Genomic DNA, 144,179 nt, shown 5'->3' on the forward strand with positions numbered 1-144,179 from the left:
GAATGAAAAGTCATACGGAATCAGTGTTCTTTTTACTTAGTGCCTTGTACGGTGTGCTTTCTTGCACTCCTATTATGTATGGGATTTTTGTTTAAAATTTCATCCCAATTGTTCTTCAGGCCTGGCAACTTCAAGGAAACCTGAACAAAGTGAATAGGACAAAATACTTTAGATTTTTCAAGAATTCCAAAAGTCCTTTTACTTCAAATTCCTAGTTCATTCACAGTCTTATTAAGCTGACTGTCAGTAGGTTTGTTTTCTCTTCCAGCCCAAAGGAATAAACCCTAATTCTTTTAATTTTCTTTGATGTTCTTTGAATGCTAGCATTCCAAAATATTAGTCTTGTTGCACCTTGCACCTGTTCTCAATGATACAATAAACTGGTTTTGTGAAAATATTTATGTAGGAAATCCATAGGGTTTACACTGATAACTTTGAAACCACACATATTCCTGCAGGCTTATGTTAGCAACAGAAATCACTGACAAAGTTGTGCAGAACTAAAAATGAAAACCTTGGTTGATGCAGATTTTAAAGAGTATTCTGGTTCTTGAATATGCAAAAGTTAATTCAAAGATTCATGCCCACTGACAGCTCAGCATAAACTTTGTCTGTGTGCTCCCTGATTATTTGTATTAAATTTTACAACTAAATGTATTTGAAATCATGCTGACAACATCCTGTCTCTAATTTACCATACCTGGGATTTTTGGGGAGCATTGGTTTTGGTTTTGGTGGGCATTTTGTGGTTTTTGAGTTGTGTTCGGTTCGGTTGTGGGTTTGGGATAGTTTTTCTGGGTTTATTTTGTTGGTTTTTATGTTTTTTAATGTCTAAAATCTATCTGAACACAGACACAGCAGCTTTATATTTACAATGTGTTGAAGTGTAACTCTATAATCAGATCTTTCTGAATTTCAATCTTTTACACCCTTAGAGCTCTGGGTGTGGATGTAGCTACTCATGTAGATCTCGAGAGTGTTGGAATTTGGGAACTAGTAGAAACATTTAACTTGTTCCAATTTTCTTCCCATTTCTTCTTTTTTCCCTCCATCTCTCACAGGGGAAATAAAAAGTGTAGAAAACTAAAACTAAAACCTTGCACCTGTTTTTGACAGAGTTTTGCACAGTTTAAACTTTAAAATAAGAAATCATCAGGATCCAGACCAGAAACCTACATCAAACAGGAATATAATGATATGTAATATAATGTATAATGAAATAATACATCCCAAACAGGATGAAATATGATAAAATCATTAATAATGTTATGAGAATGTAATCTGCTTTGTTGTATGACACTCCCTACCAATCTTCAGTGAGTTCCTTAGGAATAAAGATGTCCTACCTCTCACAAGATTCAGGATTAGCAAAGCTATACTTATATAAAGGGACAACATACTTATACTTAATAAAGGAACAATACACAGTGCTTGTTGCTAAGGGAGCAAGAGAAAACCTAATGTGTCATGCTGTATTGTCACAACTGAAATCTTCATAAATGATTGCATTTGATCATTAAGAGAAATTATCTCTGGGACAAGATCAGAGAATTACAAAGTATTTAACTTGTGCTTTGAACAGAAGCAGAAATCAGTCAGTTGATGTTTGCTCATGCAGGAAGCTCAGCGCTGGCAGTTTTGTTCTGTATGACAAATATATCTGCAGGCATATGACCTTGAGTGCCATAGTTCAGCTCAGGAGCTTTTGAGCAAATTAAACTGCAATTAGAGGAGAACAAAATGAGGAAGTGTCGATCACTGCTCTCGGTCCATTTTTAGTGATTGATCTAAATAACCACTACCACTGTATCACTTCCACTGATTCAGTAACATTTCTGTAGCTGCAATACACATGTATGCACACACACAAGAGGGTGGCTCAGCTACTTGTCACATTGTTTAAGCCAGTGATTTTCAAGGGATTTGATCAAATATAATGAAGAAAGAAATCTCATTAGTTACATCAGACAAACAGATGTACTCAAAGGGATGGCTAAAATGGAAATGGTTTTGTCAGAGATTTTAGGGAGGAAAAAAGCCTCACAATTAGATTTATTTATTTTTTTTAAATGTCCATGAAAACTCTTGATGGGTATGTCCAATACAGTAATGGGCTTCTAAAATTCTGTTTTGGTTAGACTCAGACAATAAACTTATGAAGATCTTTCCTCTTAAATATCTTTAGAGAGCCAAAATCTGTACTCTACAAATAAGAGATTCTAGTTATTCTTCTGCACCCTTGTATGCCTGAGGCTATTCTACTTCCCTCATCAAGCAATTTAATTAGGCCATTGACCATTTCAATATAGCCTTCATCCAAGAAAATCTTCTCTGGCTGCTAGCATGCTAGCATGTTTCCAAAGCAACACAGAAGTATCTTGGATAAGAAAGGCCTCCACATGTTTGAGATATTTACTTGAAAAAGTGGAAACTGTTCAGTAAATCTGACCTATTGAGAATGAGATATTAATTTATTTCAATTCAGAAATCAATTCAACTTTCAGTCAAATCAATTTTAAATCAACTTGATTTTTTTTCAGTTTTGAGTTTCACTTAGACCTTGGCAGTCCCTCTCTAAATGAAACCAATTTTTACCATGAGCTGGTAACTGGTGAAATGAATCAAGAATAAAAATTAAAAAAAAATAAAGCCAGATCAGTTCCTACATCTGGTTCAGTGTCACACAAAGGCAGAAGTGAGTTGCTAGGCTGAAGGAAAAACAAGACTTCTCATAGACAGTGATGTCTCATTCTGTCAGATGTTTCAATAAAGATTTGAATTAATTCTTGTTGCTTCCCTCTGGCAAATTTTTCCTCTTTGACTTTTTTGTTGCACTCCCAACAACCACTTCAAAATGCAGATTCCTCAAAACCAGCCACTAACTACATTAGGCACTATTTGTCTCAACATTCTCAGTGTCAAATGTATGCCTTCCCTGTCTAATCATTACCAAAGACCAGAATATTTTCTCATGGGTTAAAAAGTTGAAAACTATAGCACTGCTAACAATATCTGATCAAGAAGTGAGAGCAAGTAATAAGTAAAGTATGAGAGAAAAGATGTGCTGGGAAGAAAGAAACTCGGGGGGTTTCAGGATAGTTGAAAATGTCAGAAGAAGAAATCAGACCCAGAATTGGCTTAAACCTCACCCTTAAATTAAATCACCTAAAGCTGGCATTTTCATATTAAAAGGTGTAGGATAATTAAAATTAAATTTGGGAGAAATTAAATTTTGACCCACTAGTCACAGATTATCTGAATGAAATGTCAGGGCATGTTGCCTCAGTCGTTGCATGTCACTACTAGACAAACCTAAAATATCACACATCATTAATTTAGTGTGGCTATTGGTTGATAAAAACCATGCAGGATATCCTAGATTACTATCTTTATCAAGAGAAACAATTCCAGATTCTCTTAATATCCTTTCTACACTTATGTAGTCTATGTAAACATATTTTTGATTTTTTTATAGTTCGTTAAGTTCTCCAATCATGACTATTTTATTTCAAATTATGGAATATATATACTTAATTTAAGTTGGTTTTTTGTTTTAATTTCACTGCATGTTCATCAATTCAATATAATCACAGCTAGAATAACTGCACTAAAGGCATTTGCAGAAGCAGTTTTAAAATAAAAACCCTTCTTGCCCTTCTCAGTGAGTGACTACTGCTTTGTAGGGCAGCAGTCAAAGATGGGTTGCCAATGAAAACTTCCCACATGTGAAGGAAACTTCAAGTACCATTATGCAGATCATCATTTAGGAGCCACTCATATCTGAACAGATGGTGAAATCTATTCAAATGAGTATGTAAACATATTTTCAAAGATCACAGCACCCTAAATAAGAGTGCTAGAATTTATTTATCTTGAACAGTTTTTGTTCTTAAAATAAGACAGAGGTAAGATTACTGACACAAAGATTTGTCAGGGATAAATGCCATTTCAGATGTCAAAATCCAAAATTTAGATATTTAAAATTTTCTCATGGCTACAGATGTTCCAGAATTACTAAAGCACCAACTTTTAATGCCAAAAGGATCTTTACAAGCCAGTATTTCTGAAATGTGTCATATTTCTGCCTGACAAAATTTAACCATGTCTTGATGCTAGTACATTTTATCTCATTAAGTGCTTTGCAGGTTCAAACTAATGAGCATAGAGAAAGCTGAAAACCTTATAACTTTGATGAAATCTACTATATATATAATGAGACATTGCATTTAGGATATTAATTTATACAGAATGAATGGCAGATCTTCTTCCTGTTTTCAGTGAGTTTGAATGGCCATTAAGTATTTAAAGGAACGGAATCATTGCTCATATTTAACTGACTATATAATGAAAAAATTTTAATCTTGTTATTTTCACTGAGATCTATTGTTACCATGGAGAACAAAGTAAGGGCACTTCTTGCAGATAACTATCCTGTTACGTGCCTTTGTTGAATTATGACTTTTTGTTTTAACTGGTATACCAAGATACTTGAATCAGAAATTATGCCATTTATGGTGCAAATACATTATTTAAAGCCTCAAAGACACTAAAGATTCTGTCTAACAAATAAGGAGTCCATTCTGCTTCCCTATCTTCACTGATTTATACCCTGGAACTACCAGAGTGCTCCTGAGAAGAAAGCAAGGACTAGCTTTTATACGTATTTTGCAAAAGCATTTTGAATCATGCACAATCCTTATGTGTGACACTAACACTTGGAACAGACAATTTAGTCATTGTGAAAATCTTTTGAAGTGTAAATGACTAACATCTCTTTTTATCTTCTCCATGATTTCAGTTTTATCTGAAACATGTGGTTAACAGGAAAAAAGAGCATCCTTAAAGCCATCTTGTCATATTCTTTTCAGCTCTCACTGAACCAAGAGTTCCCATTTCAGTTCAGAATATCTTTTTCTATTTCATGTGGTTCTTTTCCTTGCTACTCTACAGTTGCAAGTACAGCAATTTAGAAGAAGTTGGCCAAGTGTTTGCATTTGGAGAGACAATATTAGACAAAGAAAGTCACTTGCATTTAAGTCAGTTAAGTACTTTTTCCTCTTGGCAGTGGTCTGTGTCCACCTGTGTTTAAAAGCAGTTTCCCTGTGCAAAAGGAAATCAGACTTTCTGATGTGAAAAGCAAACTTTATTTTTGTGTGTATTTATGAACACATATTTTTATTTATATAAATCGATAGTAAAGACAAATCTTACAGTGAAGGAATAATTGAAAATTTGTCATCAACTATGAAAGACTTTTATTTATATGGTAAGTTAGAAAATTTTCTGTTAAAATATATTGTATAATAGTTAACTGGAAAGAAAGGTGTACAAAAAAATATGTTTTTCTTATTACTCCAGTGTAATCAAAATGCATCTTAATCAAAAGATTCATTTTTATAATTTCATTTGTCATAATATATGTCTATTGCAGTCCTTTCAGTAGACAGTTACCAGTGTTCTGCTAACATAATGGTGATTGTCTGGGTTTAAGAAATCTCGTGTTCAAATTACTAAGAAATATTACTAAGACTGAATAATTTTAGTATTCTAGAAAAGTGGTAACAGCAACCTGAGGGAATAAATAAAGAAGGTCCCATTAGTTTTTAATATTAGTAATATTGAAAAATATAATGACAGTATTTTGAAGCATACTTTTCTACTCACTTTTACCTAAAGTTTCCAGCTTTCTTTTGCATGCGATTGAAAAAGAAAGGCAAATCTCTCATAACTCATACATTTGCTGTAGCTTTAACAAAGTTTTATTGCAGCTCATCCAGTAACAGAAAAATATGAAAGAAAACACATGTATTAAAAAGAAGAGCACTTTGCTGCCTGATATTATGGACAATTAACGCTCTGTAGCATGTGATTATTCTACCAAAAATGTTTCATTGTCACATGCAACCATCTGATAAAACAATTATCAAAGTATTGTTGTGAGAAAAAAAAAATAAATTCTTTTTGCAAATAAAAGCCAGAGATATTTAAATTTCAGTTTGATTTGCCTGTAATAATCAAGGTAAAGGCCACTGTAAGTTTACACTCCTTGTCAAGGGCTGAAGAGAATTAAGAACAACAACAACTGAAAGGCTGTTTTCCACAATATCTGTTTTTTAGATTTAGGTTTTATTGGTTTGATAAATCCCTTTCCTGAAATCAGATTGTGAAAAGATGTGGTGAGGTCTTTGCAACCAAAGGCTACCACTTCACACTGAAATAAGACTAATAATCTAAATTGGAGAAGATGCAGATTCCTTGAGACAGTCTCCTCACTTATTGTCAGAAAGAACTGAACCATGACATCAGTCATGGAAAGAGAAATATTTTTAGATGGCAAAACCACCATACAGTAGCTCATGAACAGCAGATGTTAAAGGACTTATTTTGTGTTTCAGCTCACCTTGCACAATATGATGAAATAATTTTTGCAATTACTGCAGTGCATCTGGAAATAGGATACAGAATTCTTACAGACTGAAAATCTTCTAAAACAAAATGCATTGAAATTGCAGTGAAACTAAGCAATAAATCCAATATATATTTGGGTAATTGAACTTTGAATGTTCATGGCAGATGATTTGTCTGAATATTAGAAACCTGTGCCACATAGCACTGAGACAATTTTTCTCATTTCCCTTTGCAATCAAGAAATTCCTGCCTGCCTACAATTTAAGGAATTGACTTGTCTGTCTTGTCTATTTAAGTATGCTCTCTGGAAAATCTTAACAATAGGTTTATTCTTTCTATATATTTAATGGCTTCTGAGTAATTTTTCAGGCGTTTGCATGCAGTTGTTGGGAAGATACTAGTTCTGCTTTTCTAAAACCATAATTCGGACATCCCTAACTGGGAGACAGTAAGGTCACAAATGTACTTGGAATTTTGAAGAAAATGGTCGCTGTGCCTAAAACATGCAAGATGTAGAAATTAGGATAATGAGGTGAAGAAAGTCTTTATTTTAGTGTATTTTTGTATATTTTTGTTCATGTGAGAACCTCTTTCATTCACATCTCTGAACCTGTGATGTCGAGACCTGTTGATAAGTTTAGAAATCCACTTTGTCACTAAAAAATTACTGGAAATTGTCTTGGACATAATCCCTATTCATTCTTCCAGTCTGTCATGGAAGAGAGATAGTAAGACAGCTCAATAATTTCTTTTAGGGCCTTAACATGAATATTTGCACAACCTTGTATCTATCTGAAGCTAGAAAAACTGCTATAAAATGTTGGACAACTTCTAGAGAAGTATTTCTTTAGCAGGATAATCATCTGCCTTGAATTAATACTGATTTTACCTTGAGAATTCAATTATCGAGATGGTAAATACAGAATGGTCTCCTTAGTTATAACTCAGCTTAAATGTATCGAGATTCTTCCAAAGGGTCTGCGATTCTTCCCAGGTCTGAGAAAACAGAGGAGCAGTTTAGGAAGATCAGAGAGACGATAATTCCTAATGTATCCACCTGTTATCTCTCAAAGTGTTTCAAAATAGAACCTCATGCATGGGTAATAATTCTTATACGAGTGCAAATGGTGCACAGAGCAATGCAAGGTGGGTGTGCTGGTATTGCCTGGGAGCTTGAGCTCCTGCAGGAAATTTTGGAGTTCAGATTTGCTGCGCTATAATTTGCACATATAAGACATTTTTCTGGTCATAAGCACATATGATCATAAATGTTTCAGAAAATGTTTTGAGAATATGAGTAAAGTAGGTTATGTAGCTGTTTCTTGGATCATAAAAAGTTTAATTTATGTACTTATGCAATTCAGTGTACTGGTTGTCTAAAATGAAATGAATGGAAATGTAACACCCTGCTGACAGTAAATATGATCAGACTTTTTTCTCTATGGACTATTAAACCATATGACAAAGAACACTTTCTTTAATGCATTTGAAAGAAAAAAGGTCTGGCTGTAACTTTTAGAGGTCTTCTGAAAGTGTTTTGATAAAAATAGATCAGAGTGGAGACTGAGACAAAAATGTGCTCAGAAAGAAGTAACTGTGACCTCATCTTATGTCAGAACATTTTTGTTGTATTGCATTGTTTCCCTGTGTTGGTGAAAACATTATCACAGGCTGATTGCTCAAGGTCATGACCTGAAGTTATAAGGTATTTTGAGTGAGATTTTTTCAGTGCAGACAAAAAACAGTTTTGAATCTTACCATCCAAGTGAATATCCTAAACTTTACTCTTAAAAGCACACACGTAAAGTGAACAAAGGTTTCTATTTTATTTCCATCAAAAAATAAAATAAATTGTAATAAGAATCAGATTATTGTCTTCTGCTGTTCTATTTACAGATCTTGTAGCTTAAGGCAAGGATCTATATCAGCTTTACAGAGGATTACAGCAGTCACTTGGTAGTTCATAAGACACCAGAAATTCAAGTGGTTGCTTATTTTCAACTTTCAACAAGAAAAGGGCCAAGGCCCTGCTATTAATATCACTTTATAATTCATGTCACTATTACTAGGCTGCCTTTATCAACATTCTGAGTGCCATTTACCCATGAACTGGTACTTGAACAGCTTGTGTAGTGAATCTCTCAAAAATAAATCACTATCAAAGCTTTCATGTCCCCAGACAGGTGACCATACCCTTGGGAATATCTGTTTTCCTTCATGATATTTTTCCATATTTTCAGAATTGTCTTATTATTCTCTGCCATCAGCACTTGACACCATTTGAAAACCCCCAAAATGAGTGTATGCAGGTGTAAATGCTAAATGAAATCTTGTTTGACTTTTCATTACCTTCTGAAGGAGCTATATTCCCTTTTTGCTATGACTATCCTCTGGAAATAGTAGAGTATCTGTTCAAGGGTATTTTGCAGAGAGAAAGGCATTTTTTGCACAGAGTACTTTTACATTATGGAATACCCTGCTGATTTTGAAATGTAATGTTAATTTATCTGACAATGTAAGACACTCTTGTGACCACATGAACCCTAGTCAAAACCCTAAATATATCTGATCATCTAATTTTTTCAAGGTACTAAAGATTGCAGACATGAATTGTCACACATTGCCACAAGGACAGTCAAAGGTAGGTGCCAAAGCAGAGAAGACTAATTAGTCACCTTTCAGCACTTCAGGGCCAGAAGAACAGGTTTTTGTAGCTTGCATAAAGTGACCATCTACACTTTCTTATGTCACACTGTCCCTCTCTGTTCTCCCCACCCATTAACCTTTTTAAGGGAACCCATGGGGAAAAGACTGAGATACTGAGAACTTATTTTTGCAAAGTGCTTTGTTCATCATCACACCTTTGTGTAATACATTATTTTCTTCATGGGGTCAATTGACCTTGGCTGTATTTTGGTAAGTGTGTAGCCTGCTATTTAAGTCTGTTTATCCTCACATGTGTAGACATGTATTTTGCATCTTTTTAATGCATGTCAGGATTCTGAAATTTTAAAGCTTAAAACCATCTTGTACTTTTATATGTTTAGTGTACATGTGTTGTAAATGACTGTCCGTCCTTGTTATAACTTTCTTCTTATGTTGTCTTTGAAATAGCTTAATGCTACATGAATGCAGAAGATAAATTCTTCATACTTTCTAACACAGCAAGTTGGTTGTTCATTAATAGCTGTTCGGAATTTCACTGAGTGTAAGCCAGTCAAAATTATTTTCTATAAAGTATCCTATCACATTTTTAATCATTCATTATTTATTTAGCCATTACTATTACTCAAGTAAAAAATTCACAATTTAATAAATTTTGAAAAATCTCACTATACTCTTGTAGCTGTTAACACGCAATTGCAGTGCAGAGGCATAAATTCTTTTCTAAATAAGTTTATTTTATTTTTGAAAGTAACACAATTCTTCAAGCCTGGCCATTCAAATCAGATCGTTCACATCCATATTATACTTTGAAAAGGGCATATTATATGGATATGATAGATTTTCAAGAGAGTTTTTCTTTTGTTTTGTAGGAGAATGAAAGCAAAGTTGTGACAGATGCTTCAGAAAGACTTCTGCTTATTCTAAAACATGGCCAAATCTTATTAATGCAGTTCTTAAAAATGTTGAGTTCATCAAGAAGCAAACACTCTCTTTCATCTATGACATCTATTGGGCATATAATAGAATAAACTTATGAGCTGATGTCCTCATCATGCTTTTATTTTGATTTTCATTATAATCTCTCTTCATTTAGTCAGTCATAAAAAATCAGAACACTTGCTCCCATCTGAACTGCAGTTTCCAAACCTAAAGCTGCTTAAAAGATGAATCCATGAAGATGAATAGAGTTAGTCTGTAATTAAACATGGGGGAAAATATTAAAATCAGTGATGGGTCCATGTTAAATTAGGAAAATAAAGGAAATTCTGAGTGTGCTTAAGGATGAAAGAGGACTTGGAAATGTAGAATTTAAACAGTTTTTTTTTTTTTCCTTACATATAGTTTAGAGTATTGGATTGTATGTTGTAGCTATAGCAAGATTTTGGGAATAGCATTCATTCAATGCATTCAAAATACATTTAAATGCAGAGCACATTGAGGACTAAGGAACAGCAAAACTTATGAATGATTTGCATTTCTTTCCTTTCACACATTGAGTCATACCAAGCAAGAGAGTTTCATTCTTTCTCCTTTAAATGTGCTATTAAATGCGACATTATGAAAAAAAGACAAAAAAAAAAAAAGCAAGCTCTAGTTTACTTAGAATTATGAAATGCAGAAAAAATTTTACTCAAGGCACAACTTTTATTATATCCAATCTGCTAACTTTTCTGTAAAGTTCTGTTAAGTGAATGTTGATCTGTTGGGTTCTATGGGTTCTGTTTGGTTGGCTAAGGTCTCTTTGTTCTTCACAACAGTATGTAGCACACCTGAGTTGTTGAACTAAGAGTTTGATCTCTATATTGATGAAATTTAAACTGAGATTTTGTCCCTGGGAATGTAAATGAATCAGAACAAATAACAGAGTGTATATTTCAAGGACTAAAGCTGCGTATCCCACTGCAGGCTTTTACTCAAACTGTAGAACAAGCACAGGCTGTGGGATGTTACTGGTGTATTGACAGTTAGTCTGGACGTCAGGATTTCCAGACTCTGAAGATACTCAGTGGCAAAACAGGGACTCCAGAAATCCCAGGAAGGGTGTTTGGCCAAGAAAAAGCCTTCCTGCTAACTCTGGAGGAAGAAGAACCTGAAAACTCCAGACTCTTGAGCTCACTCCAGGAAGACAAGGAGCCCTCGGGACTCAAGAAGGCGAAGAGCCCTTGAGACTCCGAAGAGTCTCAGGGAGCCTTGAATATTGTAAGGGCTCTTTGGTCACCAAGGTAGGAAATTGCTTGTCAAGACTCCCTTGGAGCTCAAGAATCTGAGGATATTCAAGCCCTTTTGAGCTCGTTGAGGGAACAGAGAAGAAAAAAGAATCATTTGGGTCTTTTGTATGAGCTTGTTTAACTTAACAGACAGACAAACAGCTTTGAAAGAGCCAGGATCACCCAAGGGAAGTGCAGTACTTGGCCAGTGATATATAATATGAACAGGTCCAGGTAAAAATTTCCTTCTCTTTAGGTTTTTTTATAGAGATTCCAAATAATATTTTGGTGTTCTTTATTTTTTTTAAACAGCACATGAAAAGCATGTTAATAAGAAAATTTTAAACTATTATGCATTGCATCAAACCAACATCTCATTCAATGTCTTGTCCCTCACAATCATCAAGAGCACATTATTAAAAAAAATAAATAGGAATTGTACTCTAGATTTCCCAATTCACCCACTTCATTTCACTAATAATTCTGTGGGCCTTCCATCTTCTGTCAGTACCCTTTCTCCAAATCTATAGAAGGTATTCCATTTCTCTCAACACAATTCCTGTATTTTGATCCATATTTTTTTTAAAGTTAATTTTTTTAAATGGGATGAACAGGAATGCAGGCAGCATGGAAGAATATGAATTCTAACCAAGTTCTTATTTGTTGCTTTTATATATTCCTGAATGGTTAACATTTATTTTACCTTTTTGACTGCTGAAAATTCTATATGATATTTTAAAGAGCTACCTGCAGATATATTAGCTCTTTCACATCATAATAAAGCAGAACCTTTTATTATGAGTATGTCACTGGTTGACTTTTAAAAAATTAATTACCTGGTATTATTTCATTTGAGTTAATTTGCCACTTTATCTTACATTATTTTGATGCTTCATTTAAATATGATAAGGTCCTTTTGTTATACTTCACATTCAGCTTTGACCCTTCTTCCTGATTTTGTATTCTTAGAGAGCTGTATCACATCATTGCTCCAATAATTTTCAGATTTATTTGTAAACATATTTGACAACAGAGAATAACCAAAAAGGTCTCTCTGACAAGTCCCTGTAGTTGCGAAAACTGACCATTAATTCCCATGTTTTCCTTATTACCATGGCTGAATCTTGCCTTGTATTTCTGACAGTTTATTTAGGAACTTTAGTTCAGAATGTACTGAAAAGCCAAGAATACTTTATTAACCAAATTGCCTTTTATTTTCTCATTTATTGCTGTCTTGGAGAACTCTTGTGGATGTGTCAGACATGGTTTTTCTCCACAAAAGCTGTGTTGATTCTTTGTAGCACCAGTATTTATCCTCTTGTTTCTACCATTTGTCCACTGTGGATAATGGTGCTGATCTATAGTTGTCCAGATCATTATCCAGCTTTCTTTCACAAGCTGGAATTGCTACAGTCACAATTTATTCTCCTAACACCAACTCCAGTTTAAGCAGTACTTTGAACTCACCCATAAAGAATAGTTCCAGAGAGAAAAAATATTCATCTCCTTTGTAAGCAAAACCAATAAATGGGATTCGTCTTCTTTTTCTGATAAAACTTTAGTGTTCTCACGTATTCTATTTATTGTCTGTATCTGCCTTATATATCTGATTTGTCAGGTTTTCATTAAACTATGAAGCAATGAAAACTGAAGGAACATATTCCCTTTTCCTCTACATCATGTATTTCAGATTTTGAAAGCAGTATGAAATCCAATATTAATCCTATTAAAATTTTCATCTTGTAACTCAGAATGTGAATGTGACTCGTGGTGGCTTATTTTGGGAAATGCAGCATTTCATTAAATGAAATGAGTGAGATTATGATTTCATTCAGACCTACTGTGGAAATTAAACCTCTTCAGTAGGACTTTTAAAATTGAAATAATTTATTTTGCAAGGGTAGAGACAAGGTAGGGATGAATTTAGGTTAATGTTTTAAAATACATTTCCAAGAGCATTTAAGAGCAGAATACAGATATAGTGTGGGGAAAACCACAAAAAAAAAAAAAAAAAAGCAAACAAAAAAACCCACCAGCACTCTATGACTTAGATGATTCTTAAATTAACTTCTAAATCATCTCAGAAATTGTATCACCTGTAATATCCCATCTGCAAACAGCATAAGTGGTGTAACTTAGCTAAAACTAAAATACTTTTCATAGACCACTGATAAATCACTTAGAGCATCCCACACAGAAGCTTGCAGAGGCAGCAGTTTGACAAACTGTTCCTCTGCAGGTGATTTAGAGGGAAGAACTCTGAGTTTAAACCTGCAGTTGATGTTTGTGGATATCTCTGTTTTTGTACTCTGTTTTTCGTGATCTCAGAGCCAAATACTAGACTGATCATAATGTTAAAGTGCAAAATCCAGTTCCCTTAATGGAGAAGTAAGCTTCAACTGATCAGCATCACTACACCCTGAGTAATGTGAACCTGGAGTCTCTTATTGCTTAAACATGCCCAGCTGACCTGTGTCATTTTGACAGTATATGGTGGATTTGCATCCAGAAAGATTCAGTCAAATATTAGCAAAAACAGGGTTACTGAAACATGGAAAGAAACCTCCCATTGAGACTTTGTTATCTCCTTCAGTAGAGATTTTAAGGGCAGGCTACATAAACATGTATCAGGAATGACAAATATATAGCTCATCGAGCCTTGTGCCAGAGAACTCAGTGACCTCTTAAAGGCTCTTTCATTTTTATTTCCCTATGATTCCATGAAGATTAGAAAATAAATACAATAAAAGCTTTGAGATGCAGTAAAGGAGCAATATAATGTTTTGAATAGATGACACCAATGCTGTCTTCCTGGGACTTTTGCCAGGTAAGTGATTTTGAACAACAGCTTTTCTGAACACTTATACTACTGAATCCCTCAATTTATTTTCATTGAAGTCTTCATTCTTAAATCCATATAAAGAAATTAGGCACCTGAACAGAGGAGAAACACATTCTGATCTTTAGGAATTGAGCAATATGCTACAAATATTAATAAATGTAAATACCTCCATAAAGAACATTTCTGTAATAAAATCTTTTCCTATTTGACCACTCTCAATTTGGACTGGTGGGCAGGTCATCTGATTAGTAGTACGTGCTTGCAAATCCCAGGGGGTTTTATGAGTCTTTCAAGCCTTTTAGTACTGCCAGCAGAAAAAATGGTCATTTTCTGTGGGTAAATCCTCATTTTGTATAAATGTTAAAGATAAAATCAAGTGACAGTGTTAATTGATGCAGGGTAATTTAGATATGACAATATATATGAAATTGAAAATTACCTTGAAAAATACTTGAAAACATAAATATAACATAGACTTAAAAGTTAGGTATGCTATGTGTGAGATTATTTTATATCCTGATAATATCTCTCATTTGTATAACAATAATTTAGATCTTAATTGATTTATCAAAATCTATTTTCTTCTAAAAATATTTTTTCACACAAGAGCAAAGCAATAGCACCATCTAGAAGAATCCTACTTTCAGTTATTTGTTAGTCCTTTCATATCTAACTTTTTTCCTCTTTCTTTTTTATTGGCTAGAAGAGAGCCCTTTTTTTGTTTTCAATTTGGTCAAATTTGTATAGAGTTTTACTACTGTAATTATTTGCATTAAATATTAAAAATTTAAATAAATTCATATTCTTCTATGTAAAGAAAGGTCTCTAAAACATTTCAGATAAAGAATAAATTAGAAGAATTTTATTTCATTATATTAGACTGAGAAATGATTCAACCATTCTTGACATTTTTACAAAGTATAAAGACAGAATCAGAAACTTGACAGAAAAAAAGCTTACACAGGTGGATAAAGCTTATAAAAGTATAAGAAACTGAGAATAGACCTTAAAACCAAAAATTCTAAAACATTTGAGATAAGTCTTAATACTTGATACTCCTTCCAGGATTTTTTCTCATATTGGTAATACTGGACCAATATTAATGTGCCATGGGGCCATAGTGCAAATGAAAAAAGATTGTCTCATATAACACCATGATAATTCAGATTAAATTTTCTGCCAGAAGAAAAAAACAACACCACCACCACCAAAAAACAACAACAACAAACAAACAAACAAATGAACAAAAAAATTAAACTGACATGAAATTTTGTCTGGCGGCAGCAAAGAACAGTTGCTCAAGTGTCCAGAATACTAAAAGAATTCTGATGTCCAGCACTGGATTTTCCAGGAAATTTAAATATATAATACAAAACCCCATGGTTAGATTCTTGATAGTTATTTAGAATGCAGCACCTCTAATTTAAATCTGTAGTCTAAATCAGGAGAAGAAAAACCAAAAACCCTTGAATCAGAATTTCACAGGTTTCAGATCCAGCTTTTCTGTCCAAATCTTTAAAAGTTTAAGAGAAGGTAAGGTCAAAGTGCTGAACCTTGTAGCTGGGAAGAAAGGGGAATATTTTTCTGTCATTTCCTTCACAGTGATGACAAAATTTTGCATCAGTTACTTAAATTTTGCAAGATGTTCTTGCAGGTTAGACATATAATCTGTGATAAAATTTTTGTGATAATCTGTGATAAAGGTTTTGTTTTGGGTAGGTTTTTTTCTGTCTTGTTTCGTGGAGATTTATTTTTGTTTGTTTTGCTTTTTTGTTTTGTTTTGTTTTTAATTAGATGATTAAACCTGTTGTCTGTGTCTTCCTTACCAAAATTTGAATTGACCTTTTAGTTTCCCTGGGTTCCTGGCCATAAAGTAGCAACTGAATAAGGCATTATAGAAAAAGTCAAGTATTGTGGAGAGGGAAGGACAAACATAGTCTTTGTCAGCCATCTTGCACAAGCTGGAATTTTCTCCACATGTCATTGTGGGAACATGTATTGCATCACTGCAGTTCAGCTCTGAGGTGAGATAAGCATCACAGACAGGAGCAGTGAGGCAGAACTGCACTGTGCCAACGTCTGTACATGGACACCTGAGCCAGCCCCAGGCCGTGCTGGCACCACCATGTGGTACACACAGCGCTCACGTGGAGCTCTGCCAGAAAATCAACCCTGGGTGCCTTGCAGCTCCAGCTTCTTCAGGCCATGGTGATGATGATCCTGATGCAGATTTCTGTCAGGCAGTGAAGGAATCAGTGCTAGTTTAGAACCAGACCCACCAAAGATGTGAGACTGTAAAGTTGTACTAAATACCAAACTCCCTAAAAGTCTTGTTTCACAGAATCATGGAATTATGAGGGTTGGAAGGGACCTCTGAAGGTCATCTAACCCCACTGCTAAAGCAGGTTCACCTGCAGCACATTGCACAGGATCGCGTCCAGGAGGGATTTGAATATCTCCAGAGGAGGAGACCTCACCACCCCTGTGCAGCCTGTTCTAGTGCTCTGAGCACTGCTTCTTCACATGTGAAGTGCCTTCCTTGTGTATAATTTAAGGTCTGCACAAGATGGAAATTGTAAATCTGCAAAGTATGGAAAGCACTTCATAGCTTCAAAAGAGAACCTCATATCTTCTGCGTTTTGGACCTCACATCTGCTGTGGGCTTATAGGTGGCAATAGTCACAGCTGCACTGCTGAGGTCTGGCATCCTACACTGTGCAATTATGGTGCAACTGTTGATATTCCTACTCAGAACAGACTGGAAGAGAATCAATAAAAGAAATGGCACAACATAACAAATAAATATGGCATATAATCTACTTTTTTTTGAGTCAGCTTATAAGGAGCAGGAGCAGGAGATGTGCCTTTCATGTATTTCAACTTGCATTTAAAATGTATTAAATGTAAGTGATTTAGACTTTTTTATTTCGTGTTCTAAGTACAAAGAATCAGGACATTAGTATTTAGTGTTCTTTTAATTAAAATAGCAGTTTACTCTAAGCCCTGGAATTAATTACTTTTTGAACTGCTTCTCTGCTCTGCTAATAATGTTTGACAGTTTTAAAATAGAATAGCTAAACTTGAGGCTATTCAGTTTAGTAGGCTGATGCAGAATGCAGTGAGAAAGATGAACTTTAATTTAAAAAACTGTCATGTGCAAGATCATACTAATCATTTAATGATGGAGACCTCTGTCAAAATTTGCATATGCACACTGTGAATAAAAGGCCATTCAGAAGATGGAAACTGAAAGTAATTTTAGCATTATTGACTTAATGATACTAAATTTTGTCCTAGCTATGACTTTAAAAAGAGCTATGATGTTAAAATACTGGGTTCAGCACATTTTTGTTAATTATGAAAAAGTGTTACAGGACTTAAATGACAGGACATGCATTTTAAACTAGAAACAGAAAAGTTTTCATGTGTAACAACTTGTTCATGTAAATAATAGTCAAAGAAGGACTCCATATTTTGAGTTGCCTTCTTGGAAAAAATGCAACTTTAATGCATACTAACATATTGCCCCAAAGCATAATGCAATAATTTTGTCTTATTTAGAATATTTTGATGCCAGTTCTCTAAAAAAACCCCATGTACAGAGATTCCTAGGTCTGCTAGTATTTGTAATCAATCAATTTTACCTGAGAAAATTCTTCTGTGTTATCCATTAATATCCAAGTATCTCCATTAAAACTGTGCTTACTTGCCTTATATGTGTACTCTTTGCATCTTCTGCCAACCTTCCCCTTTGTCCCCCATCTCAAGATTAAGAAAAGGAAAATACAATAAATGTCTAGATTATGTGTTAGTCCAGTCTTTTAAAATAAGACTTCACTTGGACTGACAAATGTGTATCCAGCAACTTCAGTGAAATTTTGTTGATTTACAACTGCCGATCAAGCCAGGCTTTTCCTTCTAATTCAGTGCTCCCAAATAACTCTTCCCACTCTGCCTTCATCTCAGTCTCGTTTGGAGTCCATCATTTATTTACTTGTAGCTTTGCTGCTTGCACAATGTGTATAACTCATGTGCTGGATATAGCAAAGATGCTGACTTGGAAGTTAGAAACTTGCATGCAGCTTTCAGACTCCTTTCCCACAAGAGACTATAAATAAATGCTTTTTTTGAACCAGGTCTACAGTAATTAGTAATTTCATAGTATCTTGCAATAGCTAATTTAAGTCCAAAATCTATGATTTGCCACCACCTCTGCTACTCTCTTGCAAGAATGAAATGTTTGGCAAGACAGCAAGATTCATCCACTTCTTTCCATGGCAAAATATTATAAGTATTCCACTTAAATAATAAATATGACTCACCCTGCCTCCCTACTGTAAAAAAGACTATTTGTCTTAAATGGTAAATTGAGCCCTATTAACAATTCCCTCGAAAAATACATTTAATTACAGCATTCCACTGGAACATTAATGAAATTAGAATTAGTTGAACTTTCCAATTAACCCTTCTAAGATTCCTCACTACTGTGTAGGAGGAATGGTGCTGCTTTGTCTTATCAAGGAGGTAATTTCTTTTATCAGTACTAAAGAGAACATTTCTGAAAAAATCCAAACATCTATATAACTGAATTATACTTTCTCTTAAGTACTCTTCTTCATTCTTACAATGAAGAACAGATTCATACAGTCCATATACATGTCACATTATTTCTAAATACAGTTTTCAAGTGGGATCCCCACTGAGTATTTGTGTTTATTTACCCTAAATAGAGATATAGGAAAAAAGAGTGCAGTAAAAGCTGGAATAGAATGGCTCAGAGGTAAGTGTAGATGAATCAGCTAATTAAAACTAGTAATTTTTGGGTAATTTTTTTATTATGTAGTAATCATAGTAGTTTTGTAAGGAACTAATTATCTATTTTTAAACTAATTTTAACTTTAGACATTTCAGGTTTTAATTTTAAATTATGCATAATTCCCATGATTTATCATCTATTGCTGTCTTCAATTCTTAACCTGTGATAGATGATTCAGAATACAGTCTTGGGAAGATTTGCCATGAGTTTCATGTGCTATTACAGTTGTTTCTTTGAAAACTGATTATTTATCATTTTTTCTTGTTCTTTTTCTTATTTTCAGGGGGTTTTATTTGATGTTAGTTATTTTAGAGTAGTAATCACAAAATTCTTACTAGATGACTTGCAGAAGTGAAAATTTTTTGAGTCTTCCTGTTCAACAGCTTTCTTCCAGGTTTTGCCAATAACAGGTATGGAATTTCTTGAGCTCTTTCAGATAGGAATATGTCTGTGTTTAATTCATAAACAAAATCAGCAACATGTGAATGAAAAAAACCAAAACAACTAACCAAACAAACCAAAACAACCCCACCTTCTGAATTGCCCTTGTTCTTGAAATGGTAGAATTAAAGGTTCTTGAAAGCTTTAATTTAAGTGACAAATTTATCTCTGTCCTAAATGTGGAATCTGAGCTAGCAGATTCCATTGTTTCAGAGGGGATAGCTGGCATTCAATGCCCTTTGCTTCAGAGGGGATAGCTGGCAGAACTTTAGTGTTTTTCAAACTCTTTTGGTAGCAAACCCTTGTTAGTAAGAGATTTTAAGTATGTGGCCCAATATATGTTTATTTATTTATTTAAAAAATACATACACTCACTACTGCACTAATTCATTGTATTTATAAACGACATACAAAAAAGAGAAATCAAGAAGGATGAGCTAAGGATGAGCTAACAAACTTTTTTAAAAAATAGTTTTGTTTTGTTTTGTTTTATTTCATTTATTAATGGTGTAAAAAAAAAGTTCTTTCTGCACCTAACAGGTTGTATTATACACTCTACTAGTCCACAATTTCTCTCCATTTTGGAGACTGTTCTAAATAAAGAAAGAAAACTGAGTACAGTAAGCAACCTTGCCAATTCCTGTATGACCCCAAATAATTACTTTTTAATTCGCTCCATTTCAGAGTGACACTAATCAAACAGGAAAAAAAGAATAAAAGAGAAGAAGAAATCAAAGTGTCCTGTAGAAGAGAAGTCTTTTATCCATTGAAATTGTGTGGTGTCATGTAATCCAAGTTGCACTTACTAAATACAAGACTAATTATGAAAAATTGTAGTTGAAAAGGGTCAGATTTTTCTTCATTCCTTGTTTCAGTTGCTTTCTTCTCATATTTAAGGGTTATCCCCCAGACTGGTTTGAAAGAACAGAAATGCACTTTAATTTTCAAGAAAACTGTGTCAGAAGAGATGTTCTAAATATGTTGTATTCAGGAACACATTTGTTGAAAGAGTGCAGACCCAAAGTCCTTCTGCACTCACAAGAGACAGTCTGTGAATGACCAGGAAATGGATAAGAGGAAAGATGTTATTTTAAGGGACTAAAATGTTCCATTATCCTGATATCACACAGGAAGGTATATGTTATGCCTCTCTGTAAGTGTTTCATCACAAAAGAATGGAATATATTTCAGTTTTTCATGTTTCAGCTACTGGCACTGTTGAAAGCAATACTGAATAAGTCCATATTAATGTGCAATTCAGGGCAAAAGGAGCCTGTCTGGAAGGTGAAATTGTTGGTACTGAGCTCTCCATGCCTGCTCTGTCCCTGTATTTATTTAGCACTAGTTTTACTCTGCTCCTGTGGGGCTGCATGCCCTTTAGAAGTTGGAAAACAGACTGCTCTAGGAACACATCTCTCAGCTCAGTTTCATCTGTAAGGAAAACAGCTCACACACTCAGAGTCTGCTCCAATTTGCAATCCAAAATGCAGTAAGTGAGGGCAATTGGGAGATTCATTTTAGAACCACACTTTTTATCTGAACTAAACCATGAATGTAGATGTGCTGATCAGCTTGATGATTCATTTCAGTGTTTCCAAATGTCACACTGTGTATGTGTTATACTGAGCCTGTAGTTTGGATTTTCTACATTCTAGCAAAAAAAAAAAATCATTCACAAAGTAATTGTGGCAAACAGTGCCTCTGTGATTACACATGACAGCATAGAATCCAAAATGTTTTTAAAGAAGGCATAAAGAAGAGAAATACTACTCTTGTATGTCTTCCTTCCCACACTCAGAAGCATAGACTGCTTTCCATAAATAAGGAAGCCGGTGCCTTCTCCATTTCATAACTGTGCTGTTTCTTCCAGTTCAAGGAATGTTTGGTTGAAAATGTGGGAGAAACTGGTGGCAATTTTGAATCCTTTCAGTGTTTTATCTATACAAAGAGGAATTAAATCACTGAGTTTTTATAGGCTATAGTTAGAACAGTTGTCAATGGCAGAGTTGGGATAAGACAAGACTATTCAAAGCAGCCAAGAAAGGATGGACAAATGCTGGACAGGTTTTGTTTTCACAAGAAAGAATTTAATTGAGAAAGGTATGGAGTAATTTACCTAAGGTTCCTCCATGCTGGAGAATTTTTAATTGTGAGTAACTTACCATTTTAACAGAGACTGAATAATCTCCTCTGGTTCAAGGAGAAAATAATCGAGATATATTATCTTCTTACACACTAAACTGAAAGCAAGCCAAGTCTGTGCTGAATATTAAGGAGTTTCTTTTTCTCACTGAAACAGTTCCCCCACTTTATGATCCATTGTCACCCACTTTTTACAGACTCAAAGCATCACAGAGTCTTTGAAGTGGGAAGATACTTTTGGAGATTGTCTTTTCCAAACCCCTCCCTGGACAGGGCCCCTTACAGCCAGTTGTCCAGGACTTTTGCTTTTGACATACAAATATATAGGCTAAGCACAGAAGAGGGATACAGCAAAGCAGAATTTTTATTTTCTTTTCCTGACATTGAAACACCAGCATAATACATTTCAGAGGCAAAAGCTTTTTCTTCTATCTATTGAAGAAAACTGTCCAGTGCTTCCCATAGATCTCAACAGGAGATTGTACACTACTGTTTTGAACAAAACTGTTAGATATTTTCATGCTTATTTATCTTTTTTTCATCTTGTAATCTCAATTTGGAACTGTTTCACAGTGCTTAAACTGGTCTATAAATGAGTGATGTCCTTTCTGCCAAACCAACCATGCTCAAGCTGATCAGTGTCTTAGGCTTGCCCAAAGATGTTAGACAAGAGGAAGGAAGTGCTTCATGTCTTGCTGAATAAAATATTCTGGGTTCAAACATATTGCTCTAAAAATCAATAGAAAAATTCAGCTGTGAATGTGAAAGAGAGAGGCCGACAAAATGCTCCATATAAAGAGATTGTAATGTAATGGATAGTTTAAAACTACAAAGAATAGCATTGTATATACTGAATCAAGGAACATAGTTGTGCTGGGTTTTCTTGCTCATTTTTAAAAACAAGATTCAGCTGACAACCAATATAGAACTAATAAAAGTACATTTCTAATCTAAAAGTGTAGTTGTCATTCCATATAATAAAATAAGCCAATGTTGTTACTCTAAGAAAAATGTAAAATCTAAAAAACCCTTAAACTCATTTAAAAATCAGTAGGAATTTTACCAAGTAAATCCAAAGACTTCCTAACACTACTAAGATGTCATTTGACACAATTGTTTATGGTTGTTAGGCTTTCCTATTTTTTCAAAACATTTCACGTTTTATTAAATGTCAGTCCTTTTCTTCCTTTTTAAATTTGCTGCCTAGTAGAAGTTTAAGGTTCTGGCAATTGTCTGGTTAGGGGTGTAGAAATACACACTAAGTTTATAAAAATTTAGCTATAGAATTCCAGGGTAATGGAAGATGTGCCCACCTAAGAGCATGAGCTACTAGTTTACTAGAAGGAGCATTTACCAAAACTCACATAAAGAGATTTTGCGACAAAATGAGACATACAGCCAAAAAAGATGGTGGTGAACATTTCAGTAGTTGCATGAAGTTCAAAATTTCAAACTCTCTACAGAAGTGATATCTACTGAGGCAGAGAGCAATTTTGAACAGTCTCTAAATTGCAAGCCCTGGGTACTTGCTTATAAACACTTGCATAAGCTTTTAGCATTCAATGGTGTAGATCCTGAGATATCTCCTTAAGGTCTCATTGCTAATGAGAACACTCAGTGGCCATTGTGGTCATGCCTCATTTATTTTGCGGATGTCTCCCTCCATAATGATGGTTACTGATTACATTTTGGCATAAACACACTTGGTATGTATTACTTTCTGTTTCTCCATACTATTGCAATGGTGTCCTTAGAATTATGAGTGACCATAAAAGATCTAGGAATTTTAAAACTGGAAACATCCTATTTCAGAAAAGGAAAAATGTGAAGCTCACTGTTGTATTATGTGACACAGCACATTTCCCAGAACAGCAAAATCAGCTGTTTTGTGCCTACTTGTTCTATTACCTTTTTTTTAAGTAACTATAACTTGAAACTTAGCCATATGGATGTCTGCATCATCCTGCAGAAGAAACATCTGACTGTCTATAAACATTTGTATGACTATTTTCAACACAACCCTTTTTCTGTTACTCTAAGATAGACTGCACATCCGTATAGAAGTTTATCCTATGGATAAATCAGCTGTCTTTCAATTACTCTACAAATAAAGTTCTGTAACTCATTGTGGATGAGAATAAGGAAGGTCAGAGAAAGTGCTGAGAGGGTTAGAAAGCAAAGTAGGACAGTTTATTGAGATTAACAGCTGCAAACTTGATGTTGCTAATGGCAAGACGGATTACACAAAACACGTGAATGCCTTCACAAAGTCTTACATCTTCCATATTCCTTATTATAAGGAGCTTACTCACAGCCCTGTAGCAAAACCCTGTGCCCTGCTCACCCTGCAGGATTTTTAAGAGCTCAGTCAGGTTGAGTGGGTGAATCCTGCTAGCCAAGATCACCTCTGCCTTACCCTAATGTGCACGCTGTTATTGCTGACTGCCTGCAATCCTAAGCATTGATAAGAGATACAGTCTTCATTCCAGAGTATGGGGCAGACCATCCACATGCTGAAAAAAAACCCACTAGGGTTTTTTATTAAAACATGGCTTTTTACTGAGAAAAACAAACAAATAAATAAATAAATTATAAATAAATATCCAGGCTTCCTCATCATGCAGCTTCCAGAATAGCTGCTGTGCTGCTCAGTGCTGTCCCAAAGGCAGCAAGTGTACCCACCTCATTAAAAGGTGCCCTGAAGACAATGTGCCTCCCGCCTAGGCTAACGCAGCCCCCAGCCCGCCAGCAGAGCTCGGGATGCGGGACAGACCCGTCCGGGATGCGGGACAGACCCGTCCGGGATGCGGGACAGACTCGCCCGGGATGCGGGACAGACACGCCCGGGATGCGGGACAGACCCGTCCGGGATGCGGGACAGACTCGCCCGGGATGCGGGACAGACCCGCCCGGGATGCGGGACAGACACGCCCGGGATGCGGGACAGACCCGTCCGGGATGCGGGACAGACACGCCCGGGATGCGGGACAGACCCGTCCGGGATGCGGGACAGACACGCCCGGGATGCGGGACAGACCCGTCCGGGATGCGGGACAGACCCGTCCGGCCCCGCGGGCACGCAGCCAGCGCTGCCCTCCGACCTGCGCTCGCCCCCCCGCGCTCTCCGCACCCGCGCCAAGCAGGATGCCGGGCTGAATTTCATTTTTAGTTGACTTCCAGCCTCCTTCCCAGCATCCCCCTCCTCTCCCCTGCCCCGGCCGCGCTTCCAGACACACTTTTCTTGTTGCAAACGGCGTGAGCAGCAGGTGCGGGCAGGGAGGAGCGGCGCCGACCCCGCCTCCGAGATGCTGCTGCGGCGCGGGGAGCCCGGGCAGGGGCTGCGGGAATCCCGGGTATCCCGGCTCTGCTCCCATCCCGCGGGGGTCGGAGGCTTTCCCGCAGCCCGGCCGCCGCAACAGCGGTGCAGAGGAGCCGGGGGATCCCATCCTGTTCCCCCTGCACTCCTGTGACACAAATCTTCCTTTCTCCGCGTCCCTCCCCGCCGCCCCAGCCGGGCGCTTCGCTCCCTGTCCTTTCCTGGCGCCCTCCCCTCTCCCGGGCCGGGAGCGCCGGGGCCGCGGCGCTGCGGGAGTCGGAGGTGTCGCGGCTCTGCAGGGCTGGGGACACAGCCCTTTCTGCCCATCCCTTCTTCCTCCCCTCTTGTTAGCCATTGAGACCATTTCAGGCCCTCTCAATACTCTTATTATCAATATGTTTTCTCTACTAGATTCATCCCCCGTCCTTCCCGCCCTGACCACTAGCCCTCCGCAATCTCGTCCAAGGGATGGGTGTTTGGGATGGGTTATAGCTCGGGTGGAAGATAAGTCCTAGACGCGGGGGGAGGGCGGGAGAGAAAGGGAGAGATTTTGCAGTCGTCTCTGGGCTGATTGGGAGAGGTAATCATTGTATCTGCGGCCGGAGGATTAGCAGATAAACTTTTATTGCTCCCTTTAGTGCGTGTGTGTGCGTGTCTTTGTGCGTGCGTGGGTGTGGGTGTGTAGAGGAAGAAGTCGTCTCTCAAGGGGGAAAATCTTTTCAATTTCTCTTTGGCAGGTGCAGGTCAAGGAAGAACTCATGAACATTCTGTCTGATCCATGAACTGATTAGGAGAGGGGAAGCCATCCCTCTCCTCTTACCCTTCCTTTCCCAGTTTTGAAATCATTCCTTCCCCACCGCTGCTGCCCTCCCGTCCTTCCCCTCCTCTTTCCCTTCCCCTTCCCCTCCACTGAATGAATGGAAGAGTCTCCACGGTTTTCTTCTGCTTCTCGCCCTGGACTGGAGAAGTGAGGGGGCATCTCTCTGTCCTCATCCATCTCTTTCTCGCTCCGTCCATTCTCAAGGGGATTTCAGACCGTGCAATGTGTTTTCAGCCTCCTGCCGCTGCTACCACTTGATACTGTGTTATGCGCAGGAAGAGGGTTTTGCAAAAATGGATTTTTTCTATTTTAAAGGAATTCTTCTCTAATAAGGTTCTCATTGCACACAAATATGACTAAATCCCCTATTTGGTAAATCTTTCTCTACCCCACCCCTCCTCTTTGGGTTCCCTCCCGCCCGCCCCCACCCCTTCAGAGGAGCAAGCACAGGGAGCTGATGACGGACCCATTAATCCCTTCTTCAATGCATCAAAAGAAGCCGAAGGGCTGGAAGTCGCTGGGCTCGGAGTCCTGCAGGAAATGCTTCGATCTGCTTTTGGTTCTGTATGAAACTGGTGACTAGGGGCTCGGCTCGCTCCGCCGCCGCCCGCCGGCACCTGGATGCGCGGGCCGCCGCCGCCGCCGCCGCCTTACCCGCCGCCGCCGCCGCCGCGATGCACCGCTCGTGGCGGTGCTGGTGATCGCTCGGCTGTGATGGGATTGAGCCGGCGGTGATCATTTGAAGGCGGCGAGGGAGAGCGCGGGAGAGGAAAGGCTGCTCGGCTCTGCTGTGTGTGTGGGGGCTTTTTTTTTTTTTTTTCCTTTTTTTTTCTTCTTCTTCTTCTTTTCCTACTTCCATCCTCTCCCCGCCACTGGAAGTCCTCCCGTATCTAAATGGAATTAGTGGAGACCGAAGCCCCTTGTGTAAGGAACAGACATGACCCATGGGCGCAGCTTCTTTCACAGTGAGTATCAGTCTCCCCCTTCCCACCCCCGACCGAGCTCCGCCGCCGCGCACGGGCTCCTGCCCTCCGCTGCCTCCGCACCGGCGTGGCTAACGGGACGCCCAGGCTCCCTGGGCCAGGGGGCAACTCCCCCACACCCACACCGCATCCTCTCCCGCACAGCGCTGCGGAGCTCCGGAGGGGAGCCGGTGTCTGCCAGCGCCGTGGGGCGGGCGGCGGGGCACGCTCCGGGGCTGGAGCTTTCACCTGGGCACCACGGCAGCTCCGGCGGCTTTGGCGACGCCGGGAGAGAGCGGCGGGAGCGAGCTGCCCCCGCTGGGGCCCGAAGCGGTGCCGAGGGTGAGGGGGCGCGGGGCAGCGCCGGAGCCGCGGCGGGGGCGGGGGTGGCCGCACCGGGCACGGATCCCGGAGAGCCGCGGGGCGGGGGCGGCGCTTTCGGCTGAAATCCACCAGGATTAGCAAGGAGGCACCGAAATATATCACCCGCTCTTCCAAGACCTTAGGGGCCTCAAGGTGCGAGGTGGGACTCCCTCTCCCGCCTGCGTTTTGCGTAGGGTCCGCTGTTCTGGAGGGGCTTGAGTGGCCCCCGTTCCTCCCAGCACTTCTCTGCGCGCCCACACCTGTACAATAGCGCTATGACCAGGTATTGCTTCTCCAACAACTCTTCGCCAGGCTAAGCCACGTCTGTGCCAAATCACAGCCTCCTAAAAGCCTGGCCAAGAGATAAATCACTTAATGTACAGCTTGTAATGAAAAAAGAATGCACAGATCCAAAAAAGATGGAAAGATGCGTAATCAGAGTGGCACTAGAAAGCGCGATTATAATTACACCCGTGATTAGGAGGGAAAGGGGGAGGAGGCAGACAGTGAGAATGCAACAAGAAATTTTGTGGAAACTTCTTTAAAATAATTCCCAAACCGAGATAATGACAATAATGTTGCTATGCTGCCAACACCTCCCAAGTAACAGTTTTCAGCAAGTGAAGGTTGGTCCCTTTGGGCTCTTGTTTTATTCCCCCCCCCCTCTGAAAAGCACTGTTATTTTTCTGTGGCTTGAGAAAGAAAAAGGCATGAGAAATTCAAACCTCAAATTGGGTATCAGGGGTGCATTTGTGCAGTGGGATCATAGAATAAAATGGTCTGCCTTGTCTACTTGAATAATATGTATTTGTGTTGGCTTTTCCCAAGAAGACCACAATTTTAATTACTTTCTGGCAACTTGCGTATTTTGGTGCTGTTGTTAATAACACTAAAGCAAGAGCCTTTTTTCTTTTTTTTTTTTTTTTTTTTTTTAACATGGGAGAAGTGTTTCACTTCATCTATCCAAATGTTAGGTATTATGTGTCTAGAATAAAACCAAAACTCTCAAACACTTAGTTTTTAAGTCTCTGTTTGTCTATTAGACTTTATTATCAAGACTATTTTGACTGCTTATTACTAACGAATACTGATATAATGACATTTAAGTAAAGCTCTATGCTTTATGAAAACAGCTCTGTGGTTTGGAAACCTCTTTTCTAGCAGTTACAGCTGGAACTGAAAAGACCTGTGGGGCTTTTGTCATCTTGGTAATAACATATCTGTGGCTTGGACCAACTCTCTTTACTTCTCTGAACTTCCCTTTTTTTCTGTATAGAAAATGAGGGCACGCCTAATAGTTAAAGATGCTTGAAATGAACGTGTAAGAATCAGATATGCATTGGTTTTGTTATTAATTGCCTAAAAGAAACACTTCTCACATGGAGTTTGTTCAGTTATCGTGTGTTCTATTCTAGCTTCCACAAATTTATGGGCAGACAGAACACCAGCAGCTGATTCCACATTTGAGCACCAATCCATTTTACACTATTGAGAAATTAGGTGTAGGCTGCTGAAGATTACAGGTATAGCTGCATTATGATCACTGAATGAAATGTAGCTAAAGGAAATGAGCAACTCAGTAAAGGGGTGACTTCTGCCTTGCCTTTGGATTTTGACAGAGTTGGCAGGCAGAGTCCCAGCAGCCTGTATTTCCAGAATTCATCCCTGAGGAAAGGCATGAATGGCTAGGTAGCATTCAGATCCAAGCAGAAGGTGTAGTGTTCTCACTGAATGCCCATGACACACAAGAGTTTTAACTATCAGTGCTGCCAACATCCATCTCTAGAGGCTGTGAGCCTGAACAAGAAATAGTGAATTTGCTGCCAAGCCTTCATTTTCCCAGAATTTCAATCTTACCCTGCTTAATAGGGCAGCCATCATCCATGCCTCAAACCCTCTGTCACATGGGAAAGATCAAAGACATAGAAATAAGGATCTCAATGCCATCAGAATGCTGGAAATATGGAGAATGGCTTCCTTTGGAGTGAAAATTACACATAAATTGTGATAAAAAAGGTGAAAATGTTGAAAGCACTATCTTGTAAAGGATCATAGCTACTAGCCAATGGTGGCTTTTAGTGTCTCTTAGGGAAAATAAGAAGAAAGTATGTAATTTTATTAATTGATCAGTTCCTCGTCATAGTCATCAACAGAATGGTAGCTGACTGATCCAAAATGCTCTGAATAAGCATGCAGCTTCATTTCCACCTTAAGGTCAGTGCAGCCTGGGCACTGTGATTGGGCCTGATGCCAGACTAGCCGGGGCAAAGCCCTAAGCACTCCAAGAACTGATGGATCTGTTCTCTTCTGCACTTGCTATTCCACTTTCTCTGAGAGCCAAAGAAGATATGAATGATGGCAAGAAAAGCAGTGTGTGATTTCTTCATCAGGTAGCTAGCTAGTGACTTTGATCTGCCAAATTAGTCTCATTATGACTCTACTAAGTGTTTGCCTCTTAGCCTTTTCTAGTCAAGCTATTACATTTGGAAATTCCCAGAAACCCAGTCATTATCTCCAGGTCAAAGTCCATTTCAGAAAGGTTGTGTCTGTTTCCAAGAGGCACAGTTGTCCTATCACAGTTGGAGACAGCAGATACCTGTTTGCAAAGTGGGCTGCAGATTCACTGCAGCAAAAAAGCAACACCCTCTCGACAAGTCAAAATAGATTAATGAGATTGTTAAGCACACACAATAATTTACTTCACTAGAGATTTGCAAATGCTTTGATGGATGTGAAGAACCCAACCTCTCTCTTCTTTCCTACTCCCAGTACTCATTTTCAAATTTTATTATGCCATAGTGAGAGACATTAGTACATACAGTGGCACTGAAATTTTGTCTCCTCTGTTAAAAGCAGTCACTTTTCTACTACTGACATGAACTATTATTATATAAATAGGTTTTGGTAAAAATGTTTTTTCTCAAAAAAAGGATGAGAACATCAGTGCCTGTGGGTTTTCTTTTAAATTCAAAAGATTTCCTCTTTATTTGTCTACATTTGCAAAGATAAGTACTTAAAAGAACAGGCCATGAAGAAACTTGCTTATACAATATGTGCAATTAAAAGATGCAAGTAAAATGAAATTTTTCTTTACAGCAATGCTATTTCATTTGTATACTTGTGAGATATATGGGTACAAGTCATTTGACTGCAGAAACTATGACTCTGTGATATTTAATGAATATTTCTCTTTCAGTTGTAGCAAGTCTAATCATCCTACATTTGTCTGGGGCAACCAAAAAAGGAACAGGTATGTAAATATCAAACATTTTTGTTAGAAAATTTATTAGAGACCAAAATATGGATTTGAGTTTTTAGTTTAGTTTTTGAAATTTTTAGCAGCTCATTGACTTCCAGTGTCTACCCTTTGTCCATTTGTTTGGAGTATTCACATGACTGTATACACACAAAAAATCCAGGAGTGCTCATCAGGCTCAGCCTGACTCTAACTAAAGACTATAAAATACTCCTACTTTCAAATTGGGAAGTCCAGTTTGGGCACTCAGCTACCTACACTTAAAACCTTTTTTTCTTGCTGAAGTATAATTAATTAAAAACCTGAAATTTGGTATCATTAGTGCACTTGTGCAGGGGGAGTAGTGAAAGAGATTCTTTAGAGGCTTGGATGCTCAATGTGAGGAGAGCCTAGCAGGGAATGCTGCTAAGCACAGTGTGTGTCTGAACCTGTGTCTGAGTGCACAGTCCCTGCAGGCTGGAATTTATTGCAGGAAATTAGGCTCCATGTCAGACTCTGCCTGGATATGGACCAGGGTGAAAAAGAAATGTAAAGAAAATACATAGTATATAAGGAAAAACATAGTATAAGTCAGATCTCAGATGGTTGTTATCATCCTTGGAAAGTGCTTGTTTTCATCCATTGATCCTAAGAGGGAGCCTCAAACACCTTTACTCTACACACTGGGGACTTAAGTTATATGGGACAGCTCTCTGATTGTTGAAAACCTCATTCAGAGCAACATCTGTCTAGAACCTACTGTCCTTGCCTTTAATAGCAGCCCAGATATATTTCCTTCTGAAGAATCCATCTCATTTTAGCCTACTTGTCAAAGCAAGATGCTTAGGAAGGGATCCCTGATCTTCTTCAGCTTGAGCTGGCCCAAACCAGAAAGAAATGCAAGAGATTCAGGGCTAGGAAGAAAGCAGACAAGACTCTTGCTCTCTGAGGATTCACTGAGACGGAGGAGAGTTCTGGACTGTGAATTCTGGCCTCAGAGCTATTTATTAATTTTACAGCAAACAGTGAGATAAAAATAATCTACGAACCAGATTCCAGGAATCCCCCTGTCTACCTCTGTCCACTGAATATAGACTAAATATGCTGCAGATTTAAAACAACTTCTATATATGATCACAATTCTCTGGGTTATTTCCTCAATTTTGTGGCTGATGTATTCCTGTATTATGGCATGAAGATTGCTGATAGAGCACATGCTTGAGCTTTTTGAGAGGTATGAGTGGGAAATTCATGCCTTCCAATTCTCAAGCACGTGCTTTCCTTAGACGGTTATTATTTTAAAAGCAGTGCAAATTTATTTTCCCCTGGACACTCAAACCTCTCCTCTGCTTTGAAAACCATATTTTGAGTAAGAATTATATGTTTGTACCCCTAAAAAACAGCCTTCTTTTCCCCTAGATCAATTATCATACTCAGTCTCAAGAGATAAAAGGTTGAGGTGACTGACAGAAAAGGGGCTGTTGTATTTATCCTGTTAGAGAGTTCTAAGTGTCATGTGTAAATGATAATTTTTGGGCTAATTATATAATGCTTAATGTCATCATTTCACAGAAAAGCAAAGTGTTTCCGAAGGACAGAGACCAGTGCAGTGTGGAACTTGGACAAAATATGCAGAAGGAGGCATCTTCACTTCTCCAAATTACCCCAACAAATATCCTCCAGACAGAGAGTGTGTCTACATTATAGAAGGTGACCAAAAGAAAAATATTTATATTTTACCATCAACTGTATTAAAAAGAATATGTTTTATTATATGTGAAGAGTAGGTAAAGTCATGATAACAAATATTTTCCAGACAGAAAAAGATTTAGAGAAACCTCTTGATTTCTGTTTTGATATAGCTAATAAATTAGTTAAGGTGTTATGGATGTAAGACTCAGTACTTCAGGAATTTATTCCAGGATGTTTAGAAAATGAATAGAACCTTAAATGCAATGTGACAGAAGAAAAGATATTTTAAAATGAGTAGTAAAAGTGGACATGGGAAACAAAAATGCTTTTGACTTTCATGCAGATATTTTAAACTTATTGTAACTGAACCAGGGATGACAAGCTTAGTACAGTAAAAGAAGTCATAAGGAAAATATCCATGTAGTGAGTGTTAAAATTATTTTCCATCCACTTGTTCATAAGAAATGAAAATGAAATAAACCCAACCTACAAAATAAAACTAGAGGAGACAAAGCATCTCTAAAACTTAGTTTTTAAAGAGTATACAATTGCAAGCATGGAAGTGATGTAGGAAAGGCTAAAGGTGCATTACAAACAAACTATGGTGTTTCTTTTCATCAGTCTTAGTCTCCAACAATGCATGTTGGAGAGATTTTTGTGATAATGAATCTGTGGAAAGTAATAGAGGTTAGATCCTCTCAGAGCTCAGAAAAGGTGAATCATGTACTGTATAGCAAATCCCTGGAATCAAAAAACTTCTTTCGTGAGTTGTGAATACATGTAGAATAAAACAGTGATAGTCTTCTATCCATGCTTCATTTAGAGAATTATTAATGAATTAATGATGGAGTGAGGAACTACAGAAATCATTATTTTACAAAAGATGCAGGTAGCACCAAGATATATTTCCAAAGATATATAGCTGATTTAAATTGAATGAACTCTTCTGGACCCACACACACTCTGTACTTTTAGAAAGTCAAAAGTCACAACAAAATGACTGAATTTCACTTTGGTGCTAGATAATTTGACTAAAGTCAGAAGAGGTGATTATAAATAATGTAGCCAAATACACTCTTAAAGTAAAATTTAAGCTAGTCTGTATATGTCTGGAATTTAAACAGATATATGGTAAATATTTAAATTCCAGAATAGTTTAGTAATTGGTTTAAAATAATAATTTTTTTGAAGAAGATAAATGCATAGGTTCGAAAAGTACAACTTAGCATTATTTTTTTTCCAATTACACTTATGTTGCTAGATCTGGGTCTTTTTGCATCTATTGACCAAATTATCTAACACTCCTGTGAGACTAGGAAGAACCAAGGCTGTTATATCTTCAAAGATATGAAACACAGGATGTTTTGTCATTAAAGTGAAATGGTGTTGGAAATAACCCACAATTTTGTAAAATTTAGTCCCACTAAATTTAGTCCCACTATTAGTCCCATCTCATGACGTTCTTCCTCACAGTAAGAAAGTGCTTGAAAGCCTAATATAGTAAAGACTTTTATCTTTATAATAGTAATTAGTTACTTACAAAAATATAATATGCTGAAAAATTGCAAAAATACACTGTTGAAATAATGTGATCTAAAATATCTAAAAATGCCAAAGAACAATTTAAGAAGGAAAGATTTAATCAACAAACTTCTATGACAAAGATGAAATTCCACATGGACAAGTTTAGAGCAATGTATAAGGAAAAGAGTAAACTCAACAGACATCTTGTTATAATTTATCAGAAAGTTCAATCTTGTAAAATCCATTTGAACACAATTTTTCTATGGCATGGGTATTTTCTTCTTCCCATCCAGCCTAATAACAGCTTAGATTGCAGCTGGTCATTTAAAAACCCACAATGAACCATAGGCATTGCACAACATTTTCAGCTCTGATCTCCCCATGTCTATTTCTGTCTTCTATAAAAATCAGAAATAGCCATGTCTGTCTGGAAAATGTCAACAAAATAAGCAGAGATATAGGAAGATGTCCGAACAATAATACTTTAAAATGTGTCAAATTTCAAAAAAAAAAGCAAAAGAACTACTGAAGGTCAACAAAAAATTTTTTGTAATTAGAATAAATCATTTGTCCATATTTATTCCTTTTGCAACATGCAGAATCACAGAAAATGATAAAGAAGTCTAGCAAGTATCAAATTTTCCCCACATCTTTTATATTCTGTGAAACTCATTGTCATAAGACACTGATATTAAAGGATTTATAAAATACTTATAGCAATGTATTTGAAATCAGATAACAATCTACAGAAATTGTGGATAACCCTGACTAATGGAGGAAATAAATATTTTAGAGTAAGACAGAAACATCTCTTTATGCATTTCATTTCTATATTTAGAATTAAAACTTCCATATGCTTGAACAGCTTCTGAATCTTGTTGAATGCCAAGTACCAAACTAGAGGGACTGTTGATATTGTCTATAATATCATCACCCTCATCACTATCTCCCTGCTGTATGCCTCAGGGAGTTCAGCCAGGACTGTACACAACATACTGAAAGCTGTATGATGTGAGCATGAATGCATAAATTAATCACTACATTCTTTCCTAGCTGCTTGCATTCATTCCTTCATTTATTCGCTATCAAACATAGTCTTGGGGCGAATTCAAACACAGTTCCTAGTGACTTTAATGGTCTTTATTGAGCACTCCAGCTTTGTAGTGTGTTGCAAACAGTTGAATTTCATCTCAATTTTTTTCCTCCCCATTGTAGCTCAATGTGGAGGAAAAACCTCCTTTTGTCATGTCAGAATTATTTTGGTGGCATAAAGGAGCTGGCAAAAGTTGCCATGATCATAGACTGTGAATTTCTGAAAGAAAAGGAGATTCCTGACTGCAGAGGCTTTTATCCTAGCAAAGACATAAGCAAGTCTAACAGTTGGAAGTTTCTTAGGTTATTCCGCTTTTTTTCCTTTTTTTTTTTTTTTATTCTGATTTAGTAGTAGTGATAATGAACTCTTAGAACGACTAAGAGTTGTTCTAAGAGTTCATTATCACTGGAATTTTAAAGTCCAGGTTGAATGCCTTTTTAAAGGAAATCCTTTAAGTCATCTAGAAATTATGGCCTCTGTACAAAAATTGTCATGCTACAGAGAAGTGTCATAAGTGAGGCTTGGAGGAGGGCTGATACAACTCCCCAAGGAGCTTCTGATGAATCCCATCTGCTTTTCAAAATGCAGTGAGAATTTTTTCTTTTTGTTTGGTGTTTTCTTTTTTTTTTTTTCTTTTTTTTTTTTTTTTTTTGTTTCTATCTTAGTTGGTGTATAGAAAACATAGAAAATGAGCTGAGAAAAATTGGCCAAATTTCACCCTTATTTTGCATATTCATGATTCTAACCTGACAAAATTCACAGCTGCCCAGAACAATCACAGCAGTGACAGCAATAACCTTTGCCAGACTGCAGAACATTTGGCATGTGTGCCATAAAAGAACATTTGCACAGGAGATTTTGTAGGAGAAAAGGCTTTTATTTGTATTAAAATATTTGGGGAGTGGGATACTAATACTATACACACGATAACTTGAGAATGGGTTTAACAATCCTATAAGAGGAAAACCTGTAAAATTGTAACCACTCTTCTTTTAATAATTGCTTGTTTATAAATACAGGTATGAACTAGAATTGATATATGGAGATATAAAATATATCTTCCACTTTACAAGTTTGTGAACATACAGAGTTATCAATCTTGAAAATCTCATGTTCTCACAAAAGACCATTAAACTCTTTCATGATATTTCACAAGTGTTAGAAAATTGTAATGTTATCACCAAGTGAAAAACCTCTGCTCAAAGTCTTTTTGTATTTCATAGTTATTTTTGTGTTGAGAAAAATTTCACCAAAACAATGAAAGAACCCTATTTTCAAATGAAGAAAAATATGGTTTCCTTATCAATAATAGCAGGATAACCAGAAGGAATGAGGATTATTGAAACTATTAATAGGGTAACAGCTCATAGAGATGGCAGTAGGTGTTGAGCTATTTCTCATTTCCATGCAGTGTGGCAAATTGAAACAGATTTTTGCACTTAACTTCAGCTGTCACTACACAGACTTAGAGGTTGATCAGAATTAAAACCTTAATTGTGCAGTTTTGCTGCAACTGTTCTACTGCACGCTGGAACCCAATGACTCCTTTATTTTTTTCCATTGGATTTAAAATCTTAAGACAGCACTTGTATAAGATAATTAGATGAAAAATATGACAAGACATGCAAGCATTAAGTAGGCCTTTCCATGGTTCTAAACATTTTTTGAAAAAAGGTAATTGGAAATTAAATATGGAAGTTGTGGCATTTGAAATCAAGTCATTTTATGAGACATTATTCAATATATTTCATTTGGAGAGGGCAACAACTTTGCCTGACATCATAGCCACAGAAGAAGGTCTGAAGATGTGAATGGACTTTACCTGTTAATTAGGATACCAGAAATAACCACTCCATCCCTCCTTTTTGATTAGATGGCCAGATGCGAATACAGTCTGGAAGATTTGCAAATTCTGGATTTTTTTTGTTTTGTTTTATTTTTCTATAGGAACACATACACTATTATTAGTGACTATTCTGCACTTGTCCCCAGTTTGTTTCTGTGACCTCATTTACACACACTTTGTTGCAAAAGGTGTGGCACAAGATGTGTGTTTAAACAATAGCTGCTTCTTCTACCTTGTGTCGGGTAAAGAAACCCCTCATTAAAGCCAGAGCATAAATGTGAAATTATATCATTTTTACTTAAAGGAACTTAAAGTTGAGAATTTGAATTATGTGTTTTCATCACTTATGGTCATATCGAGGAAGTTTTGATTAAATTTGTGTCTTACGTAGATTATTGTAAACAAAACATTTAACCATTAACTAAATATGAAGCACAAGAAGAAAAACAGAAGTGCTTTTAAAAGATCCTGATGAAAAGGTCATGGATGCTTGTGCTGCACCCTGGAGTTGCTGAACTGTTCCTAGTGTCATGGCCAAAATGATGCCAGAACATGACTTTACATTTAAGGATGTGAACGGGCAGTGGTCCAGGCCTCAAACTCAATCCCCAGCCTTGTTTTATCCCCAGTGGAGAAGTGCTGCTAATGAATATTCAATGCTCCATTCTTAAAGTGAAGTAGCCTCTACTCACAGGGCCTTCAGGGAAAAGTGGAAACTTGAGCTCTCCTTGAACTGATGTGATTCTCTCTGATCCTATAGCAAGATCTGAGCTTCACTAGGAAAAGCCTCATCTTGACTTTGTCAAAAAACAAATAAAAGCAGAATAGTGTGAGCTATAGCAATATTCTGGTCATAAAACTGGTTGGCAGTGTGAGATTCAGAGAGAGACACAGAGATTAGGGTTGTGGAAATTTTATCAGGTCATTCATTCGCATAGCCAATAGCTCTCATGTGTAACTCAGTAGGCCTGATTTTTATTTATACACAATCTTTCCCTTTACTTCAGAGCCTCCTAGACTGAACCTATAGTTGGGTCTAGGGTTCCTTTTTAACACCAAAAATGATGTCAAATGACTGAACTCTAAGGGGGCCTCGTGGCCTTTTTTGACATTACATGAGTCTTGGATACAGAGAAGACTTGTTAAGGATTTAACTATGGGCCAGCCCTTGTAACCTTCTTCTTGGTATCAAACAAGGCAGCAGAGAAGAAAGATTTTAAAGGATAAATGTGTTATGATAATGGCATGAGCCATTTTTGAAGCAATCACTTTGTGGCTATGGGAAGCACAGCAGCTATGCTGCTGTATGTCAGTGTAGCTGGCAGTCAGTAGTAGGAGAATCGATCTTCATATCTAGTTTGTGACATTAAAACATAATAATAAAGCTCTAGACAGGTTAATAGCATAACATTGGAGTCATGAATGTGTAAGATTTTCAAGCCATGATGAGCATTCTTAAGATTACCTAAAATGTTGTCAGGATAGAGTTTCTGATACCTGACTCTGAAGTCCCTTAGGTGGATGATGAAGAGCTCTCAACAAATCTCCTTAAATGGAATAGAGAATGCAGAATACAATCCCAAATTGAAAGTCACTGATTGCTCTCTTCTGTAGTAGTATTGCTTAGTTGAGTTTGAATCAATAATTTTTATAAAAGTGTAAAGTCAAGGATCGAAACTTCTGAATAAAATAAATCTATAATGTCTTCCACGTATTTAATCTTTTACTATAATCTAAAAAGATTTACTTTGATTTTCAAACCTCACCAAGGATAACATCATTATGATCTCCTTTACAGGCTTTATAATCTGACCTTACTTTTGTAAATTTTTTTGTATTTTCAAAGTAGCTTCATTTCCATAGACTGTGAATTTCATGCAATTATATGTAAAACATAGACCTCTGTTTTTGCTATTGAATTTGAAAGGGCATGAAGATCAAAAATTTCCCATAAATCGGTTTAAATAATGACAAGTCACTACTATTTTCCTGAATGTGAATGTCTTCAGATTGACAACAGTAGAAAAAGTTTCTTTCTTATGTTAAATTAAATGTTTCAGTAAATATCAATCATCCAATTATATTACCATTGTAAGTAAAGCTGTTAAAATAATTTTCCTTTTCAAATAAGATGTTTTAATAACTTACTTCTTAAATGCTTCTTATAAAATGAGGCTGTATTTATCTACATGAAATAGTAGTAAGAGGGATCTGACTATGTGCTTTTATGTAAAGATTTCAAAATTTATCTGATATCTTCTTAGTTAATTTTAAATAATCTCTCTTCTTATGTGAGTAACAAGTTCATATCAAAAGCTTAAAATTTGAAAACATTTCAGAATCCAAACAAGATCTTTGTTCTTGTAACACTGACAGTTTTGTTATTATTCTTGAGGAAATAAATGTAGAGATACTGACTCCTGGAGTGGCATCAGTTTCTGTGCTAAGCAGTTTCCATGCTAATAATTCAGCATGCAGTTTGATCTTGCATATTTTCATGTGAAAAGAATGGTAACTCTGGCAAAGCTCATGGCAATACAAACCTCTTTTGATATGTGTAAAGTGTAGGACATGATCCCATGAGAGGCACAGCAGGCACTGACACAACAAATCCTTGTGTTAGCAGAAGGCTTTGTCAGCAAAAGGCTCCAATGCGCCATGCTCTAGACATTGAAGGCACACAGTGTTTGCTATGGCCAGGATTGAGTGTAGAAAACAGTGCACCTATAAAAGGTTGCCTCTGATAAAATGTATCAATCAAACCATGGTCTTCCCCCTCCTTGTAAGAATATACTATATTTCTACCTGTTTTTTTTTTTTTTTTTTTTTTTTGCTTTATACAGGAGATCCCAGGAAATATTTGTTCTAGAAATAATTCTGAACGTCTCAAGACTTAAGACCTATCATTAAAGATGGATTTTTAAAAAATGTCTAATTAAATTGCCACTATGAACTTCCTTCAAGTTTTTCAGTATATCATTTGCTCTTCTAATATAATCCTTATCCAGGATCCTTATCCTTCTTTCTTAAGTGAAAATTCACTGCGTTTGTTCCTATGTTTCCAGTGAGAAGTAATTCTGAGTGTAAGCAATTACACTCCAGTTTGTCATTGACTGCAATACATGCAGGCAGATAATCTGTCCTTACGGTAGCACAGTTCTGATCAGCCTTTCCTTCATCATCTTTCTCAGTACTAGGTACAAAAAAAAGTATTCTGATTAACACCCCTCCCCAAAATATAAGAGAAAAAATAAATTCTTCTAAATATGTATGTTTCTTAGAAACATTTTATATTTTATATTTGAAGAAATTGTTCCTGGTTATATTTTTCTGTTCATCATTGGTATTCCTCTCTTACTTTTACTAAGTACTGCTGTCAAAACTACTTTTTTAAAAGGAGAACAGCAGACAAATAATCTGACAGTGTGAAATCTATAAAAAATATAGATGTACTAATTTTTAATAAAAAATATAGATGTTCCAATTTTTGTACAAGTTTTTAAACAAAACTTTAGAATCCATACGAAATGATAAATTTGATTTTCATCAGTTTTGCTTTAATTTTGAAAGGGTCTTGGGTTATAAAATAATAAGACAATTTTCTTTTTTTTCTCTAGCTGCTCCTAGACAATGCATTGAACTACACTTTGATGAAAAATATTCTATAGAGCCTTCTTGGGAATGTAAATTTGACCACATAGAAGTAAGAGATGGACCTTTTGGCTTTTCCCCAATCCTTGGACGTTTCTGTGGACAGCAAAATCCACCTATGATAAAATCCAGTGGCAGATTCCTGTGGATTAAATTTTTTGCTGATGCTGAACTGGAATCTATTGGGTTTTCTGCTCGGTATAATTTTACACCTGGTAAGTCCAAACCATCACATTTTTAATAGAAAAAGCTTATAACTGTAACTTTTCTAATGATGTATAATCTTGCTGTTGAATATTATCTTTAGGTGGGGCTTAGTTTATTGTCAAGGCAGGTATTAATAGATAGGAAATTGATAAAAGTCATATGTATATTTTGCATAACAAGTAAGGCTTATTCAACAGAAAGATTTTCAGATTCTACAGTTTTTAAGAGTATTATTTTCAAGTGAATGCTATTACAGAAGGTCATTCAAAATGTTTCATGAGAAGTTTAGTGTTTTATGCTTGGCTGTTACACTGTACAGCTTTTCTTTCAAAAAGATCATTGATAAAGTATTCTAATAAAAAATGTAATTATCTCAGAAAATTCCATCATTGCTTTTCCACTTCACCAATCATTTCTCCAGCTGAGAAGTGAAATAGTTCTCCTTCCTCAATAAAACAAACTATTACAAGTATTACCAGAGGATGTGTGAGGTTCAAATAGTAACATGTATTAAATATTTTTCTTAAAAGGCTGTAAATCTTAATTGCAATTGTTCAAATATTCCTTGTCACTGTTTAATTCATTACAGTAAAACAAAAATCATAGTCATACTTTCCATTAAATCCCCTGTTCCCCCACTTGTTAACAGAAGATTGGGGATTTAAAATTTCTTCTTTGGCTGCAGCTCCACTGTACTGCACTGCAACTGCACTGCTGGATGTGACGTAGTTCTGTGGCTTCTTATGTATTGAGTGATGAGTCATGCTTTAGTATAGCTGACTCTAAAGCACTGTAATTATTATGCAATTTTGTCAATTATGTCACTGTTTTTTCAGCTAAATTGTTGTATTAGGTTGTACAATGTTCTCTAGAATGCTGCCTAAAATTAGCAGACCCAAAATTCTTCCTTAATTATTCCGGTAGCATCATAGAAGATGGCAGGTCTACAGGCTCTGTGTTGTTCTTCTTTCTGGTTTTCTTTCATTAATTCAAGGAAAATCCTTATAAAACTAACCAGCACAGTAAAATTTTCTTTCAAGTCCATGATACTGTTTTTCACTGGCTAAAAATATATAGAAGTTTCAAACAGGAACAGTATGGAGAATTTCTGTAGCAAATAATCTGATAGCCAGGTATATGTATCTGCTGTACATTCAAAGAAAATAGACAAAATTTTGTTATAACCATGCATATCCACTCTGAAAAGAGAGTTAAATTTTTATCTCTCATTTAACATGGGCCTATGGGCTTTTGCCATTTCCTCCCCATGTGCCATAAGTCCTTTTCTTTGGATTTCTTTACTTGTTTTTTCAAAGGTTTGTACATTCTGGTTGAAAAGATATTAATAGCAAAATCCGCAAGTTATTCTGTCTAAAAACTCTGATGTAAAATACAATTTCATGGACCATGTTTTATCCTCATTCCTTTTCTACTGATGTAAGGAGAATTTCTACACAAAGATCAATGCTGGCAAACTAGTACAGCAGCATAAATTATTCTAGACTTCAGATGGAATAGTTATATCTTTTTTCTTCCTTGATTCTTTCCTTTACCCCCCTCCATACATTTCAATAGAAGCTCTGCAAGTAGTCAAGAGTTTCTAGGAATATTGGCCAAAATGAGAATATGATTAATCTGACAAGTGCAAAACAGCACTGCTGCCTCCTTGATCACCAATAAGAAAGAGGAAGAACTTCACATTCCACATTATTACTTGGACAGTCTTTTATTATGCAGGCATGGATAAGGCGTGACATTTTGAGATCTATTGTCCATAGGTGTGCACTGGGAGGGGCTCCTGCCAACTCATAAAACAGAATTATGGCTTTTGAGATTGTATAAGAGAGTAACAGAGAGAGGATTCCACTCCAGAGTATAACAGAGTAGCATAGACAGGACTCCAATACAGAAATTATCACCTGAACCACCTGGAATCAGCTTAGGTAGTGACAGCTTAAAACATTTATTTATGACAAGCGGAGGGATCAGAAGAAAATTTTTGGCTAACCTCTCTTTAAAGAACTTGAAGAAAATGATCCGTAGCAAAGACTCATTTGGAAGCTGTTGCTGTCTCAAGCAGCTGAACGCTCAGGGGAGATGTGGTTTTTGTTGCCACTCATCTCACTTGTCGAGAGCAGGACATTCTTCCTAACTGCAAACCTGCAGAGGAGGCTTTTTCCATCCAGAGACAACGCAGTTATTTCTTGAGTATCAGCAATCTTTGAGAGCCCCCACCGTGTCTCTCATCTGCCTCTTTTGCATTTGAGATCTTAATGGAGAATAAAGAGACATGATGTTAAACGTGTGGGTGTGTGCCAAGATTTAAAAAATAAAAAGCAAATTTGGCTAAATTGAAGCTGCAACTGCTTATTGTTATTTGAATGGTACCTGGAGAAACAGGAAAAGAAATTATTTACTATGTCTCCAGGGTGTATAAAAACAGATAACTGGATGAAGTTGAAAAAAAGATCAGTTAGGATATAATGAAAAAGTCTGAAATGAATATCTATTAGTTTGTGCAAATGGAAAGAGTCCTGCACCTAAGGCATTTAAAATCTAGTTTGGACTAAGCCCTATAAAAAGAAATTATATCTAAAAATCCTAAGGGATAGACTAATAATTTGCAATTATGACAACTTTTCAGTTCAATAATTTCTTTGACTCCTTGGTACTGCAATGATTGGAAATTCATCCCCCAAGACAAAAGTCTGGTGGGAACTGTGGTTTCAGAAATAAACGTAACTCTTTTGCCATACATTCTTTTCCTTTTAAATAAACCTTTTTTCAGAGGTCTTTCTAGTACTCTAAAAAGAGAGATCTTGCAGAAGAAAAACTTTAGCAACAAAGCCAGAGCTACACACATAGCCAACACAAACACACCCAGAAACTGGTAAAACTACTAAAGGTTTTGCACAAAGTTCCTTATTAAGAGAATAATTTAGGCTTTTGTTTTTGTCATTCATAAATTATAATGTTAAGTGACACTATAATGAGGTGGATGAATGAAGTTATACGTATGGTATAATAGACTATTTTCAATGTCAAAACTCTGTGCTAAGGGAAAAAGTAATAATCTTTTGCATAATTACAGCTAATATCAGTAATGAGATGCATTTTAATGTAAATTTTTAGCCATTTTGCATACATGGGAGTTTATAAACAAATGAAAACTTATTTAATTTTGGTATACTATTATAATTTATTTTTTATGTTAAAATTCTGATTAATCATGTTCATTTCAAAATGGATCTATCTGAACCTATTGAACCTTCGTAAATGTATACAAACTTTTTTGTTGGGTTACTTTTTTTTAAGGAAATCTAGTGTATGAGAGAAACACATATCAGGCTGCAATATTTTCAGGTCCTGCTGGTTCATTTTGAATACCATATTGATTGGCTAGGGCAAAAAACATGACACAAGGATATTTCATCCTTGCTCTTGTTTTGTCATTCTTTGGGCCGCTGAAAGGCCTACACCTGAAATTTCATTTCACAGCTCTGGGTTCTTTGAATCAATCTATTGCACTCTTTTTTTCTAAAAAGTTTCATCTCAAAACTGTCTTCCAAAGTGGTGTTGAATCACTGTTTTGTGTAGAAAAATTTGAGTACTACTTCAAACTATTGACAGTTATTCTTTAAAAAGAATCTTTTTATTCTTCTTTTTTTTTTTTTTTAGTACAGACAAGAATTCAGGCAGAGAGAGGCTGTGTTTATCTGGGCTTTCTTGCTCAGCTAGAATAATCAGATTTCTGTTTATCCTGGTCCCTGATTTTGCAGGACAGTGGCTTAAGATAGCACATCATTACTTTCAGTTCCTTCACTTAGTAGAAGCCATCTGTGTTTTTATTTAGCCTCATTAATATAAACGTCAGTCAGTAATGTTTTCTATTCAACCGCCTGATGATGGAAAATGAAAAAAGATTTATACTCTTGTGTCCCAAAAAGTGGAATATGAAACACTTTCTAACTGGAGTAAAAGTAATTTTACATTCCCATAGCAGTGAATGTCAGAGTAATAGAGTAATTATGTCAGCTATCTTGAGGGAAAAAAATAAAAAACAACCCAAATTCCTCCTAGTTGGGGAATTTGTATATTTTAGAACTCATTAAAAATTTAATGAGAATTTATTAAATTCAATCACAATTCTAAAAAAATCTTAGCTAAAATATTATCAAATTATTTTGCCATCTAACATCCATCTTCTGCCTTGAATTGCAAGGGATATTTCCCAGACATCTGGAATAGCTGAATATCCATGTGAGCTAGGTCATTTATGCTTTTTTGTTTACACTTCTGAACCTGGTCTGATTACTTCTAATTTTGTACCAGCAATGGCGATCACTTTTTAGCAACTTGAAATCCAGTTAAACTTTTTGAGAACGAACAAACAATGCCAGAGCCATGTAACTTTAAACCAGACAATGTTCTTCTTTTGGATTCAGAGTTGGTTTGGAAGATGAGAAATGACTCATTACAACTTCATTTAAATTTTTGAGACAGAACCACATGATGTCAAAAAAGCCTGGAAAGTATGAATCTGTTTTATTTATTGAGATATAACTTCCCAGCACTTCAAATTGCAATATGCAGCTTCCTGGTGTTATGAACTTTTATTGTGTTTCTACAAGTGCACTTTGTAAGAGTCAGGCACTTCATTGCTGTTTACAAGGCATTAGGGCATCTGGTCTTGGGAAAGGGAAGAAATTTCTCTCAAGTAGGATGATGCATTACATTGAAAATCATGATCACAGGTTTCTATTAAATTTTGAGTGGAAAATAATTCCTTTTGTGGAGCAAATGAGTATCCAAAATGTCTCATGGTGTTCTTAGATCCCGTAATATTTCTTGCCATCACATACTTATATGTTTCTTTCAACACTACCCAAAAGACAAATACAGAACTTCCTAGTTTAGAAATCTCTGCATGCTGGGAGTTTCATATTACCAACAGAAGGAAGTTGAACACTTAAATCCCTACACTGTTGAACTTTGATGTTAAAACAAAAGCAAGAGAAATATAAGAAACAGTTTCAAGCATTTCTAGCACTGGAGTAAAGAAAAATGCCAACTTAACTAGGGACACTTACTGCTTCCCCTGCCATCAGTGCACTCTGTTCTCTACAAAAATGCCTTCCCTGTATTCATTCCATAGTAAACTGGACATGGACTTCTAGAGAAGGTTTACTAGGATATTCTACAGCAGTACAGGTACAAATAAATCTATTCCACCTCCACAGGAAACACCTTTCTTCATTTGTAGGTGACCTCCCCAATAATGGTGATTATGATGTTGCAATGATAAATATTCTTTTCAGAGGAGCCTCGTTTCTCTGACAAGACATCAGTGTGTTTGGAGTACCTGTGAGGGATCTTTAGGAAGCTCAGATGTACATTAAAAATTAGTCATAGAAAACTAACAGTTTTAGAGTAAGCTGCACTTTTATAATACCGTTGTCATTCAATAAATAGTTTATATTATTACTTGTTACAAAACAATGAAATCTAAATCTTAGAAGCAGCAGAGGATTTTCCTTAAATGTGGTCTTTTTCTTATCCTCTTTTCCCTAAGGATAAACTTGTGACTTTATGTAAATACTATGCTGAGTTAGATTAACCTTAGGTCTGATATAAAGTGACCAACCTTTGCTTTAAACACTTATAAAAAGAGGAAATAACCAGTGGGCCCTGGAAATTTGTTTTCCCTATTAATTCTTGATTTCTCTGTAACGTTTGTGAAGCACTTGGAAATGGCAGATCAGAGAGGATAATATGGAATTTGTGTTGAACAGAGAGCCTGGGTAGTCGCCTTCCACAAGTGTTTAAAACCAACTTATTTACAATGAAAATTTTCACTACCCACACTCAGCACCTCCAAAGCCTGTTGTTGTGTTACGTGGTAGTTCTCTTTCAAACATTATAGCGCTCACTTCTTCAGGGGAAAAATTGGAAACTTCTTGTCTCATATGTAATGAATAAGGAGTTTTTGATTACTCTTCAAGGTTTTCCAGGTCATCTGATTTTCTCATCTGGCAGATTTTCTAATAGCTCATGTTGGGATGCACTCTAGGGTGGTTGTAATTGTGGTCTCCTCCTGGCAACTCTGTTGTCTGTAATAGTTTCTCTTAGGGACCTTGGAAATGTGGATATCTGGACACATTCTGCTGACATTGAAGCAAGTTTTTTCTTCACTAATGCTTTTCCTAATTTGTTCAAATTTCATCTTTATGCATTATATCTACAGGTTTATGAGATATTACTGCTATAGCAAATAAATCTTAGCAATTGCCCCAGTGTTTTTGTCTGATCAGTCTGAATGCGCCCCATCAGAATAGTTTTGGGGCAGAAAAACTATTTTTTAGTATGGCCATTCAGTTGTGACAGGTTTGATTCTTTAGCTGTCAGTATTTATTAGGTGAAACCCATGTTTATATAATTTCTTTTCAGTCATTTTTTGCATAGGTTCAAGCAACTGTAATTGTAGATCGTTCTGTCTATTGTCTAATTTATTTAATGGAGCATTTTTAAATTCTAGCAGCAATAAGTAGTGATCTTTATTGAGATATTTACCTTTTCTTAACAGATTTTTTTACTGTTTGTATAGTGTTTCTAGCTAATTCTCCTTAAAGAAATATGCACAAACTACTGTTAGAAGTCACTCAGATCCCTGTAGCTAATAAACAGGCTTCTTGCCCCATATTTAGTAGCTTTGCAAACTTAAGTCTTTGCAAAACTGAGTCGTGTTTCTGTTTCTAGAACTGAATGTTTTGGCGGTATGCAATGTTTAGTAAACGACGAAATGTGCCAGATAAGCAAATTCTCTGTCACCATTTGTTAAGTGCACTCATCTATTGTCTAGTATTGGTTCATTTTCCAAGGGTAGTACTCATATTTTTGTAAAGAGGACAATCCAGAGAATCTCTTTTGCCTACTAGTACTGAGGTGAATGCCATTGAATATTATTTGCATATTTGTAGTTCTAGTAGGTGTTTGTTGTCATCTTAATATATCTTTTTCCATATTGATGGCTGAGACCTTGATTTGTTTACTTTCTTGTTGAGTAATGCAGGCTGTGTAATATATTTATTTCAGATATCACATTTGAGCTTCTTTGATGGTCAGATCTAAAAATAAGATCATGCTTCATTTAACTTTGACACAAATTTTGTTTCTAAGATTTTGCAAATAAAGTTACCTTGCCCGTTAGAGCATCTATGCCTCTGATCCATCTTCTCTTTTTCCCCCATTGTGTGCTAAGATATTGAAGAGCCTCTAATTTTTAGTATCATACTGCTGTCATGGGGTAGGGAAATACTATCATGTAAAGTCTTTTGCATGTGTGAAACAGATCATACAATGATTCTGTGAGAAGTAGGTGTCATCTCTTTGATTAAATCTGGTCAATATATCTATTGCTAGACACAAAACTCCTGGAAAATCCAGACTGTGAATCAAGCTTATGAACATCCTGACTTAGTTTGATTTGTTTTTTCCTCCTTTTTTGTTTACTTTTCCTCTCTTTCTGTACAATTATAGTCTATCTGAATCTTCTGACAAACTTCCTTTCACCATACATACTTTTATCCTATACATACACTGAGGAGATACAAACAAACCTCCTATCAATAACATCTGTACAACAAGGTGTGCTGTCCTAAAAATGATCATGACAAGTTGAGGTAGTGAGGAGCTGATTTTTTTAAAGTCTTATTTTAAAAGGATTCAATTTTCCCTATAGTTGGGTTCATGCAAGAGTCACCTGCTCATTGTGGATGTTGTTTAATATACGTGAATACTGAATAGATTAAGAAAGGTTTTTTTTCCTTATACTATTAATTCACATTGGATAGAGATATACTTAGTCTTTTGTTTGAGAAAGTCAGCAAATAATTCTTTTGTTCAATTGATGTTTAATGTGTATATATTTTCAATTTGCACTTTTTTGTTTTGGTTTTTGTTTTGGTTTTGGTTGTTGCTGTTGTTGTTGTTGTTGTTGTGACAAATCCAAATGCTAGGTGTCCTGATTTTTTTCTCTGCAAAACCTGTGCATGTCATAAAGGTCCTCAGGCCAAATAAAAATAACAGCTACCATAATTTAACACTGTAATCCATCAAAAATCTCTGAAATTACTTTCTGATATGCCCAAGGATAATTCCAAAGAACAGTTGCTTAAGCTTACTATACTCAAATGCTGCACTGACAAGCCACTAAATCTAGTCTCAATTTAGCAAAGAATTTCAGGGAGCCTACATATAAGTATGTGCCTAAATCCAGGCAATCTCTAGGCTTGGGTTCTTACTTAAAAGTAAGCATGTTTAAAGACTGTCCTCTACCTTTCTGTCTAGGGAACTAAGTAAAAATTAATATCTGGTAGTTTTGGAGAGCAAAACTACCAGTTTTTTAACTCTTATAATGAATTAAAACTAGTTATCTACCTTCACACAAATTATGTGGTAGATCTATATCAATTCAGCATTTCCCTATTTGATCAGTATCAAACTAAAATAAATAGGTTCAACTTACTCATTCAGTTGTTTGATTTTTTTTTTGTTTTTATTTTTAAATATTCTGTTACAGTAAGCTGAGCTTTTGTTGGAATTGGAAAACCATGATTAATGATTTTTCTGTCTTCCTGTACTATTCTTCCTCTAGATACCCTTGTCTCTAAAAAAGCTACCCTGGAATTGTCTGAAATGAAATTATTTTCTTCAGTCATCTTCTGCTTAGAACATAATCCACATAAGCTTTTTTGGTTAAACTCAGTTGGTCAGTCAGATTTATAAGTTGTAAAATGAAGTTATACAAGTTCTGCAATCATTTGCAGTGAGTACTCGTTCCATTCCTTGGATTTAAAATTTGAAACATAAAATAAATTTCCAGTGCATTTTTTACCACATTCCCACTACAACTTTTGTTCATGCACCCACTGTCAGAGGGTCTTTTTAAAATAAAAATGGAGCAGTACTTCTGGATAGTTTTATGAAAGAGAAAATTATATTATTATATAATAATAATGCTATTATTCTTTCTCTGAAAAACCTTCTTGATTATTTCAGAGGCATTTTGAAATAATTTGCTTACATGATCACAGCATAGTCTGCAATTCACTTGGGAGATGAATGCCCGGCATTGTGGTTTCCTCAAAGAGGTTTGTAGAGGAGGTTTTAACTTCAGTGACAAAAAAAAAAAAATTGTTTTGGAATACGCATTGTACAATGAATTTTCAATTAATTTTTGTCTTTTAATATATAGGGTGATGAGATTTGCCAAACGATTGATGATGCCATTGAAAGGAATAAATTAATTGTAAAATTGTGAAAATAAGTAAGCAAATACTTTTGATCAACACTTCCAAAGTATTGCTACAGAGGTCACTACAAATTAAGAGATGCAAAAAGTTTATTTGAATACTTGGATGTCAAAAGTCTATGTAATATCCAGCAATTTCTGTTAAGAAAGTTTGCTTGAGTCATGAATAAGATGATAAAAAGGGAATTGCAAAATATTTTTTGAGAATTCATAAATAAATAAGCTCATTTTTGTGACACATCCATTGTTAAAATTTTGTGCTAGCATGATAGAAGCAGGCAGTGTGAAATGTGTTATTCCAGTCACACATCAGTCCCCTGGATGACACTGAGAAGCCAGAAGATGTTGTGTAACAGGACTTACATACATCATTTGCCAGATGTTATCTGATAGTTGAAGCTCAAGAGACAATGTTATCAAATCTGCTGGTTGCAGTATGTGGGTTAACAAAAGATTGCATTATACTCCTCTTGTTTCCTTTTGGGTTTTTTTTCCCTTTCTTTCCTTTTCCTGTAGCTCATTTCTCAAGTCTATGTGAAACTAATATTAAAAGAGAATGCAGAAAAATACTTCCTAAAAATATTTTATTCCTAAATGTTGATTTCATTATGAGGTTTAGACAATATGTTCTTAACTGCTACTAACTATGAATTCCATACTGAAATTCTACAAAATGATTTTATATATTTTTTTTTTTAACAATACTGGCCTACAGTTTTAAAAATCAGATGTAGTAGTTTGGATCTCTGTAATTTTATGTGCATCCTCTACACAAATCATTTTTAGCAATAAAACAGTTATTTGCATTCTAGAATATTGCATATTAGTGATATTTCAATACAAATATAGATCAACGATTTACCAAGTACTTTTAAATGAAAGGTTTAATTTATATTTTACTTTTTTTTTATCTCTAGAACTTTAAATGACTCTTTTAAATCAAGCTAGGAAAAATCCTGTTGTTTGGCAGTCAAAAACTTGATCTGGTCAAATGAAATTTAATTATTGTCTACTTGTTGGGTAAGCGGCTGACCCCTGCTTAACAATCCTGAGAGCTGTGACTGGCCATCATGCTTTGACCTGTTCTGCTGCAAGTCAGAACTCCCCTGAGACCTCATTCCTTCTAAACATTACCACATCAGTGGTAGAACTAGACAATCTCTAATCAGCACCACTTTGCTGTTCTTTTCCCTGTCTCTTCAGCCACTTACGTAGCAGTATTGGGTATTGTGTAAAGCAGACATAAGGACTTATGAGCGCTGCCTTTCGAAATTGTGATTCAAGGAATCACAAAGCCTTTTTCATTAATGTGATGCAGAAGATCGCTATTTATTCTATGTATTAGGCTGAACAAGTCAGTGAGTGTAGGACTCAATCAGCTAAATTCAGCTCAGATTGTGGGCCTAAATTGGCTTCTTTTAGAATCAATATTAAAATTATGAATCAATCCAGTGAAAAGAAAATTACTTTTTCAGACCAGTAGATATTGATCAGAGAAGGAAAAAATGTAAATCAGTTAAATTCCATGTAAACAATAATTTTTAAACCTTAAATCTAAATTTATGATAATAGAATTTAAAATTTACTAATCTATACTTAATATAGTCACTGTATAGGGATAGCAGAATCTGGAGTTTCTGGGGTAAGGAAAAGTCAGAGGCAAAAGAGTTTTATAGACATGCATGTAACTCTGCTCAAATTCTAGGTTCCAAATCTCTACTTACCCACAGACTCGCTTGTTTTTGATGTTCTTGACAAACCACTTTGAGGTCATTTTGTGAACACAGACCATGTGGCATAAATGCTACTTAGAGAGGACTGAGGATCCACTAGAAGAATGTTATTAAAAGACAAAGTAAAAAAGATTGAAGACAATATCCCCTGGTTTAGAATTTATTTTCCTGTTTAATTTTTCCTACAGGCATGCAGTCAAAGATATGTTAGTGTTGTTTATGCCAAACAGACTTTAGTTATTAATTTCAATGAAAAAGTTTGGGACTAGAGTTGGTCTGAATTGTGTTTGGTTTACATGGTAAAGCATACAGTAGGATTTTTCTCATCAAAATAATAGAAGTCACAGATTACCTCTGTCTTGTTCCTAACAGTTTATGTCAACTCTAGATCAGTATAAGGAATTAAGTGTGGTTTGAACTTTCTCTGGCACTTTTAATTGCATGAAATTGCAGAAAAACTATCAATTTGAATAAAATTGAATGTCACTCTCATGAAATTATAACCAACAGGAACCAAATTAACTGTAAGACAAAAAAACCTGGCTGTAAAGTCTAGATTAACCAAAAAATATCTAAACTTTTTCCTCCCATAATCTCGGGGAAGCTGAATTGCACAATAATGGAAAAAAGGGAATGATTATTACTTAAATCCAATGTATTATTTATATCCTTTTAATATCTGAATGCTACCTTGTATAATAAAATGTAAAATTCATGTTTGTGGGTAACGTAAGTGGGTAATTATGTAGGGAATTCACAGTTAACACATAGCTATGTTCTTTCTGAAACATTTCCTCAGAGAGAGCTGATGCCCTATGCAGTTAAAAAGATGAAGCAAAAGTGTTAGAATGTCTCCAAAGATCCTCCCCAATATATTCTGCAGCTAAAGTTCTTAAAAACACATCTTCTCATTCTGTACATTTGGGGAAACTGCTGAGGTCAACAGCTCAGTGTTCCCTAAAAGGGCAGTTTCTAGCCAGAAAATCACCTAAGAGTAACAGACGAAGAAGGAAAGGTCTGGTGTCACTGAAATTTATACTGCTATGAATCCTAAAATGACAGGACAGAAAACTTACTCTTTGCACAGTTGTTTTTGGGACTCGGTGTGAATATGCCTTTCTCAGCAACTCACTGAGCTGTGTGGCTTTTACAATTCCCCTTCTTGTTCACTCAAAGTGTCTGTGGTGGGCATATATAATTACAATTGGAGGTGACAATTGGGTTTAAAAAATGAATTTCACTTTTCCTTTGATATATGCTACTTTTTCATTCTAATTTTTTCCTTTAGAAAGAGAACATTCAGGTTCCAGTGGGGATGAAAACCTAGATTTTTTCCCTTTGATCCTAAAGATTTCTACCCTGGATACAGAATACATTTTAAAAGCATCCTGTGACATTGACTTTTTGAATCATACAATGACTTTGTTACAGGAGAGTAGTAGAACATAATTCATTCAACAACGTGCAAAAATCTAGCAGTTGCACAGTAAACTAATGAATGGGGTTTTTTCCGTCTATGGCTATTTCACTTTTTTCTACTTTAAGAATCCTATTTTCTGTATCATTTTGCCTGTTTCATCTCCTTCTGATATATGGTGAGACAATTAAGCAAGCAGTTGTTTTTACAAACCCAATTCAGCTCTCTTTGGGGCTCTCTGACACATTTCTTTGCTTTAGCAAAAGATCACCTTTCGTGCTTTGCTTGTCTGTAAGAGAAAAAGAAATGGAGGCAGTGGAAGAATTAGCTTGTTAAAGTGGAAAGTGAGTTATTACACATGGAAACTATAGGAGATATTTGAGTTTCTCATGTGAGAGGCAGTTATCTTCAAAAAGATGCCATCACTGGCATGGCCAGCTACAGCAGGAGAATATTAGTAGGTGTAAATACTGTGTTGTATTTCTTTTTTAATTGGAAATGTGCCACAATGTGCAGTGAACAACAGGTTATAGAGTGCTACTTGAAGCAGTACGAGTAGTATATTCTGTTAACTGTAAGAGGTCTAAAAGATATAACTATTCAAAAGAACACTACAGTGAATGCATTCATTCTGTTAAATGTACTGAGATAAAACTAGGAGAAAACATTTCTCCTATGAAAACAACAAAGGCTATTTTAAATCACAAAGTTATTCTCATAAGATCCTTTTGTCCTGAGAAATCCACCCAGCAGACTGGTACAGCATAAATATCCTGAAAAGGATGTGCAAATTCTGCACTCAGTGGTAGCAAGAAATAACCATGTGTAAATAGGTTCAGTCTGTAGAAGTAATGCCTGGTACTCAGTTGTGGCTAAACATTTGGGCTCATTTTTTCCTCTAGTCATCTGACATGAACTTAAAGTGTTATTTCCTTGGACTGGGCCGGGAGTCATCTATTAAAAAAATGATGAGACAAATCCTGAGCCTTTGGTATTATCCTGCTGAAATTGCATGACTAGGAATACTCAGAATTTAACATTATTCAGGAAAACCACTATAGCGTTGCACATCTCTCTTCCTAGTCCAGTTAAGAGGCCATTAGTCAATTAAAGGAAGCCTCCAGGATATTATCTTGGGGAGACACAGACAAGGTGCTGCCCTTGACTGATAGTCAGTCCTGGCGGTCAAGTCAGCTGCACTGTCACAGCAAGGCTGCATTACTCAGATAAAGTGCACTCCTGATCTCGTTCAGTCTTGTTTCAATATTTTTGGGCAACCAGCAGGTGAAGGTATATGCAGCCCTTGAAATATTCATCATGGCAACATTTTTTCCCTGCATTTCCACACAGAGTGTGCTGCATAAAGGGAATATAATGCCTAAAAGGAGTGCTCAGCTGCTTGTGTAAATATTGAACATAATAAAAATGATCTCACACATAGCAAGGCTCCAGGAATTCCTCTTTCCACTCATCAGCCTGAGTATGACGTTGCCAATTCTTGCTCTCCTTTTTCACTAGGACAGTTCCAAAAAAGCGCTTCTCACTTCTGGGATTTAGGAGCACATATCAAAGGGTTGAAACACCCTTTGAGGATGAGACCTGGAATGTCATGGACCTTTTGCTTTCCGACATGGCTCCCATCCATAACAAAATTTACATGGGAGAAAGACCCTACTTTTTAAAGGGTTTGCGGAATAGGCAACAGAGACAAGCTGACTAAAATCTCAAAACCTGCCATTGTGTGCATTAAAACAGGAATAACTGCAACTTCTGTTATGATGTGCTCTGTTCCAGTGGAATTTATTCAGGTGCTTCTTGTCTGCTCAGTTTGGCTAATCTTAGCAATAAGTTACTCAAAGACATGGATTTTGTTTTCCCTTTTTTTTTTTTTTTTTTGGTTGGTTTCTTTTTCTTTTTTGTTTTTCTTTTTTTTCTGATTTTTTTTAATTTCTAAATAGATTGCAGCAAAACAAAGAAACACCTAATTTTGGCATGAAAATGTCCAACTACTCCTAATGCTTGCAGTATATCTCATTTTACTGAGGTCACCATAGCAATACAGTTAGTTTACAAATCACTATATATATATTAATTACACTAAACAAATACATTGTAGGTATGAGCTGAGAGTAGTAAAGTGACAAACGAAAAAAATAAAGTATTGTATAAATCAAACTTTTGGATAATAATTTGTGTTATGTTAACAATTTTTGCCTTCATATAACTTTTTGCTGATTTAATGACAGGTAGATGATCAAGGTGAAGTAGCGGGAGTTATATTCATTGCTACATTTGCACTTATCAGCTTTCTGTTCTTTCATGACTATGTTAATAAGGGGAAAAATTTGAGAAGCATTATTTTAAGTTCCAAATATGTATTTTTCAAAAGAGCTGCAATTGATCACAATATTGTCCTCAAAAAGAAAACATAGAAAATAGAAAGCAAATACAGCACATAATATTGCCAGCTATAATTACTACAGAACTTTTCACAGTGTCTAGCTAACTAGAGGCTTTCTTTGAACACCTTTTGGTATCATTAGTACAAATCTAGAAATATATATGGAAGTTTCAAGAAGACTACAAATATGAAAGGAGCCATCAGAATAAATTTCATTTTAGGCTAATAAGAAATAGTGTGTGAGGGTTTGCATAGCAATTTAACTTCTTTTCTTTTTCTTGCCACTTTTTCTTTACTCTCCCCAGCAGAATAGCTCTTTCCTTTGAACACCACACAAAAAATTTTGCGTACAGAAATGATTTTCTATTTTACAATTATATTTGTAATTCTTTGAGAAGATTTTTATGCTTTTAAAATCTTTTGTCCATCTTCTTCCATTAATTTTACTCTATCATCAAATACTATGAGGCAATGACATAAAATACCTTAGAATAATCATACTTTACTGTGCTGAGCTGTGCAAGCTCTGCTTTTATAGAGAACTATGCCTCAAGCCCCAAGAGTACAAGGCTGGTTTAGGCTCCCAGAAATCATTGTAAAGGAACTTGACTTAGTAAACTTACAGATAAATAACTAGCGGCTTCCTGTACAGTGCAATTCTCTTTACTTTTCTCTGAGTATTTACATGCCAAATCAGGTCTCTAATAAGTTATCTGAAAAAAAAGCATGTGCAAGTGTTAAAATTACTTAAATATTGATGGATAGGAGTTGAATGCCTATTTCTAGTCAGAGACAGAGAAGTGAAAAGATACATCTACAGCTGTCTGATCATTGAATAAAAGTGGACACTTTCCCTACTTCTGATTAGGAAATATGGCTTCAAACTACTGTGATTACTTTCTGTATATATCCATTTAAAAGGAGGTTTTTGTATTCACAAATGGTAAAAACCTCCTTAGGTTTCAAACACCAACACTTTATAGTGTATGGTTTATTCAAATCATTCAAATAATTCCTCCACATCTCATTTATGGAAGAAAAAAGAAAAATACTTCAAAAGTTATTCAGCACCAGAATTTTGTATTACACACTTCATTCCTCTTGACTTTTAGCTATACAGCTATTGCTCATGTTCTTTACTGTATGTATTTCACTTCAGATATTAAAAAATAAAATTATGTAATTAAGTGTACTGTAGCCCAGATATGATCAGGAACACATAAACTCAATCTTCTATATTTTAAAAGAGATATTAAAATTTTGACTTGTATATCTTTTGACTTCCAGAGTGAGATATCTATTTTTTTTATCAGTGAAAGCAGCAGGTTTGAAGTTTGCTGGGTAAGAAGTGCCCAGATGAATTTTACATGAAAAGCTAAGGAAAGATAAAATGAGAGAGATGTACTTGGAAATTTTGCCTTTTTAACAGTAAAAATACTTTTATTTTTCTGTATTACAACATTGCTTTTAAAAGCATTGTGCCATCTCTCTTTGAAGACAAGTTGAATGATCTTTATGTAAGTGTGGGATTTTTAATTTGACATATGATCTTTTAAAATTGATTTGCAATAATACTTACCAGCAGAACATCATGTTGCTAGTAATTAGTTTGAACTTTATGCATTTCTCCTATGTCTTACAGAATTTATTCAAGTAATATAATTTTAAACAATTTCACTTTCTGTGTAAGTGACATGGAATGAGGTATGCATGGGTAGGTAAATGTATTTCTGTGCGGATATGCCTCAGCTGGGCAATCCCATAAGATGCTGCAGTGTACTTGTAAACAAGGTCATTTACATACTTTTTGAAGACTTAATCCAGCTGATGTGCAATTCCTTTCTACTTTACAATTTTCTTCATTTCATAAGATTTTTGAGCAACCAGGTACCCTAACTCCTTACAATTGGCCTCCTGTTTTTCTGTTTAAAGTCTATGTCTGCCAGATGCTTAGAAGAGCCAGACTTCCTGCATAGAAACCATGAAATGACAAATAAAGATATGTAGAATGGTTTACATGGAAAGTATAGATTCCAAAGCTAGCATCCGAAGTCTTGTTAGCCTCCCAGGCAGACCTAGTGGAGCTTTTTGAAACCAGGCCTGTATGTGTTCCTGCAATTCAGAGCAAATTCCGCAAAACCAAGTCTGCATTGTGATGGAGATTTGACTAACTTCTGCTGCTACCTCAGAGAACAGGTCTAGACTTTTGATTGGCTATTTCACTATTATCCAAATCTATTGTTTAGTTATTACAAAATCAGAGGATCAGAAAATGGTTGCTCTCAGAAGGTATCTCTGGAGGTTGACTTGTCCAACCCCCTTTTCGAGCAGGGTCACCTCAAGATGTTTGCCTAGGATTGTGTCTAGACAGCAATGAATATCCTTGAATATCCTTGAATATCTCCAAGCATAGAGACTCTACAACCTCTTGGCTACGTTGGTAGTCCTGAGTCACCTCATACTGGAGAAGTGTTTCCTGATACTCAGATGGAACCTCCTGTGATTCAATGTGTGCTCATTGCATCTTGTTCTGTCCCTGCAAACCACTGAAAAGAGCTGGACTTCACTGCTCTTTGCGCCCCTCCGTTAGGTTTTTGTACACATTGGTGGGGTCACCTCTGATCCTTTACTCCTCCAGACTGAACTATCCCAACTCTATCAGCCTCTCCTTATATATCCCTTAAAAAAACTCATGACCCTCTGTTGGATTGTCTCTAGAAGCTCCATATTGCTTCTTATTTTTCCTCTGTTTTTTTGGGTTTTTTTTTTTTTTTTTTTTTTCCCTACTTATAGGTGACACATCTTATTTTTCACAGAAAAGTTTTCCAGTCTTGGGTGTTTTCCTCACAGGAACATGATTTTGATCTATTGGAAAATCTGGCCAGTCAGCGTTTATATAACATTAATGTTTTGACCCAGCAAGACTGAGAATAACAATTTGATTGAATTACATACAGACGAGCTTCTAATATCTAATCCATTTAATGGGACACTATTTAAGAAGCAAATATTTGCTAGTTAAATATGCTCAAATATGGGTGAATTTTAAGCATGTGTGATAATACCTTATTTACAGATTTTGTTTTTATTATAGTAGTATTGGTATAATAGCAATATTTAATGAAGGGTTATCACCTCAGATTTCATAGATTTTATTTCCCTTTCAGTCTTGAAACTCTTGAAAGTTAAGAACTTGCAAAAATTTATTTTTTAAAACTGAGCAGGTCTATCATATTTCTAGAATGTTTACAGATTGTGCATTTCTGTTTGTGTTGTTCCAATGTTACTGAATTGTTAAAGGATAACATCCTTTCAGAGCTGTTTTGTGGGTCAAATTATATGGTCTAGATTGTACTTCAGCCTGGATTCTTGCTACTAACATTGTTTTATATGAAAACTCTCATATGGGGAAAATTCTGGCAAGACAGTTTTTGCTTTCTTTCCTCATATGTACTTTACTAATGTGGTGGAGTGTTCTCAGTAAATCAGAGTAATCCTTGCAAACTCAGTAAAAGGAAGAAATGCAATAGTTACATGAGATATCAGGATGGTAATTCAAACCATAAGTAAAAGTAGATTTCCTTTCAGTATCTCACTTTCAGAGCTAGATATCAGCATCCTCAGTACATGAGCTGAATTATTTGATTACCTTTAGTGTTGCTGATAATCATATCTATCTACTGATCTCTAAAAATATGCAACAATTAATAATAATTGCCTACTCAGCTAGATTTGGAGTCCTGTAAGCTCACTAGTATTTACTCATGATTTATGTTGTGCAACTCTAAAAGAAATTTGGGAAGAACAGCAGCCTAGTTATAGAGGGGCAATATAAAAAGTGATCTTACAACTCCAGATTTTGAAGTCAACACATTTTGACTGTTCAGGTTAAAATGGCTGATCTTGCTTATACAGTACTGAACTACTTTGTTTTATTATCTGGTTATGATTCTTACTGTTCCTAATTGACTAAGGCTAGAGGGAAAGAGAAGTTTTTGTGTCTTGATTGTGAGTTTAATTTTTTTCATTTGACACATCTCCTTCTTCCAAAGCTTCTCTTCATTTTTTGTATTTATAATTCTTTCTACACTGACCCAGTTCTGAAACAACATCAGTTTCATGTGTAAATGAGAAAAACAGTGCACAGCATTAATTTTAGGTAGAAAAGCAGTGCAAGTGATAAAAATTTCTGAGATAAGACCAGTCTATTTTAAGACACCACTTTTTGAGTTGCTTTAGCCTCCCATATTTCTGGTTTTGGGCAGTATCTTCAAACTGAGACAAATTTTGTGAAATGATGATTTCTATATGGATGGTTGTCTATTGAAGCACATTCATCTAAGACCAGCTCATTTCATCTCTGTATTACACCCGACTCTAAAGGCATGATACAAGCCCTCTCAGATAGTAAATATAATCATGTTTATCTGATGGAAAATAGCACACATATTAGACTTATTAACTTGTCCCTACAATGACTTCTAACGGTAATTCTTATGGTATTTTTTTCCAAAAAGACCAAAAGAATGCTTCTGACAAAAAAAAAAGTTTCTCCTTTGGTCAGTAGGGATGGCAAAGTATTCATAAACACAGAATTAAGTTTGGATTTCTCCAATTAAGTTGAGTGTTATTTTTCAAAATGCAAAATAGGCAAAAAGATTCTGAATGGATCTGTAAATATATCTTCTTTCACTACGCTGATGTATTAAAATGTCATGTGGTTAGCTATGTGATGTTCTCACTTGCTAATGTATGCAGAAATATTTTTGTACCCTTCTGAAAGAGAGAGACAGAAAAAAGCAGGATTTCATAACAGAAAAAAATGACTTGGTATGATGGTATCAATAATTTCTGCACTAATAATTATTGTGTTGCCATAGTTTTGAAACAGTTCCCATTTCCAAGAAGTATATGTATAATTATATAACTAAAGCGCATTATAAAATTTGAACATATTAGCATAACATCCTAGATATTGAACAAAACTAATTTTGTCTTTCTCTATTTTTAAGATCCAGATTTTAAGGACCTTGGTGTTCTGAAGCCCTTGCCAGGTTGGTATGTTGTTTTTGGGGTTTTTTCTAACTTGGAGGACTTTATACTCTGCTGTAGAAAACATTTTTGTTTGCTGTTCAAGTTTCATTTTTTCTGGTGTTTTGTTATTCAGTTTGTGAGTTTGAGATGGGAGGACCTGAAGGAATTGTGGAATCTGTACAAATTGTTAAAGAAGGAAAAGCTTCTGAAACTGAGGCAGTAGACTGTAAATGGTACATCCGAGCACCACCCCGATCCAAGGTCAGTCCTTCATCCACTTGCTGATTTACCATTTAATTTAAGAAATTGCCTTTTCTAATATATTGTGCATTTCTTAGTACAGTCAGATCTTGTTCAATAACTTTACAGCTTGAACTGTAAACTATTTTTTTCCTTCTCCTGTGGAAGGGTAATTTGTCATCTCAGCCAAAATAACCACCTTTCTTCATAAATGATGATTTAGGCAATACTAATGTGGTTTTTGTGCCATAAGTAATTTTCTTAAATTCACCTTTAATTTTGCTCATATTTTTAAAGAATCAATATGTGTTTTAAAATGGGATGTAATCTTATAATTTTAATTTTCATTATATTTCAAACACCTAACATAGAGACAACTAAGGGGGCACTGCTGGCTCCCTGAGGTCATCATTGTTTCTCATCTGGGAACTGTGAAAATGGACCTAAAGTAAATTACTGTTCCTCGGTATGAAGCCTTTATTTCCTTTGGTTTAGAGACACAGACAAAAAGAGTATTCTCATTTCTTTTCCTTCACAGTCAGCAAGCCAGAGCTTTGTAAGAAACATGAGAGGGCTGCAATGAATTCAAAAATACTTTCCTTGGATTCCCCTTGATTTTCTCTCTTATCCATAACTTATCAGTTATGATATGCATTAATTATTGCTGGCTACACTACCACTTCTCCCCTCTTTGCAACAGGAACAACTTTATGCCTCCCACCTACTTGCATTCACTGCGTAAAAGACACCCCACAGTATACTTTTTCTAGATATATTTTATTGGACAGGAAAGGTTTTAGAAAGTAGGATTTATATATTCACTACTCTCTGCTGCCTTTAAACTGATAAGGGCTTTTTTTGTATAACCTCATTGTGGAGACTGTACTGAATATGTAATTGTTTCATCATCAGAATGACACATGGATGAATGTTGAAGGGTTCTCTTCAGGAAAGATTTTCAGAAGAGAAAAAATCATTAGTATCAGCACTTTTGTATTGGGAAAGTGTAGGAAAAGAATTGGCTTGTAAAGACTACAGATAAATGATTTCCAGAATATACTTTCATCTTATAACACTTTTTTTTTACTTTTGGATAAAATTAATATTGATAGAGGTTTTCAATTAAGTAGATGAGCTTCCCATTTTGCTGCATTAAGTAGTGATATGGAATTATTGGACTGATGAATTCCATGTGTTATAGGCAGTTTATATTCATTCAGCGTAAATCCCAGTATCGATACAAACTTCAGGAAGAACAGGTGAAGGGCAGCTCTGCCGATAAGGTTTTGGGGATTCTGGTGGATAAGAGGCTGAACATGCCCCAGAAATGTGCACATCCAGCCCAGAAAGCCAATTGTGTCCTGGGCTGCATCAAAAGCAATGTTACCAACAGGGTGAGGGAGGAGATTCTGCTGCTCCGCTCTGGTGAGACCCCGCCTGCAGTGCTGCATCAGCTCTGGGGTCCTCAGCACAAAAATTGACCTCTTGGCCAATGTCTCCAGAGGAGAACCACAAAAATAGTCAGAGGAATGGAGAATCTCTCCAGTGAGGAAAAGCTAAGAGATGAAAGTTTGTTCTGTCCAGAGAAGAGAAGACTGGGAAGACCTTATAGCAGCCTTCCAGTAGTAAGGGGGAGCCTTTAAGGAAAAAGGGGACAAGTATTTTAACAGCAGTGGTAAGACAAGGTGCTTTAACCTAGAAAAGGGGACATTTGGATTAGATATGAGGATGATATTTTTACACTGAAGGTTCTGAAATGCTGGATCATATTGCTCTGAGAGTTGGTTGATGACCATCCATGGAAACATTCAAGGCCAGGTTGGATGGGGTTCTGAGCAACTGGATTTAGTTGAAAACATCCTTGCTTATGACAGGGAAGTTGGACCATTTGACCTTTATACATCCCTTCAAATTTAAACTATTCTATGATGCATTTAGGTATTAGTAGAAGGAAAGCAGACAAACAGAGAATTATTGTTAGAATCAGCACAGTTAATTAAGCCAATAGCATTTCCATTTCCCTATGGTTATGGTTGATCCTATAATGTAATTGTGATATTCTTACTTGGTCTTACTCTGAAGTTCTATATGATTCATAGCCCTGCTAAAATCACAATTTTACTTACCTGTAGTATTTATCCATATTTCAATTCTAAAATAAAACTCCAAACAAGGTATTTATGTAACTGAAAATACATTGTGTATCAGAAGAATACGAAACTACTACTCTTAGTAGAAGGCTAAAAATAAAGTTCATTAATTCTTCATAAACTTCCATATCTACATTTAGTTTTGTTGCATTCCAAAGAGCATATCCTAGCTGAAGGGCACCTGGAATGGAGAGCAACAAGGAAGTTTTAGAAAAATGAAGTAATACTGAATGTTATTTAATGTCATCTAGAAATTATGTGAATGAGAGTAATATAATGCAATAACAGGCTCTTACAAGGAAAAGGAAATGCTGTGATGCCCATGTCTGTAAGATAACTCAGGGCCCCACACTCTGGAAGAAAGTTTCAGGTTAAATACGAAAGAAGAAAATTCAAACATCAGGGAGGGCTGATTGGTTCACTGGCATTGTTAGTGGTCTGAAAGTGCAGGTTGGATAACAACCTGTGACAAATGAGAGAAACATTAATAATCCTCCCTTTAGGCAGAGGGCTGGACTGGGTCATCTCTTGATGGATCCTGCTGTTCCCATCTTACAGAATTACCTGCTTGGAGAGATTGAGCAATATAAAAGTATATAAATCAGTATTTTCTAACGTGGAGTTGAAATGTTTCACAGCAAGCTAGGGAAAAAAAAAAAGATTTTTCAAGGCTAGATCCATCTTTGGGGGGTAAGTCCAGTGGTTTTTCAAACAGATGTATTTATGTACACACAGAAAAGTATATACATGTATGCATGCACACCCAGTTATGGTTTCATCACAATGGGACAAGTTGAAAAATATACAGATATTAAGGGAGGAGGGACAGGTGGATGAATTTTTAAGAACTTTATATGAAGTCAGGTTTATGATAAGATTATTTATGGGTCTGATTCAATTGAATTGGAATCTGCTGTCCATTTTTTACAGTCAGCTTCCTTTGTCCCTACCTAACCTTGAATCAATGACATATTCAGTACAGTGACTTAATGACATCATTTTAATTTATGTCAGTTTGCACCTATGAAAACAAGCTCTCCTGCTAAGAACAGTGAGAACTACGCAGACGTCTTTAAACCCACACGTTCCTGTACCCTGGGCTGCACAGTTTGTTACTGGGAATTATGCCTAAAAGGCAAGAGTTTCTCGGAGAGAATTTGTGTTGGATTTTTTCATCTTCAGTTTCTTAATTAAACTGTGCCAGAATGTGAGTTGCTTGCAATTTCATTTGGCGTAAGCTCATCCAGTCTAAACTGTCTGCAGAAGCAAGATGCAAGTGCTTCCCTTGGTTTCCAATTCCAGATTCCAGCCAAGTCTGAGCTCAATATATGAACAATGAGATCAGCCAGGAAGTTTGTACTTGAGGTCTCTAAGCTTGAGCTTCAAACTGGCAGTCTGGGTCAAATGCTTCTATCCTCAGTGCTCTGGAATGGGACAGAGAGCAAAAAATTTGTTGCACACACTTAAAATAGAGACACCATTAATTACCTTATATCACACACACACAGAAAAATAAATCTGAAATGCATGAAGAAACCAAACCTTCTCTTAAGTGCAGAAGGCAGTCTGAACACAACTTATATGCAGAGCTAGAGTCTTATATAGTGAAAGTGACTAGTTGTAAATTCTGTGTTTCTTGTAATCATTCAAAGTCAGTTCCTGCTGAGTAAGATAGCTGTGAGTTTTGAGTGGAATAACACTACGGTTCTGCACTTCATGTTGAATGTGACGGCAATTAATATTCAGAGCAAGAATGGAAAATTAAAAAGAGAGCTGCTGACTGAAAGTGCTAACCCATCCAGAACAACAAAGTTCTGGAGGGATTTCCTGATCTGAAAATTTGTTAGTGTAGAACAAAGCCCAAAGAAGGAAGTCTATAAGGTTATTGCGCAGTGATTTGAAAAATTTTTGGGACATCATTCTCTGCAAAACGTGGATACACAAAGATTTTGTATTTAGGACTAGAAAAAAAGAAATTCTTGCTTTCTGTTAAGGGTGAAGTATTGGAGGATAGTGTTTTTCAACACTGTGTTTTTCAACAAGTGTTTTTCTATGTTGGATGGGTCAGCATAGTTTGACAAAGCCCCCAGGAAGACAGAACCATGTTTGTGCTTTCTTTGGTGGGCAACTTTCCCAGCAAGGTACCTTTGTGTCATGCCTGTTTTTTGAGAGGCTCTGTAGAAAAAATAACACAGCAGAACTTGATAGTAAGAGTAATAAAATATTTACAAATATGATATTCTTATGTTGGGAAAAAAACCAAACCAGTAAGCAGTGCTATAAGAAACACCATTTATTATCAGATGCTCTGGGCACCTCAGGAAACAGCACCAAAACAGGAATTAATTTGAATCTAGTCCAGTGGAAATAATCTGCTCTGGAGGAATAAGTTAGAAGTACATTTAGACTGAATAAATAGTGGGAGTAGCCTCTTTATTTGCACCATGAGAAATAAAATGAAGTTATAAGGTAGTTAGACAAAATGGTGTCTGATTCTCTTGCCCAACCTAAACTGTGCTATACTGGACAAAGGTTATAGCACACAAGATTTAACACAAGAGACTAAGGAAACCCAAAGCATCAATTAATGAGTGTCTAGATTTGGCACATCATGGCAGCATTCTTAACCCTGAGCTGCCAGGCAGTGGTGGCATCTGTTTCAAGCAAATTCAATTGCTTGAGCCACGGGGCTGCAGTGGGAAGGGGATGCACAGCACATGGGAGGGGGCCAGGATGAGAGAGGCCACAGTGCCAGGACATGACAAATGAGACTGGGACAGGCCTGGCCATGGCGGCTGGGCTTGCCCAGGCAGTGGGGCCTGCCCAAACACAAGGGGGCCAATACAGCTTGGCAGGGCTGGGGTGGTGAGGAATGAGGCTGGGAGCAGGGCAGTGGGACCCAGTGTGATCAAGACACTTGTATATTTACTAAGGGTTTGCACTGCTACCTGGCATGCTCCTGACCCAATCGAGGGATGACTCTTTGCATCCAGGTGCCTGCCTTCATAGGGAGTGCAGTCTGGAGAGAGACTGGGCTGTTATATATGCATTTCCTAGGCAGTCAGGAGGAAACATCAGGTGAAGGAAATTGCAGAGCTGTGAGTGAGTCTGTTTGAACTGATCTGACTAAACCAAAACATTTGCTGCTCTCCCATGTGAAGTGGAAATTTGTACTCTTAGATGAGAGACCTGTAAGACAAGCAGTTTAAGCTGTTGGCACTGGAAGACTAAGATGCACTAATTTTTGGAGGCTTCTTAATCAGTTGTAGAAGAGAAGCTTTAAGTAGTGCACTAAAACTTAATAAGAGCCATCTGAGTGGTGATTCTTGAAATGTTAGAGAAAAATAAAATTTAAAGGCTGAATAACCTAACAGCCAGAGATACTTTTGCAAACTTTAGATGATCTACTTCTTTGAAGAAACTCTGAAGCTTACTAACCCACAGATAATGCAAAAACCATTATTATTTTAATTTTTTAAAGTACAGCATTATACTTTTAAATTATATATAAAAGTATTATAATATATATTTATATATAATAATAAAAATTATTATTATAATTTTTAAAAGTATGTGTATATGGTGAGTACAAGGTGAAAAAATTATGTTTAAACAAGTAGAAAATATTGTTTACCTACATTAAACTAATAAAATCCCTTATGTGAAATAGTTTTCTGAGATGAAGGTGCAAGACAAGTACATGTTTGGAATCATGTATATAGAATCTCTGCTATGAAAGCATGTCAATGCACATGCCAGAGTAACACTGTCAAAACCCCCACTTTTAAATCACCATTGATCTATTCCATTCAGGTATAGAAATATAATGAAACTCAGCATCCTCAAACCAAACAGCTATTAAGAAATGTAATTTTGAAAAGGTATTAAAGAAAGTAATAAAATGTCTGTCAAAGAGAACAGCAGAATCAGGATTTGATTTCCTGTTTTCAGTGTTAAAAAGCAGAATAGTTCCAAGGAGTTGTAAATATTGCTCACTTGTGAGCATTTTTGGACTGTAAAAGAAAAAAATGAGGATGACTTGACAGAGTAAGTGTCAACTATTGGACAGTCACAGAAGTTTGAAGAAACAAATAGGACAAAGCAAAGAAATCCAGGGTTTTACCTGTCTAGAAAAACTGGTGTTCTGATATGTGAGCCTTGGCTGTGAATCCCAGTATCTTAGAAGGACCATATAAAATTGTCATCTTTGACAGACAGTATTCTCCAAGCTCCAGAACAGAAGAAAATATGAGGTATGGAGCTCTCTGTTTGTACAACATGGTCCCAGACTAGTAACAGAAAGACCAAAAATGTAGAATAATCCCCCAAAATAACGAACAAAAATGCAATAGATCGTTTGTTATCAACACTTTTGCACTGAAGTAAGGCTGATTGAAAAAAAAAAAATAGCATCCAAGCCATAGGACAGACCATTTCAGGTGACAAATTCAAGCCTCATTCGTAACATGCTTTTTAGGCTGGTGTACTTGGTGTCTGGTTGCCTTGAAGGAGTTCAATTAATGTTGCACAATCTGCTTTAAAAAAACTGTGTTTCCCAGGCCTAAATACTGGAGGAATCATCTTGAAAGTACTTTGTTAATCACACAGAGCTGAAAAAGATGCAGAATAAAGTAGGTGTCGTGACTTACCACTGAGCAACGGGACAATTTAACCCAGTCCCGTGCTTACAAGTGAATTGACTGAACCAAGAAGGAGAGTGTGTGAAATCTGGACATTACACTAGGATGAAGAGGAAGTTCTTTTCTTATGTTTAAATTACTTTTGGCAGCTGAATGATGGCTTTTTGTTTGGTTTGGTTTAAGGCGACTGAGTGTCTCGGCAGATATATTGAGTCTGATATGCTGGGATATGGTTTGAAGCTTTTCCTGACTGGCCTGATCAATCATGTTGTCATCCCTAACCTTCAGTGATTGATTAAAAAGCTGAACTCATCAGAAGTGATTCACTATGAGGAGATTATAATCTGACTATTTTACTGAGGTGATATATTATTCATAGTTTACAATAATCTTGCAGGTTTTTTTCTGAGTATGTTCAGTCAGAGATTTTTGTTGTTTTCAAATTTAAATGAAAATAAATAGTAAAACTTTCCCACTGTTTCCTTTTTTGGTTATTATTTATGGTGACCAAACAAAACTTACAGGCGACAAGAGAATTATTTAAAATATTATGTGACTGAGTATAATATGACACAGTTGCAGTGAGGCTTTATCAGTTTTGTTGCTAATGACATTGGCATTTGCAGTGACATCTCAAAACTCAGTTAATCTAATACTTGAGCAGCCCCCTCTCCTAAGTAATGTGGAGCTGATGACTTGACAAAAATGTCTTATTAAAACTTTGCAGCAAAAATGTGAAAGAAGAAGATATGGCAGTTATGCTTCTTTCAAATAAAATGTTCTCTTCAGCAAGAATGCCTCGACTATGCTAATATAACGTGTCAGTATCTATGGAAATGCTCATTCCAAAAGCTTCTATTGGCATCAATGAAAAAATGCTTAATGAAGGCAGATGGTGGTGTTTGAGTCTGTGACTTTTGGTTTAGTTCATTTTCTTTCAGGGGAACAAAGTTTCTTATCCACTGATGGTAGAAGTAATGGCTAAGAACTCTGTAAATGAAATAACCAGTAATATTGATAATTTTTCTCTCACTTTCTGATCCATTTGTTTTAGTGAAATCCACATATCAGCAAAAACAATGAGAATATTTCTCTGATTTCAAAAAAGCTATGTACAGGGAACATTTTGCATTAAATAAGAGTTTGTCATATAATCAGTTTTATTCTTTCCCTGGGGAACTCAATTTCTTATTAGTCATTTTCTTCTGCCAGTGTGGGTCTTACAGCCAGTGACAGGAACAATGGCAAATATATAGCAATGAAACCATACAAGTTGGCAGAGGCGTGCAGATGCAATTAAATTATTCCAGCTCTTTAAAATAAAATCTGATCCAATATCAGGTTGTCAGTTTGTGTAATCAGTTTCCAGCTTTTAAAAATACACTGCAGTCTTAAGCTAAAGGTCTGATTCAAAAAAATAGATTGAAATATACCCCCTGATTTCAGGGTGAGCTGTACAAAGTCCTCAATATTTTATATAAAGTACTAGGAGGGGTCATCTCCAAAGACAATGAAAATGAAGCTCCAACTCACCTCAGAATATCAGTAGCTTATTTTCTCTAATTAATGAAACTTCATGGCACTGGAGAAAGTGGCATCTTTCTTCTACAGGCTAGACATATATTTCTAAGTCAAATATTTCTTTCTAGTGGTTCCATTTCCTATCAGGTCTATATACGTTACGGTGTTGGCTGAATTTCCCACACAGAGGGATGAACAGGTATGACTGACAGCAGAATTCAGGCTTGGGAAAAATGGAAGGTTTTGGCTTCTTCCCCTGGAAGACTCAAAACAAAATGCTCTCTTGATTTCTTTTCAGTATTTATGACTGCTACTCTAAGAAATGCTTTACTATTTTATAAGGCTGGTATGCCTCCAGAAACTAAAGAATGTCAAATGATAAGCCCATAGAAATAAGATTTTATCTGTGCTGCTATATGAACAGTGTTTTTGAACAGATCAGGAATAATTGATGAATGCTGGAAATTGCTGGGAGAGCTGATATTTTGTAACCGCAGTGAGGATTAGCACACATTTCTTGTAAGAATGAAAACTCATAAAAATTACATCTCCATGCTGAAATGGGATACCCTTTAAAAGAAATACATGTGCTTATATATATGCACATGCAATTGTACATATAAATGCATATATAAAAGGCAACAGGATAGAAATAGAGAACATGTGAACAAGTGTGCAAGGCCTTTCACCCAGTAGGTATAGTTTTATCATTTTTCTGCTGTCAGATTAATGTAATATTTTTTGCTGGAGTAAATATGAGCTTCCCTGAAGAGGGGAATAGACAAAAATGTGATGTGTTACATTGCAGTATAACTTTGTGGTCTATCATATACATATATATATATATATATATATGGCATATAAATATAAATGGTGTACATATGATAGGCATATGCAGACAGTAAAGTAATGATTCATGACAAAGCATGTTGCAAGCCCTCTGTTCTTTGAGAATAATCTATCTGACTCATTTCTCTTCCTGGGAAACAGTCATATGTATGCAATACTGCCTATAATCATTGCAGGAAAATTTCATTGCATTACCTGTGACAAGGCTGGCAGGCACTGGTACACCTGTCTGAAGCAGAGTGCTTCACTTAAGTGAGAAAAGAAAAGCAAGGGGCACACTTATTTCCCTGAGTGATGCAGAGATGTACTCTGGGCTGTCTCAGCAGCTGCCCACGAGAGGCTGGCGCCAGGGTTGCGCAGTACCTGTTGCACCCCTCCTTGAGAAGGAGGATCTGGTGTCTGGGACACAGAAGCAGCTCTCTGGTGTTCCCAAATTTGGTCAGTTGCTGGGTGTTGGTATCATGACCCTGTCTATTCCCATACCTCCCTCTCCCTTGTGAGATTCCCCCATGTGGGATCTTTCTCTCTCAGCACAGTAGTGTGTATCATTTCACTGTTTTACTGAACAAACAGTAATTGAAGTGAAAAACACTGTAAAGACTATACCTTGATATAAGATATTTCCATCTCCCTACGTCTTTGTGCATCTCTGTTAGTTGCTCCATTTTGTAGAGACTAGCACAAGCAGATTCCTTAATTTATGGTATGCAAACTCCAGGATACATGGGGAAAGTAAAGTAGACTTATCTGCACTTTAATTGAAATATATTCCTCTGAACTTTTCTGGAAGATGGAAATGATGGAATATGAGTAAGAATCACTGTAAGAGTAACAGATTAAGGAAAAAAAAAGTGCTGTTGGTATACCTAATTTCATTGGCTAGTTAAAATTTGTCACAGCTATTTTTTTCAGAGGGACATTTATGCAAAGCATAACAAGGAATGAAAATATACAATAATAAAATACCTGAAAAGGCCCATTAAAAAATCTGGGCTATTATTAAACTGTAGCAGACTGCTTGAGAGCATATAATTCTTAAGCCATAAGAGTTTTAATATATTAATGAGGTGAAATTATGAGGCTTGTTGCTACTAGGATATGCACTGCTTGTGAACTTTCTGCAAAAGCAGAGGAGCTTATAAAACATTTGTTTTTTGCATATGAAAAATAACTAAAGTCAATAAAATTGTTTGGAAATAAGTATATTCGATGTCTAATACAGTGAAGCTTCTTTTTTTAGTAATTTTTTCAAGTGAAGATGCATACAGCTCTATGCTGTGTATGCTTATTGACTTTTTATACAATTTCTGGCCTAATTCACCTTTCTGTATCATTCTCTTGAAATCTGAGGAGTACCCTTGGCAGCTTGATTATGTATCATGTATCTATTGAAAATAGTACTTCTCTGTGAATTGAATATTTGATGTTGCTTTTATAATCAATTGCTTTTAAAATTGGTGGTTTACCCTAAAGTCCTTATACACTTGAATATGAAATAATAGTCTTTTATGCTCACCCCTGTTTCTTTTTAGGTAGTTTTAAAGAATTCTTTGCAAAGGGCAGTGTATCTTTTACATTGTGAGACAATTAACTTGTATGCAAGAGACATAAGTTTCTAGGAGTTTACACAAAATATGCTTGATTTCAATCCACTTAAATTATAAAATGTATACCATAATGCTTTGTTTAAAAGAGCTGAGATGGTGGCCAGATCCTTGAGGAAACCTAAAAAGATTAACGATGGAGTTTTGCCTGGCTCTTAGATTCTCACTTCCTGAATCAGTGTAGCAGAAACTTATAAGATGACACATTGACTCTGGGGAGGGAGCAGCAATGATTTGCCTTATTATTTCACATGTCAGTCATGTAATAGAGCAATACTGTGCCAAGCAGTAAAAGAAGAAATTTCTAGCTTATCTATCCTTCAGCTTGAAGAATCATTGCACACAGTTCTGAAAAAAAAAGTATGTATTTGCAAATTAGGACCTTACTGTAGGTAAGAACAAAGAAATATCTAGATCTTCTCAGACATTCTACTTGGAAGCAAGACAAAATACCAGGAAGTAGAAACAGTGTTCAGTTTGCATATTAATGGCCTTCTGAAGAAGTGCCCTGCGGATCACCAGCTCCAGAAAAATTATTTTGAGTGAATTGCTATGTACTCTTTCTCCTTCAAATGTAGAGCAAAGTTGCTTAATGTTTTTTCAGTCATTCTCAAATGTCTGTACATGTTCCCTTTGTTGTTTGATTGATTTATAGATCTATTTGCGATTTTTGGACTACGAGATGCAGAATTCCAACGAATGCAAAAGGAATTTTGTAGCAGTGTATGACGGAAGCAGCTCGGTGGAGGATTTGAAGGCAAAGTTTTGCAGCACAGTTGCTAATGATGTGATGCTGAGGACAGGCCTGGGTGTAATCCGCATGTGGGCAGATGAAGGCAGTCGAAACAGCCGATTCCAGATGCTCTTCACATCTTTCCAAGAACGTAAGACCCTAATCAATGCATCTTCCTTTCAGTTTGTTCAATGATACAAGTCCCAAAATCTGTTAATATTTTCTTCATGCAGAGCAGACACTGAAGTATGTTGCCAAACAAGCTATATAAATATTTAACCAGTTCTTATTCCAAGCATTTGTAGTGAGTAATATTTTTTAATGCAGCAGACAGACCACAAGATTCAAAACCAAGAAAGCAGGTACAAGTGGTCATGACCTGTCCAGTCATATAACTGTGACTTTTGTCTGATCCTCAAGCTACATGAAAGTTTTTCCTTACACAAGATGGAAAATAATATAACTCTGAAAGTTTTTATCAAGTCAGATCATTTTCTCTGAATTTGGTTTTTTAGATCTCATTATGATATGCATTTGAAGAATACCTTATGATTATTTTAGCACAAGTAGTGGGTGTGTGCGTATAGCAGTGAACATATGTGTCAGATATTGTTAAGCAAAGAGTTTAGGGTTTTTTTTTGTGGCAACAAAAGCTTTCTAAAATCCTTTCATATTTTGGTTAATATTCTCTTCATGTGCCTTACTTGTGTTAATATTTTATATGACATCTGGACTCAGATAATAAGCAATATAACCTGTAAAAGAAACAAAATGTAGTTCTAGCCAGTTTAAGAAAAGAAACAATCAAATCACAAAAATCCCTCAACAAAACCCAATAGCTCCAATCACTGAAAACTATTGACCCAGATAATCCTGTGAAAGCCCTGTGAGAGATATCTATTTGTTTCCTTTGATAGGAATAATACATATTTGGCCTCTTTAGAAAGGTGCATTTATTTTCACGTGCTGGTTCGTGTTAATTTTTATGTGTTTTTGGTTTGTGTATCGTGTGTCTGACAGAAAGAAAGATTTCTTTGTGACTGTCAGTGGTTGGAATGAAGGCTCAACCCACCAAACACATTCTTCATCTGTATTCTATGTGTGTGTACCCTGCAATGAGGCAACGAGTCTCTGTTGAGAACAGCCTCCGTAATTCCTTAATTATGGCTCTGATTAAAAAATTTCTGACATTTTACATGCCTGAAACTGCATGCACCACTGTACTCTCACACTCAAAGCCTTAGGGTGGATTATATTGTTCTTGCCTGCAAACCAGGCTGGGGTCTAAAAGACATTGAGAACCCTTGGTTGAGATATATTGCCCTTTTCTCATTTCTGCAACTGGAGATGTCTTGAATATTCAAGATCTGATTCATTTTTTTCACAAGGCATCTTGATCTGTTACCTTAGAAACAACTGCATAGACACTGGAGGTTCACGGCATATAAAAAGCTGGAGAATGAAGCACTATGATGACTAACTTGAACTGAAGGTTTGAATAAGTGTATGTTTGCAAAGCTCTCATATTTTAAAGGATAATAAGGAAAAATGTGGCATTTTTTTCTCTTACAATATTCCTAATATATTTACCTGACATACTACATCTTATAAGCTACTCCTTTCTTGTAAGCAGGTGATAGTTTATAGTGAAAAATATTCTGACTGAAAAATTCGAAATACTAACATAATGTGCTTTCTGTAAATTTGCTCTGAAGAGTCATTGCTCACTAAAAGCAGAAAATTTATTAAAGGCTAAATAATATTTTGAAATATGTCTACATAGCCTGCTCATAAATAGTAGAAGATACTGCATCTGTGATTTTAATGCTGGGAATTACCTTTAAAGATTTAAAGGTGATGCAGATGGTATTTTCTGTGTCTTGTCAGTTGTCCCTAAGTGCTGCCCTATGCCACACACTGGTGCTGGCTGTCAGGAGCTGGCTAGAACAGATGTCAGTGAGACACACTGAGACACAGCTCATGGCATGTAAACTGCAGCGCCTTTCAGCAGCGTGTGGGAATAATTAGATCATCTGCATGGAAGAGAAGGAATGCCAGACCTCATTCAGGGAGATGTGCATCAGGGAACAGACACCTGTGCGTCTCTTCAGGGACAAAGAAAGAGGAAAAAAATCTATTTTGTTTATATAGAGCTGAGAAAAGAATAAAATAGAAGATTACATTTATGTTGCAGTAACGCGCATGGTAAAGAGTGACAAAGTATTTTCTGTTCCTGTGGGAATGACCTGGAGGTGTTGTGATCTGTTTCTCCTATAGTTCTCATTGTGGAGTTAGGCTGTTGAGACTCTGAGTTTTCCCTTACACAAGGCTCTGTGTACTGGAAGTGGTATCTTGTGGAAACAAGCTACTAAGCCTGAGCATTGTTTTCTTTCAGTGTAAGTCTATTCAGTGTTTATTCCAGTTACAGACCCATTTCCTGGGGACTTGACATTTGTGCAGAACAGAGAGATCTTAAAGAGATTTCTTCTATGATTTTTTTTTATATGTTTCAATCAGGGTGTTCCAAATCCATTTAAAATATGTATGCATTTTTTGTTGGCATCTAAAAAGTGCTCTTATAAGTTCCCAAACTTCTCACGGTGATGCTTTCAGAGCAGCAGTGTTGTAAATATGTCTGAAGGAAAGGCATACAATGCATGAGGTTGTTAAATTTCCTGCACCAGAAAATCAGGAATGATTCTCATCATTGTCAAAATAGTAGTTGAGCTCTAAGTAACTCTTAATAACTGATTAATTCTTAATAGATGATAATTTATAGTGATGCTCTGATATTTCATGGTCAGCATTATTAACTATTCCAACTGTCATTTTGGGGTTTGACTCCTTGTGTCCTTACTTTTTTATTTTTTAAGGTATCTTCTAACCATGATCATATTTTTGTGCATGGGATTCAGTATTACACTAGTTTTTAAATATCCAGCAAATTAATATAAGAATCAGTAAAAGGTAAACAAAAATCTGGTATAATCAGTAGGTGTCTGTTCATCTGATAAGAAGACTTAAAAAATGAGTCTTTGTTTTCCCACCCACTGACTAAATGTTCATTTCATTTTCCATGATTGAAGAGTGATCTCCAGCCTGATTAATGACAGACATGCTACACCTACAGCTTCTTCAAAGAGCTGCTCCTCAGCAGACACACCTACGCTTTAGCCTAAAAGCAGATTTGTAGAACCAGGGCATATGGCATAAGAGAAGAACCCTCTGTATGCACAGCAGACAAGATATTCACTTTCTCACCTCTGACTGCCCTTTGGTAGCACGACTTTTGTGCCCAAAACCCTGCACCAGAAACCCCCGACCAGAAAGACTTCATTCCTTCCTTATTGTCCCGTTGAGCTCAAAGTCTTTCTTTAGAGCCCTGTCATATGCAACTTTCCTAATGAAGCACAAGTTCTATCATTCTTATTTTATTGCTATGAACAAAACTCATATTTGGACAGAAGTCCAAGGCCATGCTTAGAAGAGTAGTGTCCAGTTTGATCAAGGAACAGCACTTAAGTTCTTGTTGACGGACTTGAAGAGGATCACCCAGCATGGGCAGTTCTTTAATGGGGAAGAGGGACTGCAGGTATGCAGCGCTAGGGACTGTGTTTTTGTGACAAAGCTAAGTACTGAAAAAGGGAACGGCAAGTTGTTTAGTGCAACCTGTGGAGAAGCAGTTTCTTTTTGCAAGGACTTAGGCATGTAAACAGATTGCAACTTTGCTGGTTTTGCTCTCTGCTTCCACACTAATATTTTAAAAGGAAACCATTGGGATTGTCTTGTTACTGGTGAGCACTCATCTGTGATTTTCTTCCCTTCTGTGCTATTTGCAGCTATCTCTAGTGAAAAACCCTCACTGGCTAAGCATCCCAGTGACTCTCTGACCCTGAACAAAATAATTCTTTATGGTGCCCAGAGTGTATTAACAGAACACAGGTTGGAGCTCTGAGCACAGGCTCCTGACCTGCCATTCTCTGGTGAGTTTGTATATCAAAAAGAAAATCCTGAACAAAAACCCATGAAACCACACATTGGTGTTTTTGAAAGACTAGATTATTGATCTGTATATGATAGTAACTACCCATAAAAGTTACATTTATCTTTCACAGAGCTATCTGAAAGTGACTGAGAAAGCATCAGTATTAAGTCCATCTCATTTTCAAGTTTCTCATAGCTGTATTTTAACAAGCCTTTTTTTTTTTTTATTAGTGGCAAATTATTGTATTGCACAATCCTATAACAATCTTAATAATTTTATTATTTTAATAAAGCAAGTGAAACTGTCTCTCAATAAATATTTTTCCTTGAAGAGACTGATAGGCAACTTCTGTTTCAAAGATGATTCAAGGAACATCTGAAGAATTTAAATTTTCCTTCTCTTATGGAGGAAAGTCTTATTTTTCATTAAAGAACAATGGGAAAATCCAAATGATCTGTACGTAAAGAATTCGTGTGTGCAGAGCATGAGGCAATGAGCTATCTTGAGGAGAGGAGGAGTAGGTGTGAAATTTCCAACAACTTCAGTGTAAAATGTTTCTCACATCTAACCATTGTTAAGATTTCAGAGTTTTCCCATTCACCCTTAGGAGGAAGCAAGACCTTTCAAAAATATTATGACAAGAAAGGAAAGGGAGAAAGGAGGGAGAGAGATAGGCCTAAAAATAACAAGTAGGGTAGGACATTTGTCTAAGATTATCCCATCCTGGCCTGAAATCCCTGCCTTGAAACAGGCTCAAAGGGTAAATCCACAGAGTTCAATGAAGTACAGCATAGGCACCCAAGCTGGCTGGCTCAGCTAGTTCTCACCCTGGAAGCAAAGGAGCTGCACTAACTGTGGATGGTGCTGAGAAATAGTGAGAAATGCACTCAAGAAAGCGTTGCACTGAAGAGGAGCAGCCAGGCTGCACACCAGTTCCATAACATAACAGATCTGCTTTTAGCTCCATCTTGTAAGAATATTTTGGCCTGTCCATGACTGCAGTTGATATCCAGAGTATCCTGCAATGCCCAACAAAATGATTCTTAATGCACAGAGATAGTGTGTTTTGTTACTTATGTAATAATATCTCAATGGTATAATAATTATTAATAACATGGAATATTTAATTTCTATACTGAAATGAACTGTATGGAAGAACTATTAATACACTTTATATTTCTCTCTCTTAGGGCTATTCGGGATTACAATATTAAGGTTTTTTAATAAATTAAAAAGTGTAGATTATGGGCACCTGTATTTCTAAAACCTTCCTACAGTAAGAAAATATAGGCTACTACATTGGTTTAATTTTTAAGAATTTTGAAAGCAGTAACCTTCAAATACCAAAGAGAAGCTTTTTTTGAATACTGTGGTGGAAACCTTCTGGAAATACAAATAATATAAGTATCTCCTAATTTGTTCTAGAAACAGAACTTTTTTACATATGTTCAGATGTACTAGAAACAGAACACATTTACATTCTCAGTAACAGAGAGAGGGTTGTTATCGTTACAGTTGGGGTTTTTAAACATTTCCTATACCTGAAAAAGACCAGTATAGCATATCTATTCCTGTTAACATGCTTATATATCTTCTAGGATGAGAGCACCATCTTGTGTTCAGTGTAAATAGCGCTGTTGCAAAGCAGGAAATGTTGCATATACAATGAATTCAAGAACTATAAAATTTGTTTGAATATTAAGATACAAGGTACTCTTACATATAGCACACACAGCCATAAAAAGAAAATATTTTCATTAAAAATAATGCGGAATGCAAATGTTTAGTATTTTTAATATTGTATATATGATTTTATAAAAACATTTTATATAAAATTAATTATTGTTTAAATTATAAACTAGAAAGAGAGCTTTTAATAAAATTTTTCTTTAATTATTGATTTAATTTAGAATATAGTATTTTAGTCCTGTAAAAATCAAAGAATTTATTAGAGACCTTATCAAAATATATCAAGTTGAATTATATGTGTAGTTCTAATTTTCTCAGTTGTGTTACAATTATTATTAATTATTCATTGTGCTGAGTATGCTATCTCACTTCTAGGCCAGTACCTTGGTAGAGCTTGACTCAAGGCAGCTTTGAGGCACAGGAGAAATAATACAATTGTGTGTTCCCAGCTGTTACTTTTGATCTAAATATAATCAGGGGTTTTTTAAGAGCCATGGAAGGGATGGAAGGGACTCCAGGATATGGTCTAGTCCAATCCTTTTGCTCTAATCAGGGTCAGCTACAGCATGTGACTCAGGGCTGTGCCCAGCTGGGTTTTGAATATCTTCAGTGATGGAAACACCACAACCTCACTTGGCAAACCAGCTATTGCACACTGTTTGACCAGCCTCAAAGTAAAAGTTAGTTCTTGCATTTAAAGGGAATTTTCTATATTTCCTTTAGTGCTCACTGCTTTCTGTCTTGTCACTGGGCATTGCTGAGAAGAGCCTGGCTCTGTGTTCTTCACTCCCTCCCAGCGGGTGTTTGGATGTATTGACAAGAGCCTGCTCGAAACAGTCCCAGCTTTCTCAGCCTCTCCTCTCACCTCCAATATCTCAAGCCTTTAAAGGCCTTCATGGCCTCTTGCTGGGCTCACTGCAGGCATCTCTGTCCCCCGTGTGCAGAGGAGCCCAGAACCTGACACAACACTGCAGATGTTGTCTCTCCAGTGCTAAATAGAAGGGAAGCATCAAACCTCTTGGCCTGCTGACAATTCTGCTTTTAATGCAGCCCAGGACGGTGGTGGCCTTCTGGGCCACAAGGGCACATTGCTGGCTCAAGGTGATTTTCAAGGTGACCTTATTGCATACCAGAACATTTTCTGCAAGCTTGCTTTCTAGTTGGTCAGTCCCCAGCACATACTGGTGCATGAATTCATTCCTCCCAAGGCACAGACATTTCCCTTTGTTAATCTGCTTGAAGATCCAGTTTACCCAGCCCATTGAGGTTTCAGTCAGCAGGACTTTTCAGAGATAGCCAAGAGTGGCTTCTCAGTGATGTGAGTCACCTACTGGGGGAACCATATTAGGACCCAGGAGTTCATGTCTGTCCAGTTGATTGAACCTTCCTTAACCTTAGCTCCTTCCACTCAGAGAAGTCATATTTCTGCTGGGATCATGCTGCCCTACTGCCACCACTTATATGTATCCTTTCTAACTTTGAGCTTAGTCAAAGTTATTGACTAAGCTCAAGTTATTGACTTGATCATAGTCCATCCATGCAGGATTACTGCAACCTTCACCTGATTTTTGGGCACTCCAGATATTCAACTGCTGAGCTCGGAGGAGGTGATCTTGCAGAATCAACCAACTCTCCTTGAACTTGTATCTTTCCAGGACCACCTCCCATGGCATTTGTCCCCCCATACCCCTCAACAGTGAACTTTTGCTCTTCTGAGGCCCAGAATTATGACTGTGCTTTTTGGTTTGTTCCGTCTTTGAAGCATCCCAAACTCCATCATCTCATGCTCCTGACATTCACCTTCCCAAATGATTCTTGTTTAACAAAAGTATGAGGAACAGCAGAGCTGCTCTCATCAACTCTTTGATTAGCTGTGTCAGGAAGTTATCGATGCACTCTGGAAACTTCCTGGCTTGCTTGTACCCGGCTGTGTTGCCCTCTACAGATTTTACGTGGTTCAAATCCCCATTAGGACCAGGGCCTGTGATTGTGAGGCTTCTTCCAGCTGCCTGAAGGTTTCATTGACTGCTTGTTCCTCATCAAGTAGTCCAGACACTAAGTATAAAGTTGGTAGCTTTCCACTGGGCTTTCCACTGATCATGACCAAAAAGTCACTTGGCTCCTCACCTGGATGAGCTCTCTGCATTCCTGCTCTCCTCTATAAAGGGCATTTATATAGTGATGGGTGAGACCATGGAGTGATAGAGGACGGCTTCTGGTGTGTGGAGAGGTTTGTGCTGCTTTATCTAGTTGAAGTTAATGATAGCAGTAGTTTCCTTTTGTGAAAACATCTACAAGCTTGCTGTCACATACTGCTTGATTCCACTGTCATGCTGGATTCTGTAACAGCTTTAAGACTGCATCAGGACCAGATCCATCTTGTTGTGAAAGAATCTAGTTTTCCATCAGTTCATTTATCTTTTTTGTATTACTAGAATGTCCTTGATGTAGCATCCCAAGACTCCTTTGCTGAGCCTTTTTTTTTGGGCAAGAAAGCAAATTTTTCCAATGTATAACAGGACTGACAAGTTTTCAGCTACCCTTTATGCTTTCATTCATTTCAACAAAATACCTTAATTAGAATAGGGAAAACATATTGACTTCTTGTCCAGTTAAATCACTCTGCGTTCATGGGACCATAGAGAGAACCTGGCTATTTTTATTTTACAAACATGAACAAGGGGGGGCTGTTTGTCATTAGTTTTCTGAATTTTACATTTGAGTTTCTCTCATGCTAAGTTTGCTGTAATGTTCTGAAATTGCTTTGCTTCACTATTCATCTTGTTTTGACATTTATTCACATACTATTTTTTTTCTCCATCATTCAATAGCACAATTTCAGAAAACTTAAATTTCCATTCTTTTTTCCTCCTTTCTCTTGCTTTTCATTTCCAGAGATCCCTGTCACCTATTTGCAGAATTATTCCTTCTTAAATCTGAAAAAAGGTCTTTTTTAATTGCTCTTTATTTTTCTCTCATCTGTGAAAAATTTTCTAATTTTTTTTTCATTTGATAGAAAATCTCACTATTTCTTTTAGTGCAGAATAAAATAACCATTTGACACTTTTTTTTTTCCCTGTAGATGCCTCTCTTTCTTTGTGTTATTTTCACTTCCTTGCTGCCTTCTTTTAGTTCTTCTTTTCTACTTATCACCACTATGCTTCTGAATTCAAACAGCACTCTGTCCTTCTGACTTCATTTCTAAGATCCTTCATTCCACTTGGAATGTTTTGTGGCATTTTGGTTGGGGTTTTTTGTGTTTGTTTTCTTGTTGGTTGTTTGTTTGTTTTTTTTGTGGGCTTCATCGTATAACCTATATTAATCCTGCAAATGATTGTTTGTTTGCTTTTGGTTTTTAATATTTCCCCATTTTTCCTGTGTCACTTTGTGAAGTTTCTCTGTTTGATATTTGAGTCTTTTTTTGGATACACTTTGTATTTTGAATGCATGCCTCTTTAGATCTTCTTAGGTTTCTCACTTCTTTTTACTCAGAGTAGGCAGTGAGACTGTTCCTGCATGTGGGAAACATCCTAAAAGATCCTCACCTTGCCTGGTAACAGGGATTGCAGCCAGAGCGTGAAAGGACGATTATGCCTTTGATGTGTTATCTACGTGATGTGTCACATCAGGATGTGGCACAGCATCCTCCAGGCTCAGCCTTCATTGTCCCCAAATGACAGCAACAGATAGATAAGGACTGTCCCTAAATATCCTCCCTTTCTAATATTCACATGTGCTCTTCTGATCTGCCCAGCATAAAAGTAGAATCCTTTCTGTAACAAACTTAAAATGTGACCAGACTCCCTGCACTTCAAGAGATGGTATCCCAGATTTAAAAACAAAAATTGAACAGTGGACAGGCTGCTTGATGTCTTCTGGCTAAGAGATAGATTGTATATATAGTGTTTTATCTGAGTGAGGGGTTACATGTTTGGGGTGTGCTTTTTGATTTTTATGGCATTTATTCTTTGCTTAACACACCATAACTGCTCCAAATATGCCAGTTATGGATATCTTAAACACTTATTGGTAAGTAGATTTATTGACATGATCTATTGAGTCATACAAATCCTTTGTGCTGTCCTTCATTTGCAAGCCACTAAATCATTCTCTCTGCTATGCGTTTATGTTGTCATAGGAACTGCTTCTAAAGTTGCAGAGGAGAACAATTTCCGTGAAGTATCAAACTCGAAGTTTCAGTAATACTGTGATAGGAGCATCATAGCTGCTTTCTGATTAGCTAGGGGTCTTAGTTTATTATTTATCTCTCCCTTAAAAATAATTATAATAACACTTTTGGGTTGCTTGAAATAAAAAAATAAATACATAAGGAGTTAATTTTTGACAATTTACACTGACAAAGTTTGTAGCTCTTCTAAGTTATGGAAGTCTTTCTCTTTTAAAGAAGAGATATGAGGAGTAATTTATCTCTACTATATTATGCACTTTTGGAGCAATAGCTTCTCAGCCCCAACACCTAACGATCTCCCAATACTTCCATAAACACCACAGTTTAGCAGCATCTTCAGTACCTTCCAAAGGTTTTCAGGCAATTTCTTCATAGTAATAAAACAGAGCCATCAGTAAAACCATTTTCCTGCAACTTTAATCTGCATGATTCTTCCGGGCCATGGAAGAATAGCCTTTTTTATGATTAAAAGGTTTTTTAAATAATTTTACTTTCTCTGTGTATAGCTGGTCAGACACCATTGATATGTGCCATCAAGTACATATCTTGTTTGAGTCACAAAAGTTTTCTTATAAAATTGAGGTTTCAGCAAAAAATTTAGAAGATGTTATCTGTCACTCATTGGATCAGTCTGGGATACAGTTAACTCTTTTCATAGCAGCCCATAGGGTGATATGTTTTGGATCTGTGGTTAAACTGTTGATAACACATTGGTGACTTCCTAACAATGTTTAGAATCCAACCTGCTACATCCAAAAGAGTCATACTAGGGGAAGGTTCAGTCATTTTTGGCAAAACTGCGAGCTTCCTGCCACAGAACAATAAAAGAGTTTATGGCTTGACTGCTCTCCATGTTGCATGTCAAATAATTAATATGCACAAGGAATATATGCTGTATAGCTTTGTCCTATTATAGAATACATGTCCGCTCCTAGATGTCTTTGTAGAGGAGAGCTGAATGGTTTGCTAATTTAATATCCATTGTCATTTTTCTCATTTTTAGCCCCTTGTGAAGCCAACACATTCTTTTGCCACAGTAATATGTGTATAAATAATACACTGGTCTGCAATGGACTCCAGAACTGTGTGTATCCCTGGGATGAAAACCACTGCAAAGGTAACATGTAGAATTGAAAAAGTTGGCATTTGCACTGCATGAGATACAGCATATAATCTTCAGTTTCTTGTTAAGTATGTGCCAAATGGGTGAAAGCTCAGAAGAGTGATTCAGAGAGACCATACATTAAGCAATAGAGAAAATGAAGGAAGGTAAAAAAATGCCAGTGGATTTTACTTTCAGTGTTTTCATATTTTTTTTCTCTGATGTTGCATTGGTTATGTCCTGCTGTCTGTTTATGCACTTCTAGGAGGCTTTCTGATCACTTGGTCCCTGCTTTCCATACAACCTAAAGTATAATTAAATGTAATCTTTTGGTTCTTTTGACATATTTGCCTTTGTAGTGGAGTAATATATGAGTAGCAGGTGTCTTTTAGCTGCATGCTATGCCCATAATAGTAGTCTTATAAAGGAAGGTGGAATTAACACTGTAAGAAAGCAACCAAATCTACCTATAATCTTGTGAAATTGAAGTGCAAGGAACAAGCTTGTAAATACTACATCTGGGAATCAGATGTAATTTTTATTTCATAGGCAGGGAGTGATGTTCCTATCCATGATTTCTAAATATTTCTGTGGTTCTGTTACAAAAACCACACAAACAAGCTCCAAAACAGCATCTGTGCTGTCTTCAGGGAAAAGAGCTTAGCAAACTTACATTGCAGGCTAGGGAGAGAGTTCACTTCTGTCTTGTATCCCCCTGTCTCCCCCCTACTGAAGATTTGTTCCTGAAAGCATGGGATATGCCAAATTTAGGAACCAATCAAGAAAAAAATTCAGAATGAAGTGGATTAGCAGTCAGCCCATAAATCTACTGAAGCCTGTAGAATCCTGACAAGCAGTGAAATAGGGTAAAACACAAATGAAAACGTACACTTCAAAAGAACACAGCTAAACTGTGGCATAGCTAAATATTCTTCAAAGAAAATTAACAGACAATTGGGAAATTATTATTCATTCTCTAGTTCTTAACAATAGAGGAAAACAGAAAACTTTCATCACTCTGCAATTTCCAGAATGATTTTTGTCTTTCCTTCGTCAAGTATCTTTTATCAGGTCTTGTGCATTTATCCTCTCTTGTTTTTCTGACTACAGAAAGGAGGTTTGCTGATTCCAGCAAAAATATTGCTTGCCGCAGTGTTGCTTTTCCTAACTCTGCTTTTTCTCCAGAGTCTGTGTCAGTCAATTAGAGAAACACTGAGTGAATCTGCAAGCTTAGACAATGATCTACTGAAGAGTTAAGTTTTGGTAACTAGGAGATTTTGAAGAGATGAATGCTACTCTTTTGGTGCCAATAATCTCCATTTCAAAAGCTTTTTCTTAATTCCCTTTATATGTCTTGGGTTGCCAGGAAAAATAACACTAAACTGGATGTTGAAACTTAACCACAGTTGTCTTGCTATGCCTGAGAGAGACTGATGCAAACACTTTCAACTTGAATTTCTACAAGGCTCAGTCACCATCTTGTGCCTGCAACCTTGTGAAAGCCAGTCACAGAGAAAGATGCACAGAAGGAGGGGAACTAGTTTTATTTTATTATTTTAATGTGTTTTTCTGCCTTATTCACAATGCAGAATTTGCTGATTAACATATTAGAGGCTTCTGAGCAAAGGGTAGTAGGTATGATCAGCTTTTGGATTTTTATGCCTGTTTAGAAAGGTTCTGGTAATTAATGGGGGAGGGGGGAACAGAAATAACTTGCACAAATTTGCTTTTTTTTTCCTTTCTGAAATCTAAATTTGAATAACTTTTCTATTTTCTCCTGATTTAGCTTTTTCATTGAATGCTGCCAAAATTCCTACTCAGCTCACAAATATTAGACTTAAATCCTGTAAAATCTTGTTCTTTCATAGGACCTAATGTCTTAGCTGCATATATTTACTGGGAGAGAGAGAAAATAATGAAGAGAACATCTGTAAAAGTCTTGGGGGTTTTAGCAGCCAAATGGAGTTCAGAGGTGACACTGAAGCCATCTGCTTGTTATAGTGGTTGTTTTTTACAAAAAATTAAAATAATTATGTTGTTTAATTAAACTTGCAAGATACCCTGAATAAATAAGTTTCTAAGAGAATAGACACATAAAGGATTTGTGTGCTGCTTATTTGGCTTTCACAAATATCTGATTTCTTCCCCTTTTTTGTTGGTGAGATTGATTAAATGAACTCAGAAATAGACTAGGCTCAGCCTTGCAGTAATCTGTGAACCCATCATAGTTGTTTGTATTCTTGAACTGCAATTAATGCTGTGCTTTTTTTGTTTTTTTTTATTCCCTGTTGCACAGAAAAAAGAAAAGCAAACCTATTGGACCAACTTACCAATACCAGTGGGACTATAATTGGGGTGACATCTTGCATTGTGATCATCCTCATTGTTATCTCTATTATAGTACAGATCAAGCAGCCTCGTAAAAAATTTGTCCAAAGGAAAGCAGACTTTGATCAAACAGTGTTCCAGGAGGTGTTTGAGCCTCCTCATTACGAGTTATGCACCCTTAGAGGGACAGGGACTGCAGCTGACCTTGCTGATGTTGCAGATGACTTTGAAAATTATCATAAACTGCGGAGATCCTCTTCAAAATGCATTCATGACCATCACTGTGGATCACAAGTGTCTAGTCTTAAGGGCAGCCGTAGTAACCTCAGCACAAGAGATCCTTCTGTCTTGACAGAGATACAACCCCAGCCTGTAAAACCACTTGTTCAGCCCATGAACAGGAGAAACATCCTTGTCATGAAGCATAGCTACTCACAAGATGCTGCTGATGCGTGCGAGATAGACGAAATTGAAGAGGTGCCAACCACAAGTCACAGGCTGTCCAGACATGATAAAGCTGTTCAGCGGTCAGTATCAATAGATTTTTGATGAAGACTAACTATTGTGTAAAGACTTGATTGCCCAAACATATTCATTCTTTGATCATTAAAGACATATTTTTTTCCTTCTTTATTTATTGTTTAAATTTCTGTTTCCTGATAGCACATGCCATTATATTATCTATTTCTGTCTCTCTTTCTCATCTCTGGTCCTCTTTCCTGAAGGATCCTGTATCTCTGTTTTACCTTTCTACTTTCTTTCTTTCTTTTTCTTTTACTGTTTTACATATACCCCTGTGCATACACACACAGGTCAACAGAGAACAGGTACAATTTTTAAAAACCAAAGAAGACTGTGTGAGTTCAGATTTTTGGAACAGCCACATTACATTTCCTTGTAACTGAAGTGGCCTTGAATATCACCCACTGTTGGTCTAACCATCTCTAAACAAATTCATCAATAAATAAAAGATACATGTATCCATTTTGAGGCATGGCACAAGAATGAGGAACACAGTCCTGGGGCAAGGAAACCCCTTTCCTCATGGCACATTACCTTTTCTGTAATGAATGACAGTATTTCCAAAACTTAACTGTATCTGTTCCATTATTGATCACAGAATTTTGGTTTGTCAAATAAACATGGATAGATAGATTAGAACACGAGACCACATAATGAACACATATATATTTATATATAAAAATGAATTAAAGGGAATATTTCTAATCAATAAAAAAGAAAAATCAAGCATAATATTTTTAATAAAAGAACTATTTCTTCTGTATATTGCACTTTGAATCACTGTAAATACGAATGATTAACAGTTTACAAGTAAAAGAAAAAGAAAACAAAAAAAATTATGAACAATTTATTTGAAAAAAAGTAAATTACCTTTTATTAATAGATTTGTGTTTTCTCTTGCATGCACTATTTATGCATTTCTTCTTATAGTTTACATACCCTCCATATTTTCTTTGCACATTAAGGCATTTCTTTATCTTAAAAATAGACAGGTTTTTGGTTATTTTAATCCAATTGCATGTCTGTGTAAATTACTTCATGAGTAATATCAGACTATCAAAGTGTACTGTTTATAAAGTATCTATATGCAGATATTTATTTTCTTCTATGCAAACACTATTATTTTGAATGAAATAGCCGTAACATTCCAGTTTCTGCCTCATTGGGTCTCTAAGCAAACATGAGTCTGAGTACAACACAACTAGGGTCTAAGAGAAAAGCCTGAGGTAAGTAAACATATCTATACAGCAATTGAACCATCTGTTGCTTTCCATTTTATTTGTTACATTGCTAAAATGCATATATAGGTCTCAAATTGTATGTCATCTTATACAGAAACAGGTTTGAATCTTAAAAAAACTGAAAGCCAGATGACCACTTCAGCATTGCAAACTAAACAAAATCTGTTAGTTCCTTGTTCTTGACAGAATTGCAGTCAGCCCTTAGTAAGAACTATCTTAATTCCAGCTGCATAATAGTCATGTGCTTTGCATGGCTTTTGCATTTCATTTATTTCTTTCTTAATTAATATTTATGGAAATAAATGTTAGAGCCTCAGTATGTGAAATAGAATGTAAAACTTGGCCATTTAATTCAGGTCAGTAAGATGTGGAAGTATTTGTTTTCAGTTAATTTTTTTCTCATCCAATCTTGTGAAGTGTTGGGGGAAGAGTGTGTGTTAGTACTTATAAATTTAGAGGTTCTGTAGCACTAAGGTTAATGTTTCAAATTAAACTTACTTTCTCGAGTATTTTCTTAGACTTTGCATTTTGCATAATTTTTATCAGCACTTAATAAACATAATTTCAGATGTTTATAATGGAGCTATGGATAACTGCTAGTCTGTCAGTTTATATATGTGTATATATAAACATAGATATGCGTATATACATTTTTATGTGTATATATGTATAAAGCAGTTTTACAGTGAAATAATCTGTTAATGGTTTTATTGCCTGTAGATGGTTTAAGTAAATATTTTTCTGCATTTTTTTTCCTCAGAGACAGCATATTTTAACTTAGTTTTGATTTCAGAAAACTATTCATGCAGTAATGCAAACTCTGAATGGAGAAATCTATGATGAACTATCTCAGCTCTCTGAAAGAGAGAGTGGACAATCTTCCAATTTAATTTAATTGCCTTTATGCAAACCTAAGAGGTATAGACATATATATACCTCCTTAGCAAGATATTCCCATTGCACAAAAATACATTTCTTTTTTAATCTGGTTTCTGGCCACAAAGTGCTCCTTAGTTATTAAATATATTTGCAGATTCGCTGGAAACTTTAGGAAGAAATTAGTTCCTGAGATTGTCCTTTTATTTATTTATTTATTTATTTATTTATTTATTTATTTATTTTAAGTCATAGTTTTCTTTAAGTTAATCTATGTCTGTTATTTACTTCTGTGTTGTGTGATATGCGGAAGAAGATTTACATTGAACTTTTGTTGTATGTACATTGTTTTCATTATATAGACTGCTTGAGAATAGTGCGCTCCTGGGTGATTTTGAACATGCCACAGTGAAATGTGAAACTATCGTCCTTGGAAACACCAGCTAGAGGTTTTATGGACTCTGACCAGCTATTCTCTTATCATGAAAAAATTCAGCAGTGTTGAGTAAAATTACTAGAAGGCAATAAGACTTTGGTTATTATGCTTATCAGTCATTTATCTTTTTGTTTTTCTCTCTTCTTTTTGTTGCAAGTAAAATTCCCAATTTCAGGAACAATTTATTGAAATCAGGTATTTAGCCATTCATAATCACTTCAATAGAAACGTTTGTTGGATAAGCATCTAGCAATATGACTGAATTTGACATTGAGAAATTAATCTGCATGTATGTTACTGAATATTTGAGTTGGCAAAAATCCCTTTATTAGATACATTGTAAAAAGCATGCATTCACAGTTATTGCTGTTACTGTTCCATTTCTGTGTCATATGCTTGCTACTTGTAACTTTTATATAAAAATACATAAAATAATGTATAATAATTTCGTACCTTGAGTTTAATGCAATGTTTTCTTTTACCTAATTTACCAATCCTCAGGAGATTAAGCTCAAAATGTAGTTTCTAGGAAGTTGAAACACAGATAGAGCAGAGAAACAACTGTCTCTCATCCCTCAATTACTGAACAGAATACATTAATTTTTAGAGATTTGAATGAATTCATAATAGGCGGATCACCTAATTTCAGTTAAAAGCTGTGTGATAATCTATGTATTCCATTCTGTACTCTTAACTAATTTATTTCCACAACATTTATTAGGAAGTTTGCTTCAGTAGAGTAGCAGATTTTTGTCAGTTACACAAATCTTATGGTTGGGTTCCAACTTTAGAAATACAGACACAAACCATTTCCTTATGCAAGATGAAATTATGTCTGTAATTCCAGCTGTTTTAGTAACCAACACCAAAATCAAAATTGAGAAGTTACGTTTTTATAGAATTACTATAGTTTGAAGAGCCACTAGTATGTAAAGCTGAAAGCCTCCTCAGCTAAGAACTCAATAGCCATGCATAAAATCATAGTATCATTATCAATTTAAAGTCTATCTTTCACGTTCCCTTCCAAAACAAAGCTCAGCTCCTTCTGAATTATCTTGCGTCACTCATGGTTCTTAGGTTTTTCTGCTTAAAAATGTTGCTAGATTTACTAGAAAAATTGTAAAGAATTCCAAATATGTTCCTCAACTATAAGTACATGGGGAAAAAAGAAAACCTAAAAGACTGATGTAAAAAAATAAGGTGATCTATATGAGCTATTTAAATATATATTTGTATAATTAAAATACAGAAAATCTGATTTCTAAAACTGTGACATAATAGTGACATGAGAAGAAGGGTTTAAGGTATTTGACTAACTTTTCTATTTACAAGGTATTTTAAACTTTTTTTTTACCTTGAATAATTTGTTTTCACATATTAGCTGAAAAACAGTCCTCTCTCTTCTGCAGTCATTGAGTCATTGAGTCATCCCCCAGTTACATGGGTTTGCAGCATGCACTAATAGTTCATTTCCAGATCAGTATCTCTTCACAAGTTCATATGATTTATCCCTGTTTTTTTCCTTAACCTTTCCAAGTCCTAGTTCATCATCCCCTTTTTAAGTATATGTTAAAATATTTGCCATGTCCATGTTTAAAATGGATGCACCCATGCGTCCTTTATAAAATAAAAGTAGAATTAAAGGCTTGGTAATAGAAATACATATACATGCAGACACTTGTGTGTATATTTATAGATATTTAATATTGGAGATAGTGTATAAAATAAGGAAAAATCTAAATATGAGTTTAGTTTTGAATGAATTACATTGTTCACATATTAAAATGCTGAACTTGTTTTTTAAAGTTGCTGTATAATTATATCTAAGTGCCTCAATCCCACTGTTACATGGTGTTTGTCTAGTCCCTCCTAGACAAGTACACAATAAAATTAAGATTTTTCCAGTGAAGTGTTAACTGAAAGAACTGAACTGGAGAAGTCATGGATATTAATAATTATATTGCATGGGCATCCTTCTTTTCTTTTAAAAATATCTAATTCCACCACAGAAAGAGGAGGGAGAAACATAAACTGCTGTGTAAATGGAACAAGTCAAGCCAAGTGAGAATGTTAATGCTTGATCCTGGAAAGTCCTTTAGAAACATAGTGTCTAATAGCTACATATACCCTTAACCAAACAAACTACTGTAAGTAAAAAATGCATGTATACTGGAGTAACGGGGTCAAATTATATCTATTCAAATATAAACAAAAATTAATTCAAACACAGATAAAATACTATAATTAAAATATTTAATTTCTAGTAATTGAATTCTTTCTGTAGTCAGTGTGAATAATAGCCTAGTCCACCATACTGCAAACAGTAAAGATAATATTTGCTTCTTATCACAAAATAGTAGAATATTTTAATGTGATCTATGAAACTCAAAATATTTTAAAAAAGGGGTTGCTGCTGGGGGTAAATAGTTTTCCTTTCTTATCAGTATTTTTCATTATTAGAAATCCAGTTGTTTAAAACCAGAAGGAAGTTCAAACAAGCTTTAAATTTTATGGAAAGGACGTTTGGGTTAAATTTACAGTTGCATGTGTTAATATTGTATAACACAGTGAATTACTGAGGATTATCTGAGCTACCAATCCTAGCTTCATGCAATTTACCTCATGTTTGCCTTAAACTAAAATTAAGAATTATATTTTCTTGATAATTTTGCTTTGACTGGTGCAATGAGTGTGATCTACAGCTATGTTTACAGTATGGTTATTTCTTACATACTTTTTTAAAATGAGGTTTTCTTATCATAGTGCATTGAAATATTATTTATAGTTTTGTGGTCAGTTTTTTTTTCCTCTCCATGGATACAGTATTATGGATATACTTTTCTTTTTGCATGATAGTTGAACAGCCATGCCAAACCTTTTTTCTCTGCTCCAGGAAATATGGTCTTTGCAATTTGTCAAGAACTCTCTGCAGCATCACTTAAAAAACTCAGGAAGTTCATACTGTAAATCATCCTCATTTAAACTTTTTCTATCTTCACAATTCTAAAAACAGCTTGGAAAAAAAAAAGACTCTGATAAATGTTTGCACCTCATCCTTCAATTTTTCTCAATTTTTATGCTGGAGATATTCTCTTGAACCTATCAACAATGTAGCCAGTAAAAGGGAATAAGAGAAAGTAGGAAGATTTCTTGTTAAAGAGAAATTGTTAGCCCCCACACCCCTCCCACACCCCTCAAAAAAATCAGACAAAGAAAAGAAACACAGAAAGGTAGTATAATTAGAAGAAGAATATAAAGGACTTTTGCTCATACCTATTCCCAAATTTGCAAACATTTTTAGGACAGATAAATTCTTTAACCACCAAATAAAAGCATTCTGTTTATGTCCAGCTCCAAAGGACATAATTAATACTTCACAGAACACTGTCCTACAGACAAAATTTGGGGATTTTGGTGTGTCTTTTACTTTATGTGTTAATCTCCCTGATACCACAAAGATATTTCAGCTGAGAGAGCGCAGCTGAAGTATACAGGCTTATACAAAGGATAAAAGCTGCACCATTCAAAACTCTTTTGAACATAGAAGTCTATATCTGATCTGAAAATATCTCCTCATTTGTAGCTCAGCACTTGATGTGAAGTCTTACATTCACAACTCCACTGCCCTTCATCATTACCTTAGGATCATGTCTCTTTACTCTTTGATGATCACTTTACATCTTTATCACTTGCTGCCTTTCATTTCTGTCCACAGTGAATTTAGTTCCAGTTTAGTTCTGTTCCCATCTCACCTCAAGATTCACTGAAAATGCTGGAGTCCTACCAGCTCCCTGCCTTTGTGTTACCCTTGAATCCATCGCTTCTTTTCCCATCTGTCACTTCAGAGCCATCTTAATCACTCCTTGCCTATAAACAGCAAAACAAAAACATGAGATCTCAGCATATCCTAATCACCCTCAATTTATGTAAAACAAAAGCTATGAAGGTGCACTGGAATGGACAGGAGGGTGGGCTCATTGGGGTGTACTGGGTCTGTATTTTAATGACTGTGCATCAGTGTTGTCTGGGCTGTCTACCCCCATGAGTTGGCGTGACTGCTCCTGTGATAGCCATGCCTCAGTGTTCACCCACCATTTTTCTTCTCCCAGTTAACACCATTGTCAAACCATGTCCAGCACTTCTAATTTGTTTTCTGTGCTGTATTTATATTAGTATGTATCTCCACACAACATAAATCCATGTCGTTGCCTCCTTCACATACCTATTAAAACAGTGCACAGCCTGGCAAACACCTGCCAATGGTGCGGCAGAGGTAAGGTAAGAGCAGCAAGGTAAGAACATCAGCTACCAGAAAAAGCAGGAGTTGCTGCTTCCATCCATTTTCTTTCCCAGGAAAAGGAATTGTGCTGTTCCACAATCTCCAAACAAGGTCACTATGGGGGAAAAAAAGGAAAATTGCTATCCCCTTCAAGCAATGAATCCTAGCTGGGAGAACAGAGATAAATTAAGAAGCCCATGATGAAAAAACCAGAAAGAATGAGACTGCTTAGATTTCTTTACCAAAGTAAAAGGCCTGATCAACTCTGTGCAGCATCATTTCATCCCTTCATTCTCAGATAAAGGAAAACTGTGGTTCAAGTCTTCTGTATCCCAAGGAGAAGGATGCTACAACTGTGAGTACCAATCCTATTCAGACCTCTGGAAGGACTTAAAAGCTTCTTGCATAAATGTGGGCAGACAAGGACTGGGCCTATCAGGGTAGTCTTGTGCTGCTACATGCAGCTTCTGCAACATCGAGTTATTTAGATCTTTTAAGTTTTCCATTCTTGAGTCAGTCCTCCAGGAAGGTACATAATAAACAGACTAAGCTACTTAAAAAATGGTGGCTTTACAGGAAAGCAATTACTTGGTATTTAGTTTAGTTGGATGTAAAAATACTTGTGTGAAAAACATCAATAGCTATTGTGAAAAAATAGGTGCTTTTCTTTTTCAAAGATGCTAGATTAATTTATCTCATTAAATGAACCATTCAGTTGGATCAACTGCATCACTAAATGAAAACACTTTTCATCTGAGATTTTACTTGTGAAACTGCAGTGTCTGATTCATACTTTAGTCATATCCTTCGTCTAGATTCTGGTTTTCTTCTGAGTTCAGTGAAAGTTTCAGTTAGGAAAAATCAGTTTATTGAAAGTGAATGATTTCCACTATCTTTAGTGAAGCCAAAAATTTGATTTATACTGGGTAGGGAGAGCTTCATTCTCATTTCTCTGTGCTAGAGGAGCTTTTAACACAAGTCATCTACTCTTTCTCTTTGTTTTAAAAATCAGTAATTTAAAGAAAATTTAATGTTCCATACTTAGGCTACCCATATAAGTTTGAAAAGAGAAGTAAACAATGGAAGAGAAGATTAGAAATCTAAAGTAAGCCTATTTTCCCAATGATCAAAACAAAAATAATATTTTCAGAAGTTACAGTTGAACCCTTGGTTACTATACAAGCCCAATCCTAGCCTTCATTTTTAAATTAATTTCATATTATCATAAGATAAAATTCAGCTCAGTAATATGAGTGATTTTTATTTTTATATCAATTTAAAATTAAAAATTTACATTTAAAAATATGTAAAGTGCTGATATCCTTTATTTTAAGCACAACTTATTTTGCTGGTCAGAAAGAATTACTGTCCTTCTTTTTTTTCAGAGACAAGTCTCTGCATTTTGAGTTTTCCTTGCCAAATGGAAGACATTTTTAATTTCTTTCCAACATTTTCACTCCCACATTCTACTGACTAGTTTTGGTGCAGAAAACACCCATGGGGAGATTTTGTTTGATATTCTGAGCATATCTGGCACCACTTTAGTAATGAAACAGTACATTACAGCTCTGCCTGCAGGAAGAATTTCTTCAACTCTTATCTAAGTTGCATGGCCAAGATCCAGGCCCAGAGACTTGTGCCGTCATTTGAGAATAACTTCAGTGACATAAAGTATCTTGTTAGCTTTTAGTATCTTGGTAGAAAGTCTACACTAATCTTGGCAAATATTATTTCACTGGAAATAATTTAAATCTTACATTTTTAAAATGTCAACAAGAAATCTCCATTTGTTCATATCACCAGCTCTTTGATGATTGAAAAAGAGAGTGATGTTAACATGGAAAACTGTTAGTTCATAGCAGAAGGCAGCAAGGATTTTGTGACATTTTTATTAAATATGCAACAGTTTTCAGATCTGGGATTTTTTTCCTATAATTCAGCTAGGATTCTTAGTTTTACTCCTCCCTTTTGTGATACAAACTTCGTAGCCTTTATGTGTCTATCAGATTAGCATCTCTTTTGCAATTCAGTAGCTTACAGGGACTCAAAAAGACAAAAATTCCTGTGCTGGCATATAGTATACAGATTTATAAAATGTCTATCAAATGTCATTAGAGTTTATCTTGATCACAATGTGCTGCTAGAAAATTATCAGATTAGAGATGCATAAAAATAAAAATAGGAAATTACTCTAGAAGTTCTGCACAATTTTAGTTTTGTAAGATTTTATTATTCAACTGGATTTGGTCAAAAGAGAAATCTCAACAGGCATAAACTTTTATGGAAATCTCAACAGGGACATAAACTTTATATAGCATGAAGTTTTAAACACACATCTGTTTGGAGTATATGGAGTAAAAAGTAAGGGAACATTTAGAAACTTTTTTAATGCTTTGAGAAAATGAGTGTTTCTTCTGTCTCAGAATTAATCAAACAAATTTTCCACAAGCTACTTTCTATACAATCTTTGCATGGTGGTGAAAAATTCATTTAAATGGGGGGTATAAAATGCAATATTTTAGAAGGAACAGAAATAGATCATGGTAGTGAAAATGTTTGGAAGTATGGTGTGTGATTCTGAACCTAGTAAATACACCTTGAAATACTGCAAAATTTTAGTCCCTTTGATTTCCTTACTATAAGGCATATGATTTAAAGCTGTGACATACCAAGGGCATAATAGCCAATTAAGTAAATGGGAAGGTTCTCTCTTAGAGTTCCTGGATCAGAATCTTGTCATTCACACTCTGAGCTCAGCACCCTCTGCTGCTGGTGGGACTAAATGAGCTGATGATAATTGAGAAGGCTCCTTCTGATGGACTCTTGTCATTTTTCTTAGCACTACACAACCCACCTCCAGCTATGATGGTAATAACAGAAGTTAGTACGTGATGAAAACTGGTTCAGTTAACCTTTAACATAACTGTATTGCATTTTATTTGTCTTTACATTTTACCAAATTAAAGTAGAAATTAGAGGGTAGCTAATTTAATTTGAAATACATTCTGTCACTCTCTCTGGATTTTCTTTAGTGTTCTTCAAACCTGTTCACTGATAAACATATATCAAATGTTTCTTATTTTATGCCACGGCTCAAATGACATTTAGCTTGAGAATGAAGTTCTGAAGATTTAAATTTTGTTGTTTTACCTCACCACTTGACATTTATTAACATTTCAAAGCTCTCCAGCCTCTCAGGATCTGCTATCCAGTTTGAAGCTGATTTTTGTCAGCGCTGAATACCAGCAGTGCCAGAAGAAAGGAGAAAAACTTTTCATCAGAAGATTAACAATCCATTTTCTCAATGAGAAGAACAATCCGAGTACTAGAGCCATGTGGGGCCTTCTACTGCTAGGTGGAAAAACCCCTAACATTTCAATTCACCAGGCTGTATTTTTGCTATGTGAAAACAGTCCTTGTCTTCAATTTCAAAGCTTATTGAGGAGAGAGTGGAAGTCAAAGAGGATGATAAGGGCAAAAAAAAAAGCAAAACCCCATCAGTGGTAAGTAAATAAATAATTGTACACTTGTGCTTAAAATTAATGTACAACATAATATGGGGTGGAACCATTTCTGTTCCTTTTGGGTAATTTGTAAATCTTCTAATGAGTTTATGGAGAGTGTTTTTAGACCTGGATCGGGCATTGTCTGCTAACACTTTAGTTAAGTTGTCTTCATCTACTTCTAAGACTTATGGACTCTCTACATTCCTAAATGCTGTTTAAAGGTGTTAGAAGGATAGTTCTGACAATTTCCACTACTTCACTAATTTTATAAATCATATCTAGATCATATATAGATCACAGGAACTACAATATGGAACTCCTCTTGAGCCTAGACAAACATTGCATAGCTATGGCATCTAGTCAGTATTGTAATCATCGAGCATTCTTTCAACAATGGGGCAAAATAAAATGCTGTTTTATAATGTCACATTCAAGGATGCAATCCACAAAAAAACGCTAGAAAAGGACTTTTTAGAGAAAAGGCAATACAGAGTCACCTAGAAGGAGTTTTCTTTGTCCTTTTTCATATGCAGATTTCTACAGTAATAGCAAATGTGAAGCGAGAACAAAAGCATGAAAGAGATTTTTTCTTTTATGATAATAGTAATGCTTATCTCTGCATCTACTGCTCGGGTAATGTATTGTTTGGGGAGAATTCTGTGCTGATAGAGACTTTCAATCATAACATGCAAGGATGATACTTATGCAAGCCTTCCCCAAGATCATTATTGAAGTTTCATAAAATTCATAAATGCAATAAGCATGAACTGACAATATTGCAGCATTTTGACTTTGTTGATTTCAGCAGGAAATTCATTCTAGATTAAAAAATCTGCAGAAAGCTCAAGTTTGAACAAAAGTCATGAATCTCTCCCCTGTCCAAGTCATGCATATTGTGGAGTTTAATACTGCCTAATTTGTTAAAATGTGGTGCTTATGCTGACATATGCAATCAATTTTCTATTGTGGCATGCTTTCCATTACTTATTATGCACATCTCCCAGATACATGGGTATTCCATTATGAGCACAGGAGTTTGTATGTCCCCAGACAGCAATAAGCAGTCATCAGCTTGCTGAAAACTGCAAATGTGCCCAAGCCAATGCTGCTGCAAGTATTTGGACTGATATTACACAAAGAAGTTGCCCAGAGAAATACAAAGGAAGTCTTTCATCTGTTTCTGGAATATTTTATCCTTGGCATTACAAAACGTATTTCAATTTATATGATGATGAACATACATTAAAAAGACTTACCTGTTCACTTTCTGAAGGTGCTGGTAGTGTTTTATTCTGGGGCAAAAAAGATGCAGCTAAAATATCATGATGTTTAGGAAATATCTGTTCAACCAGCTCGTGATTAAGGAAACTCCACCCTAACTTTATTTGTATTTTGTTATTGATTTCTGTGTCTTAAATGCCTCTTCATGAATGCTAGTTACAAGTATTTAGTATCTCAAAGCTGAATCTTGGTTGAAATCTTGGAGAGTTGGACCTTTTCTGGCTTAAGCACAACAGAAGCCAAAGGAAAGATGGGTCCTTGTCATTTCCCCAAGTCTGTGCCACTGCAGGGAGACTCAGGAAGGAAACAGCCTCATCTGAAAAACTTCAGGAGTTTTTTAGACTCTTCAGCCTATCAGAAACCAAAGTACTGTAAATAAAGTCCTGCATCTGTAAAATGCTTTTTTTACTGTCATCAAAAAAATCCCCAAAAAACATGAGAGGAACGTTAAGGCTCTCTGACATTCTTCTAATGTATTGGAGGTGACATTCTTCTAATTTATTAGTAGGTGATTGATCATCTGCATTCATTTTCATGAAACTCTGAAACTGCTGTGGGAAGTTTCAAGCTTAGCCTGCCACATGAAAGAAAATGGTCTCTAACCAGTGGGCCAAGGAATGGGATGCCTCTTTGCTCCTTTAATTTTCCCTATTAATGTAATGAATGTTTGTCTTTATAAAGAAAAGGAATAATTCTCACATGAGTTATTTAACAGAGAATTATGCAAGAACAACTACAGTGTTGTGCTTCAGGCAATTAGTTTTATAATTTTTTTCCATTAAGCTGAATTCACAGCTTCAGGTAACAGTATCTGAAACCCCTAACAGTTGAAGGCAGTCTCTGATATTGCTTTTGTCTTTCCATGTTTAAATTCTGCTATTTCAATAGAATTTGGGAGCTTCTACTTCTGAGGGCTGTAAGAAAATCCCAGGAGAAGAAGAGATGCTTCACAGCACATGCCTTACACAGCAGCCACCCCCGCTCCATGCCGTCCCTCTCACAGATGACCAAGGTCACAGCGTAGTAGTAACCAGCAGCAGCTGGAGGAAAAAGACCGTGAGGGGGTGTTGAAAAAGGGAAACTGAGGTCTTTTCCTACTGTACTATTGCTGCTGCTTTACCAGTAACAACTGATAGGTCATCTTGCAAACAGTAAAAGGGAGAGAAGTTTTCCTTTGTCAGCCCCTCCTTCTGTGAACTTGCACCTTATCTGAGCTTACAGCAAATGCTGACTGGCAGAGGGGATTATAAACACAGTAGTGATCTTTTCCTATCAACTAATCTTGTATTTTCACTTATTTTTTAGAGGACAGTTCTGTATTTTTTGTGTTTAAATAGACCTACCCTGTCTCCAAGGTTTTCAGACAACTTAGGTTTTAGTGCAGGACAGGTTTTAAACACTTCAGTCGAGTAGTCAGTTTCTACTGAAAAGCTCAGTGTCCAGTATTGTTATTTAAATGAATTTATAGTCAAAACTGCTCTCCTCATGAATACTTATTTCCTTTGATCCAGGTCAAAACAAACTCAAGTGACTGCCTCTGTGACGAATTTCAATAAATCTTTCTTATTTCTTTTTGCTAAAATGGGAAGATGAAGGAAAGAAGGTAACATATTTTATCTGAAGTCAGTTTCTAATTCAATTAGAGCTTCATCTTGGCCCCATTGAACTCACTGGGCTTTTTGCCACTGAATTTAATAAGGTTAGAATCAGACTCAAAACATGCAGTTTCTTATTTCTTCCAGATAACCAATTAAAATATTAAATATCTCAGGGTGAACATTTCCTTCTCGTCCACATGTTCTTTGATATTGTGTTATTGCTTTTTCGTCTGTCCTTCTGTAACTTTTAATTAAGAGTTCCTTTGTGTGTAGGTAAAGGGAGGCTGCTTTATTTCAAAACTTTTCAGGATATGCTTTAGTTTTGATGGTTTCTAAAGAGAGAAAAAGCAGGAACAATTTTTTTTTCCTAGTGGAGGTTTAATCTACCAGATGTGCTTGCTTGAGGATGAATTGGGAAATGAGATGATGAATAAAGGGTATGAGAGCAAACATACACTTTCTCTCCTATTTTAATTTAAAAAAGAAAAAAAGGGAAAAATGTATTTGATTATTAAGAATCCTTGTTCATCAGACTCTCCAGAAAAAATAAACCTCCATTATATTTAACAAAATGTTCATTGTGAAAACTAGATTATTATTACTGATAGTTGGATTAATTTCTGAAGCCTTATTACATTTATCCATTCATTCTTTTTAAATCTATCAGATCAGTGCTTACACCAGGGATAAGTGAAAATAAGGCCTTTTGATCCAATTTTTTGTCATTAGTTGCTATCCCTGACAATACAGGTAAATGGAATGTGATATCAGGGGCTGAAGATTCAGATAAGAGCTTGAAGGAGGACATGTGGGCAAAGCAACACCTCTAAAACATTCCTGAAGTTTGGTCCATTCTTGCACAAAGAAGGAAGCTATTTCAGTGGTGGAGAGAAGAAGGGAAAGGGAATGTGGAGGCTGAGGGGGGACCCCACTGCTCTCTAAAACTACCTGAAAGGAGGTTGTGGTAATGTGGGAGTCAGTCACTTCTGTAATTTTTTAGTTAAAAGAATGTGAAGAAACGGCCTTATGTTGTGCAAGAGAAAGTTCCAATTAGATATTATAAAAACGTTTATCACTGGGAATGATGGTTAATCATTGAAATAAGTTGCCCAGGGAGGTGGTGGAGTCATCCTCTCTGGAAGTGTTCAAGAGCAGTCCAGGTTTCTCACTTGGGGATATGGTTTAGGGGTGATTATGGTGGTGTGAGGCTGATGGCTGGACTAGATGATCTTGGAAGTCTCTGACAATATTTACGATTCTGTACGACTCTGGCTTGATTTTCCTTCAGGTTTGTTCTGGTGACCATGTTCTTGTTGGATGGCAGAGCATGTACCAGTAGCACTGCCTGGCTAATACTAGAACAAAGATACCCTCCATTCAGGCAAATATTTGAAAATCCTAACTTTGCTCTAAGCAAAAGTTTTGCACTACAGTTATTGGTTTGGGCTTAGGTGCAAGGCCAAAAAAATGCTCGTTATCATTTTTCTGTGCACATTCACACAGCATATTGGTATATGTGAGATGGTAACTGAAGGTCTTCCTAGAGCGTTTGAAATTAAGGAAAATTTAAATTTTTACTTGGGTTTAATAATATAGCAGGGGAATAGAAGGGGAGAAATTAAAATTCCACCCAAACTATTGATGTGCCAAGTCAGTAAAACATAATTTTTAATTGGGTGATTAAGTCTATTTTTTTTATTTTAAAACCTAAATTAAAGAGTCCAGGGTGATAGATGCATTAAGGCAATTCCCATTCCTTGTAAGAATTAAATTATTGGCTACTTACAAGGTTTTCTAATGACAAAACTGTCTTGTAAATTCATTATAGCCTTGTTTATTGATTTTCTAGGTCTCTAAGGAATATTACAAACTGATCTGAAGTACCTGTCTCATATATATTGAAAAGACTTAAAACTGCTGAAAAACAACCTATTTGATGTCTGCATAACTTTGTCTAATTGTTGACTTTAACACTATATATTGGATGCTACCATGTCATTAACTTTTCCCTCTGATGAGGGTTCTTGAGTATTTTCCTGCACACTCTAAGTTCCTTGCTCTAAATGTAGTAAGGGTAAGAAAGAATTTTTTTCAATTCAGCCTTTTGCTGTGAAGATCTCTCCAGTAAAGCATTTCCTCTTGACTGATATTTTTTCTTTTGTCTGAAAATCAATGTACAGTCTTTTCTACACATTGTACATCCTGGGCAGCTTCCGGGTTTTGAAATCTTGCCAATGTCACTGTAAGACAGGAATGTAATATTTATTTAGTTAAATCAAATAGGAGCCACAGATCAAGATATTATTTATAACCCAATGGCACGGGCTAATTTTAGTAGCTGAGCTATATATGTGCTAAGGAAGCAGTTGCTAAACCTTGCTTAGAGAGCTTTGATGTCTATTGATCTTGCTGATTGTAGCCACACCTTTCATCTGAAAGTGATAAATGGATAAATTGAAAACCACATGAAAACAAATTAATGACTTTTATTTAAACAAGTAGAGGGGAAATTATTTTGTCTACGTTAGCTCCAGAAAACAGCATTTAAGCTGTGCTAATTTTCTCTTTTTTTTCACCTGATCCAGGTGGTGGGATCCTTTCATTTTCTTTTTCAGACTATGGCTTGGATGAAGCAATGTTGAATAAAATTAATTTCAACAAGAATGAAGGGATGGAAAAAAGACACTGAGTTAAACTGAAAAGAGTCCTTGGATTTGTTCAACGAGTTGCAATTGGGGTAGTTTCTGTGCTACTAAATACTATATTCTAAGCTAAAGTAGTGTATCTGGCCAAAATTTTTAGATGGAGGAGAAAAAGGACTTAGAAGGACATGTTAGACTCAACTCAGGTGTTCCTTGACATTGGTCAATGACTATGTGAGTTTCAGATGTCATTAAATTTACCTTGTATTACAAGCAAATTTTCCTTTGGCAAAAACTAGCAAGATTTGAAAAATTGCATGTTTATTTTACAGCAAAGGAATAAGATTACCTTTATTTTCAATTCATCTAGGCAAAGAAAGAGGTAAAAATGACATCATTTTATTATTCAGATATTTTGGAGAGAAATATACGTGTCCATGATGATTCATACCATGGATCCAAACATGAGTTTTTGGGAGAGTCCTTGGCTGAGCAAGTTTTTATTTATATATATGGAAAATAAACTTATTCCTCTGGAAAACTGATGCATTTTGATGTGAAGATTTAAGATCTCCTTCCTTTATCTCTAAAATTATTAAGTATAAGAGTTGCCAGCAGGCTTTTAAATTGCTTAAAACTAAATGTGAGTGGTCAAAGAGTATTGAAAAAATGTCACTAAAAAACGAAGTAAAACTGAAAGCACAAAACCTTAACACTTCACTGGCTTATTGGGAGGATGGTGACATGTTTGCAAGAATTTATAGGTCAATAAATATATTTTAATAGCAAATACTATTGAATTTATGGCAAATTTCCATTGATTTCTTAAGTCCTAGAATAAAACTTTATAAATATCCTTATAAGGTACATGGCAACTCTGCTACTATTTAGCAGAACAATTAGTAATTGGGTTAAAAAACATGCTTCAATTTTTGATCCATTTTTGTCAGTATGAATAATCAATGTAAAATAATAAATAATGCTAATGGCAATTTAATGAAATATGAATAGTGAATAGCACTAGAGATCTTTGGAAATGGCTGATCTATCCATCACTTTATCAGAAATGCAATTTTTAAATAGTAATATAATAAACTGTGTTTCAGATTTTTATTTTTGAATAAAATGAATCCTATTACAGATATATTTTATATCTGATTTAATAACACTATTCTTATTCTATCCAGTTTCTGTCTGTCTGTCAAAGTTTGTACTAGTATTACATTCACAATTCACATCTGCAAGTTCAAAAAACTTAGTGGTACTATTGCTATTTGTAATGTCTTTTTATCACTTTCATTATTTATGAACTGATGGTGCTTTGTTGTGCAAACTGAGAAAACACTTTGAAAAATGTCATGTCTCTCCTTATCTGTTAATTTTGAAAAGTAGAGCAAAAACATTATATATTTAAGTATGTTATAATTTTTTAATTTGCTCTTTGTAATCAGGCCTCTTGCTGATCTCTCCAAAAGCGTGAACATTCATTGGTCAAACCAGAGTCTACACTGTATTTCTAAAGTGTGCCCTGAAAAACATAAATTTCTTTGGCTCTATTTGCTCTTCCTGTTTTCTCATTAGGATGCCCAAGGATTTTCACTGAACTGGGTGGATTGACTATAACCAGGAACTGAAAATTTAAAGTTTTCTTCTCACTGAAAAAGATCAAGACTTCATATTTCCAATTCCAAATGGAATGACAATCTACAGTAAACTTGTTCAGCTGAAATTTCCGGGATCTTAGGCACTCCAAGCTACTGGAAAAACATCCTGTTATTAATCCTGGATTAATGAAGAGAACGGACTTAGGGCATGATCCAGAGCCCATTGTAGTCAATGGGAGACTTTTTCCATTGACTTCATCGGGGTTTGGATCAGGCCTTTACTACCTAAAATGAATAAACTCCCAGCAAAATCTGCTATAAGCAAGTGGCATCCTTTCCTGAGATCTTAGAAGATATTGAAGACAATAATAGCCATGCCTCCCCCATGACTATGGCTGTGTGTGTGGCTCACTGCTCATGGGGAGCACCCAGTGTAGTTTAAAAACACAGAAAACCCTTAAAAGTCTAAGCATTGCTGGTCACATTCAGAATATTTGGTCTAGGAAGTAAGGATTTATGTTCCTAAAATAAATTGTTAAATTACGAGAAACATAGCTGATACATTTATGAATATTTCTTAGTTTCCAAGGGAAAGGGGATTATTTAAGTTTAAAACTCTCAGAACTTTAGTATGTGAATTCTTGATGTTCAGAAGTAAAAACATTAATGTCAACAGAGACTTTAATTTCTGTCACCAACCTGTAATTATAGTACTAACACAAATTCATCAATTAGTCTATGAAGAGTGATGATTTTCAAGTTTCTCTAAAGAATGTCAATATGGTACAAAATTGAAGGCAAATAAAGGATTTGTTTAAAACTAAAAAATAGATGAGATTTGCAAAGTTCTTGTTTAGTACTGGTTGTGGGTTTCATAGGAAAAAAAACCTCCCCTAACTCTTGAACCTGTGTACTTTCCAAATAAAAAGTGATAATTAAGTCATGTAAATGTCTGAAATTCTGAATTCCTGATAATACAGGCAAAGCAATGGCTTCAGGGCTTTTGGCTTCATAGTCTTGATTAGTTACATGATATCTGACTTGGGTATCTGCAGGACTGTCTCTGTCTGAGATGCCTCTAAAGATAACACTTTTGTAGCAGAAAACTTGTCATGCTACTGCAGTTGTTTAATATTGATCTGATTAATTGTGTCCCAAAATTACCTCTATCTCTATATCTGGTTATGAAAGAAACAAATATGGCAACTAAAAAATACTTTATATATTTGAGCACATAATTTGCTTTCTACTCCATCTTCATGACACAAACTGAGAACCTTAAAACACTTCAATCAGCACTAACCAAAATCCAGAGGTTGAACAGTGAAGTGATTGATACAGCCTTTGGACTTCCAGAAATCCTTCTTGTAGCAGTAGAGAGAAGTTAGACACTGCCAATTGTAATTTTTCACAACTTCGAAGCAAGTGATTTACAAAGGGAAGAAGAAAGAGCTTGAAAGATTTTTGAAAGATGTTCTTAAATCCAGACACCCTTGTTACATTCTTCTCCTTTTCCTCCTATGTGAAGGTACTCATATTTTCCATTTCTTGCCAACACTCTGAAGTAATTGCTGCCTTGTACTTGTAGAAAGTTCTGTCAAAATGCGGCATTTTTTAACAGACCACTTTGTTCCTCATTTCCATGGCATAATGACATGCATAGAGAGGAAGAAAATTTTTTTATATGGCATCTTTGAAAGAGTTATTTGTAATGCTTTATTTTTTCTTTTTTCTTTTTTTTTTATCAAAACTAATAAATAATATGGGGCAGATTGTTGGTGCTTCTGAGGTAATTAAATCTTTTACAGTAATTCCATAAGGACTGAGTTTCTTGGTTGACTGAAAGAGAACTTAAGTGGAAATGGACCTGCTTGAAAAATCTCTTTGGGAGATATAATGATACAGTGAAACTCCTCAAGAACTCTTGCTTGCTTATAATTAGATATTATAATCTAAATATAAATTTAGATTCTATTTAATCTAAATTTCTTTTCCCATTAGAAGTTAAATGCATTGATCTTGCTGGTTTACACACATTTTGGAGAAACATTATAATCAAAGCATGTATTGTAATTGGGATCATTATTTCACCCTATAATTTGTTTTCTTATAAGAAGTTCAATGCCTTGCTAGGTGACTCTTGTCATGGTTTGTATCTCCCTTGATTGATGTGATCCTATTTGACCCCATTTTTGCAGCTTAAAATGCTGTATAGGACAAAAATTCTATTTGAACACTGGAAAGATTCACCATTATATTTTCCATTTTCCACTTATATTCTATAAGTCCGATTGATATGACTGTAGATGATAATGCAATTATACTGTAAATCTCTTTATGTGAATTATAGATACAGTTTTGAGGTTGACTTTGGGCCACTGGTTTTTGAAATTTGCTATTATATTGACTAATTTTTAAATAAATGTTAAGACTCTTCTGTTATATAATCTCTTCCTTTCATTGTATTATTTTCTTATTGCTAGTTCTTAGATTTCAGTAATAACACTTAAATAACACAGATTAAAACTATTTATATATTTCCCTCTGTAATTAATCTGTTTTCCTAACTTGCACAAGAATGTTGATAATATGCATCTTCATATTCTTGAAAAAATTCTATGATAATACTGCCAAAATATTTTGGAATTGTTTTCCTTTAAGCTCTGTAAATTATTTCTGTCATTTATGTTAATATATTTTAATTCAGTAAAAATAAGCAAACAAACTGTGAAGGGCAGAAACTATAAACCTCTCAACAACTTTGGCAAGCAAGAAAAGGCATGAGAAAATATGAATGGGGATTTGGAGGATCTGTTCTCTGAGTGAATGATGTTATAAAATAAGGACTTTATGGATGATGAGTTGCATCTACAGCTTGAAAAAGAATCTGCATGTGTTTTACAGCGCATAAATTCAAAGTGACCAAATTACAGGGCTGTCACTAAACTTCCTTTTCAGTTGTCTACCTAAGACAAATCCCCTTTTTCCTTTACATCTGCTTTGGTTTTGAGGTTTTTTTAAGCATACAGAAACATGAAATGTAAGAATTCATTCAAGCATGTCACTGTGGTGGGGCAAATTGCATATTATCCTGGTTCAGACAGTGCTCTGCAGAAAATTTATGTGTTATATCTAGAAATTTGTATTATCTACACACCACCTAAGACTTGCACTCTTAAGAATCTTTGCAGTGATGTTAGCTCTGAATTTATCTATGAAATTATCACTGTTTCAAATATATCTGGAATACCTTATTGCTAGTTTCTCTTTTCAAAATAATGTGTATGCATTAGCTCAGAAGAGAGGTGAAATGGCTGAACATCAGAAAACCATGCTGATGGACAAGATGGCATAGAAAATGAACTGAAAATTATGGGGAAGTGAATATTTATGTAGGTTGGTCTCATTGGTTAAGGTTTATTTGCTACTGAAAGTCACAAGCACGCAGGAAAATAATTCTCCTCATGTACAAAAAGAGAGCAAATGGATTCTGATATGAAAATTAGTTACTTAAGCAGCTATTACATAGAGGGATATTGAATGAAGCATTGTTGTTGAAAAGTGGTTTTGATTTTTTTGTACATCATGTAATGGTTGAAATAAGGGTATAAAACAATCCATTAATGTGTTGTGGCATTTTTTATAAATACCAGAGAGAGAGAATTTTGATTTTGTATAGGAGCAGTGCATGTATCAAGACCTCTTAATCTGACAATTTATACCCAGAAACTGAAAAATTATTTTGATTCACAGCTGAGATTCTCAAATTGATTTCTCCTAGGAAATCAGTTTCATTGCTCAGAGCTTATATATTTGAAAGTACAAGTAGTACATAGGAAATCCTGTGTCCTGAGAACTTGAAAGAAAGTTTCAATTGCCATACTTACCTACACAAGGGAAAAACACTGTTCCTGAACTGAGATGTGAAAATCTGCCACACACACACAAAGACATTCAGACACCTAAACACCCTCTTCACACACAGTCAATACATTTGCTATTCACTATTTTAATGGCTCAGTTTCAGTACTTCTGGCATATCTTATTTCTGAGAGAAGTTTTTGAGAGAAAATATTCCATTCATTATAAGAACAGCAAATACAGATATGACATTGTCACATGTAAGAATAAGGTTTAGGAACAAACTAGGTCTAGTCTGAGAAACACAGGTGTGTTTCTAAGATGGTCTGCAAATGTCAATTTTTCCGCCTTGAAACCTGCATTATTCAGATCAGAACTAAAGTGGATAAACCAACGCCTCTTTACTTTGATAGCCACACACTGGGGTGTTTCAACAGTTTCATTGTGTACAAAAAATGCAATTTTTGGGCTTACAGTGGTCCTCTCCTGTTATTTCTCTAGCTAATGAAATTCTCAAAATGACATATCTTAATTTTTGCTTTCTTCCATATCCTTAATAACTGGTTATCACTAATAAACTTTGAAGCTGAATTTCTGTATTGTTTTCAACTCATGAAAGCTACCAAGTGAAGTTGGCAATTGTAAATGTCATGTCAATATGGTGTTGAAGAAGATAATTACTGCAATTAACAATTTAAATTTAAAATTCTCTTTTTTCAGTATTCACTTAATCTCTCAGATGAAGACTGAGAGTGTGATGTTATTGAATTATTTTTAATAGAGAATAACCTGCCCATACATTCTTTATGGTATATTAGCCTGAAAACAAAGATGATGAAGGCAGTTTAGGTTTTGAGGGACAGACTGGAACCTTTTCATTTTGGTCTCTATAGCATGAAAATTCCATGCCCCCAAACGTCTAAGGGCCAGAAAAGACAAACTGTTTGCATTAATTAATTTATTTTGAATCTACTTCTACATACCAAACACTGAAAATACAGAACATAATTTTTTAAGGAGATCTGACAGCTGAGTTATCAACTTTCCTTTATAATCTTATCAGGTAAAAAGGAGACAAAGTTTTCAACAAACCTCCTTCATCTTTTCAGGTATTCATCTCTGTCTGTGTGTTCTCTTTAAATTTCCTTAGTTAAGTTTATGGCACACTCTTTTCCAGACTTCTCGTTTATTTATTTTCCAGATCTGGCCCAGAGGACAAAACATCAAGATGGATCTGATTTTGCATATTAATTGTCAGAGCACTAACATATAGCATAGGTGTTTCTGTTTTAGTAGGAGATAAATTGCATCCTTTTGGCCTGTGGAAATATTGAAAGTACTGTAAGCTTTCATGGTACCAGATGGTTTCTAATTATTAATGCCATTGCCTGGAAGATTGTTTTTAGTCAATGGCAAACTCACATTATATTTACATTTAAATGGCTCTCAGATGTACCCAATAACTTCTCAATACACTGTCAGTAGGGACACAACTCCAATTCTGTACAACACCTTCACCAAAGCAGCTACTGGCCTGATGTCTGTGCATAAATTGAATGCACTGTGGCTCTAGTGATGTCTGATTATCTTTTACTTCTTTCACCAAAACAGGGCTTTGTCCCCTCCCATGATAAACAAACCTCTGTCTTTAACATGACAACCTATTACGTCTCTTTCATTATAATTTTTCCTGGGCTAATGCATCCTTCCCTAATGAAGTTAATTACCACCAAGTACTACAGATGCTGTGCCTAAATATCTATGTAAAACAGAAAAAAAATCCATTTGTTTCACTAAAGCTTTCGTCACGGTACTGCCAAAGCAGAGTCATTATTGCATTTCATCTAAAGTTGACTGAAATATGGTTTAAAAATAAATTCTAATCAGTGCAGATTGACATCATAGCATAGTGCACAAAACTGCACTTTACTTTAAAGGTGTTTGTATTGCTGTGTTGTGTTGCTGTGAAACCTTTACAGGCAAAAATTTGTTTGGAGGATATGTTTAACGTAGAAGAAAAAGATATATTAAGCATTAGATAACTGTGTTCTCCTCAAACTGACCAGTGACATAGGAAAACTTTATTTGAATATTTTTTCAATGTTTATGCTCTGAATTTCAATATTCTAAGTTTTTTTTCTGATTTCTATAATTTATTGAACATGATAGTGTGTTTACACGACTTTATGATATTCATACAAAAACAATCCTTAAAATTTTCCAAATATAGCAGTTTCATTTGTTTACAAATTTACCGCAAGGGTTTTTTTAAGTACATAATTTTATCATTAGAATTCATAAAGACAAGAAAAATATTGTCTTTTCACTTCCATTATCCCAGATAATGGCATGTCCTATCAATTTCTGAAAGCTCTTTCTTTCAATTTCTGTTTCAGTCACTGGCCATGTATTTGTCTATCTTGTTATAGTTGGCTTACATATTGTTGCTGTTAAATAACCATTGTCAGCAAACAGCAATGTCGTATTACCACCACCTCAAATGCAATGGCAAGACCTACTGTGAACAGTTTTCATGAACTGTAGAGGAGGTGAGCATGCTCTGATGTAAAAGGAATTGTAACATGGGTAATTAATTATTTGCATATATTTTATTGTTATATTGTATGCTTTTAGTTTAGAGTTTTAGCCCACAGAATGGGGAGCTTTTCAGAGACACACTCTCAGTCTTGCTGAATTCAGTGTTAAAAGTCTCACAAAGCTCAGATTTCTTCCCAGGTACCTTCATTCACTGCAGGTGAAAAGGTAAAAGTTAGTGACCGGTCTTCTCTATTGCTCTGCTTGTTTTGAGGGCAGGGGTTTGAAAATAGCCAAATATGAATGCAGACAGCTGTGACAGGACTGTTTTTATGAGTGTATGAGAATGAATCATATTCTGGATCAGGAAAACCGGCTACCAGAACTTCCAGCATATGCACCTTTCAAAGAAATGCATACTTTACACAGGCACATTATTGTTGTAGGGCTGGTGGCAGTGGTCCTACAGCTGTCAGTTCACATGACAAAGGATGGAGGCCCTCTAGCAGCTGACAGTGATGGAATTTTTTTCCCTAACTTCAATGTGATTCTGGAATTAAATATGGTCCTACATACAAGTTATCTATTTTGGATTTTGCTCAGTTCCCCTTGCAGCTTTCAAGAAGGTACAGGTTTCTCTGGAGAGTGACTCATTCCATCCAAAGACAAGGGTGAAGATGTGGAGGGTGATTCACCTAACTATTTCCTTCCATTCACTTGGAGGAGAATGCAAAACCTGACTAATATAGACAAATCAAATAACCAGATCTTTAATAAATTGCTTAAACAGGATCTTCAAAATATCATGTTAAAAAATTCTTGACACATCTAAATATTACAGAAAAAAATAAGTCTAAATTTAGTTTTAGGGTCAAGCTTCAAATTCTCCTCAAATTTTCTAGATGAACAGGAGAGAATGATGAAAATAGTTTTCCTTGTTAAGTCTTGGCTCCTATGTAACGTGCTTCCTACAGTGCAGGCTGTTTTCTCTTCCAATAACGTTTTTAAAACCATCTGTATAAACAGGAGCTGTCAAGGGTAAAACTCCATTGGTGTCTACCAGACAAGCTGGGCAAGCATATGCTCTTTAATGCTGGGGGGATATAAATGCAAGCATTATCCCCCCTGCTGTCTGTGCAGCCAACAGGCCTCAGAATATACATAAAATCATGGTTTACTTAACACGTCGGTGTGACTTGTCTCGTTCTAATAAAAAGTAATTTTCGTGTCAGTACTGTGATGGTTGCCTTTAGGGACATACATTTCTATAGCAGTGCTGTAGTAGAAAATAATTGTAATTGACCCTGACTAAAGGCTACACAAAATTTTCACTGCTGTTGCAAAGACCCTTCCTTGGGAAAGGCGAGGACTTTTTTGTAAGTAACTATGTAATGATGAGTAAATAGAGAAAAGCTACTGTAGACACCAGATCCAGGTCCTGCATGAAGAAATATCCAGCATCTTAAATTCAACTCTGTCCAGCAACTTAAATTCAACATACACCTTTCAACTGGAAGGGCTTGATGCAGGGCTCAGAAACATTCAGAGGAGTTGAGCAGCTCTTCACTTTGGAACTCACAACAAAGAAGAGCATTTACTGGGGTTGTGCTGCTGAAAGAGAACCAAAATTAAACAAACTTTTGCATGCATTGGGCTTGTGTCCTGCTGAGGCGCAATTTCATTATTTCATTTACATTCTGTCCAATGTCAAGTGTGAAGAAGTGTGTAGAAGGTGATGTGCTTAAACTATTTCATTCCATCAACATGAAGGGGAATGAAAAACGTGACTAATATATACAAGTCAAACAATTAGATCTCTAATGAATCTTCTAATTGGGATATTCTGTAAGTTTTTAGAGGGGTATTTGCATCTGTACTTTTTGACCATATAAAATCTGTTTCCTCTAGCCTATTACTACTGGTCACATCAGGCCAGTTCAAGTAGAAGTTACATGAATTCATCAGTCATAAGACAACATGCCAAATAGGCATTAATGTTTCAGATTTTGAGAACTGTAAAGCATATCTGGGGAAAAAAACCCCAAACTTCTGAAAAGTGTTTACCAAAACTAAGTCCTGAATTACTTAACCTGAGTTGCATGGACAAGAACAGAAATTTCCCATTTTGTAGGAGTTTGGTTGCTTCGCTGTGTTTCTGTTATTTCCTGCTTATTTGATTTGTGCTGGTCCCTTCCACAGTCTCTGAGCCACAACTTTATAAATTTTTCAGTTTTGACATTCAACCTGTCAAGAACAGCAACACACTGAATGCTAACAGAACCTTCCGAGAATTTTTATCTTAATCATAATTATCTTAGGCCTAGAAATAGAAAAGTAATTTGTATTTAAAACTAAAAGAAATAAAAAATAATGGAGAAGAATGGTTGTTATCTCAGCTTTGAGCACAACCTTTATTAATGACAGAAAAAATGAGTACTAAGGTTCATGTCTTCCTCACTGCACAAGTCTACAAACATCTGCTTTTGATAACTTTATATATATTTCTTTCTCATACAGAAAAATATTACATAAATATACAGAATATATTTCTAGATTTTTATTAAATGGACCAATATATGTCAAATCTTTTAGAAGCGTCATATATTTCTGAAATAACATGACTCTGGCTGCACAGATTTATAGAACCCTAATGTAGTTTGTGGTAATTTTTTGCCTGTGATCCACATCAGAATATGTAAAGATCTGTAAATTTCGAGAAACTAACTGAGTAGAGAGCTGTTTGAATTGAAGCTTAAAAACAGTGAAAAGACAATCCTTGGCACTAATTGGAGTTGATATAAATTAGATCTAGGAAATGCAGTATGCTTAGTACTCCTGAATATAAGAGCAGTATCAAAATTGCTATGTACAAAATAGCTACAAGAAGTGTTTTGCTATTTTACATCAAACTAAGCAATGTTATCAGAGGAATCTATTAATTTCAATTTTATTATGTCAGCCTACCTGAACTTCCCTTTGTTGTTGTCTATTTTTTCTTTTTATTTACTTATCGATCAAGTCTTTCTAAATTTTGGATATTTCTGTTAACCAGTGGAGCAATATCACATTCTTTCTTTAATGAAGAAAGAACTATGTCTCTATACAAAGTGTAAAAGGGTATGACTGGTATGCAAATTAACCAACAAGCAGATCACAGTCTAATCCATTTATTCATTCAAGTACCATTGACTTGTGGACTTGTTTTGCATCAGAAACAATTGCTACTGTCTTATATAATTAAAATAATAAATCTTTTTGCTTTATAGCATTGTTCAGTAAATCCAAAGCCTCTTTCAAATCTGAAGGATGATTTCATTTACTGTAAGGAATCTCTTCCCAGCAGAATTTAATATGCATATGTGTGCATACATATTTAAGCTAGTTTGTTACTGAATTTCTCTGTTGCCTCTGTTGTAACTACTGCTTTAGTGAGATACATGCTTGGGTACAGCACTGCGGCCAGGAGGGAAGATAAGAAAACCTTGTGCATATCTGATAACTGTGAATTTATGGAAAGCTCTCTCAGTATGATTTTTAAAAGCTTATTAAACAAATTAACACTCCCCTGCACTCAGTAAATTGCATTTATGTAACAGTTAAATTTGAAATTTTCCACATTTACCAGGTAAAGAAATGGGTTTGGATCTGAAAAACTAGGAGCAAAAGTTTTGTCATATAAAGCAACAGCTCCTGGAAGAAATCTATATAACTGAATTTAAACACAGAATCAGAGTAATGTTATCATTTTGAGCAGGTTGGTTTCCTTTAGTTATTCATTTTCCTTTTGATACAGTGTGATCATCTCCAGTAATAAAATCCTGAAAAGAGCTAATAGAGTGTAGTCACTGTCATTAATGATAACAGGACTTAAGATGGGACAGTTAAGCATCAATATGTCTCCCTGCTGTTAATTATTTAAAGCTATTGTCTCTGTGATGGCCTGGATATGAATGGAAAGGTATAACATGCAACACTGAACTTCGTTATTGAAAGCCATTTTATTGCTTGTCTCTTAATGCCTCCTACTGAGGATATAAAGTTAGTCCTTGCCATCTGTAAAGAAGCAATTTTATTAGTGGTGGAACTGCCAAGAACATTATAGGGCTCCCTGGAATTCTGTCAAAGAAATGTCAATTCAATCAATACTCTGAAAGTTGAAGGTTCTATGAAAGTAAGGCAAATCAGGACAAAGCACATCTGCCACATGAAAAAATACCCTGAAGTTTCAAGAACAGTTCTTTTGTGATAAACATCTTCAAATGTGCAAGTTTACAGTTAGATTCAACAGTTTAAATGCAGGGTATGTGTAAGTTAGATGAAATTAGATAAATTTGTATGCACTAGACTTTCACAAACTTCCTAACACCTTTCTCTCAGAGGAGTACATTCACATGCCACATGTCAATCTACCAGCACCACCATTGTCCTAATTTATCAATTTGCACCCATACTTTCAAACACGTTTAAATAAACAAAACAAGCAAATATTATAAAGGGAATCAGAGGAGCCAGATCAGACTACCCAGATTCTGGATTCTATGAGACTATTTTGCCACTTGTTTCGGATAATTTTGATAGCAATTTTCTGCTAAATTAACCCAAACTAAATTTATATTTTATAAATTTTATACCTATTATTGACCAATATTAAGCACAGGTACAGAAAAGTAATTGGGCCCGAAGTTAGATTAGCTCTATTTAAGTAGAATATAATTCATCATGGGTGAGTAATACACAGGGATGCTGAATTAAAAACTGTGATGATTTATAAATTGTATGTTTTCAATGAGATCTGAAAACTCTTAAAAAATAAGTGGCAATAATTATGTGCTCTTTTTATGTTCTATTATTTCAGATTAGTGAAGATAAAAAGAATCTATTTGGTGTTCTAGATGACTAACAAAACTAGCAAAAGTTCCTCACCAAAAGGCCAAATATTAATAGACAATATTTAAAAGATTTCAGAGACTCCTTCTCTGTCAAGAAATATATTTGTCTGTTTTCTTGAACCATTCAGGATGAGAAAATATTTTGCAGATATTAAAAGCAATGAGATACCATCTAGTAGGAGAGAAATGAAACATAGCTGCTATTAATGATAATAGTATAAATAAAATTCCTGAATAATAAACATGATCATCCAAAGAGTTGAAAATGCATATTATATAGAGGATGTATAATGTTCAGTATTAAAATGAGGAAGCTGTTATAAGGATTCACTCCTTTGTGGGTCAATATTGAACTTCTCAAAGGCAGCTGTCATGTTCATTTGTTGGGCTGTTATTCATGTGCCATGTCTCAGGACAGAAGCATTTACAGAGCCAAGACCTGTGCTATAACTCACGTCATTGTAGCATCATATGGAGAGTAAAAAATGAAACGTTATTTGGATTTTTCTGGAAACTTTTGTAAAAAATCTTTGTCACAGGATCTCTTCTAAGGAGATACAGACATAGAAATAGATAGATAGATAGATAGATAGATAGATAGATAGATAGATAGATAGATAGATATAGATAAATACACATATGCCTGATGATATTTTCATACCACTTCTCTCATTGCTGTGTACAAAATAAAATTAGTTCTCCCAAGATGGAAGGGGTTAAGTGAAACTGTGACTCTGTGTGTGCCTTAGATGGAAAATGCTTCCCCCACCATCATGTGGGCCACAGAAATGAGCTTGCATTTGCCTGGCATGGGGTTCATTAAAAATCTTTTATTGCCTTATCTTTTGAGAACAGCTGGCTTGTAAAAGTTGCATATTGAATTTATTGAGCTCATTCATATTTCAAAACGTGTTTATATCTGTCAGTGAGCAGTTTTGATAACATCCCTCTTATATTTTACATCAACAGTATTAACTACAATTCATGTTGTTCAATTGCTATTAAAAGCAACAGATGGTACACTACACTGTTTTTTCTACAACATAAAGCATCTACTCAGTTGACACTGAAATGTAGTTTTGCTCTGAAAAGTGACTTTCATAAAATGCACTTTTTGGAATTCACATTTATCACTTCTTGGTGATGAAGAAAATGGATGGATGAAATAAATTCTTTTTTATAACTTACACGTTGGATTTTGCAACTGCTTGCAAGTTTGGGTGGTTTGTAAGAATAAACCTGGTTTTAATAGTACCAGAATCCTTAAAGGGAAAAGGATTTGCAATGAGGATGTATGTATCAATTTTGATCATATTATACATGATTATATATATATCATATACATATTATATATGATCATATTATACACATGATCATATATTTTGATCATATGTCAGGCACAGATTCTAGCCCAGTCCCCAGACATATATTAGCTTTACCAAATAAAGGCACACCAAAATAAAAATATGCAAACCAGAATATGACTAGATTTCCTCTTAGATCAGCCACATAAACTCTAGAAGTATTTTTGACAGCTTAATCAATCATGTCTACACCAGCCCACAGCTGGAATTGCTGTCACACTGTCTGTCACTCCTCAGAAAGCCCCGTGGGCTGCTGGCCTTTGCTTTGGAGGTATGTAATACTTAGGCAGATCATGTGTCTTTGACTAATCTGGCAGATGTGGTGTCCTTGTGCCAAGATAATACAGATTATTATGAAAAAACTCTTGTTTGTGATTTCTATCTATGTCAGGATTATTTTCTAAGATTTCTGTTTTGATTGGGCAACTTTGATTAATCTCTTATTGCAAAGTAACAGGAGTTGCTGAGAGATGCTATGCTACAGCTCTTTTTGTTTTCCTAACTCCTTTGCTCAAATACCATGGTGGTATGGATGCATCTTGCACAAACTTAGCTGGATGGTTTACATAAAACAAAACATTGATATTATGGATAGCTTTGATTTAGAAAAATAAAATTTGGTATATTTTTATTAGAAAATCAGTCAATAATTACATGATAGTAGAGAAATCGTGGGGACATAGAGATTCAATAGACAATGGATACCTTATCTTTGTAAGACCTTATGTCTCAGTTTTCCTCGACTTGAGCAAGAAGTATACTAGGGAAGACTTTTTATTGATTTTTAAATTTTATTTTAATTCTGACAAAGCAGCATGAAGAAATTCCTTACCTTTCTGTGTTGAGATGCAACATTGTAGAATTTTTCCTAGTTGTTTTCTTTAAAAATCCCAAATAAAAGCATTAGAGAGAGAGTTAGAAAGAATCCTGACTTGTACTTAGGAAACACCGAAAAAGTCCTGCGACATATAGTGCTTTACAAAGGATTAGAGAGACACCTAATGGCAAAGAAAAGGAACTTGTTTAAACGCAATCATGGACGAAACATTCCTTTCTGAGAAATTCAGGGTAATGTGAACAATGTGCCAAACCAAATTTTCTTTTTGATATTCTGGTCTGGATGTAATATAAATGAATGCAGAAGGGAAAGAATTTATGCGCTGGAAAATAGCTGGTGATAGCTGTTCCCTAATTGTTCATTTCATTCAAAGTTCTCACCTCCAAGCGATCAATTCTAATTTTAAGATCCTTTTCTTGTCTTCTGTTCAAACATCATAGCAATAGTGATTGGTTAGTGGTGAGAGAAATATGTTTTTGATTTATTCAAAAAGATAACACAACCAAAATATAGTGCTTTACCAGAAATTCAGTGAATAGGATTGATACAAGCCAAGACAGACAAAAGATGTGAAGAAACATGCTCTGACAGTTTTCTTGAAAAGAAAAGCAGAAGGTTTAAAAGGAATCAACCCTTTCCTCTGTCTCCTTTGTAAAACTGCCATGCACATGTAAATCAATTGGCAACTGAAAATCAGGTTTCTCATGTCCATTAGGAGACAAAGATCAAATTCAAACAAGCACATCAGGTTCACACATAAAGCAGATATAGACACTACCTGAAACTTGACGCAGTTGGAATACCTGCCTTGCTAAGGAAATGCTACTTAACTGGTATCAAGCACACAAAAATCACAGTGATACAATTGAGGTGAAATGTTGAAATTATGTGATTTCTGGGTACAGTGAAGAGAATGGAAATAAGCAAAGACTCACAGTCTACAATCTCTGTAAAAATCCCATGGAGTTATAGACTTGCATAAAACATGCTGGACTTTGGTGTTATAAAAGAAAGGAGTTCATGGATGGTCTCCAATGTGTTTAAGTTATTGGGTTGCACAAGAGAAGAAAAACAGATACACAATGCCTCCTCCTTGCAATGAACTTCAAGTCTCCAGTTCGCCAAGATAAATCTCCTATCCAATTTATAAAATGGCATCGAGTCCTATGGGGTTTATTACATGGAAACATATGAGTCAAGAGGCATTGAGTGCTTCAAATAAAAACTTGAACAGGAAATCTTACATGGACAGATCCTAAAACTAGTTTGGTTTCAGGCACAGTAACCTGTATGAACTAAACACACCTAAACCCAGAGATGCCTATTAGACTCATTCCTAACCTCATCCCTAACTTTAATCACACCCATGCAGCCCCTGCTAGACCAACATAAATCTGGCTGCCCCTGCAGATTCTTGCCTTAAATATGTTTTAGTGTCCATCCTACAAAATAGCTATAAATTATCAGATGCCTGGAACAAAGAGATCAAAAACCAAAACCTCTTACTCATATGATGGAAAGAGATTGAACTAGGCTGGGCTCATTATATTCTTGCCATGGAACTTTACAAGAGGTTAGATAGGCTTTGAGGAGAAGGCAAAATAGTTGGATTGACCTGGTGGATCTTCCAGAAAATGACTTTTACCTCTCTACTCCTTAGAAGAACATTCCTACAAAAATATAAACATAACAAAGGATTCCCATGTCCAAAGACTCGCAGGGGAGAGAGACTGAGCAAGAGTCATACAATGTGTTATGCTCAAATATTTATATAAACTTTATTTTTTTCATAGATCTGTCAGCTGAATGAAAAGTTACTTTAATTACTGGTGTGCAAAAAAGAATTACGGGTTTCATCTAAAAAAGGTTTCATGTTTTCTTTTGTATGTGTGGATTGGTTTATTTTTGATCTCTGTCTTCTCTATACTCAAAATTATATTCGGTAGATAATTGCTGACATGATGGAAAAGAATAATTTCTAAATGACTGTTGCAACTACAGCGCAGATCTGCATTCAGTATAAATAGTATGTACAGCCCTGAAGAAAATGCAGAATAGAAACTAAAATCAAAACTTACAAACAGCACACTAAATTTTCCTTACCTGATGAAGCAAAATAGACATATATATTCATGGGAGAGAATGAGGGAGGAAAGACCTGAGGACAACTAACAGATATTAGTAAAGAATATTACCAACCTTGAAAAGTCTTAGCTGGCAGTTCCAGAATTCTCCCTCTCAACTTAATTGACTCTAAAGACCATATACTGTATGAAGAGACTTTAAAATTCATGTTCTGAGGCAATTTCAAACCACTGCTGTGGTAAGCTGCAGTGCAGAACATGTGAAAACTTCCCAGAATAATATATATTGATGTAAATACAAAATTAATATTGCATAGTATTTAATGCTGCCAAAGATTAAATTATATTGTAAATATTTAAATGAAGAGCAATTAATTTTTTAGATTTAGTTTTAATTAGAATTGGGTAATTTTTAGAAATATGATCATCCTTAAACTGATCAATCAGTAGCTAAATTATTACCTTGCTAAATAAATAGTCTGTTTTCCAATTCCCCTTTGTACTGAGGAGAATGGCAACAAAATTTAAATCTTGATCTTAAATTCTGTACTTTTAACCACCATGAAGGCTAGCACAATCTTTGCAAATAAAATTTGGAGAGCTTATCTGGTGTCAGAGAGGGCTTAGGGTAAATGAGGACATTCTCTCATCAGGTTAAGAGGATGTTGTTTCTTTTCCACCAGTAGAAATAAAGTATTTTTCAGGTATACCTGAACCATAGAGTAGTGCTGGCTATATAAATCCAGTAGTGCTGGCTTTTCCAGGACGTGTTCCGAGCAACCTTGTTGGTGTTCCCTTACTAGGTGTCACTACTGGAAGAGGGAATGAAGACAAAACTGAGGAATAACCCCAGCCCTCAAAAGTGATAAATAATGAGGAGTGAAGTCAAAACCCCAAACTTTGCAAGACCAATATTTCAGCTGTTTAAGGAGTTGGGAAACTGTCCTTAAGGACAAAAGGCTGGCTGCTCTTTAAGGCCGCTTTTCTTAGAGCACAAGAGCTCTGTGTCCTGATGTGTAGGAAATGGAGCGAGGCAGTCCTGAAGCTGTCATGGCTGGGCAAGGATCTGCTCCTCAAACTGAGCAGTAAGAAATGCACAGACAGTGGAAGCAGAAGGAAGTGGCCTGGATAGAGTACAGGGATATGTTTTGAATATGTTGGGATTTGGTTAGGAAAGCCAAAGCAAAGCTAGAGCAGGACTAGACAAGTGACATGAAGAATTTTAAAAAGGGATTCTAAAAGTACACAAATCAGAAAAGAAAGGCCAAAGACAATGTACCCCTCTGAGAAACAAGAAGGGTAAACTGGTGGCAACTAATAGGAATGCTGAAGCAGTCAATGAATTTTTTTCTCAGTCTTCACTGGTGTCAGGCTTTCTACTTTTCTCAAGTTCCTGATCCTCTGCATGGGTGTGAGGGGAGTGAAGTCCCTATCACTATAAGCAAGTAGAAACTTCAGGATCACTTGATGGTGTTAAACAGCCACAAGCTATGGGACCTGATGATATTACTGTGGGATCAAGTGCACACCCAGAAAGTTTGCAAATAACATGAAGCTGAGTGAGCAGTGCAGGCAACAACATTTGACACAACAGAAGAGTGGGATGCCATCTGGGAACCTGGAAAAGCTTAAAGAGTAGGTCCATAAGGCTTCCATGAAATTCAACAAGTTCAAGGTGCAGCACTTGGGTCATGGAAATCTTATTGAAAGAATTCCTGCAGAGAAGGATTTGGGGGTTCTTGTGGATAAACAACTGGACATGTGCCAACTGTGTGCTCACCATCCAGCAGACAAAGTACATCTGAGACTGCGTAAGACAAGATGTGGCCAGTAGGTCAGGAAGGATGATTCTGCCCCTTTATTTCGCTGTTGTGAGACTCAACCTGGAGCACTCAGTCCAGCTCTGGGATCCCCAAAACATGAAAGATAGGAACCTGTTAAAGAGGGTCCAGAGGAGGCCATGAAAAAGATCGGAGGTATGGGGCACCTCTGCTATGAAAACAAGCTGAGACAGCAAGGGTGGTTAAGCCTGGAGAAGAAAAGGCCTGGCTGCTCCAGTGGTAGGTCCTTTCTCCATGGACCTCCCATGGGTTCACAGCCTCCTCTCGGGCCTCCACCTGCTCTGGTGTGCGACTTCTCTGTTGAAGTGAGGGGGAGAACGACCATCCTATAATGCATCGAACTCCAACTTTATTGATCGATCAGTCACCTTAAATAATAGTGTTAACGAACTTCATGCATATTCCAAAATACAGCTTTATGATAGGCTAACAGAGAAAACTCTAACCACTCCTTTTGTTTTACAATACCGTTGATTGTTTACATCAAACAAAATCAGTGTTCTCACTGTGATACGAACGGTTCCCAAAACTTCCATAACTGTTCCCAGGGTGCCATCTTTTCCCAGAGAGGATGTTACCTTTGTTATGGGAAGACTGCCTGAGAACTTTATTGTTTATGCAAGGATGCCTGAGAGAGACTAATTGTTTATAGAAGTCAGGCTGGAAACTGCTTTGAAACTGCTTCACAGCTACCTGTTACTTTTCTCTCAGCTGCATGGCTTCGTGGCCTTTTTCTTTAAGCCATGCTTGAACTAAACTCCCGACACTTCTCCATGGGCTTCAGGTGGATCTCTGCTTCCCCATGGACTTCCATGGGCTTCAGGTGGATCTCTGCTTCCCCATGGACTTCCGTGGGCTGCAGAGACACAGCTACTTCATCATGGCCTTCACCACAGGCTGCAGAGGAATTCTAGATCCAGCGCCAGGAGCTCCTCTTCCTCCTCCTTTTCCACTGACCATGGTCAGTGGTCTCACTCCGCTCTTCTCTGACTCCAATTACAACTGTGCAATAACTTTATTTTCTTTCTTAAATATATTATCAACGGAGACATCAGCATCACTTCTAATTGTCCCAGTCTTTACCAGCAGCAAGTCCACCTTTGCAGCAGCCAGAGATTGTCTCTGCTGGATGTGAAGGAACCTTCTAGCAGCTCCTCACAGAAGCCATCAGTGTAACCTTGCCACTACCAAAGTTTGGCTGTGCAAACCCAATAAAACAAATTGTCTTGCACATCCTAATTTTAGTTTCACTATATATGAAGTAGAGAGAGGTAATAATCTCCTCTTCATAATGGTGATCATCAAGGATGATGACAGAAAAACTCAAGAGTATTGCCCTCTCTACCAGCCTACTTCTGATATAAGCAAACTGGGTCCAAAACATGGTGGATCCCTCTGCTACTGGATCTCCTTTCTTAAGAGAAAGTGCTCCCTTTCTTAAGAGAAAAGGCATGATCTTAATTTCCATGAAAACAGCTACAAGGCTCTGTTGCCATTATGGAAAAAAACATATTTTTTCATTAGGAAAAGATGATGAAGATAATTGTTTCCATTGAACATTTCCAATTATTAGTTGGCAGCCAAAATGGCTGTTGGAGCAGCTTTAAACAAACTGCAGCTCCCACCTGTACTTCACAAATGTGAACATGTGTCTGCAAAAGATATGAATTTGAAAAATCGGTCATCTCTTCCCCACTGGTTCATGTGCTGTCAGAGTAATGGCCATGACATTCTCAATATTGTCAGCAGTAACGCTCCATTGACAAAAAGAAAAAAAGAATGAGGGCACACACAGCCCCAGGTCTGATAATATTTGCCTTATTGCCCTTCATAACATGACATGTGATGCTTACATTTCTGTGTGTTGCCCTTTCCATGAACAAGTGCTTTGAGGGAGCTTACATAATCTTCTGCATGACCAGGTAGGCACCAGCAAAGCAGCTTCCTTGTTCCTACCTGTCAGTCAAACCAATCTGAAATTTGATTTAGATTAGCTCTGTCACTGAAATTTTACTTTGTTATTGTAAAAAGTGAAAAAAACCCAAACGAAAAGCCACAAAAAAAAAAAAAAAACAAACAAAAACAAAACCAACAAACAAAACTAAACAAAAAAGTTGAATTTAATACTATAATATTTCCTGTAGGAAGACACACACACACACACACACCTAAGAAAGTAACTGCAAGTTTCATAGTCCTGGTATCTTCCTATTTGACATCATTTTAATTGTCTGTGGTGTTTTTGTAAACTTTCAGCATCTTAAACCAAAGAAAATATAAAGTGTAGGCTGGTTTCAGGTTGTCTGGTTTTTCAAATGTGTAGGTAGGGACTGAGAAAAGTAATGGCTTCTTCTTAGTTGTTTTTTACTTTTTACAGTACAGTGGGTTGAAATCTGAGCAGCTGAATGTAGTTGAGTCTGCTTTCAGAACTGAGCAGGGTTTTTTCCCAGGGCTTGTAGGTGATTTTGTCATCACTGCAGAAATCAGTACCACACATTTGGTGCTGCTTATGGCATCTGGGGAGAGCTGTGAGCAGCAGGAGCCACGCACCACCAGAGGGTGCCAATTACTTCCATAAGCAGGAAAATAAACTTGTCAGGTATGCTCTGGAATAAATGTCAGGGGAATGCTACATTATTTACTGAGTGGATGTGTTCAGGAGGTTGTGTTGGGCATTACACTGACCATCAAAAGCCTCTGTGTGACCCCTGTCATTAGCATTAAGCCATGTGAGCCAAAGCATGCAGCACCCAGCTCTGGGATCAGGGGCAGTGTGGCAAGTGCCTCTGGGTGCAATTACAGAGACAAGATGAGGTGCGTGATTTGAATGACTGCCTACCAGAGCTATTTTAAAACTTATTTTGCTCTACGGCCAGGAAATCTGCAGGCAAACAGGTGAGTAACAAGGTGTGAGGACTCAAGGATGAGTTAGGAGTGGTTTACTTGCAGAGCAGGCAGCAAATACATACAGGTAGAATTTTAACTGTGATATGTGGAAAATTTGGTCATCTTTGTATGCACTGACCTCTGCGTGGATGAAATTTAAGACTGTGGTGGCACAGGAGGTCTCTGTGTTAAAGAGCAATGAACTTGATAAGGATCTTCCCTAACCCTTTCCTCTCCGCCACTGTTAGTTTTTTCTCCCTTCTGCAAATGCTCCCATTATAAACAGCTTTAGTGCTTCTCTGAGTCCCCAAGGAATCCACTAGTAAGAAATGGAGAGAAAGTCAGACAGGATTATGGGTAATCATATTAAGGAGCAATTATGAGTTATGAGCATTTTAACATGCTAGCAATCAGAGTTGCACAATATTAAACCAGCCTGTGTTCCAGCAATTTGGATTTTTGATTTGTTTACAGAAGATGTACTCTGGGCTGAACAAATATGGAGAGCTCGAGCAGAGTGAAAAACAGAGTGGTGGTCCTATTTTGTTTCTTTTTCCCTTTTTTTGTTTTTTGGGTGGTGGGGCAGGATGTGGTGGGTTGGCCATAGCTGGCTGCCAGATGCCCACCTAGCTTCTCTCTCCCTCTCCTCCTGCACAACAAGACAAGTAGAAAATAGGGTGGAAAAGCTCAAGGGCTGATATAAATAACAGGTAAGCTGCTTATTGATTATTATTACTGGTAAAACTGACTCACCTTGGGAAAGATTAATTTTTTTCCAATTAAGAATAGAATAGGATAATGAGAAATGAAGACAAAAACCAAAACACCTTCCTTTCATCCCTCCTCCCTGCCAGCATCAACTTCACTCCTTACTCCAAACTTCCTCCCCCACAGTGGTGCAGGGTGATGGGAAATGGGGTTATAGTTAATCCATAATAGCTCCTCTTTTCTGTTCCTTCCTCCTCATGCCGTTCCCCTGCTTCAACAGGGGTCTTTCCACTGGCTGAATTTTCCTTCAGGGCACGTACATCTGCCTCAGTGTGGTACCCTCCCCAGTGAGAATATCTGCTTCATCATGGTCCTTTCTGGGGGCTGCAGAGAAATCTCTGCTCCAGTGCCTGGAGCACCCTCTCTCCCTCCTTTTTCTCTCACCTTGGTATTTGCAGGACTGTTTCTCACACATTTTTCTCACTTCTCTCTCTCAACTGCTTGCAGCATTATTTACCCTTTCTTAAACACACGTTCTCAGAGGCACCACACCTATGATTGAGGTGTTCAGCTGTGTCCTGGAAGTGGGTGGGTTGGAACAGATTGTGTTCCTCGTGGGAGGCCCTCTTGGCAGCCCTCCCCAGCCAGGCCTGGGCACCTGTACACAATGCAAGGGCTTAGGGATAAACTACAGCATTTAAAAGGCTGAAGGAGGAGGGGCCAGCTATGGAGTTAACCAAGAGGTTGAGGTTTCATGGCTGAAAGAGGGAGCTGCAGGCAATATTGCAGGGCACTTGGGTCCAGCAGGGCACCAGACAGGTTGTGCTGTAGCCAGAGCTCTGGAAGAGTTTGTGAAAGGAGAGAGGGCTGACCAACAAATGAAAAAAACACTTTTTAGGCAGAATAATAAAAAACAAACATTATTTCATTTACTCTGAGGCGTTCTTCTCTCAAAAGAAATATCAGAACCAGCTTAGGAGGAAGATAAAGCAAGAACAAGTAGAAATGAATTTACATCAAAACTTCACAATGTCCAGTGGCATCCTATCCTTGCAGAAATTTGCTAGTTAGTTCCACAGTTTCACTATGAGATACTTTAGTGTTTTACCTGAAAGCACATACATTAATTTATGTGCCCACTCACATCCCATGCCAAGCCACTGTCTGACCCAAGATAATGTTATTGGCATCTTGACTTTCCAGCAATTTAGTTTCTTCCTAGACAACAATGATAAATCAATTAATTGTCTAGTGATTTAGTTTTAGAAAGGTTAAGAGCTGCAGGAAGCCAAATGTGTCTGTGATAAGTAGGTAAAGTGATTCTTGGGATGAAAAATCTACTGGGATTGCTAGTGAGTAGCTTTGACAGTAACCAAAATACAGCAGGGAATGTTCACTGTTGCCCACTACAGTGAACCATCCAAGATATCACTGTTTTAGCTGTGAAATTTGCCCTATTTTAAATGTGATAGGACATCTGACTGGATTAAAGTTAAGACACAATCCTCTGCTAAATCTAGGTCAAAATGAGGATGGGAAGGCACTTGCCATAACTAATGTGTTTGTGCCACATTCCCCTCTGCCTCCAGCTCCTCAGGAGGTGTCAGGTGTCCCCATGCAGCTGCCTCTGCTCAGAGCAGACAGAGGAAACACATTAGAAAACAATTGTCTATATGTGAGGAAATGTTAACTCTTCTGTCTTTCCAAAGTGTTGTAAGTGCCCATTAGTGAGGAAGTCAAGGAGTCAGTTTTTCACTGCAGTTGTTGTGTAGCAGACTTTGTAATGTGACCCGTCCCTCATTTCCTCCTAAGTCCATATCAGATCTGGAGTTCATGTGCTTCGGAATGTTATCAGGAAAGATATAGGAGACAACATCTGCAAAAACAGTGACTCATTTGGCTGTCCTGGACCTTCATATTCTGTAGGTCCAGAATTTCAGAATCTGCACATTTTATAACTATAATAGTGGCTGTTTTTACAGGAGTTTCATTCTGTTTCTATTATACATTAAAATATTAATTTTCAGCTGTTCTATATTATCTTTGGTGTGATGTAAATTTGTTTAGGCTACTAAGAATGTGACAGAATGAATCAGACAGATTTTGGCAGAAAATTGCCTGTCTGGCTTTGCATGGCACTCCCAAGGCACTGAGTGTAGGTTCATTCACATCACACAAAACCTTGCCTTTGAGGCAAGGAGGCCACATGAGAGACCTGAGGGAAATTCCAAAATTATCTTTGATGTCAGTGGGGTATGTAAGGGTTCATGAAGATCCTTTGGGGGATGGAAAGTGATTTTAAGTGTATCACCCATGACTTCTGACCTGACAAGACTGTTTGAAATGTTGTACGGAGGAGTTCAGACTGATTTCAAGAGATTGTCAGATCAGTCGTGGGTGGGATTACACATAGAAAAGCATGCCATCCTCCAGTGTTAATGAAATTCATCTGGTGTTTGTGGAAAATATGGATATTGGTGAATGGCAGTATCTGATCATTATTTGTTGTCTTGTTTTCTATTTCTGATACAATTTTAATACAAATAGTTCAACTTAGTAGGCCATCAGGAGAGGTAATATGTGTCTTTTTCCTCCTTATACATATTTAGATTATGTTCATTCCTTAAATACTGTGTCAGGCAGAGCCACTTGAAAGTAAGATTGATCCTTACCATCTGTGACTACTGATCCTGGTCAAATACAGAAGAGAAAAGAAACTGCAAGGAATATTGGGAAGAGCTGGAGGAAAGGCAGTTTGAACAGCATGATTGCTAGGCTGCTGAGAGGAGTAGGGAGATGTCAATTTTGATGAAGAAGGAAGGGCTTCTATAAACTCACTTTCTTAGCTGTGCAGAGTTTGCTGCAGCGCAGAAGGTTACTGAGGGACTCAAACCAAGCCTGGAAGCAAGATACACTTGCAAAGACATATGAGGCAATGGGTGAGTTGGGTATAACCCCTTTTATCCACATTGTGATTGCCCATGTCACGTTGATTTTTTTTTCTGTTAAAATTTGCTATCTTGATTTATAGTCTAATAAATTGGTGCTTTCAAAACTTGTTCCTTGTAGGGGACCCTCTATGTAGGATGATCTGGACACAAGAACTTCTGAGAGGTCTCACCAGCTCAGAGGTCCACCACAGGCTCTTAGGACAATTATTGTTTATGATATTATCTTTTATGATCTTTCCCTGTGTGTACCTGAACTTTGACTGTGTTTTGTCTATGTAGCTTTCATATCCACTTCCTTCTTTTCATTAAAATTGCCATTGAATTGTCCCTAATGATGTCACATATCAACTGTCAATTACTTTGTCAGCATACATCCAGTTGATATCATGGACTACAATGAGATGCTTTCATCTACTTTTTCTAATGTAGCACTTGAAACTTAATGACTCATATTTATGGCAAGTTGCAAAAAATATCCTAGTGCACTAGTATTTGTGTGTTGGTCTGTTGACTTGTCTGAAAACTCAAGGCAGTGTTCTGCATACAACTATATTTACTTCCTTGTGATTAAGATATCCATTTATAAATAAATAAATAAATAAATAAATAAATAAATATAAAATGTCAACTTTGAAGATCTGCAGTATTGTGCCAACCAGGCATAATTTCCCAAAAACCTGAAGCTATGTGAGCTCAGCCACAAGTGGCAAGTAGATAGAGACTATCATATTTAATTATTATTCCTCTCCATGTATTTAGATAATTCTGAAACCAAAATATTTATTTTCATTTACAGAATTAAACCTATCTGAAGGCACTTAATCAAAAATTTTAATGAAGGAAAAATAGGCATAAAGATTAAATGTTAAATGGGTTTTTTGCCACTTTTTTACTATTTATTTCAAAGCAAAGCATTAAAATACAACCACAAAAATTGCAATTTCCTCTAGAAATAAGTTAGAAAGATTGCAGAGTTTTTGCTTCATATAAAAGTAACTGTAATTATCTGAAGGCCTTGATTTCAAAAAAGATAATATAAAGTTTCAAACTCCAGAGATGCATTTTAGGCCAAATGCAAAAAATGTGGCACAGAATGTAAATATATTTATGTAATGTGCTCATAAATGATTCAGTGTTTAGACACCAATCTAATTTTGTTTAAACTGTACCACTTTATTGTAGGCTACAAAATTTTGAAGTTTGAATTAAATTAATGGGCAATATAGATATAGCTTCTGGGTGAGTTTTGTTTTCTTAGTTTTGGTTTCTGTTATTTTTCATTTGAGGGGAAAAGCTTATTTTTTGGGGGAGGAAAAAGTAAAAAGGAAGAGAGAAAGATCTTCCTGAATGAATCTCTGTTCCTGAATTTCTCTCTATATGACAATCTATAATTATGATGATAATTCCCCATGTAAAGCAGATGTTCTAGCATATCTCTTTGGTCTTTTTCACATACTTAGCATTTTTTGGGGCAGGGAATGTTATCCTTTAGCAAGTTATTCTTGAGATCTTGACAGACTGGATCTATGTGCTGAGGACAACCACATGAGGTTCAATAAGGGGAAGGTTTCTGTCCTGCACTTGGGTCACAAACACACCCTGCACCACTACGGGCTGGGGCAGGAATGACTGGAAAACTGCCCAGTGAAAAGGGACCTGAAGGTGCTGGTTGACAGCCTGCTGAATGTGATCCAGCAGTGTGCCCAGCAGGCCAGCAAGGCCAAAGGCATCCTGGTGTTGAAGCCCCAAAACAGATAGCCTTCAAGAAATAATGAGTTAAAACATAGAATGTGAGGCATTTGAAGAAAAGCATAGCATTTAGGAAACACATAAAGCAATAAATCGGCTAAAGCATGGAACACAATGACAGGAAAGAGAGATAGGGATAGGGGAACTGATGGGCTAAGCATGTTCAGAGCCAACAATGTCAAACTGACCCTAAGAACTTTGCCAAGCCATAGAGACCAAGCCAAGTACACTGGGAATTGGCCAAATTAGGAAAGAAGTTCAAAAGTTTAAGGAGGAAGACTCATCAGGAGACCCCAGCCCATGATGAAGGCAACCGGAACGACCACCAAGATGACCCTCAAAAGAGGTGTCCCCGCCCACGCTCCGCCTACACCACGCCCCATATGAATATTCATCCAAAGATATGATTATGTATATGATCTGATGTAATCATATATCCAAACTGTATAAAAGGCTTGTTTTTGTTACAGAAAACTCAGAAATCCATTTTGTGATTTCTCCGACGCGTCGCAATAAAATACCTCCTGCTTATTTGACTTAAGCTGAGTCTCTTAGGCAGTTATTCTCGCCTTTTGGGGCAAAATTCGGTATCAGTCTGTATTGGGACAGTGTGGCCAGCAGGAGCAGGGCAGTGATGGTGCCCCAGTACTCCGCACCAGTGATGCCACACCTCAGGTACTGTGATAGGTTCAGGACCCCTCACTTCAGAAAGAACATTGAGGTGCTGGAGCGAGTCCAGAGAAGGGCAACAAAGCTGGTAAAGGGTCTAGAAAGCATGAATTAGGAGCTGCTGAGGGAGCTGTGAGTCTGAGAAACTAAACTTCTCAAAGTACTATCCAAACAGACGTGATAGTAATGAAAATAAATGATGAATGTATTTCTATTGATGCAGTGGTTCTCTGTAGGTAAGTATGATCTGCCACTTGTTTGCCTGTATACCAGTCTCAGGGCTGCCCAAGATTTTGGAGGGACACACTTTGCAAATCTCCTCCAAACAGAGGAAGCTAAATGCCTGGATGCATGTTTCCTTGCGTAATAGAAATCTGCCACTTTTGGAAAGAGAAGTTTTCTCATTTTTTAATAGAAAAAATAAGCTTCAATGGAAAGTTATGGAAAGGCTTCCCATCCCTATTAAAAATGGACCATAATAAAAAGCAACAACTTCCAGGGACTGAACTCTTAAATTAACAAGAAATAAACTCAGTGAAAAAACCCCAATCAGTTCTAAAATAGGTGTTGGTTTTTGTTTGGTTTGTGTTACAGGGGACGATTTTAGGTTCTGGTATTGGGTTTGGGGTCTATTCTTGCCATAAAGTAAAAGCCTCTAGATTCTTAAAATGGATTAAGATGTGAGCAAAATTAAGTGACCAACATATGATCAAAAGAAAAATCCCAGTGAGATGCAGCATGAGTTACTAGATGACACTGATTTTTTTATGCTTAGAAGGGGAAAGAGAAACACAAAAAAATAATCTGATATAATGTTTGAGACAGAACAAACAGCCAGAGGAGTAGCCAACAGAAAGATCATAACACATGGCAGATCATAAATGGCAGATTGTGGATGACACAATCATCTCCATATGTGAGGCACCCTTAATGGCCATCTGGGTTAAAAGTTCCTGTACAGAACTTTTTTTTGACCTTCAGCATGGTAGCAAAATGTTTGAAATTTTACAGCCTTCAAGGAAGAGCCAATTATAGAGGCTTCTCTGCAGCTGGGCTGTCAGAATATGGGCAATAAATTTTGAAATGGGTAAGAACTTGGAAGTGAGGAGCCCTGTGTGTCTACTTCTCCAGTCATGCACAACAGGAGATTGAAGGTCAGGATTACTGGGAGATGATTCTATTAGCTAATCATATTTAAGTTTTTCTGGTTGATGTGGTCATATTCCCTCTATCTCTTTTCACAAATCTTGTCTGATTGAACGTACTTGTCATTGGGAAAGAAGAACTGATAATTTCCGAGCAAACAAATTAAGAGATACGGATGTTTCTTTACTGATTCACAACTGTGCATGATTTTCCAGCTACTTATTGAATCTAATAGAGGTCAGCCGTAATTACTTTCATGCCTTAAAGAATGTACCAACATAAATATCTGGAGAGGATATGCATGTTCTGAAAAAAAATTATGGTAGATAGGGGAGGAACACGTTTGAAAGTCTTGTTTTGTGCAAAGGAATACTGCTGGAATGAGAACAAACGGGTATAATAGACCTCAGGAACCACTAGAGTATTGAGGTTATAACCCCCAGTAAAAGTTCTGCAAAATATAGTGAATTCTAAGTAAATTTTAGATGAAAGAATACATTTGTAAAAGTATAGCAACAGTGCCATTAGCTCCCTGTTATGATTAGAAAACACCTGAAGTGTCCCTTAGTCTTACATGTTGAAACTTGGTTTATTTATATTTTGTCTTTTCTATTCAATTTCTATTTGGTATCATTTAGTTGTTGGCAGATTATTACTTATGTTGAAACGTCTTGACTCTTTTTTAGTTTTATTAGCTAATTAATTTATTTTTCAAGTGAATCACTATCTTTTTCTTCTAAAATACATGGCATTGTATACGAAAAAAAAGGGTTATTTAATGTTTGGTGATCCATTGGATATTCTTGTTGCTGTTTTTTTCAACATAAAGAAATGCCTGTTCCCATAATCCTGCTAATTTTCAGTTTTGACTCCAAAGAGTCGATATTTTCTATGTTTTGGAATATGAATTTTTTCCCTCAATAGAAGGAGATCATTTTGGAATTTGTAAGAAAATATTTCATTGCACTGTAGAATAACAGTCCTGCCTTCCTTTTCTCTGTAAAGCTGTCTCATGCCTCAGAAGTGGTTCTCCAATATTTCTGAAAACTATAGGGTCAGCTGTGACATGAAGTCTGGAAGTTACAGAAAAGTTTCTTATGTTTTCAAAAGCACTTATGTTTTCACTTACTTTTTTTTTATGTGCAAAGTGTAGTTTCTTTAATTCAATATATAATCTTGGTTTAATTCGTTTTAGGGGCCTGCTTGTTTCTTGAAATCATCTCAAGAAAAGGCTATGCTGCTCAATAGTATTTATTTTGCTTAATGTTGGAGAGAGACTTTAAAACATATTTAATGGTCAAGCATCTACCATCATGTGAAGGTTTCAATCTATTCAATATTCTTAATATCTTGATGTACAACTGCAAAACAGGGGTTGAAGAGAATGTTCTGCTACAGCATTCACTACAGTCATGTTTTCTGTGTAATTAAGTCCCGATAATGGCACAGGAATTTACATATGATATTTTAGGTAAAATATAAGAAGTATCATGCAGAAAATATTTTATTATTAACAAATTAGCTGTCCAAGGGTTTGTTATTTCAAGCTGTCAACATTTTATATTTGTATTGCAATACTGTAAATCTTTCTGAATGAAAAGAGAAAATCTCAGCAAGTATTATGATTTCATCTGCAGGTTCTATCCATCTAGCTAGAGAGGTTTCATCATGTAAATTAGGTTGCCTGAAGTGCCTCCCTACTCCTGTCCCAGCTTGAGCTCCCTGTGTACTCAGAGCTGTATGGAGTATTTCACTGGTCATTCCACCAGAGCTTCGTGCATGGCTGTGCTTCTTCCCTATTCCTACTCTGAATATTGTTTTTGTTTTCTTTCTTTCTTTTTCTCCCTCTGAGCTGACCAAAGGGAAGGTTTTTTGTGATTTCAGTCATTCTGAACCAAACGACAATAGCTTTGTAGTTCTCTTCTGTAGATCTGTTTTTCTGAATTCAGTCTTGAAGGCTTTTAAGACCACCTCTGACAGTATGAAACTTTTCATAATGGAAAGTTTTTGTTCTTTTATGTTACTGTTGCTCTTTGTGCTCCCAGCATTTTAATTAGTTGGATTATTACTTTTTCTGGTTTTCCCCAAAATGAAATCTATGGGAGCAAAAATAATTGGAAGAATGATAAGTCTAAAAAGGAACTGAAACTGAGATGCAGATCTTTTGCTTCTTTTTCTCTGTATACTCTTAAATCTGATAGCACCTTCAGACATTAGCATCTGACTAGATTGAATACTCCTGACATTTAAAGACATCATAAATATCCATTTAACATTATAGGCCATAAAGATTTGAACAATTCCTAAGTAAATTCTCTATGTGACAAAACTGAGTGTAGTGGCTTCACTCATTTGCTCAGGCTTCTTCTAAAACATAATTTCCATTTCAGCTTCAGACTTAGAGACACATATGACTTACCATGAGAAAATATTGAAAACAATTTCTTGGAAAAGGAAGGAAATCCACCATTGAAGTGACTGGGAAATGAGTTGAACATTATGTCCTTGCATAAGGCTAATACTTTAGAAGTAGTTGGGATAGCTGGAAAGCTTGTGGTCTGGCAGCCTTTAGCACTTGTGTTAGACTGTGATTTCTTTAACTTCTTGCAGCATGCAATTAGCTTTTTCTTTTTTGAATGAGCAGTGTGTAAACATTTGCATGTCACTGTTAATGAACCTTGTCATATAATTGTCTAAAGTCCCATTGCACTTCTGCCATTTAAAAAAAAAAAATCTCCTCTCATGATCAAAACAGGAGTTTCTGAAAGAGCTATAAAAAGAAGAAAAATTGCAGATTGGCAATGTCAGTTTGGGAAAGATATGCTTTATTACCATAAATACCAAAAGAAATAAACATTTTGCACAGTCTTTAATTAACACAATTGCTTTTAAATGTTGGTAGTTAGAATTAATTATGGTGGCTATAAAGTGCCATTTTTTTCTGCCACAGATAAAGTATGAAGTTTAGATACTGAGCATTGGTGTGCTGACCTTAGTTTTCCCCAGGGCAAAATAAAACATTATTCCGACTCAGGCTCCTTCCATCTTCATGCCAGAATGACATAGATATTAATGTTTTAGTTTTGCCTTTGTTTGTTTATTTTCTTCTTGGCCTAATTTAGTGTGTAAATTTCCATTATTTAAGTTTGTGCTACTTTCAGCTACAATGTCTTAGCATTAAGGTTACAATCATTATTGAATTTTAGTGCATTGGATAAGACAATAAAAAATTAGAGAAGACACAGAGGAAAAGAAATTGTCCATATAACTCATGATAATTAGGAGTCTTATTAGACTGCGTTCCAGTGACCACTTAGTACTTTCTGAAGACAGAAGAGTAAAGCATATGGAAGAGATTTCTTCAAACCACTCTAAATTATAAGGCCCTTAATGTGTTTCTTATGTTAATTCTCCATAGTATTCAGCCTATAAACTCTTACTGAAAATGGAGGGAGAGGTAAAGGTTATGGTTTTCCACACCTTTAAAAATGGTACACAAGAAGATAATAAGAGCAAAACCACTTCAGCCTTTTCCAGTGCATGGCTTCTTCTTTTATTATGTCTATTTTGTGAATACTGCATTGAAGGGTTCAGGCACAAAAGATGCAAGATGCCACTTACTTCATAATATTTCTTCTGAAGATATCAAATCCATTCTTATCTGCAAAGTGTAAAGATTAACCCAACAAAATGTGATAACTTTACAAGAATGTGTTAGAGGTATTCATTGATGTCAGTGTCTTGGGTTTTCTCAGTATCGTAGTCTTGAAGTTAGGGACACTTATGTTGTCCACTCTATATTGTTCATGTAAGCTCTACAGGGGTAGATACATAATTCATAAGTTAAAAAGTATAAACTCTCTACCCTGGTTATTTATAGAATTAACTCTCCATTTTTGACAAGCATTTTAAATTAATAATGTAAAAATCTATTGATTTTATTTATGTGTTTCATTTAATATACAGGAATATTTGTTGGGGCATTTATGGAATAGTAAAAATAACTCAAAGAGAGGGATGATAAATTTAAAATTTGAACTGAAGAGTAGTTTGGATGGCTGTGATTTTAAATTATTATTGCATCTTTTGAACTTCAAAGCAGGGTTACATACACATACTTGGGAGTGCTTTAAAGTCTTGTACCAAGTTAACCCATTCATTTTTTTCTGCTAGTGAGTTAGCATACCACAGACAAATTGGACCTTACATTATGAGATACAACAGAACACAACAGATGGTGTTGTCAGGCTTTTTGAGATTTGTAAGTCCTGTGGCTGTTTTCTTTAAATATTGATTATAGGAATCATCTTTCTGAAGAAAACCAGAACCAGTTTTATTCTAAGTCAAAGAGCAGCTACACATTACTCCATATTCCAAAAAAACCAACAACTCATTATTAGATTATTATAAACAGGAATGTTGCTCTTGGTCTTCATTGGTCATGTGGTCTACAAGAACAACTATGAGCCAAAATGATCTGTCAGCTTTTTTGGCTTGTGTGATACATACTCATCTAGTGACCCATTTTCCATTGAACCTCAGGGCTGATATATTGTAAGAGTTAGTGCAGCATTCTGTGGACTGCAAATGGAGCAAATTCTAAGCTGTGTTGCTGTTTTAATTATGCTTTTGAAAATATGCAAGCATTATGATGAGTCTTTATTTTGTAAGAATTACTGAGCAAATAAATTAGCTCCACAGTGAGTTAGTTCAAGATAATAATTAATATGGTCCATTTCTGCTATTGCTGAATGACTTTTATTGCCTTATGACCTCCCTTACTCCTTTACAAGACATTCAGCTTGAGTCCTAAGAAGTTTCAAATGCAATTGCTAGCACTTTTTATGGACTAATCTCAAACTAAGGGTAAAACTCGTGTACTAAACTAATAACTCTGTAGAGAAAAAAAATAGAAAAGGTAGCTCAAGAGATCATTTATAATAATTTATTTGCATCAGTACATACCTAATATGTACTGTGAAATTAATTTGCAGACAGTAATAATGACTACTAGTGGCCCATAATGGTGTTCTGTCCAAATTCTACAACAAACTAAAGCTAGTTACACCTTTTTGTTTTCTGAACTCTTTAGAAGTTTTTTTTGCTTTTATCCCTTTAATCAATGTAAATTCAACCAATAAAGTACAGAAGAAGGCATTAAAAATGTTTTAGTTTCAGATGGTAGTGAGCTTCACTGGGCTCCTTTCCCCTTTCTTTCCTCACAATGGACCTCATGTTACTTTTCCTGTGCATGAGGTGAGATGCTTCCATTCTTAACTGTGAATCTAGGGAGACTTTAGTAAAAGTAAAATTAAAGGTAAATTTATTTTAACATTTGAAATATCCAAATACCTCTTTTTAGTCAAGCTTTTATCTGGGGTTTGTGTGCATGGAGGGAAAAGTTGTTTATTTTTATGTTATGCCTTCTCAAGCAAATTTTATAATATGCTTAGATGTGCCAGAAAATGCACTTCAAGCATTACTAGCCTGATTCTTAGAATGGTATAGCCAAAGACTCTCAGGTAATCAATAAGGTTATTCTAGAAGGATTCACATAAAGTATCTTGCTGATTTCTTTAGATTCATAATGTAAAAATCTATTTCTAATTTCCTTTGCTGTTGCTAAATTAGATGCTTTGAAAGGCATTTTAATCTTGCAGTGACTAAATACATTATACATCAGTGTATGTGGAATGACTACCAAGGGGAAGACTTTCAGTATCTTATTTTTAAGCAGTATAAATTTTGATCCTTCTGATACTTATGAAGGAATCAAATGAAATATTTGTATTTCCAAGTGCACTGATTCTACATGTTTGGGTCTATCTGGGCTCAGTTGATGTTACAGGTTAGACAACATTATCCCATCTTAAGCATTGGAAATAGCAAGACAAATTTCACTCTTTCTTATTAATATTGAAGTAACAATACAAAATGTTTTGTTTCATTTATGTTACATTGTCTAAAGACAATTTCACTCCAGCAGGAGATTCTTGAGTCAGTTCTAGGGCAGAGAGAGGTTAAGGCAGCCTCTCTGAGCTATAGGTATTTGTTATGTGTCCTAGCACTCGCTGTAATATGAACTGTGTACTTTTTTAGAAATTAGGTCTATCAATGTGCTGGTTTTGGCGGGGATATAATTAATTTTCTTCACAGTGGCTTGTATGGGGCTGTGTTTTGTTTATGATTGTGCTGAACATAGTGATAATATTTTGTTATTGCTGAGCAGAGCTTACACAAAGCCAAAGCATTTTCTGCTTTTTATACTGCCATGTTGGTGAGGAAGTTAAGGATGTATTGGAATTTGAGATGACACAGAGCCAGGACAGGTGCCCCTAACTGACCAAAGGGATAATCCTTACCCTGTGGCATCACACTCAGTATGTAAAGTGGAGAAAGAAGGAGGAATCAGGGCACATTTGGAGTGATGGTGTTTGTCTTCCCAAGTCACCATTACATGAGATGGGCCCCTGCTCTGCCTGAGATGGCTGAACAGCTTCTGTCCTATGGGAAGAAGTGAGTTAATTCCTTGTTTTTCCTTGCTTGTGTGCACAACTTTTGGCTTTTTCTTTCCCTTTTAAACAGTCTTTATCTCAACACATGAGTTTTCTAGCTTTTGCCCTTCTGATTCTCTCCCCAGACTCACTGATGGAGAGTGAGCAAGTGGGGTGGGGTTTGGCTGCTGGCTGGGATTAAAATGGGACAATTGACAGTGCTAAATAGCAGGCCTTTTTTTTTTCTTTTTTGTATTTTCCCCCTACAGCCTGTGATCAATATTCCAAATGTTGAACATTCAACAAAGAAAATTATGTGTTAATTACTTTTGTCAATTCTGCCTGCTATGGTTCTTGGACTTTGTTTGCTACCTTGTATGTGCTCTGTCTTTTCAGGACATCTACAAATCTTGATTTATTTTGGTTGCACAGTCTCCCATAACCAATATATTTTTAAAAAGGAATCAGGCTCTCATCTTGATCTTTCTTATTTTATCTATCCTACTTGGTTCTTTTGCTTGTTTGCTTGTTTGCTTGTTTAATCAGTTTTGTTCTTTTTTTATCTCTGCTAAGGTGATCAGTTCAATATAGAAACCCATGATATTGAGCTAAAGGCTATACAGTATATAATGTCATTCTTAATGTTATGTTTCAGCTTATCTGGTCTTTTCCTGACCTTTCTCCAAGGTAATGAACAAATCTAACTGCAAAACACTTGATCAAGCCTTCCATAAAAATATTTTCCCTCTCCCACTGTAGCTTTTAGGCCATTCATAGTTTTCAGAATGAATTTTATCTAGCAATTAAATTAATTTTCTTCATAATTATTGATCTGCCTCTGAGAAAATACTGAAAGTCTCAAGTAGGTTTAGAAAAAAACGAAGAGCTTTAATTGTCAATAATCATGCAGGAGAGTGAAGTGCTGAGATAGTTATTTGTCAACTTCCACCTTTTTCAGACAGATGTGGAAATGTTTCTAATATGCCTTTCATCTAGGGAAAGTACTGACAGACTATCTTTCTCTAGTGGCTGCAATAGTTATTGACAGCCTAATTAATTATATTGCAGAGTAGCTACAAAAGTCCATTACAAACAGAAGAAATAAAAATTCCAACCTGGTATTTCCCTGTGATCTTCTCAAAAAAAACTAATGCACTATTGTCAGATTGACAGGAAACTTACTAATTTAATTGGAAGGAAAAAGAAAAACCTGAGTTGCACTTTTCAGGACCTTTCAGGCTAAATGCATGTTCATAATAATATGCCCTACCTTGCTTTTTGATTTAGAGTACAAGCTGGTAGGGTTTGCCAGATACATCATCTTTTTGCTGGAGACAGAAAATGCTAAATGGGTGTCAGAAATAATGACTTTCATAGAAAAAGAATCATTCCTAGGACAGCAATGCTAAGAGCAGTTGAGGACAGAGAAAAGTTTGAGCTGAACTTTTTCACATTATGGTCATTATTTTCAACACAAAGCTCTAACAAGATAGTGAGCTTTTCACTCCATTAATGTTCAGAGTCTTTTTAATGCCAAAAAAAAAAAAAAAAAAAAGAAGAGGAAGAGGAAGTAAGGTGGAAAGCAGCTCCATACACTGTTGTTTTGGTCAAAGGAAACATTTTAGAACTAGTTCCTGGTCATGTGTAGTTTCCAGTTACTGAAGCTATGGCTAGGCACAAAACAGCAAGGATAAGTGTGACAATGCAGAACAAATTTCCCAAGGACAAATGTGCTTGGCCAACATGATTGCCTTCTGCTGAAGGGGTTATTGGCACTCTACAAGAGCAGAGCTCTGAATGCTGACTTTGATTTCTTCAAGGCTTTTGACATGTTCTTCCATAGTCTACTTATGGGCAAACTGAGGAGACATGGATGAAATACATAAAAAGAAGCCTGAATGAAAATTGTGGGAACCCAGGAAATTCCTCTGGCTGCCCTGGAGGACTTGAGACCCTGTCAGGGGGCTCAGAGACCTTGGCACAGAGCCCAAGACCCCTGTGCCTTTGATTTAGACCTTGGAATAAACAATTAACAACCTTATATAAAGAATTAAAAGCCACAAAAGTTTAAGGAGAATGATAGTGAATTTGTCACGGGGTAAAAAATAGATTTTTGGGGTTTTTAGAATCGGGGTTCAGGGGGCAAGATGGAGGAATTGGGGCCTTTCTCCTTCTTCTTCCTAGCCTCCATCTTCTGGGTGATGTTGGCACTTTTAGATTGGTTTAGAGTAGAAGCTCACTGTCTAACACAGGTGATAGGTATTGGAAAGTAATTGTAAATATTGTATACATAATTTTTAGTATAAAAAGATAACACCACCCTGGGGGCAGGCAGAGTGCCTGGACTGTCTTGCTGAACAGACCTCAGCTGGACAGGAGAAAATATTTTATAGATAAGGAACCATAAACAACCTTGAGACCAAGAACTGAAGAGCTCTGACTCCTTCTTCAAGCAACGGGCTGGGAAAAGAGACTTTCTAACATTTTCTCGGGGTCGCTCTGACCAGCAAGACTCCCTGAGAGAAAATTTTCAGAAGCCCTGGGCTAAAAAAGTTGGGATCAAAGCTACTAAATTCATGTGGAAATTGGTTACAAAAGGCATTTTTCACTGTGCTTCAAAACCAAGCTGAGGACAGTGTTCAATACTTTGGAGCGCAGAGTTGCTGTTCAGAGGGATATCAAATGAAGAAGTGGGCAGACAACAATCCCAAGCACTTCAACAAAGGGAGATAAAAAATTCTACACCTGAAAAATGTATAGGAAAAATCCAACACTTATCCATACCAGCATATAGACTGGGGCATAGGGCAGCTTTGCAGTAAAAGATCTTGGGCACCAGGTGGCCCACAAGCTAAACATGAGTCAGCAGACTCTCCTTGGGGTGACATATTTTCTAGGTGCACTCTGGGCTGTATTAGCAAAAATTTAACCAGCAGGCTAGAAGTAATTACTCTCCTCTAGCCAATGCTTTTGTGTCTGGAGCCCTGTGCCCAGTCTGGGGCTCTGCAGATGAAGAAGGACAATGTTGGACATTTTTGGAAAGGACTCATGAGGCCTGAGGGGGCTCAAGGCAGAGAAGCTCAAAAAGTTCAGGAAAAGGCTGAGAGATCTGGTTTTCTTAATTCCTAAAAAGAGAAGGCTAAGTTATCTAGTTGCTGTCTTCGAATCTACCCTGATAAAAGATATAAACTTATCCTAGAAGGGCTCAGTGGCAGGTTGAGAAGCAAGACACACAATCTATAACATGTAAAATTCCAATTATATATTAGGAAAACGGTTTAATGTGACACAGTACAGATGATTAGTTGCCTGATCTAAATTTTCCCTGCTGTGAGAAGAAAGTTGAACCTAATAACCTCCAGAGGTCACTCCAACCTAAATTATTCAGTGATTGCATGCAAAAACATATTTTCCCTCCCTATTGAATAATATTCAAAGTCATTAAGATAGTCTTGTGTTAGTTGATAACATCTGGGCATTTATTAGTAGAGGTTTGTTTATTTAGGCAGAAGATGCAGAGAGAATATACAATTTCTTTGAACCTAGCAGGGGCAAATGCTAGAAGGCTCAGCTTCATAGTTTAGATTTTCTTTTCTATCTATCTATCTCTGATAAAAATTCTCCATCTTCCTTGTGGTTACAATTCCTCTTCATCCAGCTTCTCTAGGTGTTTTTTTGGTATCAGCACACTCCAGCTGATGTACCACTCTTGCTTTTCCAACTCCTTCCAAGGAAACCAAAAGTGAGTTTGAGTTGGCCCTTGATCCAGGTTTCATGTGCTATGAACAGTGGCCTGTCTTATATCACATAATCCTTAAAAGTGCTTTTGGTTCGTTCAAGGTTTTTCTTGTCTGTTTGGAATGTTGGCATTTTCATTTGTTTATTTGTTGAGGAGCTGGGCTTGGGGGTTTTTAATTATTTTTTTTTAGGCAAAAATAAAGTCAAGTGATACTTGCAACACAACTGCCTGTCTAAAAACATAACATTTTTCAAAAATGGGTGCAATAGAAATTATCATAATTTAGATGAAACTTCAAGCCTTGACATTTCATAACTGCATGATTTCCTTATGGAAAAATTGACATTCTCGCTGGAAGATGTGAAAATAATAAGAGCCCTTCAGACTGGGAGTTGACTTACCATTGTGTCAAAATTATTTCACAACATGTAAATTTCACTGTGGATGTGTTTGCTTATTGTGATAAGCATATTTTAAACCATAAATTCATATTTATTCCAGACATAACATCAACAAGTTCTGTCAAAATCTGTAATGCTCAGAAATGAAAGATATGATTGTGTAAAGTCATCAAGAACCTCTATAACAATACAATAGAAATATAGCTCTGTACTTCAGTAAGAAATTTGTTGTGTCTGTTAGTTTGGGGTTTTTTCTGGCATCATTTGTTTTAAAATGCACTAGCTTTCAGAATTTAGTGACACAAAAAACCCACCAAGGAAACATTCAGGTGTTTCTTTCTTATTTTAAGATATAAACAATCTCTTTGTAGACAAACTGTTTGTAAAGCCACCATAAAATAAGAAACAGTTAGATTAATCTTACAGTTTTCTTAGTTTTTAATGGTATACTTATGCAAACTCTAAAAATTTTTAAAAAACCCAAACAGGTGACCTGAAACAATTTTAGCTACATTGCTCTTTGCTTTCTGGCATATAGTTCCAAATATGATAATTATTTAGAGTGTAATTTAGAATGTAATGTACTTTAATAGACATAATTTACTGAGCATTTTTAAATATCACTCGTGTATAACTATACATTTCCCCTTTTTTATGTGGTTCATTGCTCTCTGTTTGTACTTGAATGTCTGATTCATATTCTGCAATAAAATTGTATTATGTAGGAATCTCCTAGTTGGACTGTAAAGGCTGGAAAACCTACTGCATCTCAAACACTTTTATGACATGTACATACACCTCTTGTTAGTTGCTCTTGTGCTCCAGCACTTGCTGGCTCCTCCAGTTAGAGCTATTAAGACTAAAATCTACTTTGATTTTTTTGAATGACAAGTCCTTTTCTCACTCAAAATGGACTGCATCTTGACATAAAAATGAGGTGTGAGACAAAAGTTCTCGGCTGAATTTTTCCTTTTGAGGAACAATAGCTTCATCAAAATTTAATCACTCAGTGCCATACAGAGTGGTAGGTATATTGCAAGCTTATTACAGAAGAGAAATTGGGGTTGGAGAAAGATTTTCTGCTTCTACAGTCCACACTGTTTTGAAGAAATATATCATTGCTGATTGTTGTTTTTGGTTGTTTTTTTTTTTTACATTATATCTGAGCATTAGTCATAGACTGAATATTTTTAGATATATGTGTTCCTATAGGCAAGGTATAGAGGCTTCATATGCTCATGAGTTTTTTTCTTCTGCAATAGAAAGAGTACTCATTCAGTTATTACAAGATTTGCATTTGGTCAAGAACATGATTTATTATTTTTAAGTATCCCAGGGGCATGTTACAGAGAGATCCTTAGTATATATGTGGAAATAAGTATTTCTCTCCTGACACAAACTTTTGAAACAGAATAGTTCATCTTCAACCTTGATATTGTGAGTATAAGATTTGACTTTGGTGGAGTCAGAATTTCATTCCCAGAGGTAAAATATTGAAGAACTTTCTCAATGTCGCCTCAAAATGCTTTTTCAGAACAATATTTAGGCAGAAATATTTTAGTTATGCAAATGATATCTCATTTCAAAACATTAAAGAAAAAGTCCTAGGTCATCTCCTTGCACTTTCACAGGGGAAAAAACTCCTTTCAGGCGTGATATCTGTGTTCTGTTTGTTATAGTTTCACATAGCAGAAGTATTGCACAGGAAAATAAGGAAGAGGTGGTTATAGGATTATTTTCACATGCTTCTTGAGGCATAAAATATTCCCAGGTTTCATATTATGACTTTCCTTTGATATCACTTGTGGGTATTTATGAAGAGCAGAAATAGAAATATATTCAGAAACACTGAAATAAATACAGAATGGTATTTCTTGGTACAACTGTCTTCATTGTTGAGCTAAAAAACATAAGCAGCAACATTTTGAAAAGTATTGAACTCTTAGAAAGTACTAATCTCCCAAGACAGGGTATTCAGTCTGCAATGGATTTTGTTTTCATCTCAATTCCTCTGTGCAGTTTTGGTGACCACAGCATAAAAAATGACCTTAAGCGACTAGAGAACATCCAAAGGAGGGCCACAAGGATGGTGAAGGGCTTTGAGGGGAAGCCATGTGAGGAGAGGCTGAGGTCACTTGGTCTGTTCAGCCTGGAGGAGACTGAGGACAGACCTCAGTGCAGTCTTCAGCATCCTCGCGAGGGGAAGAGGAGGGCAGGCACTGATCTCTTCTCTCTGGTGACCAATGGCAGCACCAGAGTGAATGGCTTGAAGCTGTGTCAGGAGAGGTTCAGCCTGGATAGGAGAAAAATGTTTTTTGCCTCGTTATAGGGATTGGAACAGGCAGTGGTCGCAGCACCGAGTCTGACAGAGTGCAAGGAGAGTTTGGACAATGCTCTCAGGCACACGGTCTGATTCTTAGATTGTTGGGTTATCCTGTGCTGGGCCAGGAGTTGGACTTTGCAGATCCTTGTGGTTCCCTTCCAAATCAGGATATTTTGTGAAAATCATATGTTTTTCCTCAAAGTAACACTGCAGTGACACTTTGGGTATCTTACATCAGCTAGGTTCATCAACATTACAATTTTAGCTGGAAGAGCTGTGCTTAGACTGTTTGAAAGCTGTGTTTTTTGAAATGTTTTGGTTCTAGGAATAGAGCATTTTGGAAGATCATGAGCTCTTTTTCTTTCAAATTAATATATTCAGGATTATGCTTTCTAGGAACACATTGAATGCCATCCAACAGCTACTGGGAAATCAAGCCACAGCCACTGATAACTTAAATCTAACGTAGGTACTTGGATAAGGATTTATATACATATGTACATTTCCTTTATAAGTACGTCTGTTTTACAAGGGTTATTCTAGCTTCTGAGTCTTCTGT

General features: G+C 36.1%; 1 protein-coding gene across 2 annotated transcripts; it reads left to right on the forward strand.

Annotated features, from left to right (window-relative positions):
* The first annotated feature begins 25,917 nt into the window (after positions 1–25,917).
* On the forward strand, positions 25,918–88,684 carry NETO1 (neuropilin and tolloid like 1). Of its 2 annotated transcripts, none has more exons than XM_059475297.1 (11): positions 25,918–26,624; positions 30,181–30,234; positions 31,792–31,929; positions 39,992–40,240; positions 60,106–60,147; positions 60,231–60,388; positions 71,787–72,015; positions 82,731–82,844; positions 85,126–85,684; positions 86,831–86,905; positions 88,159–88,684. In XM_059475297.1, exons 1-10 carry the CDS (start codon positions 26,597–26,599, stop codon positions 86,889–86,891), a joined length of 1,632 nt encoding a protein of 543 aa, XP_059331280.1. In that variant the 5' UTR covers positions 25,918–26,596; the 3' UTR covers positions 86,892–86,905; positions 88,159–88,684. The 2 variants fall into 2 exon arrangements, with proteins under 2 accessions (XP_059331280.1, XP_059331288.1); XM_059475305.1 differs by having other exon boundaries at positions 25,921–26,624; positions 60,261–60,388.
* The last annotated feature ends 55,495 nt before the right edge of the window (positions 88,685–144,179 follow it).

This window comes from Ammospiza nelsoni, chromosome 1, assembly GCF_027579445.1.
Source record: "Ammospiza nelsoni isolate bAmmNel1 chromosome 1, bAmmNel1.pri, whole genome shotgun sequence".
NCBI lineage: Eukaryota > Metazoa > Chordata > Aves > Passeriformes > Passerellidae > Ammospiza > Ammospiza nelsoni.

Bases quoted from the DNA above. Each gene is read 5' to 3' on its own strand.
- NETO1 (XM_059475297.1), top strand. From the start codon at position 26,597: ATGACCCATGGGCGCAGCTTCTTTCACA. The intron at 40,241-60,105 runs GTAAGTCCAAAC...TCTATTTTTAAG, and splicing joins TCGGTATAATTTTACACCTG to ATCCAGATTTTAAGGACCTT. The intron at 72,016-82,730 runs GTAAGACCCTAA...TCTCATTTTTAG, and splicing joins CTTCACATCTTTCCAAGAAC to CCCCTTGTGAAGCCAACACA.